Source organism: Pan paniscus, chromosome 9 (genome assembly GCF_029289425.2).
Source record: "Pan paniscus chromosome 9, NHGRI_mPanPan1-v2.0_pri, whole genome shotgun sequence".
Classification (NCBI taxonomy): Eukaryota; Metazoa; Chordata; class Mammalia; order Primates; family Hominidae; genus Pan; species Pan paniscus.
The window spans coordinates 46752516-46896380 of record NC_073258.2 but is presented as its reverse complement, the minus strand read 5'-3'; the positions used below and the strand labels follow the sequence as shown (position 1 = coordinate 46896380).

At 48.7% G+C, this 143865-nt stretch overlaps 2 protein-coding genes and 1 pseudogene across 2 annotated transcripts; 1 reads left to right on the top strand and 2 right to left on the bottom strand.

The window, feature by feature from the left end:
* Nucleotides 1-60220: 60220 nt before the first annotated feature.
* On the bottom strand, nucleotides 60221-115798 carry CD82 (CD82 molecule). The gene is made up of 10 exons (XM_003808220.6): nucleotides 115628-115798; nucleotides 93826-93907; nucleotides 86674-86756; nucleotides 80374-80446; nucleotides 75392-75516; nucleotides 75145-75219; nucleotides 65209-65310; nucleotides 62217-62420; nucleotides 61859-61942; nucleotides 60221-61533 (listed from the first exon to the last, which is right to left on the bottom strand). Exons 3-10 carry the CDS (start codon nucleotides 86734-86736, stop codon nucleotides 61456-61458), a joined length of 804 nt encoding a protein of 267 aa, XP_003808268.1. The 5' UTR covers nucleotides 86737-86756; nucleotides 93826-93907; nucleotides 115628-115798; the 3' UTR covers nucleotides 60221-61455.
* Nucleotides 81861-82660, bottom strand: LOC100976386 (cyclin-dependent kinases regulatory subunit 1). Its single transcript, XM_003808221.6, has one exon. The coding sequence runs from the start codon at nucleotides 82587-82589 to the stop codon at nucleotides 82350-82352; it is 240 nt and encodes a 79-aa protein (XP_003808269.1). The 5' UTR covers nucleotides 82590-82660; the 3' UTR covers nucleotides 81861-82349.
* Nucleotides 115799-140949: 25151 nt separating the features above from the next.
* LOC100993292 (large ribosomal subunit protein eL8-like) lies at nucleotides 140950-141853 on the top strand (annotated as a pseudogene).
* The last annotated feature ends 2012 nt before the right edge of the window (nucleotides 141854-143865 follow it).

Here is a 143865-nt window from a genome sequence, read left to right as displayed (position 1 = left end):
GATGATGGATAGATAGGTGGGTAGGTGAATGGGTACATAATGGATAGGTGGATGGGTGAGTGATGGATTGATGAATGAAGGGTCCATCTTTTCCTTTCATAAGTAAGGATAGAAGAAAGGAGGCAAGAGGTTGACAGGAAGACCAAAGGTCTTGGTGGCTAGAGACAAGAGTCAAAGGCTACTTGTTATCCCAGCCTTCTACCGTAGCCCAGATCTCAACTAGGTCTCATAACTTAGTCTCCCAGTGACTGTTCCTAGGCCGACTTGAGGTTATGCCTCTGGAATAAGAAGAGATTGGCTGTGGAATAGCTGAAGGAGCAAATGTAGGGCTATAAATCTGCCCTTGGCCGAGAGGCTTTCTTAGAATTCACTGTGAAGTTCACTGACCATGAAGTTGCTTCTTGGGGGAAGGGAAGCCCTAAGCTCTCCTCCACTGGCAAGGAAGAGTGAGTCATTATGGTGACCTGAAGGTTGCAGAAGCAAACACCACATTGCTGCCCAGCTGGCCCTAGCTGCAGGTCCTGAGGGGCCTTTTCAGACACATCCAGGAGAGGTCTCAGGGAATGATCCCCAACCAGCCACCCAAGTGGGATTATAGGGGGAGTGAAGAGCAGGGCAAGCCCCTGGGAGGGAGCTTGGAGGGGTCCCAGAATCCTGGAGCACCAGCACCAGCAGAGACTCAGGGATCCTCCAGGCCACCCCACCCATGGGGCAGATGGAGACACAGAGGCAAGAGAGGGTGGTGGCTTCCCCAGGTGCCCTGCAGGTCAATCAAGGGTGGAGTCAGCACTTGAATGCAGGTCCCAGGCTGTGGGGTCTCTCCAGTCCTCACTGTTAGCTATTCCTTGGCTGTGGGGTGAAACCACCCAGACTCTCCAGGAAACCCTGAGGCTTCTCAGGCAGGGCATGGCTGGAAGCAGTTTCCTGGGGGCTGGTTTATATTCCAACACTGGTGTGTCTTTCATCACAACCCCTGTAATGTTCCAGGAGTCACTCTCCAGGATTCTTGGATGCTGAGCAACCCTCCCAGGCCCTGAGGCCGATAAAAGAGTGTTGGATCAAGTCCCTCTCTGCTGGGTGAGCCCATGGTGATTATTTCTGGGACTCTGACTTGAAGAAGCCAGGAAGACAGAACAGTGGCTTTTCAGGAGCTGCAGGTCAGGCTGTGCCCAGTGGAAACTCAGCCACACCTGAGAAACCCACATCCTTTTGTTGGGGAGCCAGAGTGCCTGGGCGGGGTGTCCTGACTCCTCCCCTTACTAGCATGGCCTTCAGGGAGGTACCTCCTCTCTTTCTGCATTTCATGGCTGAAGAGAGGGGGATGGGGGCAAGGGATGCCAAGAAAAGGTGGTCTGAGAGAAAAGAGGAAATTTAGGAATGCATTTGGGCCTGTTTACTGAAGGCCTGTTTACTCTGCTCCTTGCACCCAAATCCCACTGAAAACAACAACGAATTTGGGGGGTAAAATAGAGCAAGACCTCCTTTTTTTTTTCTTTTTTTTGAGATGAAGTCGCCCAGGCTGGAGTGCCGTGGCGTGATCTTGGCTCACTGCAATCTCTACCTCCTGGGTTCAAGTGATTCTCCTGCCTCAGCCTCCCTAGTAGCTGGGACTACAGGTACCTGCCACCACACCCAGCTAATTTTTGTATTTTTAGTAGAGATGGGGTTTCACCATGTTGGCCAGGTTGGCCTCGAACTCCTATACTCAGGTGATCTGCCCACCTAGGCCTCCCAAAGTGCTGAGATTACAGGTGCCATTTTTTAAATGCTGCTAAAGTATACATGCTGCTAAATGCCACAAATATGAAGAGGGCACAGAGAGACGAGGAGGAAGCGAGTCTCCCTACAGACAGCACCACTGGAAGGCCTCCTCTGTGGATGATAGGGTCTGTGGGCAGCTCAGGCCTCAGGGTCATGAGAAACATCCTTCTGTAGACCCAGTTCAATAGCACAGGACAGTGGGGGGCGAGACGGGATGTGCTGACCGGCCATGTCTCCTGCCTGGCACCCAACTCCTCCCAGCACCAGGAGACTGCTGGGGCAAGGTAGAGGAAGGAGGACGTTTGAAGGCCTTTGCTGAGTCTTGGCAAACCTCATTGCTGAAGTGGGAGGTGATGTATGTCCAAGGAATAACAATAAAGGATTTGGAAAGAGCGTGTCTGCTGGGAACAAACCCTAGTCACTTTCTGGGTTGCATACCTCTCTCTTCAATATCATCCTGCAACAAATGACTGGCTGTGTTCTAAGGTGAATGATAATCACAAAGGAACCAAAAAGGGACTAAAGAAAACAAAAAGGCAATAGAGGTAAGGAACGTAAGCAAAGACCACAAGAACTGACATCAGGAGAGGACTTATTAAACAAAAAACACAGAGGGAGAGTCAGACACACAGTGCTCCAGGTACTCAAAGAGATCGCAGGCGACCCGACCTCCTTAATGAGCTAAAAGATGTCAAGGATTCCATAAAGCACTTATGAGGCAACAAGACAGAAAGACAGCTGCTCTCAGGAAAGAAATAGAAGCAAAAAATAAAGACATTTTGAAATTAAAAAGACATATGGGCTGGGTGCAGTGGCTGACGCCTGTAATCCCAACAATTTGGGAGGCCAAGGTGGGCAGATTACTTGATGTCAGGAGTTCGAGATCAGCCTTGCCAACATGACAAAACCCTGTTTCTACTAAAAATACAAAAATTAGCTGGGCGTGGTGGTGGGCACCTGTAATCCCAGCTACTCGGGAGGCTGAGGAGGAGAATCACTTGAACCCGGGAGGTGGAGGTTGTAGTGAGCCGAGATCGTACTATTGCACTCCAGCCTGGGTGACAAGAGCAAAACTCTGCATCAATTAAAAAAATAAAATAAAGATGTATGGATACAAACAGCCAACAAACATATGAAAAAAAATGCCCAACATCACTAATTATCAGGGAAATGCAAATGAACACCACAATGAGCTACCACAGTACTCCTGCAAGAATGGCCATAATTAAAAAGTCAAAAAATAATAGATGTTGATGTGGATGTGGTGAAAAGGGAACACTTTTACTCTGCTAGTGGGAATGTAAACTAGTACAACCACTATGGAAGACAGTGTGGAAATACCTTAGAGAACTGAAAATAGAGCTACCATTCCATCCAGCAATCCCATTGCTGGGTATCTACCCAAAGGAAAAGAAAGTCATTATACGAATAAGACACCTGCATGCATATGGGCATAGCAGCACAGCTCACAATTGCCAAAATATGGAACTAATCATATTCAACCAATCATGTTCCAAAATATGGAACCAACGATATTCAATCAACGAGCGGATAAAGAAAATGTGGTATATATACACCATGGAATACTACTCAGCCATAAAAAAGGATGGGATAATGTCTTTTGCAGTGACTTGGATGGAGCTGGAGGCCATTATTCTAAGTGAAGTAACTCAGGAATGGAAAGCCAAATACCATATGTTCTTACTTATAAGTGGGAGCTAAGCTACGAAGATGCAAAGGCATAAGAATGATATAATGGTGGCTGGGCACGGTGGCTCATACCTGTAATCCCAGAACTTTGGGAGGCTGATGCAGATGGATCACAAGGTCAAGAGATTGAGACCATCCTGGCCAATATGGTGAAACCCCATCTCTACTAAAAACACAAATTAGCTGGGCGTGGTGGTGCGCACCTGTAATCCCAGCTGCTCAGGAGGCTGACGCAGGAGAATCATTTGAACCCACGAGGTGGAGGTTGCAGTGAGCCAAGATTGCGCCACTGCACTCCAGCCTGGGCGACTCCGTCTCAAAACCACGCCCCTGCCAAAAAAAAAGAATGATATAATGGACTCCGGGGACTCAAGGTGAAGGGTGAGGGGTAAATGACTACTTATTGGGTATAGTGTACACAGCTCGGGTGACAGGTGCACCAAAATCTCAGAAATCACCACTAAAGAACCTACACAGGTAACCAAAAAACACCTGCACTCCCAAAACTATTCAAATTTTTTTAAAAAGAAGAAAGACATTATGAAAATAAGAAAAACAACTCATGGGATAAACAGAAACACAGAGTGGAGAAGGCCACATAGTGAACATCTGGGGAAAACACACGAATGTAAAGAAACAAACAAAACATATACCAATAGTTCTATTAATTTTCTAGGGCTGCTGTGGCCAAGTACCACAAGTACTGGATGACTTAAAATAAGAGAAATGTAATCTCTCACAGTTCTGGAGGCTGGAATTCTGAAATCCTGTTGGTAGCAGCATTGGCTTCTTCTGGGGGCCCTGTGGGAGAAGCTGCTCCACAGCTCCAGCCTAACCTTCTAGGTGTGGCTGGCAACTCTTGGCGGTTTTTGGCTTCTAGCTGCAACAGCCTAATCTCTGCCTTTGATGTTCCACCCATTGTTCTCTCCATGTGTCTGTGTCTCCCTCCTCTTCATATAAGGACACTAGTCATATTGGATTTAGGGCCCCTCTAATCCAGTGTGACCTCATCTGAATTAATTACATCGACCCTATTTCTCAATAAAGTCACACTGTTAGGGACAGGGCATCAGGGCTTCAACATAGCTTTCTGAGGCCAGGTGTGGTGGCTCACACCTGTAATCCCAGCACTTTGGGAGGCCAAGGCAGGTGGATCACAAGGTCAAGAGATAGAGACCATCCTGGCCAACGTGGTGAAACCCCATCTCTACTAAAAATACAAAAATTAGCTGGGCATGGTGGTGTGTGCATGTAATCTCAGCTCTCCTGCCTCAGGAGGCTGAGGCAGGAGAATCACTTGAACCCGGGAGGTGGAGGTTGCAGTGAGCTGGGATTACGCCACTGCACTCCAGCCTGGCAACAGAGCAAGATTCCATCTCAAAAAAACAAAACAACAACAACAAAAAACAGCTTTTTGAGACGATCCAACTCAGCCCATAACAGTTATAGGAAAGACTAAGAGACGTGGAGGACAGATCAGAGGCAGACAACATTTGCACAGTCAGTTCCTGAAAAGAGAAAGAGAACAAATGGAACAACGATGAAAAATAGTCTGACATAACAGGGAAAAACATTCCTAAAATAAAGATTTGAATGTGAATATAAAAGATTGATTCAAGACCATCAGCATCAAGCATTATATGCTAATGAAGGTATTGAAATAAAAGGCTAAAGAATCATATGGGAGTCCAGGTAAAAAATCTCAAGTCACGTGAGTAGGGGAAATCAGGCTGGCTGCAGGCTTCTCTCTAGGAACACGCCAGAGTCTGTGGGGAAGAGTCTACAAGCTCCCAAAGGATAGAAAGTATGACCCGAGATATTTATACCCAGACAATTTCCTTCAAATTGAAAGGCCACAGACAGACATTCTCAAGAGTTCTAGAATTTAGGGAATGAGTGCCTCTTAGTCCTTCTTGAAACAAAAAATTAGGCAATGAAACGTAGCCAACAAAGGGATTTATTAAAATAAATAGCTCAGAATGGAGAAGCCAGGGTAAACATATTGGTGACAAGCTCTGAATCAATTTAAATATAGAAATAAAAATCTTTGTGAATTTGGAGTATAGGACACAGTGCAAAGGTTATATAAACATCAACAATAAAACTAATATCATTAAGTGACTAGCAATAATTGGGAGATCTAGGAGAGAAGCAGAGAGAAACTGTGAATCTGCTAATTTCCTCATTTTTCACAGCAAGAGTCAACCAGTAAGGGATAAAGTTGGAAAAATGTCATTTAAAAAAATAACATAATTGGCTGCCCACGGTGGCTCATGCCTGTAATCCCAGCACTTTGGGAGGCCAAGGTGGGCGAATCATCTGAGGTCAGGAGTTCGAGGCCAGACTGGCAACATGGTGAAACCCTGTCTCTACTAAAAACACAAAATAATTAGCCGGGTGTGGTGGCAAGCACCTGTAGTCCCAGCTACTCGGAAGGCTGAGGCAGGAGAATCTGTTGGACCTGGGAGGTGGAGGTTGCAGAGCCAAGATCATGCCACTGCACTCCAGCCTGGGCAACAGAGCAAGACTCTGTCTCAAAAAGTAAAATAAAATAAAATAAAATAAAATAAAATAAAATAAAAATAAATAAATAATAACATAATATAATCTCATAATTAATATTTTACAGAATTATGTTTCTTAACTTTAAAAAGCCTTGTAAAAACTCATATCACTTGAGGTAAAAAAGGATTTATCTAAAATTAAGCAGTTCTTTGATTTTAATTTACTAATTTATTTTTTAAGCCTTTTATTTTAAATTTTTATTTTATTTTTAATTTTAATTTAATTAAATTAATTAATTAATTTATTTATTTTTGAGACTGGGTCTTGCTCTGTCACTTGAGTACCTTCCGGGCTCAAGTCATACTCCCATCTCAGAATCCCAAGTAGCTGGGACTACAGGCATGCACCTACCATGACTGGCTAATTTGCTAATTTGTTCATTGTTTTGTACACATATGGGTCTTATTATGTTGCCCAGGCTGATCTCGAACTCCTGGCCTCAAGCAGTCCTCCCCCCTCAGTTTCCCAAAGTGCTAGGATTGAGCCATCATGCCTGGCCCTATTTTTAAATTTTTTTTGAGGCAAGGTCTCACTCTGTCATCCAGGCTGGAGAGGTTCAATCACAGTTCACTGCAGCCTCAACCTCCCAGGCTCAAGCCATCCTCCCATCTCAGCCACCCAAGTAGCTGGGACTACAGGCATGCATCACCAGGCCAGGCTAATTTTCATATTTTTTGTAGAGATGGGGTTTTGTCATGTTGCCCAGGCTGGTCTTGAACTCCTGGCCTTAAGCAATCTACTTGCCTCACCCTTCCAAAGTCCTGGAATTATAGGCATGAGGCACTGCACCCAGCTGAAATAATTTTAAATATACAGGAAATTTGCAAAATGCTCCCCATATGCCCTTCACTCAGCTTCCCTAACGCTAACATCTTACCTGTTTGTCCAAATTAAGATATTAACATTGGTATAAGGCTATTAACTAAATTATAGACTTTATTTCACCAGTTTTTCCACTCATCTCCTATTTCTACCCAAGGATTTCATCCTTTAGTAATCAGCGTCTCCTTGGTCTCCAATCTCTGACAGTTTTTCCATCTTTCCTTGTCTTTCATGACCTCGACACTTCTGAAGAGTCCTGGCCAGATGTTTTGTAGAAGATCTCTCGATTTGCATTTGCATGATGTTTTCTCATGATTACATTGAGACAGATTTGGGGGAAGAACACCACGAAGGTAAAAATGCCTATCACGTGGTATGTAGTATGGACATGACTTATTACAGGTGACGTTAACCGCGATCACTTAGTTAAGGTGGCATCTACCAGGTTTGTCTGCTGTGAAGTCACTGCTTTTCTCCTTTCATACTCTATTTCTTAGAAATGCATGACTAATCCAGCCGTTACTCAAGAGGAGGGGAATTCATCTCCTCCTCCTTGAGGGAGGAGTATCAAATAATTTGTGGACATAGATTAAAATCACCACAGTAATTAGTAAGTATTTTGGAGAGGAACTTTGGGGACTTCATCAGTGGATCTTGCCTGCAGTCATTAGCACTTGTCTCCTAATGGTGATGCTCTATTGCCCCCATCCTTCTTATTTGGAATATTATTCACATGATTACATCCCACATTTATTATCTGGAATTCTCTATGAAGATTTGTCTCCTGTCTCCCCCATTTATTTATTTAGTCAATCATTTGTCTGTACCAGTATGACCTTGTGTATCTTTATTTTATTCTTTGCATTATAATCCAACAGTATCACGATCTATTTTGTTGTTCAAATTATTCTAGCCCTGGCCACTGGGAGCTTTTTTCAGATTGGTTCCTCTGTCCTTTTTCCTTTCTATTACCTAATGGACTTGATATTTTAGAGCAGTTTGGGGTTTATAGAAAAATTGAGCAGCAAGTGCAGAGCATTCCCATATATTCCCTCACACTCCCACTCACACACACACGCCTTCTCCTGTTATTAGTATCTTGCCTTACTGTGGTACATATGTAACAATTGATGAGTCAATATTGATATATTTCACTAAAGTCCATAGTTTACATGAGTAGTCACTCTTTGAATTGTGCATTCTGTGGGTTTTGACACATAGGTACTGACATGGGTCCACCATTATAGTATCATACACAATAGTTTCATTGCCCTAAAAATCCTGTGCTCCACCTAGTCATCTTCCCTCTTTCTCCCTGAACCCCTGGCTACCACTGATCCTTTTACTGTGTTCATATGTATTAGTCCGTTCTCACATTGCTATAAAAAACTTCCTGAAACTGGGTAATTTATAAAGGAAAGAGGTTCAATTGACTCACAGTTCAGCATGGCTGGGGAGACCTCAGGAAACTTACAATAATGGAGGAAGGTGAAGGGGAAGCAAGGAACCTTCCTCACAAGGTGGCAGGAAGGACAGTGAACGCAGGAGGAACTACCAAACAGTTATAAAACCAACAGATTTCCTGAGAGCTCACTCACTATCACGAGAACGGCATGGGGAAACCGCCCCCATGATTCAATTATCTCCATCTGGTCTCTCCCTTGACACGTGGGGATAATGAGGATTAAAATTCAAGATGAGATTTTGGGTGGGGTCACAGGCAAACCATGTCACCATAGTTCCAGAATGTCATATAGTTGGGATCATACAGAAGCCTTTTCATATTGGCTTTTTGGAGAGAGAGAGTCTCTCTCTGTCACCTAGGCTGCAGTGCAGTGGTGTGATCCTAGCTCACTGAAGCCTTGAACTCCTGGGGTCAAGCAATCCTCCCACCTCTGCCTCCCAAGTTGCTGGGACTACAAACACATGCCAACATGCCTGGATACTTTTTTTATTTGTGTAGAGATGGGGTCTCATTATGTTTCCCAGCCTGGAATGGAACTCCTGGCCTGAAGCAATCCCCCTGCTGGCCTTGGCCTCCCAAAGTGCTTGGATTACAGGTGTGAGCCACTGTGCCCACCCAAGAGATTTGTTTTATTTTGTTTAGAAAGAGGGGGGGTCTCACCAGATTGGCTTCTTTCAGTTTACAATATGCATTTGAGGTTCCTCCATGTCTTTTTGCAGCTTTATAGCTCGTTTCTTGCTATCTCTGAATAATACTCCATTGTTTAGATGTATCACAGTTTATCTGTTCACCTATTGAAGAACATCTTGGTTGCTTCCAAGTTTTGGATATTATGAAAAAGCTGTTGTAAATATACATGTGTGGGTTTTTGTGTGGCTGTAAGTTTTCAACTCATTTGAGTGAATACCAAAGAATACAATTTCCAGATTGTATAGTAAGAGTGTGTTTAGTTTTGTAAGAAACTTCCAAATTGCCTTCCAAAGTGGCTATGTCATTTTGCATTTCCACCAGGAATGAATGAGAGTTCCCGTTGCCACACATCCTCACAGCACTTGGCACTGTCGGTGTTTTAGATTTTTAGCTATTCTAATAGGTGTGTAGTGGTATCTTGTTGTATTTTGCAATTCCCTACTGATTTATGATGTTGAGCATATTGTGTCCTTTTGACATGTCTCCATCCTCTTTGTTTCTGTAAGCACTTTCTTTCTGGCATTACAAGATGCTCCAGGTTCATCTTACCTTTTCTCTGTATATTAGTTCATTATTGAATTGCTATAAAGAAATACCTGAGACTAGGTTAATTTACAAAGAAAATACGTTTAATTGGCTCATGGTTCTGTAGGCTATACAGGAAGCATGGTGCTGGCATCTGCTCAGCTTCTGGGGAGGCCTCAGGGAGCTTTTACTCATGGTGGAACGCACAGGGAGAGCAGGTGTCTCACTTGGTTTAGTGAGGGCAAGGGAGAGTGGGGCAGGGGAGGTGACACACTTTACAACAATCAGATCCCACAGAACTAACTCACCGTCACAAGGATAGCACCAAGCCAAGTGGCATCTGCCCCCATGATCCACACAGCTTCCACCAGGTTCCACCCCCAACATTGGGGATTAGAATTCAACATGAGATTTGGTAGGGATATATATTGAGACCATATTATTCCACCCCTGACACCTCAAAGCCCATGTCCTTCTCATATTGCAAAATACAATCATGGCTTCCCAACAGTCCCTCAAAGTTTTAACTCATTTCAGCATCAACTCAATCAAAAGTCCCAAGTCCAAAGTCCAAAGTTGTATCTGGAAATGAGTTCCTTTCACCTATGAGCCTATAAAATCAAAACAAGTTATTTACTTCAAAGATACAATGAGGGTACCAGCATTCGGTAAACATTCCTGTTCCAAAAGTTAGAAATTAGCCAAAAGAAAGGGGCTATAGGCCCCACACAATGCTGAAACCTGGCAGGGCAGTCATTAAATCTTAAATAGTCTCCTTCAACTCCACGTCCCACATCCTAGGCACACTGGTGGAAAGGGTGGGCTCTGAAGGCCCTGGGCAGCTCTGCCCCTGTGGCTTTGCAGGGTTCAGCCCCCATGGTTCCTCTCACGGGTTGTTGAGTGCACACTGCTTTTCCAGGCAAAGGTTGCAAGCTGCCAGTGAATCTCCCATTCAGGGGACTGGAGAATTGTGGCCCCCTTCCCACAGCTCCACTAGGCAGTGTCCCAGTGTCAACTCTGTGTGGGGGTTCCAACCCCACATTTCCCCTCCACAGTGGCCTTGTAGAAGTTCTCTGTGCGGGCTCTGTCTTGCAGCAGGCTTCTGCCTGGGCACACAAACACAGTCTTTCTCATACATCCTCTGAAATAGGCATAGGCTGCCAAACCTTCACTTTTGCACCCTGTGCACCCACAGGCTTAACACCATGTGGAAGCCACCAAGGCTTACAGCTTGCATTTTCCAAAGTGGCAGCTCAAGGTGTACCTGGGCCTTTGTGAGCCCTGGCTGGTGCTGGAGCAGCTGACATGTGGGAAGCACTGTTCCAAGGCTGTGCAGGGCAGCAGGCCCTCTCCCTCCAAACCATTCTTTCCTCCTAAGTTTCAGGGCCTGTTATGGGAGAGGCTGCCTCCTAGATCTCAGAAATGCCTTTGAGGCCTTTTCCCCATTGTCTTGGCTATTAGCACTTGGCTCCTTTTTAGTTATGCAAATTTCTCTAGCAAGTGGTTGCTCCACAGCCTGCTTGAATTCCTCTCCCAAAAAAAGATTTTCTTTCTTTGCGACATGGCTAGGCTGCAAAATTTCCAAATTTTTATGCTTTGCTTCCTTTTTAAATATAAATTTCAACTTTAGATCATTTATTTGCTCCCATATCTGAGCATAGGTAGTTAGAAGCAGCCAGGCTACATCTTGAGCACTTTGCTGCTTAGAAGTTTGTTCTTCAAGATACCCTAGGTCATCACTAGTGGAAGCAGGTACTTCGTATGCCATAGCAGGAGCAAGAGAGAGACAGTGGAATGGAGGGAGGTGCCAAACACTTAAATAACCAGATCTCACAAGAACTCACTATCATGAGCACAGCACCAAACTATGAGGAATCCATGCCCATAACCCAAACACCTTCCACCAGGCACCACCTCCAACATTGCAGTTTACATTTTAACATGACATTTGAGTGAGGACAAAATATCCAAACCATATCACTCTATTTCAACCCTAGAATCAGCCATTTCTCCAGGCAACTCAAGTTTCTTTATTGGTGAATGTTGTTTAGAATTCAAGATGTGGATGCAAGGCGGGGCATGGTGGCTCATGCCTGCAATCCCAGCACTTTGGGATGCCAAGGCAGGTGGATCACCTGAGGTCAGGAGTTCAAGACCAGCCTGGCCAACATGGTGAAACCCTGTCTCTACTAGACATAATAAAAAAAAATTAGCTGGCCATGGTGGCGCATGCCTGTAATCCCAGCTACTTGGGAGGCTGAGGCAGGAGAATCGCTTGAACCTGGGAGATGGAGGTTGCAGTGAGCCGAGATCGCACCATTGCACTCCAACCTGGGTGACAGAGCAAGACTCTGTCTCAAAAAAAAAAAAAAAAAAAAAAAGGCCGGGCACAGTGGCTCACGCCTGTAATCCCAACACTTGGGGAGGCCGAGGCAGGCAGATTACGAGGTCAGGAGTTCGAGACCAGTCTGGCCAACATAGTGAAACTCCATCTCTACCAAAAACACAAAAAATTAGCCAGGTGTGGTGGTGTGTGCCTGTAATCCCAGCTATTCGGGAGGCTGAGGCAGGAGAATCACGTGAACCCAGGAGGCAGAGGTTGCAGTGAGCCGAGATTGCACCACTGCACTCCAACCTGGGTGACAGAGCGAGACTCCAACTCAAAAAAAAAAAAAAAAGATGTGGATGCTAGGTGCGCTTGTTGTTACTGAAGTGTCACTACTTCTAGGCTCAGAGGCAGAGCTATGACATATATGTATCTACACATAACTATATTTCTGTCTATATCTATCTATATTTGCATTAAAATAAGCCTGAATGCACACCGACTGACTCTAATGCAGCATTCTAGCCTTCGTTCTAGCCTCCTCATTTCCCCATTTGTAACTTTTTTCTCCAAAAGTGAAAAACCTAGCTCTAGTATGTACAAAATGTATACTTATTTGTTCAACCTAGCATACAAGCAAAGTAGTTTTATGATTGCTAACCTGGACTGCCCTGAGAAACAAATTAATGACAGTAGTGTTTGTGTTTTACTCTTTTCCTCTTTAATCTGACAGTATCCAGTCAAAACATCGTTTTTCATTTACTTGGGTCAGCTCCTTTTTCCCCATTGAACTTGGCTTTTATGCTTTTAAAAAGTCAAATAATATTAAACATGATACTTTCAAGTTGGGAACAGGATATTTAATATGCCATATTATTATAGTACACTTCTTCACTTTTCCTGCTATTTATCTACCCATGCTTCTCTCTGTATGTATGTATAAAGAGATATCTGGAATTGCATGAATCCAGTGTTAAAAACAGTTGCTTCTAAATGATGGAATGTGGAGTGATTTTTTTACATTATTCAGATACTGTTCCATTATTAATTTTTATAATAAGCATATATTATTTTTTATGGAAAACAATCAATTGTTGTCTAAACTAAGGGAGGAAATGGGCAACAGGTGAAATATTGCTGAGGGGGAAATTCCTACTGGGTTTCGTGGAACAGAGGTCATTTCTGAGCCTGATGAGAGTCATCACTTCTGGCAGAGTTGGTTGAGGAGTAAATGGAAGGCAAGGATAAGGCAGGTGACTAAGATGAGTGCTTCTCACCCTAGTAATCATCATTCCCTGTTGCTTGACTGGGAATCACACATTCAAACCTGTTTCTGGTCCCCATCCTGCAGAGATTCAATTCTGTAAGTCTAGGGTAGAGCAGATCACTGGCTTTTTTACCAAGCTCCCAGGCACTGCTGGTCCCCAGTCCGCACTGAGTGGCACTGGGTGGTGCGGACATGTCGCCTGGGAAGGTTAATCAGCAGTGAGAGAGGCAGGAGAGAAAGATGGCTGGGGTGGCTTGTGGGCTAAGGGTGCTTGCTTTGTTCAAATTACTTGTATTGTTGTTTATTTTTTGGGTGCATCTAATGATACATAAGCACAAAAATGAAAGAATTACCAAAAGAAATAGACAAATCAAAAACCTGGGTGGGAGATTTTAGCACACCTTTCTCGGTAACTTATAGAGCAAGCTGACAAAAAACAGTCACTAAGTGTATAGATGATATGAATAACATGATTCACAAACAATGCCTGGGAAATACAGAGAAATACATCAAGTAACGACAGAATTACTTTCAAGGGTACATGGAATTTGCCAGAACAATCCTACTGGGCCATAGAATAAGTGTTAACAACTTTCAAAAGATTGAAATAATAGGACGGTCTGGGTTTTGGCCACTGTGAAATCAGTAACCATATAATTACAACATTTTCAAATGGTTAGAATTGTTGTAATACATGTCTACTTTTGTAACTTTTTACTTGGAAATAATTTTAAATTTTAAATTTAAATTTAATTTTAAATTTTAAATTTACCAAAAAAAGTTGCAAAAATAAAAATAGCAGAAAGACCACTCATAGAGCCTTTACCCAGATTCACTTAATTGTAACATTCTATCCCCTTGGCTTTATCATTCTCTCCCTTCTCCTTCCTTTAAGTGAACCCCCTTAAAAAAGGGTCCCCCAGCCTCCAGTAGAGCTGCCCCAGTTGAGGCTGCATAGAGCAGAGCTGAGCCTTACCCAAAAGTACAGATTTGTAAGCTAAATAAATGCTTCTTTCTTTGTTTTTATTTTGATTATTTAAAAATTTTTTTTGAGATAGAGTTTTGCTCTTGTCGCCCAGGCTGGAGTTCAATGGTGTGATCTCGGCTCACTGCAACCTCCGCCTCCTGGGTTCAAGTGATTCACCTGCCTCAGCCTCCCAGGTAGCTGGGATTACAGGCACCCGCCACCATGCCTGGCTAATTTTTGTATTTTTAGTAGAGACGGGGCTTCACCATCTTGGCCAGGCTGGTTTCAAACTCCTGACCTCAGGTGATCCCCCAGCCTTGGCCTCCCACAGTGCTGTGATTACAGGTGTGAACCACCACGCTCCCCCTTGTTTGTTTGCTTTTAGAGACAAGGTCTCACTCTATTACCCAGGCTGGAGTGCAGTGGTGCAATCGAAGTTCATTGTAACCTCAAACTTCTGGGCTCAAGTGATCCTCCAGCCTTAGCCTCTTGAGTAGCTAGGACTGTAGGCATGCGCCACTGTGTCTGGTTAAATTAAAGCCAGTGAGTTTTGGGGTGTCTTGTTACACGGTAATAGAAACTAGAACAGACACTGTGGAGCAGGAGAGTGTGTGGTCCTGAGATACATTATTTCCAGGGGACCAGTCTACCCTGGCGGTGGTTTTCTCCCTCTGCCCTGGTGCAGGTAAAGAAGCAGCTGAGAATTCACTCATTTAAAGTTGGAGTTTCATAGGTGGGTGAAAAAGATAGATGGAAGAAAGGATTCAGGAATTGGCAGGAGTTATTGAAGAGGTGAACCGCTGAGGATTCTAACTTGGATACAAAGAAAGGGAAGGTGGGAGATGGTGACCAGAAAGGAAGTAAACCAAGAGGTCAGGGCACTCAAGATCCAGTGAAGGGAAAGGATGGTTGTCATGGAAGTAGCTCAGTAGACAAGATGGAATCCAGGACCAGGATCTAGCAGCAAGCTGCATTAGCAATCCTGGCCACAGGGCATGGCAGTTTGGGGTCTTGATGGGGACTTGATGGGGACTGGCTACTGCTGATTGTCTTTCACATTTCAGCCTTCCCTGACCTCCCAGCACCCCTCTGTCAAGAGCCCTTGCCACAGTGAATTCTCATTGCCTCTTCCCTGTTTGCCTTCCCAAGAACTGGCTCTGTGCTTTGTTCATTGCTCTGTCCCCAGCACCCAGTCTGGCACATCTGGAGGCTAAATGAACCAATGCTTGGATGCAGGGATTGATGACGGACCTCCAAGTCCAAAGGGTCTTTCAGAATGAGGGGAGTCCAATGCCCTCTCAGCCTCATTATTTCTGCCCTACCTTCCATATGGCAAAATGTGAGGCCAGAGAGGTTAGGAGACTGCCCGGGGTCACACAGCAGACCAGCCCTGGTGACTGAAGCTGCAGCGGGATTAAGGGAGAAAAGAGGGGACTGCTAGGAGGAGACCCCTGAATCCCTGTTCTGTGATATGTCAGCACTAGCTGGAAAGAGGGACTCCCTCCTCTCCTCCTACCCTCCCCACTCCACCAGCTGCAGGGGTTCAAGCCCAGCCCAGGGGCCAGAGGTGGCTGCCCTGGAACTTTTGGCAGCCCATGAACTTAAGCCTCACCCGGCTGGGCAGGGAGCCGGCTGTCACCTTATATCCTAAGCATCTCCATGTTTCTGGGGAAACATCTGGACTGACCCAGCTGTATTTTACTCCTCTCTCTTCACCCCACCACCCCATCCCCAGCAAGTAAAAGGAAGAGGACAATTAAAAGGAAATCCAGAGGAGGGAAGGCAGTTTTACAAGACATGGCTGGGGCTGCCCTGGGAGCAAGGAGGTGCCCGGAGGAAATCCCAGTAAATGAATGTTTATTTTAATGGGAGATGAAGGGAGAGGGGCTCAGACCAATTCTTGGGGGGTGGGGAAGGGGAAGGAGAAGAAGAAGATGCAGGGTCTGGGCTCACAGATGGGCCTTTGTGAGCTTCCCGGGGCTGCCCAGTGAGTGGGGAACCAGCCAAGATGCTCAGGCAGACAGCAAGATGGGAGGCAGGGGGTAGGAATGGGGTGAGAGGCTGGGGCTGCCAGCAGAGCCGGGCCAGGGGCACTCTAGCTCACCTTAGCCCACCTTAGCAGGAGGACCAGTTTGAACACATCCCATCCTCAGCAGGAACATCTCCCCAGCCTGGCCAACTGGCTTGTCCTCTTATTCTTGCTTTCACAAACTCATTCATTCATTCGTTCATTCATTCATGCACCCATTTCTTTTCTCCTTCACTCCCCACCCATTCACTCACACTTATTCCTTTGCTCCTTCAGTCACATCTCCAGTATCCCCTGGGCTCTTATGTACCCCAACTCTAGGCTAGGGGCCAGGCAAACAACGACCAATCAGCCCTGCTCCCAACCAAGGGAAGGAGTGGGGAGACCCCCAGCTAATCAATCTATGCTAATGGGGTGGGAGCTGGGACAGCCAGGAGCACAGGTACTATGGGAACACCGGGGATTCTGGAGGCTGAGAAGTTACGGGGCCGGTAGCCTTCCCAAGGCTGTCTCAGCTTTTAGGACCCAGGGTCCTGAGACAGGGAACTCAGGGGCCTGTCCTCACCTCCAGGCAATGTCCTGGAGGGCAGCCACATCCTGAGTGTCTAGGAAACCTAGCCTGACACCGGAGCCCCTTCCCACAGCTTCTCTGGCCTGTCCTGATTCTGGTCCAAGTGGGTCCCTGTCATCTTTAATGGGGCTGAGGACCTTCTCAATGACCAATCAGACCCTAATATTCTTCAAGGTCAGGTTCACTTCCATTCCTTAATCAGCCCACAGCTCTGCACCAAGTCTCTAGGGAGTATTCAAACTCAAGGCAGAAATGCTATATTCAATTGCTCACTCATTCATTCAGCAGACATTCACAGAGCAACCCCACTGTGCCAGGGACTGTTCTGGATCCTGGGGGTCTACAGTGAACAAAAGCAATTAAACATCCCTGCCTTTGCCTGCTGCGGTGGTTCATACCTATAATCCCAGCACTTTGGGAGGCCGAGGAGGGAGGATTGCTTGAGCCCAGGATGTTGAGGCTACAGTGAGCCATGTTTGTGCCACTGCCCTCCAGCCTGGGTGACAAAAAAAAAGGCCCTGTCACACACACACACACACAAAAATCCCTGCCCTTATAGAACATCTTTCATAAACAGAGACGATAACGAAATGAGTAAAATATATAGAATGTCAGAGTGCAATGGAGAAAAACAAGGCCAGGGAGAAGGTAGGGGCAATAATGATAATAATCATGATATTTATCTTTTTTTTTTTTTTTTTGAGACAGAGTCTCGTTCTGTCACCCAGGCTGGAGTGCAGTGGCGTGATCTCGGCTCACTGCAACCTCCACCTCCTGGGTTCACGCCATTATCCCGCCTCAGCCTCCTGAGTAGCTGGGACTACAGGTGCCCGTCACCACACCTGGCTCATTTTTTATATATATGTATTTTTAGTAGAGACGAGGTTTTACTGTGTTAGCCAGGATGGTCTTGATCTCCTGACCTCGTGATCCTCCTACCTCAGCCTCCCAAAGTGCTGGGATTGCAGGTGTGAGCCACCGCGCCCAGCCTAATCATGATATTTATCTTAATTCCAATATTAAGAGGTGCATCAGACACTGAGAAACCTACAGGCTTTTATCTTGCTTCATGCTCATCACTGGCCTACAGGTTGGTTCTGTGATTAGCTCACCGTTTGTGAATGACAACGTAGTGACAAGCCAGGTGGAACGGAGCCAGGGCTCAGTCCCCAACATCTAGGAGCCTGGTCTGAGGTGGAAACAGAGAAGGAAATAAGTATCCCCCAGCCACAGGTGGCACCTCATCTGGGGGCCCCAACCATGGGCTCCCGCTTTGGCTCAGACCCTAGGAGGGCTTCATTGATTGGTGACCTGTGTGTGGCTCCTGTCTGGGGAGGGCCCCAGGACTGACCATATCCCAAGGCCTCTTAGGTGGTCCCACCTGCCCCTGGTCAGCAGACGAGAAGCAGTGTGCTTGGGAGAAAGAACGCTGAGTGGCAGGCCGAAGGTCTGAGCTCTAGCCCCATCCTACTCTTGCCTGCCTTGTCAATTACACACGTCAAGGTCCAGCCACTTCTCTGCACCTCATTCTCCCACAAATCAAGTTTTAGGGGGAGCCAGTGACTCTGGAGGGAGGAAGATGAGAAGGGGAAGCTGACTTTTCATTGCTACCCTTTCAAATTACGTAAACTTTTGAAACGGTATATTACCCATTAAAAATAAAATCTTTAAAAAAGTTTAAACTTAAGCCCTTCCGCATTTCCTTGCCTTCCTGAAACTGCAAGAACCTGCTAAGGAAAGTTCCTGACTTTATCCTTGGGCCTGTCTTGCCAATAATGATATCTCAGGGACTGGCAGATAGCAGGAGCCTCCCCCAACACCCTCTATATTCGCTCCTGTGAACGGCGGGTGCATCTGCCTTCCCCATGTACAACGCCTGCTGAAGTCAGGCCCCTTGGAACACACAGGCTCTCCTTTGTTCACCCCAGAAACCCCTTTCCCACCCACAGATGTGCAGGTAACACACACACAAACACACAGAAATGCACAGACACAGAGACATACACAGAAATGCACAGACACACTCTCACACAAACATAAACCTACACCGAGACACACACAGATACACATGTGCGCACACACTCCCACCCTGCCCACTGGGTTGCTTTGCACACCCCTTAGTCAGGGATTGAGACATATTTGCTAAATAATAAATGAATGCTGATTCTGAGATCCAGGAAGCCAGACAGCCCGGCTGGGCCCTGCCTGTCTGCAGCCTCCCTGCCTCCCCAGCTCCCTGCAGCCTGTTTGAGTGGGAAGACAGTGCAGAGCTGGGGAGCAGGGCAGGGAGAAACTGCTGAGCTGGCGGGGCTGGCTGGGGTTGGCCGTGACATTTCTCTTCCAAGTTGCTGCAACTGGGAGAGCTGGCATTGGGTGAGGGTGTATCTAAGGAGAAGGGAAGGATAAGAGGGAACTCTGGGAGCATTGCTCTGGCCTGGCCTGGGAATGTCTCCCGCCCCACGCTCCCATGGTCTCTAATGGGCTCTCCACACCCTGCAAGTACTTGGGGGCCAGACCAGCTAGGCCACATGTGCTGGGGCTCCCACGCCTTGAGTCATGTCTTCTGTGGCCTGACCCACCCAGCCCTACTGGATTGCTTCTCTGCTAATCTTGAACTTGACTCTCTCCAGCTGCAGCACAGTTCATAGGGAGAAGTTATCAGCCCACACTTGTCCTGTGTGGAGTTTTTCTGGGGGGCCTCTCAGGGATCTGGTCACAGGATCACTAGGGGAGTGGACAGCTCCTGTTGAGCTGCAGGTGGTTGTGGTGGGGGAATAGGATTGAGCTCAAACTGTGGGGCTGAGATGGCTTGTTGAGGGCAAGGCACTGTTCTGCCCCTCAGAGAAGTCTGCCTGCACCTGAACCTCTGCAGACACTGCTTCCTCCAGGACACAGATGTGAGCTCAAGAGGGAAGTTGTACACATCAAGGTTCCAAATTAGAGCCCTGGTTAGAGGCAGACCTATTCCAGGGGTACATCTGTATTAGTTCATTCTCACGCTGCTAATAAAGACATATCCAAGACTGGGTAATTTATAAAGAAAAAGAGGTTTAATGGACTCACAGTTCCACACGGCTGGAGAGGCCTCACAATCATGGCAGAAGGCAAGGAGGAGCAAAGTCACATCTTACATGGCAGCAGGCAAGAGAGAGTGTGTGCAGAGGAACTCCACTTTATCAGGTCTCAGGAGACTTATTCACTATCATGAAAACAGCATGGGAAAAACCTACCCACATGCTTCAATTACCACCCACTGGGTCCCTCCCTTGACAAGTGGGAATTATGGGAGCTACAGTTCAAGATGAGATTTGGGTGGGGACACAGCCAAACAATATCAGCATCTAAGACAGAGAATCTACCTGGCTCTGGAAGGCCCTTCAGGAATTGTCTTGTCTAGTGGTTCACAATTTGGGGTTTTATGCACCAGTTGAAAATTACAAAAAATAAACAGGGGTGCTGTCTGACAAGATTACCATCTACTAGCCCTTATTTCATAAACGAAGTGACACTCTTTAATGTCAAAACTGTTGGAGGAAGGTGGGCGTGGTTTCACGATAATGTAAAGTTCTTCACATGGAAACACTTCTCTTTTCAGAAAGCCCAATACTTGGTTTTCTCACTTGGAGATAAAATCTCACCCTCACCATCCCAATGGGCAGGATGGCATTTGGAACAACGGGGAAACTGAGGAAGGCCCAGAAAGAAGGGAGGCATGGAATCTGCACAGTGAGGGGCTGAGGGGATCAGAGGTCACATCTTTGGACTTCAAGTCCAGGGCCCTGTCCCTGCAGCTGATTCCCCAGAGCTAGAAGGGGCAGCAGAGGCCCTGTGAGGGATAGGGGCCTGGTACCGGTGGGTGGCCCCTTTCTGCTTCTCAGAAGAGGCTGGGAGGGGTGGCTGTGGCTGCAGGCTTCCTGCCATATCCACAGGGGAACTGAGCCTACCTCTCTCAGCTGCCCTCAGGCCCTCAGGGCCCACCCCAGAACAAGGCTCAGACTACAGCTTCAAATGCTTGCCTCCTGTGTGGCTGCCAGTTCCCTCTGGGAACATTCTGTGCCCTTGGCTGCCAGCATCCCTGGCATGACGTTGCTCCAGTGCCAGGAGGGAGGGGGCCACATGTTCCCCATATGCCAACAGGGTGGGAAGTTTATACTGAACAGCTGAGTCGGCCTCTCCTCCTCCTCCCCCCAGCAGAGACTTTCCTGCCTCTCTTCTCTTTGTCCTCCTCAAAGGACCTCCCACTCCCACCCAAGAAGGAGACAGAACAGAATGTTTCAGCATTAGCAGGGCCCCATGCTGTCCAAAGCATGTCCACATGCATGGGTTTTAATTCAACAAATACGCATGCCCTGAAATCAAACAGAAATCAAACAAGGCACGTGCCCTGTTCCAGGAAGTGCAGGGAGAGGTAAAGGTAAGCTCATCAGAGAACAATGAGTCCTCCAACTCTCCATCCCATTATCCATCCGTTGATCTCTCCATTTCTCCATCCATCCTTCCCTCTGTTTCTTCTTCCTCTCCATTCCTTCTTCAGTCTCTCCATCCCTTTATTCTTCATTCCCTCTCTACCTTTCAATCTCTTCATCCATCTCTCTCTATTCCTCCAGCCACTTCTCTATCCTTCCTCTGATCTTTCCCTTATGCCTCCACCTATCCCTACACCCCATTATCAATTCATCCAGCCACCATCCATCTTTTCCTACCTCTCTCCATCCCATTATCCATCCGTTCACCTCTCCATCCCTCCCTGGATCTCTCAGTCACTCCATTATTCCATTCACCTTCTACCTTTCCATCCCTTCATCCTTCCATCTCTCCATTTCTCCACCCACCCCTCCATGCTTCCTACCATTTCTCCATGGCTTCACCAATTCCTTTAACCTATTTATCCTTTTGTCCAGCCATCATTCCCTCCCTCCTTCCATCTCATCTCCCCTCCACCTCTCTATCCTTTCCTAAATTTCTCCATCCCTTCATTATTCTATTCACTTTCCACCCTCCCATCCTTCATCCATCCATGTCTCCATTCCTGCACCCATCCCCTCTATTCTGCCCTCCTCCCTCCCTCTGCTCAGCCCTCTGTCTTTCATCTGGCTAATCAGTCTTCTCTCCACCCTCCCTTCCATCCCCCTACCATTTATTGAGTTCTCCATGAACTAGGAAGTGCCACAGTATCTCCTCAGGGGATCAGCATGCTTCGCCTTGTGACATGTTAATCAATGTTTATTGCCTGGACCTAATGGTGCCCCCAGCCGTCAGAAGCTTGCATGACAGTGCGTTAAATCCACAGCTGACACCAATTCTGCTGGGTCTGCAGGTGGAACTGGGTCTGTGCTTGGGAAGCAGGTGGGCAGAAGAGAAACACTGGAAAGACCCAGCTTTCAAGAGTGCTTACAATGAGCAGAGGCCTCTCACACACTCTCTCTTTTCCTCCCAGTAGTCCTACGAGAAAGATGTGATTTGTTCCCATTTTATGACCGAGGAGCTGACCAGCAGCCCCGGCCCAGGAAGGGAATCTGAGAGTGCCTCTGCCCTACCATCTGCTCCCTTTTGGGGATCATATGTGTGGTGCCTGTTGTTTTTTTTAAATACAAATAAGAGTGGGTTGATTTATTCATTTCAGCAAACAAAAATAGTAAATTTAATGTAATCCCAATACAATTTCTCAAATGCTCGACTCAAGCAAGGAGAAAGCCTGTGGAAATTTCTAGTTTGGCAAAGTGGCAATTTGTTTTTGATCCTCTTTGGGCCTTATTCTACATAACCCCCACTTTTTTCAAAGTAGATATGTGCCACTTTCCATTGTTTTTATAAGCATGTTCCTTACTTACGCTATCAAAGATAGAGGGAGTTGAGATATGGGTCTCTTCCTCTCCTAAAAGCATCTGCTGGCATCGCTGTGACAATATGCAAGTGGCAGGGAATATGTTCTGCTTTCCTCAATTATCAGAAAGTCACTCCCACCTGGGTGACAGAGGGAGACTCTGTCTCTTAAAAAATTTTTTAAAAAGGAAGTCGTTTTTCTGTTCCTTCAGGCACATCCATAGCAATGCTTGTACTGTGAATTTAAAACTCCCAACCTGATACGTATTTTATTTTATTTCTTATTTCTTTTTTTTGAGATGCAGTCTCACTCTGTCACCCAGGCTGGAGTGCAGTGGCACAATCTCGGCTCACTGCAACCTCTACCTCCCGGGTTCAAGCAATTCTCCTGCCTCAGCCTTTTGAGTAGCTGGGACTACAGGTGCCCGCCACCATGCCAGGCTAATTTTTGTATTTTTAGTAGTCAAATATTCGCCATGTTGGCCAGGCTGGTCTTGAACTCCTGACCTCAAGAGATTAGCCCGCCTCGGCCGCCCAAAGTGCTGGGATTACAGGCGTGAGCCACCATGCCTGGCCCTGATAGCATGTTTTAAAGAGAAGGAATGACATAAGGACAAATAACATGTTATATAACAAATAGCTTTGGCTACTTCTCTTATGCTTCAAACTTTTTGTGCTTAATTTTTTTTTTTTTTTTGAGATGGAGCCTCTTTGTTGCCCAGGCTGGAGTGCAGTGGTGTAATCACAGCTCACTGCAGCCTCAGACTCCTGGGCTCAAGCGATCCTCCCACCTCAGCCTCCCAAAGTGCTGGGATTACAAGTATGAGCCACCACACCTGGCCTAAAATTTATTTTTAATACAAAAGGATTGATTTATTATAGTTCAAATATATAAAATTAGCATTCAAACATCTTAAAATCAAACTTTAGAAACAAAAGTTTAACATCAAACAGGAGTACAATTTTCAGGGAGCATCCAGAAAGTAATTTGGTGTCTAGTCCAAAACGTTGACAAAGATCACTTCGTGATCAATAAAATGCATTTTACCAGTACCTTTTTTTTTCTTTTTTCCTTTTTCTCATGTCTTCGTAAAATCACCAGCAGTTCTATTCCGGCCCACATCTTATTGACGGTGGCTCCATACCTCTTCAGTGGCACTTTCGTTTCTTTTGAATTCTTCCCTTGCCCAGTCCTTCAGGTATTTGTTATCAGAATCATTTGAAACTGGCTGAATTGCTTGCAAAATCTTTTTGTAGCAGAGGAGAACTTGTTGCCACCTCATGAAGTGCTTTAGCAATTTTTTTTTTTTTTTTTTGAGATAGAGTTTTGCTCGTTGCCCAGGCTGGAGTGCAGAGGCACGATCTCAGCTCACTGCTACCTCCACCTCTCTGGTTCAAGCGATTCTCCTGCCTTAGCCTCCTGAGTAGCTGGAATTATAGGTGCCCACCACCACACCCGGCTAATACTTGTATTTTTAGTAGAGACAGGGTTTCACCCTGTTGTCCAGGCTGGTCTTGAACTCCTGACCTCAGATGATCCACCTGCCTCGGCCTCCCAAAGTGCTGGGATTACAGGCATGAGCCACCACGCCCGGCTGAACTTCTTTAGCATTTGCGTCACCAGTGGGGAAACGGGAATCAGCTATGTCCCCCAGACAGCGTTCCCCTCAGTCCCCTTTTTGGTTTCACCATAAATCTCCCCTTCGGCAAATTCTCTGCCCCAAGCAGAGCCCTCTCTCCAAGTCTCCCTGTGTTTGCTTCTACCATTTCCTCTATCTTGGAATACCCCAGTCTGCTTTTCCAACAGAACAAATCCTGCCCACCTTCCATACTCATCCCCGAGGACCCCTCCCTCAGGAGGCCTTCCCAGATTGCCCCACCTCCCCCAACTTTAGCAAGAGTTGATGGTTTCCTTTGTTTCCACAAAACTTCATTTACTCCCCCTGTACACACATACCATTCTCTGCCTTATCTGCAGAAGTGTTGAGTGAGGGGGTGTTGTGTCTGTCTTCTCCCTTTGAGCTCCCTAAGTGGGATGGGGCCTGCTGTCTAAATCACATTGTTCCCCCTCTGCCCCCAACACACACACATAGCCTAACACCAGAACAAGCAGTAGGCAAGGGATAAATGTAGTTGAACCAGATTTATAACCAGGGGTGACATTAAGAATATTTACTGGTGGGCCAGGTGCAGTGGCTCATCCCTGTAATCCCAGCACTTTGGGAGGCCGAGGCGGGTGGATCACGAGGTCAGGAGATCAAGACCATCCTGCCTAACACGGTGAAACTCCGTCTCTAATAAAAATACAAAAAATTAGCTAGGTGTGGTGGTGGGCGCCTGTAGTCCCAGCTACTCGGGAGGCTGAGGCAGGAGAATGGCGTGAATCTGGGAGGAGGAGCTTGCAGTGAGCTGAGATCGTGCCGCTGCACTCCAACCTGGGCGACAGAGCGAGACTCCATAACTAGAAAAAAAAAAAAAGAATATTTACTGGCTGGGTGCATTGCCTCATGCCTAGGAGGCCGAGGTGGGCGGATCACCTGAGGTCAGGAGTTCGAGACCAGCCTGGTCAACATGGTGAAACCCCATTGCTACTAAATATACAAAAATTAGCCAGGTGTGGTGGTGTGTGCCTGTAGTTCCAGCTACTCAGGAGGCTGAGGCAGGAGAATCACTTGAACCCGGGAGGTGGAGGTGGCAGCAAGCTGAGATCACGCCACTGCACTCCAGCCTGGGCAACAGAGTGAGACTCCATCTCAAAAAAAAAAAAAAAATTACTAGCCAGCAGAGTATGGACAGCAGCTGGTCAGAAAGGGAAGAATCAACAAAGCATGACTGCTGTCTGTAATTTCCAAAGAGCTTCGGCCTTTGCTAGCCCCTCCTGACCTGACCTCCATCTGAGCATGAGCAAGAGGTTGAGAGGCATTCAGCACTGGGGGAGGTCGGGAGCAGGGGGTAGCCCTGGGCTGTGAACCTTGCCAGGACTTTCCAGCTAGCAAGCGCAAGGCTAGGGCTGGAATTCAAGCAGTAGGACTCTCAGGACCCGCACTGTGGGACAGCCTACACCCCTAGCTTGGCTTTGGAGTAGGTCAAGACGTAGCCTGGGTGCAGGTGGTGGGTGGGACTTGTTAGAATAGGGGAAAGGCTGGCATTGTGGAGCCAGGCCTATGCTTGTTCCTCCTGGTTGTGTCATGTGTGGGAGCTGAGCCTGCAAGGGCCATTTGGAAAAGAGGCCCCGTCGGTGCCTGCGGGGCTCCCTGCGCCGGCTCTGCAGAGGGCCCAGCTTTGCCAGCCACATGGTGAGGCTGTCTGCAAGACCGGGGAGGCATCGCTGAACTCCCGGAGCCTTGGCTTTAATCTGTAAAATGGATGCAATGGTATTTATGTTATAGGCTTGTTAAGAGCATGGCTTGTGATAAAGCTCTTGCCTGGGTCATAGAAGGCTCAAAGTAACATTGGTTCCCTTCCCTTCTGCTCCCCTGCCCTATACTTGGAAAACCAGGTGGGGAATGGAGGAAGGGGGAGGATGGATGGGGCTTCAGCCACTGCCCAGGCCCCTTCTTCAGCCCAGTTCATTCAACAAGGCAGGTGTCTTGACTACTGACATTGCGAGCTTCCTTGTTGACAAGAAGAGCGGGCCGAGAAAGCAGCAGTCCTGCCTCGCCTCTCCTGGACCATGCCACAGACAGCCTAGGGGCTTGCTCACTAGGGAGGCATTCTTATTGCCATTTGGCAGATGAGACTACTGAGGCTCAGAGAGGCCCACTGTCCCAAGTGGGCCTAGGGAGTGGCCATGCTGGGCGGGGCTCCAGGAGTGTGTCCCCCCAACCAAGTCTGTCTCTTTGATAAGGATGAGTGAGCAATTATGCCCAGCGCCACACCAGGCACAGGGAGGTAGTCACAGGGCAAGGTCTGGGCACCAGGGCACTGGCCAGCAGGGCAGTCCTGCATCAGCAAGGAAGGAGAAGCGGAGGGCTTCCTGGGGCAAGAGGAGGATGACCAGCTTCCAGGCCTTAAAGGTCCCCAAGAGAGGCCCTGGCTCCATCAGGAGCCCCCTGCCCTGAGACCTCCTTACCAAATGCCCTAAGCAGGAGTCATTGTCTCTCTCAGACCTTGGGTCCCAAGTTCCTTGATGGCAGTGACAGTCTTCTATGGCCACCTTCCTGGAAAAGCAGGAACAAGTCAGGAACCTCTGGCTTGATTACCTTCACCTGCCCAAGGCCTGCCATAAATGGGTCCCAGACAGTGTGCGCAACCCATGGCTTCCGGCTTTCATAAGTGGAAAAGCCGGAGAGGAGAGAACCAGCTAGAATGCTAGGGTGAGAGGGGGAGGGGAGCAGCAACAGGGAAAAGAGCGAAGAGCCCCCCACTTTCCAGGTTCTTCTTGGGGGCCCAGAAACCTGACCTGACCCTGGAGGCTCAGCCCCGTGTTCCTGGCCTCTCCTATTCCATAGCCTCCAGGCTGATTCTGCCCCTTAGAGCTTGCAGGTGAAAAAAGACAGAGGGGAGAACAAGGCGGGCTGCAAACAGGCGTGTTTCTTTCCTTTCGTGCCTCCCGCACTTTGATCCAGGCAGGAGCAGAAAAGGCAAAGTCAGCAAAATCCACCCCATTCGCTGCCCCCAGCCCTGCAGCTGCCTCCTCCCACCCCCTGGCGCCCCAGGGCTGCCCACAGTTATGAGCTGGAAAGTGCTGGAAAAGCAGTGGCAAGGAGGCCACCCGCTGGGTGACAGGAAAGCCCAGCTCTTCGTGGAGATTCCTGGTTTTGCTCCTCACCCACCACTGTGCTCTGCGGTGGGGTGAGGGGGGGTGAAGGGAGCTAGCACTGGGCAAAGCCACTGTGTGGCAAGCCTTTTATGTCTCCGTCTGTCTTCACAATAACCTGCGGTAGGCGTCACTGCCCCCCTTTTGCAGATGAAAAGACTGAGGCTCCATGAGTTACACAGCTGGGGAGTGGCGCGGTTGGGACCTGAGCTTTGATGTGTATTTCTTCAGGGACTGCCCACGACGTTGGGGAGGTGGGGTGCAGGTTGCTCTCTATCGTTTACTTTCCAAGTGACACCGCTATTTGTCCTTGGTTGTCTAAGAGGAGAGCTCTTTGCCCAAGAGGGTCTGAGCACATTTGTGGACCATCTTCAAGAATGTGCATTTCACACCATCAGAGTGTTCTCACTGACAGTGTCTTTGGCCACTGCCCGCAATTCTCCAGGGGCACGGTTTTGTGTGGACAACGCAAGTGGCCTCAACAGAACTTCACAGCTTCAGCTCCCCCAGGCCTTGTAATATGGGAGTGAACTCAGGGCCCACGGTCCCCGGCAGGTGGCTGCAGGGTCCCCATCCCCAGGATGCCCTGTGCTCATTAAACACCTATGAAGGATGAGCAAGAAGATGCTGGTACTGTGAGAAGAAATGCACCAGAAGGTTGCTGTTAGAGTCAGCAGACATGACTCATAAGAGGTTTCTGCAGCTGTCCAAGATAATTCATGCTGCTGTTTCCTGGAGAGGTGATTGGACTTTGGGACTGGGGAGCCTTCACTTGGGGATCCCCACAATCTCCAGGCTCCATCACCACCCTCCAAACCTGTCTCCAGCAGAGACAGGGAGATGGGAGGCTCGGCTTCCCAAACATCCTCCAGCCTGGTACCCCCTGTATCCTGTGCTGAGAAAGTATCTTTGGTACCTCCCAAGTTAACTTCAGCTTCTGACAGATTTACTATTTGGCGTGTTTTGTTTGGCTGGGTCTTCAGCCCATCCTCTGTGGAAATCCAAGGCACAGTTCAGCTTGTATGCATGTGAGCCCCCTACCCACAAACCCACCCAGGAGAAAACGCAAAACACGTTCCTTCCACAGTCTGCCTGTTTGGGGACAGAAAATGCCCTCCAGTCCTAGGGCTCTATTAACGGACACTTCAACAGACAGGACCCCAGGTAGAATGGGGTGTCAAAGCCCGGAAGCAGGGGAGAGGGAGAGGGGAAAGGGGGATGGCAGCCCCTGATCCACCCCAGCTGTTCAAACATCCAGGCCCCCTTCCTTCTTCCTTGCAAAATCCCCGGTCAGCACTCAGACTTGGCTCGTGGCCACCCTGGCTCCCTGGGTCCCTGCAGTAAACACCTTGCAGAGATTTCCTCCCGCAGACAGGAGGCTTCTCTCTAAACCTCAGAGGGCAGAAGGCCACCAGCTCTAGGGGAGCCACCAGGGCTGGGCAGAGCAGGGAGTGGAATGGACGACTCCGCCGAGCTCAGAGGCAGGCACAGTAAGGAGCGTGGGAGGAGGTCAGAGGCCACGGTGTTGCCATACCCAGGTCTCCTTGCCTGGGCCCCTTCACCAGTGTGGCATCTGTGTGATGCCTGAAGCCCCGCCATTAGTGACTTCCCCACTCACCGCACACAGTTCCGCTCCATACACGCTTGACTGCAGCCAACACCAATTCTCCTGCCCTAAACCCTCTCTATGCTTCCACTTCTAGCCATTGTCTACACTGTCCATAGAGTAGCCTTTATGTTTTTTCTGAATGCCTACATTCTGCCCACTCTCAGGCCCCCAGTAAAGTGCTTCCAGATGGGAAGCATCTCCCACCATTGTCTGCTCCTTCTGCCACCCCCCGTGTCTTTTCTCTTGTGGCACTGGTCATTTTCTGCCTTATATGGGAGATATTTGGGTGAGGATCATACCTGTCTTTCTGGAGCTCCAGAGGCCAAGATGAGCTGAGTCCTGCCAAGTGATCTCCAGAAGGTGCCTAACCCAGTGCCCAGGGACTAAAGAGAGAAACTGACATTTGGTAACTTAGTAACTTTGCACTTGCTAGTTCTCGACTTACTTGTCTCACTTAATCCTCATGTAAATATGCTGAAGTAGACACTGCTCCTCACATGCCACAGATGAGGCAAATATGGTCAACACTATCATTTTCTATTATTTACATTTTCTAATTGTTTATACTAAGACCTAGAAATATCATGGATTTTTCCATGTTGATTTTGTATCTAGCAACCTTGCTGAATTCTCCTTAATCCTAATAGTACATCCGTTAATTCCTTCCCGTTGTCTATATAAACAGTTGCATCATTTGCAAGTAGGTTTTTTCCCTTTCTTTTCAATCTTTATATCATTTAATTTTTTAAAAATTTACTTTGTCTTATTTTTTCTTTTACTGTGCTGGACCGCTAATACAACCAGAAGTGGCATGAGCAGGCATCTTTGTCTTCTGCCTGATTCTATTTTTATTATTTCTAATGTTTATTTTTAAGAGATAGAGTCTCACTCTGTTACCCAGGCTGGAGTGCAGTGGTGTGACCATGGCTCACTGTAATCTTGAATTCCTGGGCTCAAGCGATCCTCCCCCGTTAGTCTCCTGAATAACTGGGACTGCAGGTGTGCACCACTATACCCAGCTAAGTTTTTTTAAATTGTTTTTTGTAGAGACAGGGGTCTCACTATGCTGCCCAGGCTGGTCTCAAAATTCTGGCCTCAAGCAATCCTCCCTCCTCAGCCTCCCAAAGCACTGAGATTAGAGGTGTGAGCCACTGTGCCTGGCCCTGCTTGATTTTAAAGGGAATGTTTTCAATTCTACTTCATGCTAATTGCTTGCTCTAAGCTTTCTGTTGGTACCACTTATTAGGTTAAAGAAAATTTTCTTCTCTTCCCATTTTTCTAAGAGTTTTGTCATGAATGAATGTGGAAATTTGTTGCCCTCTTTTTCTGTACCTGTTGAGATTATGTAGCATCTGTCCTTTGACTTGTCTGATGTGAATTACATTAATCTGTTTCCCAAAGTCAAACCAACTTTGAATTCTTGAGATAAATTGAACATGGACCTGATGTGTTGTGGTTTTCATTCATTAAAAGGTTCTGTTTGCTAATACTGTGTCCAAAGTTTTGTATCCATGTTCAAGGGTAAGGAAGTGTCTTTTTCCATTGAGTTGCATCTGGTTTGGGTATCAAGGTTATACTAACCTCATAAAAATAAGCTACAAGGGCTGGGCATGGTGGCTCACGCCTGCAATCCCAACACCTTGGGAGGCTGAGGTAGGCAGGTCACTTGAGCCCAGGAGTTGGAGACCAGCCTGGGCAACATGGTGAAACCCCATCTCTACCAAAAATACAAAAATTAGCCAGGTTTAAGGGCACATGCCTGTCATCCCAGCTACTCAGAAGGCTGAGGTTAAAAAAAAAATGAGCTGAGGGGTATCCTCTCTTTTTCTGACCTCTGGAATATTTTGTGTAGGATTAGAATTATCTGAAACTTGAACGTTTTGTAGAACTTGCCTGTAAAGCTGTCTGAGCTTGGTGTTCTCATTGAAGAAAATTTGAAACTTTGGATTCAGTTTGAGAACTATTAAGATCAGTGGTCCCACACTGAGCCATTTTAGAGGACACTGTTTTACATCACATTTCTTTTGGCATCAATTTTCAAGTTTTATTTTTCTAATTCATTCATGTTACATACTTAAAGAATGTATTTGGATTAAAGTTCATAATGTCTTCTGATTATTTTAATAACTTAATTGAGAAATAATTGACATAAATTGACTTCACATATATAAAGCATAAAATTTGATGAGTTTTAACACATATAATGGGATTCAGGACACACTACCCCAAAATATGGCACCTTGCCATTTGAGAAAACATTAGAAATAAGAAGGTCTCTCTGACCTCCCACCCTTCTCCACGGAAGCAGATCATAAGACAATTCTCAAGCCATCCACTAAAGTAAGTCATGAGACCCTCGTTCTAGAGAAGCGCACCCTATATCCAGAGAAAGGGAATTTCCTTCTGCTCGAAGACACAGAGATGCCAAGAATCTGAACAAAAAGGGATCGCTAAGTTCCCCCCAGTTTGTTACCACTAGATCATACTCCCTTTTGTCCAATCATATTTCTACATGACCATCCATAAAAATACAGTTTTCTCTGCTTCTTTGGGTCTTCATTTCTGAAGTTATTCCTGTGATTTTATTCTTCAAGTCACATAAAACTTATATTAAATAAAACTGCATGCTTTTCTCTTGTTAATCTGTGTTTTGTTACAGGTGCCTTAGCCATGGACCTTGAGATGTGTGAGAAATCTTTTCTCCCCTACTTAAACACTAGTGAAACTGTCAATGCATTCAAGGTACTGAACTTGCCCTCATGTGTCTTGATGCTTCCTCCCCGCTCCTCGCCCAGCTTCCACCCAGGTCATTACCGATCTGCTTTATGTCCCTATATATTTACTCACGTTTTCTAGAATTTTATAAAATGGAATAATACAACATGCACTCTATTTTGTCTGGCTTCTTTCACTCAGTGTCATTATTTTGAGGTTCATCTAAGTTCCCATGTGTATCAATAGTTCATTCCTTGTTAAGGCTGAGTAATATTTTATTGTGTATATATATACACCATCATTTGTTTATTTTTCACCTTTCAGTGGACATTTAGGTTGGTTTTGGATTTGACTACTGCCATCACTGTTGGTGTAGAAATTATTAAATGAACATATGCTTTTATTTCTACCGGGTTAAACAGAGGTTGAATGGCTGGGTCATATGGCAGATATATACTTAACTTTTCAAAAAACTGCCAAACTGTTTTTCAAAGTAGTTTTGCCATTTTACATTTCCACAAGCAGTGTGTGGTAGTTCTAATAGTTCCACAAGCAGGGTATGACAGTTCTAATCCTTGCTAACATTGGGTATGGTCAGTCTTTTTAATTTTAGAGATTCTAATTTTAGAGATTCTAATGTGTAATTGTACCTCACTGTGGTTTTAATCTGCATTTGCCTATTTGGCTAGTGATGTTGAGCATCTTTTGTGTGCTCAACATACTGCACTGTACATCATACTGTAATGTACATATTGACATTTGTACTGTACATCTTCCTTGGTAAAGTATTTGCTCAATATTTTTGTCCATTTCTAATTTTTGTTTGTCGAATTTTAAGAGTTCTTTATGTATTTTGAATACAAGTCTTTTATCAGATATGTGATTCACAGTTTCTCACTGTTTGTGACTTACTTTTGAGTCTCTTAATAATGTCTTTTGATACATGTGGCCAACAAACATAAAAAAAGCTCAACATCACTGATAATTAGAGAAATGCAAATGAGATTGGTATTTTTAAGAGAAAAAAAACAATGTCTTTTGGAGAGCAGAAGTTTTTAATGCAACATCACTGATCATTAGAGAAATGCAAATGAGATAACACAAAAGAGGTATCTCAAACCACAATCAAATAGCAAAACTACAATGAGATACCATCTCATGCCAGTCAGAATGGCTATTATTAAGAAGTCTAAAAACAACAGATGCTGGCGAGGTTGTGGAGAAAAAGGAATGCTTTTATGCTGTTAGTGGGAATGTAAATTAGTTCAACCATTATGGAAGACAGCACGACCATTCCTCAAAGACCAAGAGGCAGAAATACCATTTGATCCAGGAATCCCATCACTGAGTATATACCCAAAGGAATTTAAATCATCCTAGTATAAAGAAACATGCACACGAATGTTCATTGCAACACTTCACAATAGCAAAGACATGGAATCAACCTAAATGCCCATCAATGATACACTGGATAAAGAATATGTGGTAAATATATGCAATGGAATACTATGCAGCCATAAAAAGGAATGAGATCATGTCGTTTGCAGGGACATGGATGGAGTTGGAAGCCATTATTCTTGGCAAACTAATGCAGGAACAGAAAACCAAACATCACATGTTCTCACTAATAAGTGGGAGCTAAATAATGAGAACACACGGACACATGGTGGGGAATGCCACACCTTGGGACCTGTTGTAGTCGGGAGTGGGAGAGCATCAGGAAGAATAGCTAATGGATGCTGGGCTTAATACCTGGATAATGGGATGATTTTTGCAGCAAACCATCATGGCACACATTTATCTATGTAGCAAACCTGTACATCTTGCACATGTACCCGTGAACTTTAAAAAGTTGAAAAAAAGGAAAAAAAAGTCTTTTGAAGAGCAGAAGTTCTTAATGTTCATGAAGTCCAGTTTTTCAATTTTTTCTTAAATAGCCCAAAGTCACAAATATCTTCCCTTATGTTGTCTTCCAGAAGTTTTATAATTGTAAGTTTTACATTTAAATCTATGGCCCATTTGAGTTAATTTTTATATATGATGTGATATTTAGATTGAAGTTATTTTTTAATATGGATATCCAATTACTGCAGCACCATGTGTCCATGTGTCCACTGAATTGCCTTTGTACCTTTGTTCAAAATCAATTAACCTTCTATAAGCGGGTCTAGCTACAGACCCTTATTTGTGCCATTGTCTATTTTGATGCTAATATCACACTGTTTTGATTACTGTGGCTTTGTATAAAGACTTGAAGTGAGATAGTGTAGTCCTCTGACTCTGCTTTTTTTTTTTTTTTTTTTCGTCAAGATCGTTTTAGCTATTTTGGGTCCTTTGCATGTCCAAGTGAATTTTAGAATCAGCTTGTCACTTTCTACAAAAATAATTTGCCCACATTTTGATTGGGATAGAGTCGAATCTGTAGTTCAATCTGGGAAGAACTGACACTAACAATATTTGATCTTCCAATCCATTAATATGGTATATCTCTCCATTTATTTAGGTCTTCTTTAACTCCTCTCAGCAATATTTTCTAGTTTTTAATATACAGGTTTTCATGTCTTTTGTCGGGCTTATCCCTAAGTATTTTATGTTTTTGATATGTTTGTAAATGGTATTTTTTGTTTCAATTTCCTATTGTGACTGGTATATAGAAATACAACTGATTTTTACATATTGATCTTATATGCCACCACCTTGCTTAATCCACTTATTGGTTATAACAGTATGTTTACAGATTCCATAAAATTTGTTGCATAGCTCATCATGTCATCTACAAAATAAAGACAATTTTACTTTTTAAAAAAATGATCTGGATGACTTTTATTTCTTTTTCTTACCTGAACGCACTGGCCAAAACTTCCAGTACTGTGCTGAATGGAAGTGGTGACAGCAGACACCCTTGCCTCGTTCCTCATCTTAGGGGAAAAGCATTCAGTCTTTCATCATTAAGTATGTTAGTTGTATGTGTTTTATAGTTACCGTTTATCAGATTGAGGAAGTTCCTCCCCTCCTCCCTTCTCTCCTCTCCTCTCCTCTCCTCTCCTCTCCTCTTATTGCTGAGAGCTTTTATAAGGAATGGATTTTGGATTTGACAAATACTTGTACTGCATTCATTCAGATGACCAGATGACATTCCTTTGTTAGTCTGTTAATATAATGAATTATATTGATTGATTTTTGAATCTTAAGCCAAACTTATGTTTCTCTAGTAAAACTCCACTTGGTCATGATGCATTATGAATTTAATATATTGTGCTGCAGAAAGATGGTGTATTAAAAATTAATATATTGTTATGCTTACTTCAATAACACTTTGGCTAATAATTTTTACATTTATGTTCATGAGAGAGATTTATCTATACCAAACACATAGTCTTCTGTTTTTATAATGGCTTTATTTGGCTTTGGTAACAAAGTAATGCTGGCCATATGACACAAGTTAAGAATATGTCACTTTTTAAGTTTTTGAAAGAATCTATGTAGAATGGGTATTTTTTCTTTCCATAAAAGTTTGGTCGGATTCCCCAGTGAAGCTAGGCCTGGCATTTTCCTTGCTCAAGGTTTTGAACTACATATCCAATTGCTTTGTTAGGAATACAGTTATTTAAGTTATTTTCTTCTTGAGTAAGCTTTGATAATTTGTATCTTTGCAGGAATTTTTTTTAATCTAAGTTGTCAAACTTATTGACATAAAGCTCATAATATCTCTACATTTTCCTGTTAGTGTCTGTAAAACCTTTAGTAATATTACTTCTCTTATTCCTGATATTGGTAATTGAAGTTGTGTCTGTTTTTATCTCGACCAATCTGGCTGGAGGTTTATCAATTGTATCGATCTTCTCGATGAATCAGCTTTTGGTTTTATTGATTTTTCCTCTATTGCTTTTCTGTTTTATCATCTTTCACTCTGATCTTCACTATTTCCTTTCTATTTTCTTGGGTTTAATTTTCTTTTCTGTTTCTAGTTTCTTAAGATGAAAGCTGAGATAATTGATTTCAGATGCTTTTTCCTAATATATATACTTAATAATATAAATATCCCTCTAAATATTGCTTTACCTGCATCCCCTAATTTTTAATATCTCATTTCCACTTTCATTTAATTCACAATAATTTCCTTTTGATTTCTTCTTTCACCAGTAGGTTATCTAGAACTTTTCAATTATTAGTTTCCAAATACTTGGGGATTTTCCAGGTGACTTTCTATTAATAATTTCTAATTTAATTTCATTATGGTCAAAAAACATACCTTGTTTGATTTGAATGCTGTAAAATGTATAGCAACTTGTTTTGTGGACAAGAATATAGTCTATCTTGGTAAATAATCTATGTGTACTTTAGAAAAAGAATGTGTATTGTGGTATTGTGAGTGGAGTGTTTTACAAATATTAGATTGAGGTGATAGACTTGTTCAAGTCATCAGTATACTTATTAATTTTCTGTTTTGTCTTAGCTGTCCTTGAGAGAAGATTGCTGAAGTCTCCAACTGTAATTATGGATTTCTCTATTTCCCCTTGTAGTTCTGTCCATTTGGGCTTTGAAACTCTTTTGTTAGGAGCATAAACATTTAGGATTGTTGTTTGTTTTTCCTTGATGAATTCACCTCTCTATCATTTTGAAATGACACTCATACTTGGGCATAGTCTTTGCTTTGAAATCTACTTTGTTTAATATTAATATGCTTACTTCAGCTTTCTTTTGATTAGTGTTAGCCAGCATAACTTTTTTTCATACTTTTAACCTATTTGTGTCTTTATATTTGTAGGCAGCATATAATTAAGTCTTACTTGTCTATTCAATCTGACAATCTCTTCCTTTTAACTGAGGTGTTTAGGCCATTCATATTAATGTGATTACTAATGGTTGAATTTAAATCTAGCATCTTGTTATTTATTTTCTCTGTGTCTCACATGTTCCTTGAAGACACCAATTTTCTCCTTTTTCTGCCTTCTTTTGAGTTGGGTATTTTTATCTTGTTTTTTATCTTATTGCCTGTAATCCTTTGTTGTGTTATTTTAGTGTTTAGATTTTATAGTATAGTATAACTATAAAACTTATAGTACATAGTTATAGTATAACTATAAAACTTATTGGTTTACTTGCAAGTGATACACCACCACTTCTTGAGTATAAAGTGTGTACAAGAATATACTTCTATTTCTCCTCTTCCTGTTTTTGTGCCATTTTTGTCACACATTTTACTTCTATGTGTATTATAAAATTCCACCACATTGCCATTTTTTTTGCTTTAAATAGTAGATTATATTTTAAAGATATTTAAATAATAATAAGTACATTTTATACTCATATAGTTAACATTTTTATGCCTTTTATTCCTTTGTGTACATCCAGATTTTCATCTGGTATCATTTTTGTTCTTTTGAAGGACATTATTTAACATTTTCTATAGTGCAGATTTGCTAGCCATGAAATGTGTCAGCTTTTGTATGTCAGAAAAGATTTAATTTCACTTCTGTTTTTGAAAAATATTCTTGCTGAATAAAGAATTCTAGGTTGGCAAACTTTTTAAATGCTCCTCTGCCTTCTGACTTGCATTATTTTCAACAAAAAGTCTGCTGTCATTTTTATCTTTCTTCTTCTGTTCATAATGTGTCTTTTCTTTCTGGCTGCTTTTAAGATTTTGTCTTTATCAGTGATTTCAAATAACTTAATCATAATGGTGGCTTAGTGTCTTTTTTTTCGTATTTTCTGTGTATATTTATATAATCACATTTGGAAAAATTGTGGTCATTATTTCTTCAGATATTTTTTAGCCTCCCTTCCTTCCTTTGAAGACTCCAGTTGCACATCTATTAGGCTGCTTGAAGTTGTTCCCACATCTCCCTGATACTATACTCATGGTTTTTAATTTTTTTGGTCCCTTTTCTAGCCATGTTTCTTTTGGTTAATTTCTATTGCAATGACTTCAAGTTCACTTGTAGTGTTCAATCTGCCATTAATCCCAGAATATTTTTTTATCTCAAGTGTTGTAGTTTTTATCTATCTCCCTGGTAAATTTTAGTTGAATGGTATACATTATGAATTGTATCTTGTTAGATGTTGCATATTTGAGTATTCCTATAACTATTCTTGAGCATTGTTTGGAATTCAGTAAAGATACTTGGAAACAGATGGATTCTTGTAGGTCTTGCTTTTAAACTTTATTAGATGGGAACAGAGAAACATTAAGTCAAGGGCTAATTTTCCCTCAAAACTGAGACAACTCTTTTGAGTATTCTACCCATGATTCATAAATTATGACATTTAAAAAATCCTGGCTGGTGCTAACAAGAACTATCCCCAGACCTGTGCGAGCTCTAATCTTGTCTAGTGGTTTTACACCCCCAGACTTGGGAATGTTCCTCACATACATGCATTAATCAGTACTCATTTGAATATTCAAGGAGGATCTCCTACCTCCAGAATTCTCTCTCTGTACAGCTCTCTCTTTTCCAGGACTCTTCCCTGTGAACTTGAATTTTTGGCCTCTTATAACTCCCAGTTCCATTACCTTAACTCAGGAAGCTGACAGGCTCCCCCAGGACTCCTCTTCCCTGTGTTATGGCCTGTAAACTCTCTATACAGTAAGTTGGAGACCATTAAAAATGTTCTAAAATTGTTGGTTGCACAAATCTGTGAATATACTAAAAACCATTGAATTGTACACTTTAAATTGGTGAATTGTGTGGTATATGAATTATATCTCAATAAAGCTGATATTTTAAAAAATATATAGGCCAGGCACAGTGGCTTATACTTTTAGTCCCACCACTTTGAGAAGCTGAGGTGGGAGGATCACTTGAGTCCAGGAGTTCAAGACCAGCCTGGGAAGCATAGTGGAGCTGCTGTTTGTACAAAAAATAAATAAATAAAAACAAAAATATATAAGCATGTAGTCTCAATGATAAAATAACTAGCTTAGAGCTGGAATTTAATTTTTAATTTTGTCTGAGAAATGTATCTTTTAGTCAGAACACTGAGTCCATTTATATTGCTTGTGATTACTGATATATTTGGGTGTATTTCCACCATCTTATTTTGTGGTATGTGTACAGCTTTTTCAGTTTTTTTCTCTTTCTTGCCTCATTTTGAATTAAAAGAATTTGATCCTCACTGAAAAACATACAGTATGAACAACTAAAAGTAATGTTATTCACTAATGCCTAAAACCCAGCATTCAAAATGTCTGTCTGTTTTTAGGTGAGCTTTGCCTTCTTTATGGGACTCTACCCGTAAGTACATCTCCTCTGTGATCTGCTTATCTGGTCAGTCATGATCAGGTCTAGTTTTGTATATGTGTTTAGTTCCATTTCCCCCTCTGCTAGTCGAGCAGTTTTATTTTCTCTATACAGTCATGTGCCACTTAACGATGGGGATACATTCTGAGAAATTTGTCATTAGGTGATTTTGTCATTGTACAAGCATCATAGATTATACTTAAACACAAACTGGATGGTATAGCCTACTACATACTAAAGCTATATGGTATAGCTCATAGCTCCTAGGCTACAAATCTGTACAGCATATTACCGTACTGAATACTGTAGGCAATTGCAACACAGTGATAAGCATTTGTGTATCTAAACATACCTAAACATAGGAAATATAATGTATTGTGCTACAATGTTATGATGGCTGATGCCTACGATATCACTAGGTGATTGGAATTTTTCAGCCCCATTACAATCTTACGGGATCTCCATTGTTTATGAAGTCTGTCATTAACCAAAACATCATTATGTGAAACATGGCTGTATATCCTTATTACTTAACAAGATAAAGTCAATATAATTTTACTCTCTTTCCAAACAATACAAAGATCTCATAACACTTTAATTCCATTTACTCTCCTTCCACCTACCAGCTACTATTGTCCAATATTTTGGTTTTATTTTGAGAAATCAGCTCCCCACAATCAGACATTATATCTCTTGTACATGCAGTCGTTATGTTTTGAATTTATCCACACATGAATCATTATCTTTGCCCACCATTCTTTCTTGCATCTCAGAATTTCCAACTCTCAGATATTTTTCTTTCTGTCTAGAGTATTTTTAAAAAAGCTTTATTGAGATATGGTTTGTATACCACAGAATTCGTCCATTTAAATTGTGGAGTTCAATGATTTTTAATATATTCACAGAGTTTTGCAACCACCACCACAATCAACTTTAGGACATTTCCATCATCCCAACAAGAAACTTTATAACCCTTGGTAGTCACTCCTCATTTTTCCTCAAATCTCCCAGCCCTAGGCAACCACGAATCTACTTTCTGTCTCTGTAGATTTCCCTATTTTTGACATTTCGCATAAATAGAATCATACAATATGTGGTCTTTTGTGGCTGGCTTCTTTCACTTAGCATAATGTTTTCAAAATTCATTGTGTTACAGCATGTACTCCATTTTTTTTGTTCTGAAATAATATTCCAATGTATGAATATACCACATTTTACATATGCATTCATCCCCCAAAGTTACATTTAGGTTTTTTCCACTTTTTGGCTGTTATGAATAATGCTCCTATGAGCATTTGTGTGTAAATTTTTATGTAGATGTATGTTTTCAGTTTTCTTGGGTATATATCTAGGAGCGAAATTGCTGGGTCATATGATAACTCCATGTCTAATATTTTGAAGAATTGTTGAACCTCTTTCTAAGGTGGCTGCACCATCTTACCTTCCCACCAGCAATGTGTGAGGGTTTCTGTTCCTCCACAGCCTTGCCAACACTTGGTATTTTCTTCTTTTTCTTTTTCTTTTTTTTTAATTTCCCTCCTTGTGTGTGTGAAGTAGTATTTCATTGTAGTTTTGATTTGCATTTTCCTGCTGATTAAAGATATTAAGCCTGTTTTCATGTGCTTATAGGCCATTTGCATATATTCTTTTTTTTGTTTGTTTCTTGAGACGGAGTTTCGCTCTTGTTGCTCAGGCTAGAGTGCAGTGGGACGATCTTGGCTCACTGCAACCTCCGCCTCCCGGGTTTAAGCAATTCTCTTGCCTCAGCCTCCTGAGTAGCTGGGATTACAAGCGTCCACCACCGCACCCGGATAATTTTTGTATTTTTAGTAGAGACGGGGTTTCACCATCTTGGCCAGGCTGGTCTCGAACTCCTGACCTTGTGATCCACCGGCCTCGGCCTCCCAAAGTGCTGGGATTACATGCGTGAGCCACCATGCCTGGCCTATTTGCATATATTCTTTGGAGAAATGTCTATTCAAGTCCTTTGCCTATTTTTCAAATAGATTATTATTTGTCCTTTTAATATTGAGTTGTAAGAGTTCCTTATATATTCTGGGTACTAGTCCTTTATCAGATATATGATCTCCACATATATTCTCCCATTCTATATTTGTCTTTTCACTTTCTTCATGATATCTTTTAAAGCACAAATGCTTTAACCTTAAATAAAGTCCAATTTATCTATTTTTTTCTTTTGTTGCCTCTGCTTTTGACATCATGTCTAAGAAGGTTTTGGGTAATCCTAGGTCACTAAGGTTTAAACCTATGTTCCTAAGTTTTGTTATAAGAGTTTTATAGTTTTAGCTCTTTCATTTAGGTTTATGATCCATTGTAAGTTAATTTTAGTGCATGGTGTAAGGAAAGAATCCAACTTCATCCTTTTGCATATGGATATCCAGTTGTTCTAGTGCCATTTGTTGAAAAGAATATGTTTTCCCATTGAATTGTCTTGGCATCCACCCTTTTTCATAATGTATGATTTTATTTCTGGATTCTCAATTCTCTTCCATTGATCCCTATGTCAATCTTTTTGCCAGGACTACAGTCTTAATTACTTCAGCTTTGTAGTAAGTTTTAAAATCAGGAAGTGTGAGTCCTCCAACTTTGTTCTTTTTCAAGTCTGTTTTATCTATTCTTGGTCCTTTATATTTCCATATAAATTTTAGGATCAGCTCATCAATTTCTGTAAAACAGCCAGCTGGGATTTTGATAGGGGTGGCACTGAATCTGTAAATCAATTTGGGGTGCATTTCCATCTTAATAATATTAAATTTTCCAGTCCATGAACAGAAGCAATCTTTCCATTTATTTAGGTTTCCTTTAATTTATTTCAATCATATTTTACAGTTTTAAGGGTGCAAGTGTTGCTCTTCTTTCGTTAAATGTATCCTTTAGTTTTTAAAATTATTTTTAATGCTATTGTAAGTGGAAATGTTTTTCTTAAATCCATTTTTCTCAGATTATATGTTGCTAATGTATAGAAATACAATTATCTGTATACATTGATTGTGTATCCAGCAACCTTGCTAAACTTGTTTATTAGTCTAATAGTTATTTAGTTGATTCTTTACCATTTTCTATATAGAGGAACATATCATCTGCAAATAAAGATAGTTTTACTTCTTTAATTTTTTTCTTGCCTAATTTCCTGGCTACAATCTCCAGTACAATGTTAAATAGAATTGGTGATAGCAGACATCCTTATCTGTTCTTGACCTTAGGAAGAATATTCTTTAGACTATCCTTTAGTGAGGTCCATTGTGGTAAACTCAGTGTTTTCTTTTTTTTTCCCTTTTGAGACAGGGTCTCAATCTGTCACCCAGGCTGGAGCGCAATGATGATTTCCCCACCTCAGTGTCTCAAGCAGCAGGGACTACAGGCATGAGCCACCACACCCAGATAATTTTTGTATTTTTTTGTAGAGATGGGGGGTCTCATCATGTTGCTTAGGCTGGTGTCAAACTCCTGAGCTCAAGCAATCCGCCCGCCTCTGCCTCCGGAAGTGCTGGAATTACAGGCATGAGCCACCATGCCCGGCCCCTCCCAGTTATATTACATCTTTGTTCTTGAAATGTGGATTCACCAGATACAGAATTCTAGGTCAACAACTATTTTATTTCAGCAACATAAATTTAAAATACACTAAAAATATTATTCTACTGCCTTCTGAATTGAATTGTTGCTGCTGAGAAGTCAGCCACCTGTCTAAAGGCTGTTTCATGTGGTTTTTTTTTGGGGGGGGGGGGTCCTGCTGGCTGCTTTTATGATCTCTTTCTTTAAAGTATAATTTCTTTTTAATTGACATATAATAAGTGTACATATTTATGGAGAACAATGTGATGTTGTGATACATGTAAACATTGTGTGATGATCAAATCAGGGTAATTAACAAATCATCACCATTTATCATTTCTTTGTGGTGAGAACATTCAAAATCCTCTCTTCTAGCTATTTTGAAATATACAATACATTATTGTTAACTATAGTCACCCTATTGTGCAACAGAACACTAGAACTTACTTCTCCTAACTGTAACTTTGTACCCATTGACCAATCTCTTCTCATTCATCCCTCCTCCCCACCCTCCCCAGCCTCTAATAACCACCCACTATTCTACTCTACTTCTATGAGATCAACTTTTTTAGAGTTCACTTATGGATGACAATCTCTCTTTCTTAATTCTGCTGCTTCACTTTAACGTGTATAGTGGTGGATTTCCTTTTATTTTTAGTGTTTAGAAATTACTGAGTTTTCTGGGTCTAAGGTTGGATGTCTTTTGACAATTCTTAAAAACTGTCAGTTACCATCTCTTCAAATATTGCCTCTTCCCCATACTTTCCCTCTTCTCTTTCTAGTATTCTGACTGAACATGTCAGATCTCTATCCTCCACATCTTTTACTTTTCTTTTCTACTTTCCAACTCTTTTTCACTTTGAACTATATTCAGGATAATTTCTGCAGTTTCACCTTATATTTTACTAATTCTGTCTCCACAGGTATGTACTCTTATTTGACCCATACTTTGAATTCTGCCATTTCAATGACTATATTTCCCAGTTCTAGAAGTTTCATTTGGCAGAGTGTGATGGCTCATGCCTGTAATCCCAGCACTTTGGGAGGCTGAGGCAGGTGGATCACCTGCGGTCAGGAATTCAAGACCAGCCTGGCCAACATGGTGAAACGCCATCTCTGCTAAAAATACAAAAAATTAGCCAGGCCTGGTGGCAGGCGCCTGTAATCCCAGCTACTCAGGAGGCTGAGGCTGGAGAATCGCTTGAGCCCTGGAGGTGGAGGTTGCAGTGAGCCAAGATAGTGCCATTGCACTCCAGCCTGGACAACAAAAGCGAAACTCCATCTGAAAAAAAAAATAAATAAAAGTTTCATTTGATTAATTTCCAAATCCATTTTGTTGTACAGGCTCTGGTTACTTGTTCATATTTTCAAGCTTCTCTTATTTTTGAAACATCCTATATTTTGCATCCAATTTCAATGTCACACGTCTTTTCTGGTCTGATTCTCCTGTCTGTTGTTTATGCTGACTCTCATTCGTGGTATTTCATTTCTTTGTGTGTTTTATAATTTTTCTATTGAGACCTCTTATTTCCTGGAACATTATCTGTAGGAGTCTTTACAATTACATCCCTCCAGAGAGAGTTTCTATTTGATCCTGCGCATCATGTTTGAGCATTACCAACCTGGGACTACATGAAACTGAAATCTCTACTGGAAGTTTATTGATGCGCATAGGTAGCACCAATTCAGGTGCAAAGCACATCAGGGCCGGCTTATGCTTCTGCATTCTCATTGTAGACATTTTTCCTCTTCCACAGGATGTCATGCTTAAGATGGATACATTTCCTTGCTTCCCCTCTGTGCAGTGGAGTTATTTATGCTTTTTTTTTTTTTTTTTTTTTTTTTTTTTGGTGGTGTTTCGCTCTTGTCACCCAGGCTGGAGTGCAATGGCTTGATCTCGACTCTCTGCAAACTCCACCTCCCGGGCTCAAGCAATTCTCCTGCCTCAGCCTCCCGAATAGCTGGAATTACAGGCATGTACCACCACCACACCCAGCTAATTTTTTTTTTTTTGGTATATTTATTAGAGACGGGGTTTCACCATGTTGATCAGGCTGGTCTCGAACTCCTGACCTCAGGTGATCCACCCACCTCAGCCTCCCAAAGTGCTGGGATTACAGGTGTGAGCCACCACACCCAGCTGGAGTTATTTATTCTTTACCCTTACACTAGGAATTGAGTTCTGTAAGATCCCAACTTCATGAGGAATTCTCTTATAGACCCTCCACCTTGAGCAAGCCACATAACTCTTACTACTATTATGTGATTTTTGGTGGTGGTGATGTATGTAGGTGTGGGTTTTGTGAAGCACCTGGCAAGACTAATGTTCTGAGGGACATCCTTGAAGTGTTGGTTCATTGGCACCTGCTGGGACAGCCCAGGTGATCTTCCACTGGTCAGACAGAGATCTTGGGCATGGCAGATTACAGCAGACTCTGCTGCCTTCTGATCTCCCTGGAGGAATGGGAGGAAGGCTTTCCTCCTCCCAATGCCAAGCCAACCAACCTTCAGCATTCTGAATTCTGGGACTCCAGACCCCAGGTGCTGGGGGATAGAGATTGATGGCCTGGTTGTATTTCAAGGTTGTTCCTGAATAAAACCTCCATTCAGGTATTTATTTGGGAAGAAGAGAGAAGAGCCAGTGCTGGGAGTTGGGATTGCGCCTTTGGCCACACTGAGGAGGGAAAATCACTGCAATCAAAGTGAGGAGGAGTGCTTAGAATTTCCACGGGCAGCAAGGTCCAAGGCCCACTCCCACGTGGCCCCCCACACCGCGGGATGGCTGCAGTGATCCCAGGAAATGGGTGTTGACCTCACAGCTTGACAGCATTGGTGAAAAGTCCTTGTCTTTCAGCTAACCCTGACAGCACAGGACCAGCCATTTAGTTTTGAAATGGACCTTGAGGAATTAGGAGTGAACACCCCACAGGCAACCGAGATGGACTGAAGGTCCCCTTGTAAGTGGAGCAGGGGCTTGCGGTGCATGGTCTCTTTGAAGCCTCACACCCGCTCACTCGCCCCCGGAGGCAGGTCCTATTATCATCCGAGATGAAGCTGAAGGAGATAAAGTCCCTTGTCCAGGGCCACCCTGCTGGTGAAGGGAAGAGCCTCAGTGTGCATTGGGGTACGTCTGGCTGGGTCTCCAGGACTATAACTGCTGGAGCTGAGCAGCCTCCAGCTGGGGAAGCATCAGACCAGATCCCACCCACCGAGGAGCCTGGGTGGGGGAGGATCTTCATGTTGGTCCCAGGGCACAGCCCCTCCCCCACCCAGGATTTGTCATTCTCACAGGGGCAGCCAGGGGTGAAGGGTAAGCCGGCCGGGGGGCGGGGTGGGACCAGGGAGGGTGACGTCACCGCCGGGCTTAGTAATGCTTTGGCAGAGCCTGAAGCTCCCACCTTGGGAGGGAGGGGAAGGAGGAGGGGCATCGCTGGAGCCAGCATCCAGGAGGCTGCCAAGTCGGCGATCAGGGACGGGCACCCTGCCAGGAGCACCCCAAACCAGGCCTCCTGGGCAGGGGAGGCCTCTGGGAGAGGAGAGACACTCTTGGCGTGCTGGGAGGGGACCCTGCAAAGCGGTGTCTGTATCAGATTGAGTGCAGAGTGATCCTCGGACTGTCTGTCCATCTGACTGGCAAGGCTGGCGGCCAGCCATCCCCTGATCAATGCCCAACTGTCTGACCACCTGACCGTTGAGTACCGTCACTGGCAGATGGATTGCCTGACTGATTTACATGACTGATGCTTGGAGGAGCCACGAGGGATGGGCCAAATCTCTGTCCACATCCGTGAGACCCTGGGCTACCCCCTGAACCTGATGCCACCTCTAATAAACACCCAGGGTCAGGTGAAAGAAGAGAGAAAATTAGCATCTACTGAGGTTTATCAAATACCCAGCCTTGGGCCAGATGCTGGAGGGACACAGCCAAACCTGACAGGGACCCGCCCTCAGGAGCCCACATTCTAGTAGGGGAGACAGAGTCACAGCCGTAATGACAGAAACCAGTGCATTAGATAAGCAAAATCAGGCGAAAGGGAAAACAACTTTATTCTTGTCACCCAACTTTTTTTTTTTTTTTTTTTTACTTTTTACGATTCCTTCTCCGGTGGAAGTTCATCCCCCCATTCCTGGATGAAAACTCGGGCAGCCCCACAATTTTCTGCCCCCGGTTAGGTGATAAAAATTCTTAGGTCACTTTAAATTGCAAATACAGAGTCAGGTTGGCATTAAAAGTGTCTGGTCCGAGGTAGTAACCGCATCTTTGAACTTGGTTCAAAGCTAACCCTTCTTTCTGCCCTTGCTGCCCTCTGCCGGCAGCAAGCTGGAGAAGGGGCTTGGACCTACTTTGCCCCTGCACATGCCCTTGCTCCATGCCCCTCTTCCCGCATGTTGCTACAGACTGAGCACCCCTAATTCAAAAATTCAAAATCTGAAATGCTCCAAAATTCAAAACTTTTTGAGTACCCATGGCATGACACTACGAGTGTAGAATATTCCACCTAACCTCTGCTTTCTGATGGTTCAATATGCACAAACTTGGTTTCATGCACAAAGTTATTTCAAATAGTGTAGAAATTACCTCCAGACTATGTGTAGAAGATGCATATGAAACATAAATAAATTTTGTGTTTAAGGCTTGGGTCCCATCCCCAAGATATCCCATCATGTATCTGTAAATATTCCCAAATCCAAAAATATCCCAAATCTTGGCCGGGCACAGCGGCTAATGCCTGTAAACCCAGCACTTTGGGAAGCTGAGGTGGGTGGATCACTTGAGGCTAGGAGTTCAAGATCAGCCTGGCCAACATGGTGAAACCCCATCTTTACTAAAAAATACAAAAATTAGCCGGGCGTGATGGCGTATGCCTGTAACCCCAGCTACTTGGGAGGCTGAGGCTGGAGAATCACTTGAACCTGGGAGGTGGAGGTTGCAGTGAGTTGAGAACGTGCCACTGCACTCCAGCCTGGGCAACAATAGTGAAACTCTGTCTAAAATATATATATATATATATCCCAAATCTAAAACACTTCTGGTCCAGACATTTTGGATAAGGGACACTCACTCTGTATTTGCAGTTCCAGGGGCTGCCAGGGCATAGCCCAGAAGGGAGAGGAGTCGGGAAGGAAAGGTTTTGTCTCACCGGTCCTGTTGTGGATGGCTTCTGCTCACAGCGCCCGGCAGGGGGCAGGGCTGACTCTGTGGATTCTTCTGGATGCCTCCTTCCTGTCCCGGGAGCCTTTGGCTGCACTTCCCACACTGTGGGCCAGGGGCATCCTGTAGGTGGCTGCTGCCCGCTCTAACCCTGGCTTTCCATGTCCACCCCACACTCATGCTCTGCTGTAGCGCTTCCCAGATTTACTTGTCCACATAATTCTGAAGAGGAGGAGGAGGAAGAGCTGTGTTTTGTGAAACTTCTTGGCAGACCAGGCCCATGTTTGGACCCCAGAAAATATACTTGTTTTCTGCACGCTGTTGAACTCTGGGGAATCCCAGCCAATCCCACCTCAGATCCATCTTCTGCTTATTCCTAGCAGATAGCAGCCCCTTGCTGGCCTTTTTAGATTTTCCTGGTGGGAGCCAACTTTGTCTAGGCTTCTGCATCCCCAACTCACTGGAGACACACGTTACCATCTTCTCATAATCCACTGGGAAGCTCTAACCAAGCCATGAGAGGGGCAGGCATTTCCAAAACAGCCCCTCATAGGGGCTGGAAATCTAAGCATCCCCAGATCTCCCTCCAAAGAAATCCTTTTGACCAAACGTCTCCTTCTCTCTAGTCACTTGAGCTTCTGATACCTTCAACAGTCGGGCCATTAGCCTGTTCTCGGACCAAGCTTCCACCATGGCTCTTATTCCATGATAGGACCCCTCATCTGCCCCCAGCTGCATTCCTTCCCCAGGGTCCCTAAGCCCAGGAAATACAGGCTTCAGCATACTCAGCGGCTCAAGCTGTATCTTGGCGTCTTTGCTGACTCTTGCAGTCTAACCCCAGTGCGCCCTTTTGCTCTGGATTTGCCCATCTCACACCTCTCAGCCTTGGCACTTGCTGTGTCCCCTGCCTTCTCTCTCCTCCAGGGCCTGGCGAATGTGGCTCACCTTTGGCTGTCCAGGGTGGCTCTTGGTCTCCTGCCTGCAAATCCTTCCTGTCTCAAAACAGCCTGAACTCTAAGGTTGTGGAAGTGCTGCCCTCTCCGGAGCTCTGGGGAGGCTCCCTGGGTCCTACAGATCTGAGTTTCATCTGACAACACATATATGGGCACGCTGGAACTCACCCATTCATTTGCTGAGCACCTATTACATGCCAGGCACTGCGCTAGGCACTCAGGATACAGTAGTAAAGAATCAATAACATCCCTGTACACACTCAGGAGCCCCCACAGCATATATGTGGACACACACACACACACACACACGCATACATGCACACGCACACAGACATAAACAAAGACCCCAGTTTACAACAGGTTTCCTGGGGGCTGGACTTCATAAGGCCCTAAGTTCATAGTCAATATGTAACAATAAAATGTCCCTCTTGGCCAGGCGAAGTGGCTCATGCCTGTAATCCTAGCACTTTGGGAGGCCAAGGCGGGCAGATCACCTGAGGTCGGGAGTTCAAGACCAGCTTGATCAACATGGAGAAACCTCGTCTCTACTAAAAATACAAAATTAGCTTGGTGTGGTGGTGCATGCCTGTAATCCCAGCTGCTCGGGAGGCTGAGGCAGGAGAATCGCTTGAACCTGGGAGGTGGAGGTTGCAGAGAGCCGAGATCTTGCCATTGCACTCCAGCCTGGGCAACAATAGCGAAACTCTGTCTCAAAAAAAAAAAAAAAAAAATGTTCCTCTTGCTGCCTTCTCTCCCCTCGCCTGTGCTGGGCCGAAAACAGGATAATGGCCCGCCTGTGCTCAGGAGGTGGGAGGCAGTGAGATGGGCATTTTATGTTCCAAATGTCCTCACTGAGTTCTAGTCCTAATACCTGCCATGTGACTCCAGACTGGCCACCCCTCCTCTGGATCATGACAGAAATGGGAGATGCTGCTGACCATCATCGACCCCTCTTTCTTCTCCTTCCCCCAGCCCTTCTAGGCTGGGGCAGCTCTCCTTCCAGAACCTAAGGTGCCACCTCCAGGCAAGGCCCACTGGGCTAATCCCAGGCCTGAGGTTTTGTCCTGACTGGGCCTCATTTAGAAAGTGCTGCCCCCCATTTCCTCCTAAGCAGAGTGGACAGAGGACATCATGCTCAGGGTGTCCTTTCCCCCAGGGGCATCCTGATTCATAGGACCCTTGTCACACACTGGGGCTGCAGCCACCTTCCTCCAACTTCTAGAGGTGGTCATTGTGAGGTTGGAGGCTGGAGCCCCATCCTTTTGGGTCACTGGTGGCAACACCCCTCCACCTCTCCTCTTCCTTCCCTGGAAGACTGGCACCCATCCTCGACACTGCCTCCATGCCTCCTCCTTCAGGAAGCCTGCCAGGTCTCTCTCTTTCTGCCTTCTATCTCAGACTGGAGGAACCCCCGGCCCAACCCTCTGAGACATGTAGGCAGTATATTCACTTTTCTCTTCTCCAAGCTTTGCTCTAAGCCAGCATTTCTCAAACTGCCCGTGTATCTGAATCAACCGAGGTACTTTTAAAAGCCCAGATTTCCGGCCAGGTGTGGTGGGTTACACCTGTAATCCCAGCACTTTGGGAGGCCGAGGTGGGCGGATCACCTGAGGTCGGGAGTTCAAGACCAGCCTGACCAACATGGAGAAACCCCATCTCTACTAAAAATACAAAATTAGCCTCGCGTGGTGGTGCATGCTTGTAATCCCAGCTACACAAGAGGCTGAGGCAGGAGAATTGCTTAAACCTGGAGGTTGTGGCGGAGGTTGTGGTGAGCTGACATGGTGCCATTGCACTCCAGCCTGGGCAAGAACTGGGCAAGAAGAGTGAAACTCTGTCTCAAAAAAAAAAAAAAAAAAAAAGCCCTGATTTCCAGAGCACCCCCGCCCCGACCCAAAGAACCAGAATCTCCAGGGCTGGGGCCCCAGAATCGGGATTTCTAGCAGAAGGCACAGATGATTATTAGGTCAGACAAGTACGGGACTCCTCTCTAAAAGAACTCAATGTTGCCTGAGTTCTCTTCTGCATCACATTATTTCATTCTGCTACTGACAATGGGGCCCGTTATAGTCATTCATTCATTTATCCAACAAATATGCATTAAATGCTCATTATATGCCAGGCACATGCTCCAAGCTGGGGACAGGGCAAGGAACGAACCAGAAGCCCTCCCTGCCCTCGAGGAACTTAGGGTTCAGCGGAGAAGACACAGACTTCAACCAGCAATGATCATTGACTATCAGGAGAGCGCCTTTTAGGGGGAAAATGCCCATCGGGCATGGAGAGCTTGCTCCACATCCACAAAATTTATTTCTTTTTTGTAATTACTCAGAAAGGCTTCATTTTGTTTTCCTTTAGCTTTCTGAACTAAACACGCTGTGCTTGTGCCTTCAACACTTTCCCAACAATTTCCTGCTCCACCATAAGGAAAGCACATCGACTCCTTTCCCAGACACATTCAGCACGTGCGGGACCACCATGGACCTTGCTGATGTGTGTTTTCATTTTAGACAACCTCATAAGAACTGAGGGTTCTGCCTGGGCACATGCCACATGCAGATTTCAGTGCCTTCCAGACCATCTTGGCATAAAAGTAAACAATTTTATTGCCAGGGACTCAGGACACCAAATTTTGTTAGAGGCTATATCATAGGAAAGCCTACAACGGTGTGTCACACGCTGGGCCATGCTGAGTGCCTAAACTCCAGACATCTTTTAAAAACCTGACAGCTTTTCTAAGCCTGAACCTGTGCTAAATCACTTAGTTCTGGAAACAACCCTATGTGGTTGGGACCATTATTATGCTCATTTCCCAGAGGAGGGACTAAAAGAGAGGGCAGAGTCTGGATCTGAACCCTTGGACCGGGCATTTGCACAGGGGAGGCCCTCCCCACAGAGAGGGCGGCAGGAGGGCAAGGCCACCTCTGTCATTGGGGCCATGATCTGGGGAGCTCCCTGAAGGCAGATCTGAGGGAGGAGAAAGAGTTAGGTGGAAGAAAAAAGGGAGATTGTTCCAGGAACCAGAGGAGCACAGCTCATTGATGATGGAGATATGGCAGAGGAGTTTAGGGCACTAGGAGACCCCAGGGGTCAGCAACTTCATCCAGGGCATCAAGCAAGCCAGTGTGGAGCATGACCTGACCTGCAGTCCATGAATAGGGCAGGGCGTCCGTGCATTTGCAATTATGACCCACCCTGAGAAAGGAGGCTGGTAGCCACGAGGCTGAGCCCCTGGACTGGGAGTCAGGGTTGCTGAGTCCAAACCTTTTGTGGTCACTCACTCACCCTGACCCTGGGCAAGTTACTTAACCTCGCTAAGAATTCAGGTCTTAGGGTTGTTGTGGGAATAGCTAAGATCATGTGTGCAAATTGCTGAACACTTAATAAATTCATATTGGTGTCTGTGTGGTTATGTGGCTCTGAGAATATTTCCGTTCAGTTTCAAGATGAGGAGACGGAGGTCCAGAGAGGCAGGTGATTGGTCTAAGGTTTCTCAGCCAGTAAGGGCCTCCAGGGCAGGGATATTTCCAGCACCCAAGTTGCCCCAGGGGAAGGCAACCATGTGTGATTGCAGGACAGCGGGTTCCCTCAGTGCCTAAAAGACCCCCAGGCCTCTCAGCCTTTCACCTCTGTATCCTCCTGCTCCCACACACCGGTGAGGGCTCCATGCAGCTAGACTCTGGTCAGGACATCTGGGTGGGGGCCTGCTTCCAGTCTGAAGGAGGAACCCTGGGTCAGGACATCTGGGTGGGGGCCTGCGCCAGTCTGAAGGAGGAACCCTGGGTCAGGGGTGGGCTCTGGGACCCTTGAGAGACCTGTGGCTAAGCCCCAACTCCAGAGACGTGATGGCCCTGGGAGGAGAAGACAGCCTGGGCGGACTCTCCCTGAATTTCCCATTTGTAAACAGTGCAGCCGGGGAGGGGTAGGGCCCAGTGCCCAGTGCCTGGTGGTGGAAGATGGCAGAGGTCCAGCAGCTAAGCAGAGGGGCGGGTGGGGATGAGCGATGGCTGTGGCTGTCAGCTGCGGACACAAGGGAAGCAGGCTGGAGCCTGTGGCTATTTCTCCTCCCTCCACGACATGCGACCTCCTTGGCCAGCTCACAGCATTACCCAGAGCTTGAGCCTGAGCACCATGCCCAGCCCAGGAGCCAGCCAGCTCTGAGAGTCAGAGGACATTTTCCAACAGCCCCACTAGCCTTTCTCCTCTCCACATTCCAGCCCCCTACCTGCCAGACACAGAGCCCAGGGGAAGTTTCAAAATCCCTTTTTTAAAAAAGCCACAGCTGTGGTGATAGAGTAAGAAGAGACCCTGTCTGAATTCAGCCAAACCTAGAGTTGAATCTTGTTTTGGTCACTTACTAGTTAAGTGACCTCAAGGTGGCCACTTCACCTCTCTGGAACCTCAGAGTTTTTTCAGCTGTAAAGTGGGGATAATCCCAATGACCCTTGTGTTGGAGCTACATGGGCTGAGTGAGAACACACCATAGGGACCCAGAAAATGTGTCATGAAAGAAAGAACACTCTGAAATTAGCACATAGCAGGCCCTCTGTAAATATTTACTGATTAAATAGCAGGTGGGATCAAAAAGAAATAAATTATCCCGTCATCTGTGTCTTTTGTCTTTCTCTCCAGAAGCCCAAGGGAATTAGAGGCATTGACTGGGGGTGAGAGAAGAACAGGGTGAGACAGGGCATAATTCTTGGGGACGGAAGGCTGAGAACATTCTTAATGATGTCAGCTCCCGTGTGCAGAATACATTACAGTCTCTCAAGTGATGCTGATTCTCTCTGACATTAAGGCTCCTCTGGAAGGGAGATTCAGACACCGAGCCCATGAAGACAGATTTTAGGTTCTCATCTGATCTCTGTCTCTTACTGTTCAGCAACCTTAGACCAGACTCATGTCTCCTCTGAGCCTCTGTTTTCTTATCTATAAAGTGTGCATCCAAATACCAACTCTCAGGGCTATTGTGAGGATTAAATGAGTCAGGGGACTCATGCAATGTATGTCAAGTGCTTAGTGCTGGGCCTGGTGTCCAATAGGCCTTCAGCAAATGGTAGCTGTCATTATGATTACCTATCCTATCAGTTAGCTATTGCTGTGTAATAAACTAACCCCAAATTTAGGGCCCGAAACAACCACCATTTGTTTAGCTCATGATTCTCTGTGTCAGCCATTTAGGTTGGGCTCAGCTAGGTGGCTCATCTGGTCTTCTCTTGCGTCTGAAGTTGGCTGCAGGTAGGGTGGTGGTTCTGCTTCTGGGGGTAAGTTGGCTGTCATCTGGGATGATGGAGTACTGACCCACTTGCCTCTCATGCTCCAGCAGGCTAATTTGGGCTTCTTCATGAGGCAGTGGCAGGTTTTGAGAGAGTGAGGCAGAGAGAGAGAAGTGGGGAGAAGTGTGCAAAACTCCTTGAGACGTAGGATTATAATTGACACACTGTGTTTTCCCCCACATTCCATTAGCCAAAGAAAGTCACATGACCAGCCATCAGAGAGGTGCTAGCTGTATAGTCATGTTGCAGAGAGCATAGATACAGGGAGGGGAATACATGTGACTATTTTTGCAAACAATGACCACATGCAACTAATTAGGGGACATCTGAGACAGAACCAAGTCCCTCAATTCCCAGTGCCATGACTCCCACCCTAGCTGCTCACTCTGCCCTGTGACACTGGCAGGAAAGCTAGTTGCTCTCCCACGTGGCTTCCCCACTCCATTCTCCATTCCCCAGTCCCAGCCAGGCTGCCACCTTCACATTCCTTTTCTGAAGGAGATGGAAACCAGACTCCATATGGAACCAGGCACAGGCATCCCACACATGGAGTCATGGGGGTCTGATGACCTGCATCCCCCATAGACCAATGCAGGATGGAGTCCTTGCCCTGCTCAGTCCTCAGAGGAAGGAAATACACAGAGCCCACCTGGACAACCCCTCTGCCCCAGCTGTCTGTTAAACAAACTCATTAAGCAATCCCTGACGAGGCATTTTAGATCATCACAAGCTACAGCTAGTTTCCGTTGGCCTCTTGGAAAAGGTTTTCCTGACCACATAGACAGGAGGCCCAGATCAGTTCCCCTTGTGGGTAGGGGGTGCCTGGTTCTCATTTGCATTCACACTGTGATTGGTTCCTGTGCATCCTCTTGAACTCTGGGCCAGTCAACCCATGGGACTGGATTCATTCCTCCATGTCCTGGTGGAGTGGCAGCCTCCACAGTGCCCCAGGCAATGAGGCCATCAAGGGACAACAGCCAGCCTGGGGACCGGCTTGTCTTACCTTGTGCACTTCCTGGCAGGTAGAGACAGGGCCTTGATCACCTTTGCTGTCCTCTCTGTCCCTGACATGGGGCGCTTTTTCTGCTGTTTTTGTGTTTTTTCCCTGTGCCTCCCCCACAACTGGACTGTCAGCTCCACAAACTTGTTTACCTTGGTGACCCCTGATTCCTTCCACAGTGCCTGGCATAGAGTGGGTGCCTGATAAATCCTTATTGCATAGATTGATGGAGGAAAAGTTGGGTTTAGTGGACTTGTGCCTCCTTAGAAAAGGCCCACTCCTCTCCTCTTTTTATGAACCAGGGGTCTTCATTCCCATTGGCCTTGAGAACTATTGGAAAGCACAGAGAGTCACAGGCCCCAGGGGCCAACCCCAGTTTCTTCAGTCACTGTGACTCTGGACCTGAAGGTGGATTTGTGAATCCAATGTGAATGACTCCTGGATTGTGTAGTGGGTCAGGGCTATGGCAAACAGCTTAGCTTTTCCAAGTTTTGGTTTCCACACTGTAAAGAGGTGGGGGGAGCAAGTGTGTCTACACTGTTGGGGTGTCAGGGTTAAAGCTTAATGCTAAATCCTTGGTGGCTGCTGTGACGATGATGATGATTGGGAAGGAGACAGGGTCCCATGGCTGCTGGGGTCCACCATGCCCTCCGCAGTGGCTGCCTGCACTTTCCTCTTGCTGCCCTGCTGCCTCTTTGCCTGCTGCGAGTCCTACCTCACCCCAAAGGGTCAGCCCTGCTCATCTTCCTAGCTCCCCCAGCTGCAGTCCTGCTTATAGCATTATTCTTACTCCCACTCTGTTCCTCCCCTCTGTGGGCTCCCTTGGGTTTAGAGCCTGCCCCTCTGGGGAAGGGCCTTGATATGGTTGGGCTCTGTGTCCCCACCCAAATCTCATCTTGAATTGTACTCCCATAATTCCCATGTGTTGTGGGAGGGATCCAGTGGGAGATAAGTGAATCATGGGGCGGTTTCTCCCATACTGTTCTTGTGGTAGTGAATAAGTCACAGGAGATCTGATGGTTTTATGAGGGGTAACCCCTTTTGCTTGGCTCTTATTCTGTCTTCTCGTCTACCACCATGTGAGACGTGCGTTTTGCCTTCTTCCATTATTATGAGGCCTCCCCAGCGACGTGGAACTGTGAGTCCATTAAAACTCTTTCTTTTGTAAATTGCCCAGTCTTGGGTATGTCTTTATCAGCAGGGTGAAAATGGACTAATACAGGCCTCTCTCCTTCCGTTTTACCAGACCCCCACTGACCCACCAAGTGGGTTCCTCGACAGCTTCCCCATGGAAAGAACTCAGACACCACCCCAAGCGCCTGAGTCCTCTATGAACCAGGACCAAGAGGACTGGGATCACAGGGCCCCTGTCACCCTGGAAGCCCCAAGCTGGGCTCACCCAGGTGTGTGATGCAAGGGCAGAGGATGGACCCCTCCACTCCTATCAGCTGCCACTAACATCCCTTCCCGCCCACACAGTCCTCCAAGAGGCTGCTGGAGACTCTCCAGCTCTCTCCTTCTACTCCCCACCTCCACACAGCCCCTCTGCACTCCCAGCTGTTCTGGCTGGCCGCCCCTCTGCCCCCAGCATCCTGCAGGAAGCCCACTCCTATCCCAGGGGCTACTGCTTAAGGCATCTGAGGTCACTTGGGGAGAGGCACTTGGCTCTGGGCCTGACATTCCCCTTGCTCAGAAGGCAGGTGCTGGGGAAATGATGTCAGATGGGACAGCTGGGGGCCGGGGTGCTCACAGCTCAAATGTCCTCTAATGGCCCTCCTACCTGCTCACCTTCCCACTAGGCAAGAGGCTGAGTACAGGTCTTACCTGCCCCAGCCCCAGCCCCTTGGGCCAATCAGCCATCCCTGCCCCGGAGGCACCAAGGCCCAAAGTCCTCCCGTGCGCCTCATTTCTGCTCAGGGAAGGTATCCCCCAGAGGATGGGAAACCTCCCCTTGAAGCTGGGGCCAGTCCTGGAATGGGCTGCTTGGGGAATGAGCTCACTGTGTACGTGACCGCATTTGGCTCCCACAACAGCACTGGGAGTGAGGAATGAGAGTCCCCATTTTCCAGATAAGACTAAGAGAGGTGAAGTTGCACAGCCTGTCACGTCCAGTGGCAGCTGCTCTGATTCTATTTGATTTCAGTTAGGAAGGGGATTGCCAGGGCAATGGCTGATTCCTGCACTGTGGCTGGAGGGGACGGGGCTGAGCGATGAGCACTTCCCCCTACTTTCCTGTTTGTTCGACGCGCTGTTCATTCTACTTCCTTCCACAGGAAGGGGCCTTGGATGGGCCCCAGGGATCCCACAGCAGCACTTGGCTCAGACTGTGCTGTCAGCAGTCGGCAGTGTGTGCTGGTATGTACCTGTGTACGTGTGGCAGGGTGTGCTGTGTGCATGTGTGTGCAAGAGTCTCCACACTCATCAGAATGCAGGTGCCATGTGGGCAGGGGGTTTGTGTGTGTTCACTGCTGTGTTCCTAAGATCCTAGAACTGTGCTTCACAAATAGTCTGTGCCATTAAGTATTCATGGGATGAATGAATGAATAAATGAATAAACCTTAGCCTACAGCCTCTAAAGACCCCAGAGAACAGCCAGACATTTGCCCCGAGGCAGCGTAGCAACCTGGGTCTCTGTCCTTCTGCAGGGGAGAAAGGCGATGGGAGCGCTGGCCCAGGAGATGCCTGGTGGCTAGATGCTCCAGCGTCACCAGTGTGCCCCTACACCCGGCTGCTCTCAGCCTGGGGGACCTGCTCACCTGGAAGAAGACCTGGGGCAGAGGCTGGAGGCAGCTCTGCTAGGAGACAGGATGGTGATCAGCGGCAGAGGGGGCTCTGCAGTGTAGGCCCGGGAAGGCCAGGCAGGAAGACACTTGGCTTTCCCTGTTCACTACGGGCCACCCATGGCTTAGTCTCAGGGGAGAAGAGCTAGGGTTCCTCCCAGCTGGGAATGGACTGAGCCCTCAGGGGCCTTCAGGGCCTCGAGTGTGTGCGTGTGAGAGAGAGAGTACATGCATGTATGTGCACATGTATCAGGCTGCCATTCACCAGTACTCACCCAGCCAGCCATACCAGTTATTATGAATAAAATGGAGAAATATTTCCACACCAGTTGAAAATTTCCCCCCCAGCCCAACCTCTCAGAGCTCCTGCACCTCCCGCCAATCCCCACGTAAGGATCCTATTCCAGCTCAGGCCTGACTTCCATACCTATTGGTCAGTGGCCATGCCAATCAGTGCCCCCCAAAGTCCAGCTCCCTGAACACATCCTAGGCACTGTCTCTAACCTCCCACGGGAGCCCAAAGAGCAACCCTTTGCTCCAGCCATTCTTCCTGGCTGCCCCAGGGAGCTGTGGGTGGGCACTGCCAAGGAGCACCCTTGTACTCTCCTCCACATGGTACCCATGTGCCAGTCCTTTGGGCCTGTCAGGGCCCTTGGCAGGAGAGATGGCAGCCCAGAGAGGGCCCAGGGAGGGCAGCTGGAAGGTGTGGAAGCCCCAGATGGGCATGGGACAGATTAGTGGCTGCAGGGACAATTCTGAGTGTTAGACATGGGTCTATGTTCCCTCCCTCCCAAAACCTCACAGGCTGGGAGTAAGTGGGGTGCTGAAACTGGGTGCTCCCCAGGAGGTTGAAATGAGGAACCCAGCAGGCTCAGAGCTCACAGTGACCAGATTTCACAAAAGCGAGGGTCAGAGCCTCACACTACACATGTCCTGGGGCTGTTCTGGGAAATCTGGAAGGGCAGGAGCCAGTGGAGCCAGGAGGATGGTCTTTGAAGTCAGATACGTGGGGTTCAAATCCTGGCTCTGGCCCCTTCCAGCTGTGAGCTCTGGGCAGGATGGACGTGTCAGAGGAAGCAGCCCACCCCTTCGCTAACTTCTGACGTTTTCTCAGTCCTCTATTTTGCAAACAGCTTTGAGCCCACCCTCAGCCTGCCAGGCCCCGTGTCGCACAGGAAGATGGAGATGGAGCTGGACTCAAACTCAGGTCCCCTTGCTCCCAGTGAGAAAGCATTTATGAAAAGACACCCAACAGCTCTCTGCTACCCTTCCTGAGGGTGGAAGCTGTGGGGGGCCAGGGAAGTCAGGCCAGGTGGAACCATCGACATTTTCCTCTCCTGCCCCCATCCCAGAGGGAGGCGACCAAGGCCACAGAGGGACCCACAGCCGACCCCACCGCTGACACCTCCTCAGCTGCCACATTCGCTGGGAGGTCATCACGTGGCTTGGGACAGACATTACTCCAGGTCTGAAAATCTTCCGGAATCAACGCAAAGGGGTGCAAATAGGCAAATTCCTTGTCCCCACCCTAGATCTGCAGCGCCAGAATCCTTGAGCCTTGGAATCTGCATTTTCACAAGTGCTTCCACTGGAGTGGGACGCTGGCAGGCCCCGCGTTGGCGAAACTGGGAGTAACCACGGAACCTTTGGGCTCTGCCGGGCTCCTAGGCTGAGGCTGCAGCGCCGCCTGGTGGTCCCTGCTGAAACACCACTCTAGCCGCCGCCCCGCCTGGCCCCACTGCAGGGAGGCAAGAGTTCCCCTACCCACTGGCTCCAGAAATGAGAGAAGGTGGGGCAAGTGCCCTCTGGACTTCATGACGCCAGGCAAGGGGCATGCTGGGGCTCAGTCGTCAGAGCCGTGCACAAGTAAGAGCAAGCTTCTTTTTCTTTTTCTCTCTCTCTTTGTTGTTTTCTTTTTCTTCCTTTCTTCTTTTTTGACAGATTCTCGCTCTGTTGCCCAGGCTGAAGTGCAGTGGCACAATCTTGGCTCACTGCAACCTCCATCCCCCAGGTTCAAGCAATTCTCCTTCCTCAGCCTCCTGAGTAGCTGGCATTACAGGCGTGCACCACCACACTCGGCTAATTTCTGTATTTTTTGGAGAGATGGGGTTTCACCATGTTGGCCAGGTTGGACTCGAACTCCTGACCTCAAGTGATCCACCTGCCTCAGCCTCCCAAAGTCTCACATTTCATCTTTAAAAGTCCCCTGAATTCTGCACATCTTACTCCATCACATTTCTTTAGTATGAAAATGTTTCCTTCCACAAATCTTTGCAGAAACGGATGCTCTAGAAAGCGATGCCAAGTTTATCCTGTGGCTTCCCTGTCCCCCATCACCAGCCCACTTTTGTGTAGCTTCTGGGGGCACCCATACACTAGTTTCAGAAGCAGGAATTGAGAGGTACAATCTATACCTCTCTTAGCACCAAATCAAACTCCAGGCACCCCAGCATGCAGGCAGGCCCATCAGAGCCTGGCCCATCATGGTCCTAAGGTTCAGGCTGCAGAGGCAGATGCCTGCCGGGAGGGCAGAGCAGTGAGGGGTCCAGCAGTCTCCAGCAGACCCAGCCACTCTGCTCGCACCCTCTGCCCTGGGTCCTCCCCTGCCCCAGGAAGCAGCATCCCTACCATTCCAGACTAGACTGTTATAAATCCTCTTTAATAGTCTTAGAATCTTGAGTGTGTTTTACAGAATGGTGCACACGAAGCCCCCTCCCCTCTCCCCCCTACAAGGCACAGCCTCACCCAGCCCACTCCCCAGGGGCCAGAGGACAGCTTGCCAAGAAAGGCCAGCCCACCTTCTCCCAGGAGAAGCCATCCTCCTCCTCCCTGCCCCTGGCCAGCTCCGGACCCTGGAGAATACAGGACCAGCTCTGTGCCATGCCCCCAAGGACTCACCTGTCCCTAAGCAGCTCAGGGCCAAGCCAGATCCCCTTACCCAGGCAGACCCCCTCCAGCCCAGCTCCCCTAGGCCCTGTCCCTAGCACATGGCCCAGGCTAATCTGAGCTGTCTAGATGGACCTGCATCAGGCCTGGGGAAGGGGTGCCACCCCTTAATATCAGGTAAAACCCACCCTCTCCCCTCTCCCACTGCCTTCAATATAATTGTGAAAAATAAAGATATAAATGTCATAGTGGGAAATAAGTTGACCCACCCAGTAGGCAGTCTCCTGACAGCCCAGAGTGCCTTATCTAACGCCCTCCCCTCCCCTTTTTTTTTTTTTTTTTTTTTTTTTGAGACAGAGTCTCGTTCTGTCCCCCAGGCTGGAGTGCAGTAGCGCGATATCAGCTCACTGCAACCTCTGCTCCCGGGTTCACACCATTCTCCTGCCTCAGCCTCCCAAGTAGCTGGGACTACAGGTGCCCGCCACCGTGCCCGGCTAAATTTTTTTTTGTATTTTTAGTAGAGACGGGGTTTCACCATGTTAGCCAGGATGGTCTCGATCTCCTGACTCGTGATCCACCCGCCTCGGCCTCCCAAAGTGCTGGGATTACAGGCGTGAGCCACCGCGCCCGGCCCCCTCCTCCCCAGTTTTTCATACAGTTGCCCCTATACAATATACACACCCTTGAGGGCAGGTAGAAGTCCAGCCCACCTGCACCAGGGACGCTGCGGGGAGCATTTTTCTCTGAGTTGCTAAGAGAACCCTGATGGGCGGTGAGCAGAGGAACCACAGAACAGCCAGGGCTCAAGGCTGGCAGCGGATAGGCCAGGAGAGATCGCTAGGCCACAGAAAGCCCCCTACTTTCAGTCAGGGTGGGCAAGAGGGTCTTCGCAGTGAAGTGGCAGGCAGGCCTGGAGGAGGGAGCCAGGGAGACCCCTGGGAGCCCTGAGGTCGGGGGCCAGGCAGGGAGATGGGGATAGCAGCTGCCTCAGTACTTGGGGACCTTGCTGTAGTCTTCGGAATGGACGTGCCGGCACAAGCAGATGGACAGGACCATCCCCAGGAGCTGTGGGGAGAGGCGGAGAGTCAGAGGGAGGCTGGGTGTCCTGGCCTCAGACGCCCCAGCCTCGCCATCCAGGTTTACATGGGGATTAAGTGGATCCTCAACTTGAGCCTCACAACCACCCTGTGATGCAGGCAGCAGAGGGAGGCCCAGAGCAGGGCAGTGCTTTGTCTGAGGTCACACAGCCAGACAGTGCTCAGACCAGAGGGCCTCTGGAAGCTGATGGGGTGCTGGCCCCCTCGGCCACCACCTCCCCAAGGAGATCAGCAGAACAGAGACAACCCAGGAGGACCTGGGATGGAGAAGGGATGGGGGAGGGGGCTCAGACCTCGATGACGGCCACACCCACGCCCACGCCGAGGATGATGCCCAGGTTCTCCTGCAGCCACGCCTGCACCTTCTCCATGCAGCCCTGCAAGGGCAGAATGCGGTCACATCACCCCGCTCTGCACCATCCCACCCCACCATGCAGAACCACTGAGAGCCCCCCAGTCCCAGCCCGGAAGCCCCTACAGAGGGCTCTGCCTGTTCCTTGAATGAATACATTAACAAAGAAGTAGATGAAGGTACAAATGACAGATGAATCAAGGGAAGGAACTAAATGCAGGAAGGAATTGCTGAGCAGTAGCCCAGATGGCCCCCAACGCCCTCGGAGCCCCGCCCCTGATCCGCAGCCCCCCGCACACCTCCTGGTACACAGGCCAGTCCTCAGGGTGGTTGCCACTCTGGGTCCTGTTGCCGGGGGCCTCACAGAAGCCCTTCCTCACAGAAAGGCTGTTGTCCTCTTCCCCCTTGACTTCGCAGGAACAGGGGTAGGTGACCTCAGGGCGATTCATGAGCTCAGCGTTGTGTGTCCAGTTGTAGAAGCTGACCCAGCCACAGCACTTCACCTGGGCAAGGCAGGGGACAGACTGCTTGTGCTCACGGCTCACCCCAGGCAGGCTGCCCTCCTGGCAGAGGCAGGACCTCCCCAGGACAGAGACTGAGATATGCCACTTCCAGGCCCCTGGTCCTAGCCGCACCATCATAAACTACAAGTACAGCAGAAAAATCAAAACCAGGACCAGCAAAAATACAAAGCAGAGTAGGAAAGAAGTTCAAGTTGAAGGAGTGCAGGTGTGCAGGGCACAAGGAGAATGGACGGCAGACAGTTCACAGTGCAGGGTTTAAAGTCAGGCTACTGGGTTACAATCCCAGCCCTGCCGCCTACCAGCTGAGCAACCTCCATCAAGGAACTAGCCTCAGTTTCCTCATCTGTAAATGGGGATAATTAAAATCCCCAACTCACAGGGCTATCACAAGGACTAAATGGGATGAGGCAGGCAAAGTACCCAGCATAGGTGTGGGGAGCACAATAAGCTTAGGAAAGGCCGTTCAACTTTAGTGCAGGAGTTGAGATTTGCCTCTGAGCTTCCTGGTGAAAAGGAAAAAAAGTGAAAAGTGAAAAAGGAGACGGGGTCAATTCCGCCTTTTTTTTTTTTTTTCCCCTGAGACAGAGTCTTGCTCAGTCACCCAGGCTGGAGTGCAGCAGCATGATCTTGGCTCACTGCAACCTCCACCTCCGGGGTTCAAACGATTCTCCTGCTTCAGCCTCCTGAGTAGCTGGGATTACAGGCACTCGCCATCACGCCCGGCTAATGTTTGTATTTTTAGTAGAGACGGGGTTTCACCATGTTGGCCAGGCTGGTCTTGAACTCCTGACCTCAAGTGATCCGCCCACCTCGGCCTCCCAAAGTGCTGGGATTACAGGTGTGAGCCACCTTGGCTAGCTGGTCAATTCTGCCATTTTAAAGGAGAAAATGCTCTAGTTCTAGAGAGAAGAAAGCCTTTCCGGGCTCTGTGTGCTAAAGGAGGTCTCTGTGTGTGAATCCCCACAATGCTGGGGGTTCCTGGGAGGATTCAATGGGATAGCCACGGTCACAGCAGGGGTCAATTCCTGGACCGCTTCCTTCCTAGCTCCGAGGGGTGTCGCCTGACCAGTAGCCAGTGGCCAGCAGGGGGCGTGCCAGGCACACTCAGAAATGCTCAGCTCCAGGCAGTTTCTAATCCAGGTTTACAGGTGCTTGTTCCAGCAGCCGGGCTGCCTCCTCTCTCCAAGAAAAGGCTGGCACCTCTGAGGGGTGCACAGGTCTGCAAGGCTGGGGGCACCCACAGGCCATCCTACACCAGAGCAAAATGAGGCAGGTCTCCTTGGCCCGTCTACGACAGAGCCTCCTTCCAAGCAACTCCTTGGCCTGACTCCGGCTGTACCTGGTCCCCAGCAGCACACGCCACCTCCGCCTGTGTCTCCATGGATGTGCATGGTGACTAAAACATCACCACCAACATACCACATAATAAATGCTGCCTAAGTGCTTCAGGTTTTAACAATGTATCTCACACGGCATGGGTCAGTAGCCCCATTGTATAGATGAGGAGGCAGGCTCAGCAAAGGTCTAGCGGCTGTGGCAGTGTTAGCACTCCAGGCCTTGGGAGTCTGACTTACCACCAGCCTAAGCAGCATCTGACAGCATCAGAATCATCTAGAACCAGCCAATGACTTTCCAGGGTAAGATGCTTACCACCTCCCAAGGGACCCACTTCTCCTCCCAGGTCCCTTGTCAGGTGGCACTGGTTTATGTCACTGGTGACATCCAGACTTTGCTAAAATTAGCAAAGTCTCAGCAATTGTGGGTCAAACTACATATGCGACCAAAACATTTCCTTGTGTGCACCAAGCCTTCCAGCTGCCACAACCCCCACACCTGATCTCCTCGGTCAGGGCCAGAAAACATCGCTCTCCCCTTCCTCCACTCAGAAAATGGCCATGTCCATGTCACCTAGATGGAGTGTCCTCTCTGCAAACTCTCCTGGTGCCCCAGAGTCAGGCTTTCTCCTGCTGCCCATGCCCTTTATACTCCACATCCCTCCCCTGAGGTGTCAACAGGCCCTAAGTGACCACTGTGTCCTGCGCCCTCACAGGATTGCAGAACAGAGATGTCAGGTCCCAGCCAAGGGCACATACAGCATCCGGGACCACAAGAAAGGAGAGCCAGGTGGTCATTGGATCACTATTGAGACAGGCTGGGAACCTGGTCAGTCTATCTGTTGGTCAGTCGGTCAGTCCGTCCGTCCGTCCATCCATCCACCCATCCATCCATCCATCTCTCTCACTTTAATGGAGGTATAATACACATGAACTAATGGGCACACATTCAGCTTGGTGCATTTTTACGTATGTGCACATACTGGTGAAACCAGTATCAAGATTTGGCTAAAATACTCCTTTCGCCCTAGAAGGCTCCCCAACACCTCCCCAGCTAGTGCCCTTCCCCGGAGGCAGCCTTCACTGGGACTTCTCAGCATATCAGCCTTGGCACCCAGTTTCCTAAAACCCAGAGTGGAGCTCCCAACGCTCCCCAGTGTAGCTTGAGATAAGAGGGCTGACAACTGCCCCCATGCTCTCTGGCCCCAAATGGGAGCACAGAGCTGTGAAGCTGCCTCTGAGTCTCTGGGCCCCCTGAGCAGGGAGCTGTGGTGCTAACTGGGGTGCCCTGCCCCCATAGAAGCACACTCTCCTACAAACTGTCAGGCACACACGAGCACTGCAGATGCCAGTCCCAGACATGTGGGTGCACAGAGCCCCAAATGCAGGGACACCCAGGCCAGAGAGCCTCCTGCAGCCCCGCCCCACCTCACCTGAGCCTGCACATAGTCCCAGGCATCCTGCAGGCTGTCCTCGCGACTGCTGTTGTAGTCTCGAATGAGCTCAGTCACGATGCCGCCCATCTCCTGCTTCAGCTGCAGGGGGAAGGACAAAGGTCAGGGTCAGATTTCCTGAAATCTGTGCCCACCTGTGGTCACCCCTACTTAAACTGCCTCCCCCCGTTCCCCTCAGCAACCCTGGGACACACTCATGGCTCCAGCCACTTTCCTGGCGCTCCCAGGGTGCCGGATGCAGGCAGTGCCAACCACTCCTGCCCCACTATCTCTTCGGCGCTTGGCAGCAGCCTGGCCCTGTAAACATCAATATTCTCATGTCACTGCTGAAAACCCTGTAGGGGCCTCCCACCTCCAGGGCAGTTCCCACCGTCATTGTCCCCGTAACAGCCTAGGAGGTCCTACACCACTTGTCTGCCTCCCCAGGCCTTCTGTCCTCTGTTCTTCCTCCCTCTGCTTCAACTGACTAGATTTCCGTGCTGTCTTTGTGCCAGGCACACTCCTGCCTTGGGGCCTTTGCACCTGCTGTTCCCATCGCCTGGAACGCTCTTCCCCTAGACATTAACATGGCTCACCCTCTGCTTCCTTCAGGGCTCTGCTCCAATGTCACCTCCTCAGAAAGGCCTTACCAGACCACTCTACAAAATATCAGCCCTTCCCCATCCCCTCTCCCCCAACCAATCAACCACCCCTCCCCGGCCTCCCTTAACCCACAAGGGAAAGCATGCTGTATTTCTCTTTAGAGCACTGACGTTACACGCTTGTTGGTTTTCAGGGCTTATCATCTCTCTCCACTAGCACATCAGCTCTGTGGGGGCAGGGACCACATCTGGCACGCTCACTACAGGGTCCCCCGTGGCTAGCGCCAAGCCTGGCACAGAATAGTTGTGCGGGGTACGTGAATGCTGAATGCACACCTAACCACCACGGTCTGCCAGGCACCAGAGCCAGACCCATGCAACTTCTTGGTGAATCCTTACACCTCCCACAGGGCAGCTTCAGGGAGAAGGAGGGACAGGGAGGAAAGCCCAGTTCAGCTTCCTTCTTCCAAGGACCAGAGTGCAGCCTCTCCAAACAGGGCCCCCAAGACAGCAGGGTAGATGCCTGGAGGGGGCCCCAAGACTGGGGGACCTGGAACTTCGGTATCAACTATATGGTCAAAAGATCCTCCCTCTATGTAGTCATGGTGGTGGGTGCCTGTAATCCCAGCTACTCAGGAGGCTGAGACAGGAGAATTGCTTGAACCCAGGAGGTGGAGGTTGCAGTGAGTCGAGATCGCACCACTGCACTCCAGCCTGGGCGACAGAGTAAGAGTCCATCTCAAAAAACAAAAAACAAAAACAACAACAACAAAAAACAAAACAGAAAAGATCCTCCCTCACCCCTTCCCAAGCCCCAAGCCAGCAGTGCCAGCCAGCCGGAGTGTGAGGTCAGTTGCCTTTCTGGGACCTGGCTACTTGCCCCAGAGTTCCAAAAAAAATCTCACTTTTTTTTTTGTTTTGCTTTGTTTTTTTGAGACACGGTCTCCTTGTCACCCAGGCTAGAGGGCAGTGGCAGGATCTCAGTTCACTGCAACTTCTGCCTCCTGGGGTTAAGCAATCCTCTCACTTCAGCCTCCCAGGTAGCTGGGGCTACAGGCACGAGTCACCATGCCCGGCTAATTTTTGTATTTTTAGTAGGGACAGGGTCTCGCCATGTTGCCCTGGCTGGTCTCGAACTCCTGACCTCAAGTGATCCACCCAGCTCAGCCTCCCAATGTGCTGGGATTACAGGCCTGAGACACCTCTCCTGGCCCAAATCTACATCTTGCCCATGCTGGTCCTCACCCTGCTCAGGAATTAAGGGTTCCTCCTTGTGGTGGAGAGCAGCACCTGCTCTCAGCTAACCCCACAGAGAAAACACTGATTTACAAAGCAGGCAGAGAAGGGGTTTCTAAATAAGTCAGTTGTGCAAAGGGAGGCAAACCCAGAGCCCGCTGAGGGCAGGGCCTCCCTCAGTGATAAGCAGGCCTGGGTGGGAGGGGAGCCTCCAAGAGCCAGCCCCTGCCTGGCTCCACCTAGCCTCTCACATGGACCTTGCCCAGAGACCTTTCAGGGCAAATGCATGGTTGGACTGGTCATGGCAGTGGGGGCGAGGGACCCTACAAGGCAGGGATGCCAAGGAGAAGGCCACACACCTTCCCACCTTGGTTCCTGAGAAGGAAGAACTGGGAGAAATGAGACAGGTACTTCCAGGTGGGGTTTCAGAGCCTGACTCCCAGGGAACCCTGTTGGTGGAGCTTCCGGCAGCTCCCCACGGGCAGTCCTTGAATGAACGCTGTGCTCAGAGAACCCATATCCTGCAGATGGACCTGCAGCCCTGGCTCCTCACCCAGCTCCCTTGGTTAAATTAATGCTGGGGCTGGCCACGGTGGCTCACATATGTAATTCCAGCACTTTGGGAGGCCAAGGTGGGCAGATTACGAGCTCAGGAGATCGAGACCATCCTGGCTAACATGGTGAAACTCCATCTCTACTAAAAAAAAATACTAAAAATTAGCTGGGTGTGATGGCAGGTGCCTGTAGTCCCAGCTACTCGGGAGACTGAGACAGAAGAATCGCTTGAACCCGAGAGGTGGAGGTTGCAGTGAGCCGAGATCACGCCACTGCACTCCAGCCTGGGTGACAGAGCGAGACTCCATCTAAAAAAAAAAAAAAAATTAATGCTGGGAAACCAGCCTCTGATGACGCTCCCTGCCCTTCTCTCAATAAAGCTCTCAGCATAATATTTAAAAAAAAAAAAAAAGCCCTTATACAGAGTTCTGCAATTTACAAAGCTTTCCTGTCAGTAATTAATCCCAACACTAATAGTGGCTTTTATCAAATGTTTGTTATGTACCTGGTGCTGTGGTAAGCACTTTAAATGTATTATCTCAACTGAATCTTCACAGCAGACCTATGGCCTAGGTATTCACCCCATTCCCTCATTATAGAGATGCAGAAAACAAACCCAGAGAGGTTAATTAACTTGCCCAAAGTCACACAGCCAACATGCGGAAGAAGTGAGGTTTGCACACAGGCTTGGCTGATTTCAGAACCCAGGTTTTTACCTATTAAGCTTTATTGGCATTTAAACCACACGGCTATACCCAGTTTTAACCAGGGCCCAGAAAAGCTAAGTGGTTTGCCTGAGTCACATAGCTGGGGCTGTCTGCCAGGTGATCTGACATCTCGGGTCCACCTCTCAACCCCAGTGGGTGGGTGATCCCCACGGTGTGGAAAGGAGGGGCTCTCTAGAAGCATCTGTGCGGAAAGCTGCCTCTCCCACATCCTTCCCCACCCACCCAGCTTCCTCACAACATGTTGCACTGAGGCTCTGTTTAAACCCCAGCGTGGTTGTCACAGCAGCCTGGACTTCCCTGTTTCTCTCCCAGGCTCCCTGAAATGAGAAGGTGATGGAAGCTGGGTGGTTTCCACCTAGATGGGTGGTTTCCATGGAAACACCACAACATCTTTCAGTCCAGAATGTGGTTGAGGGACACACCTGGGCCACGGGGACCATGGCCACAGGGGCTGGTTCAGCTTGGAGCTGATGCTCAGGAGGCCTGTGCTGGGAGTGCAGGGAGGTCACCCTGGCAACCAGGTAGCTACTGAGACAAAAAGGACAGGGAGGTAGCAGGAGAAGACATTCATGAGCTCCCTCCATCCCCCCAGGGACCGCTCCATTGTTTCTGCCTGCCCTGCAGAAACCCACTCCTTGGATGTAACCACCCTTCTATTTCTCCATGGAGCTGAGGAGGCCCCACTCCCTCGATGCCAGAAGCAGGCAAAAGACCTGGGCTGCCACTCAGTGCCATCCACATCACAGGCATGGCAAGTGGTTCAGAGATGGGCTTGAGACCCATGCTCACATACCCGGCCCTCTTTCCATCAATGTGGTAGGATGAGGACCTGGGCTACCCTCAGGCTCCACTGGGGACAGCCTGCCCGAGAAGGGAGTCAACAGAGGAGGGCAGGGCTGAAGGGTGAATAGGGACAGCAGCAGCCTTTGGGATCCAGCTGAGCCTTCTGCTGGCTCTGGCTACTTTCAGTTGAGTCACTGTCACATGCCATAAAGAGTCCTGCCCAGGGCCAGCTGCATAATTTACACCTAGTGCAAAGCAAAAATGCAGGGTCCCTTGTTTAAAAATTATTAAGAATTTCAGCTGGGCATGGTGGCTCACACGTGTAATCCCAACACTTTGGGAGGCCGAAATGGGCAGATCACTTGAGGTCAGGAGTTTGAGTTCAGTCTGGCCAACATGGTGAAACCCCATCTCTACTAAAAACACAAAAATTAGCTGGGCATGGTGGTGTGTGCCTGTAGTCCCAGCTACTTGGGAGGCTGAGGCAGGAGGATCACCTGAGCCCAGAAAGTGGAGGTTGCAGTGGGCCGAGATCATCCCACTGCACTCCAGCCTGGGCAACAGAGCAAGACTCTATCTCAAAAAGAAAAGAAAAAAAAAAAAGAATTTCAATACAGCAACAGCAGATTATCCTGTGTGACTGCATAGGTTGAATGCCGAGGAAGCCAGCCCTGTCTTCCCTGTCTCCCTCCCTCCCCATTTCTCAGAAGAGAAAAATGAGGCTCAGAGTTGGAGAAACTTCCCAAGATCACATAGATAGAAAGCAGCAGAGACATGACCAGACCTTGATCTGTGCAGCTCCAGGGACCCGGGATCTTAGCCTCGGCAAGCCGCCCACTGCCTCCCCATGACCCTGCTGTCCTCTGCATGGCTCTACTCACGTCCCACCCAAATGCTGAGCTTTGACTTCTCTTTTAGTGTGAATTTTCACAGAGTCAGAATTAGGAGAGACCTTTGCGTCCAGCAAATCATCCAAATGTTAGAGTCATGCTTTTTTAGGCTCTGCTTAAATGCTCCCTGCGATGGGGAAGTCAGTACCTCACACAATAGCATGTTGCGGAGTTGAGAGGCTCTTGATACAATTTAAGTTCTGCTCAAATGACTTCTACCCACTTGTATTAGTTCACATCCTCCTCCTCTCCCAGCTACCCAAGTCCCAGCTAGGACCACAGGAACAAATCAAATCCCTCTCTCGAAGGACACATGTCATCCAGATACTTGAGACTAGACTACATCGCCAGGGTAACTTTTTGGGCTCCTGTGCCCGCCCCTTGGGGTGCTGTGCAGACCTCTTGCCATGCTCTTTAAGGTGTGAAATCGCCCCTTATAATGAGGTACAAATGCATGAATTGGACCCACATCTTCCTGTCCTCTCCAGGTTTCCCACATGAGATGTTGGCAAATGCTTTGCTAGAATACAGATACACCAGCTCAGAGGCTGCATCCTAGTACCCTGATAGGAAATGAGGGCGCTTCCTGCATCTTTCCTGCAAGTCCAGCTGCAATCCACATAATTAGCTACCCCAGAATGCAGAGCCAGTGATCAGCGTGTGCTTCAGAGATTCTAGCCCAAGTGTCTTTCCATAATCCCTTTCCAGAGGGGTAGCCTGGACTCCTCCATTCCCTTCTCAACAGGGGAGAGAAAGGTCACCTCTCCCTGTCCCAGGCTCCAGCTGCTCTTCCTCCCTCTGCCCCATCGCAAGAGAACCCCAAGCCAGAGAATCAGGAAGTTCTAATTCAGCAAGCAGACAGTTCACAGAGAACCACACTGTCCCCTAGGAACCTGTCTCGCCACCTGTGTCTCACACATGAGGGTATGTGCGCACCAACAATTTGGGGCTTTCAGGGTGAGAGCAAGGAGGACAAGAAGGAAGTCACAGTTCCCCTGACCAACATCTCTGGGGAGTCGTCTGGCCAGCCACTGCCACTGTCACAGCCCCCACCTCTGGCTCCCAGCCAGGCCAAGTGAGCCCCTTCCCCTCCAATGTCTTCTGCTTGAGCGTGACAGCTCTCAGAGCTTCAGGGGCCTCCCTGGCACAGGTATGGCCTGCCAAGTGCACCCAGCTCAGCACCCGCACACCACAGGAAAGGGCAAACTGCATTCGCTTCCTTCTCACTCTTCCCACCTCCACTGTCTAGAGAGAACAAGTCAGAATCCCTGACTGCCTGCACTGGGCATGGCCCAAGAGCTCGCCTGTGGATCAGAGAGTCTGGGTAACTTATCCGAAGCCACACAGCAATCAGCGGCAGAGCCCACACTAAAACACAGGGCCCCTGAATCCCAGAGCTGGGCTCTGCTCACCAGAGGCTGGATAAACAAGCAGATGAGGATCTCAGCACCACGCCCAAATCCCCATTCCCGCAGCCCTTGCTCTGCTGACAAGGAGGGCAGCAGGAACAGCTGCCACCTATTGAGCCCTTACCAGGCCCTCATGAAGTGAATAATGGCGGCAATAATAATAAACACTGGCAATGATGCCAGCAACATCAGCCTCCGGCTGAGTGCCGCACGACGCCCTTCCCGTTTGTTAGTGCTCTTCATCTCTGAAGTGCTGCGAGGCAGCCCCCGGGGGCTCCGGCTCGAGACAGGATCAGATTTTAGAAAGGGCCTGGAGGGACAGATCACACCCACTAGTGGGGGCTGGGGCAGCAGCCTGCAAAGAGTCTCATTTCTATTTCCCCAGGGACGCCCGAATGGGGCAGGCAAAGGCCATACATAGCCTTGCTTCTGTTCAGGTTCAATTTTGCCACCAAATTAGTTGCAAATGATACTTTTGGTTTTCAAAGTGTTTTTTTGGATTTCAGAATTGCAGAGAAGGGACAGTGGGCCTATATTGTTACTAGTTTGACAAATGAGGAAACTGAGGCACAGGGAGGCTGAGTAGCATGCCCAGAATGTCAGAGCAGTGGTTCCACAGTCAAGACCCTTGGACACCACTCTGCATTTTCATAGAAGTGTCACAGTCTGTGTTCACTTCAACCTGGGTGGTAGAGCAGGGAGAGGCAGATTTATTCTCAATTTATAGAAGCAGAACCCAAGGCTCCAGAGGTGACAGGCCATGCCAAGGTCCCCAACCTCCCCATCGCTGCCCTGAGAAGAGTGGCTGCGGGTGACAGGGGCAGGAAGGACAGAGGGCAGCCCTGGAGACCACAGCAGGGTCACTCCCACCCACCTGCACGGGAGCCCTATCTCCTTTCAAAAGGCCTTTCTCTTCCTTAGGTTCAAACAAGTCCCACCCCCACGCTGAGCCTTGTCTGCCAGAATAAACACATCAAGAGTATGTTTAGTCTTCCACTGAGATTTATGATGCGTTGCGAAAGAAAAAAATATATTGTTCATTCCAATTCGGGCGATACAGTGGCACCAGAACTTCTTCAGTAAAGCCAGAAAATTTCCCCCTGCCTTCCAGAAAAGATGGTGGTGGACTAAGGTGAGGCAGGCTGGGACTAGGGGGTGTGGACTCTGAAGGGGAAGACAGGGGCAGGGGGTGCAATGCACAGAGCTTGGCTGGGGTCGGGAAACCCAAATCTCCAAACAAGTCCTCTTCTGGGACTGATAGGACACCTCTGAGGCTAAGCTCCTCATTATCAGCCAAGCAGAGTTACCCAGCCGGCGGGAGGGCAGCGTGGTGGATAGGGAGGCATGGGCCTTGGACTCCAAGGCATCAGGATGGAAATCCCCACTCTGATGCATCCAAGCTGTGTGTGTCAGTGGCTGAAAGTCACTTTGCTTTCCTGGGCCTCAGTTTCTTCAAATGGAAAATGTTTGTAAATTTGAACATGTATTGCAGCTCACTTTTCTAGCTCAGCTCCTGGCATGTGGTTGGTGCCAACCCGGTGGGCCATATTTATTACTGTGAGATGGTGAATCACATAGGGTGGACTGCCCAAGATCCCTGCAGAGGCGACCAGCTTCTGAGTCATAGAAACCGGCTCACTGGGGCCTGGTTCTAATCCACGCTGATTATATCACTAACTAGGTCCTAAAGAAGCTCAGTGCCATAGGACAGAAATGAAGACCTGACCCCATGACCATTTTTCTGGGAAAGGAATTTCCCTCCCTTAACTGCTGGCTTCCTGTCTCACAGCCAAACAAGCTGCTTTTCATCTACAAAATCCACTATTTTCCACTTTTGCCTTGACTGCCAGGAAGCTCAGTGCCTAAGTTAGCCCTTAGCTACCAAGAGTATCTTGTCTTGTGAAGTTCCATTAAGTTCTAAGTTCTATTAAATGTTATTTGTTGATGTTGATGTTGGTATAGTGTTTTCTCAGTTTCCTTCCAAGAGGGATCTCAGGCAACTTGACCTTCAAGTGGTGAAAGGCAGGAGCCTATCTGGCTGCCGGCTCCGCCACCCTCCCTGGTGGACAAGAACTGGTGGCACTGGAAGCAGGGACCCTAAGGGTCTGCTAGGCCACAGGCCATGTGCAGCAGGGTCTGGGGACCGGTGAACTCAGGACTTGGAGTCAGGGAGCCTAGGCTGTCCTTACTCCTTCATCTGCAGGACGGAGATTCTCCCACGACCTTGAGAGGGCCTAGTGAGGATCTGCGAGAGGAGGAGTGTAACGTGGTCAACACTGTACTTGGTATATGCTGTGCATGGACTCAACTGGAGGGATGGTGGGTGTTAGAGTCACTGTTATCTATGTTGTTATTGCTCTTCATCTCAGAGCATCTGCTTCTCCATCTGTCAACATAAAACCCTGCAAAGCCATTGTGAGGACAAGACGCTGTATGGAAAGTTTCTAGAAGATCCCACGTGCACACAGTAGGTGCTTCTTACGTGATAACTGTGACTCACAATTAACTGGCTCACCCAACAGCCATTCTTGGCTCCTTTCTCTCTTGTGCCTCTGTCTTTAGAGTCTGAAAGTTGGATACTCACATTCTCAGCCTCTTTTGCAACCAGGGGTGGCTTTGTAACCCAGTCTGGGGAAGTCTGTTGGAGGACTTTTTTTTTTTTTTTTTTTTTTTTTTGAGACAGGGTCTCACTCTGTTGCCCCAAGCTCTGTTTCATGGCTCCCTGTAGCCTCAACCTCCTGGCCTCAAGGATCCTCCTGCCTCAGCCTCCTGAGTAGCTGGGACCACAGGTGAACACCACCATGGCTAGCATTTTTAAAAATTTGTTTGTAGAAATGGGGTCTCACCATGTTGCCCAGGCTAGTCTCAAAGCAATCCTCCCACCTCTGCCTCCCTAAGTATTGGGATTACAGTCATGAGCCACTGCGCCTTTTCTGATAAAAGGGCTTGCTTTTCTGATAAAAGGGATGGCCATGTCTGGCACTGCCCACTTCCCCATCTTCCGGCCACAGCGGCACAGACATCGTGCCTGGTGCTGTGGCAGCCATCTTGGAACCACGAGGTAAGTGTCATAATGCAGGAAAGCCGTCCCAGCGAGGATGCTCAACAGCCAGAACCAGGGCCTCTGAGCTTCCAAACCAGACTTCCAGTCAAGTCAACCACAGATGTCCTTCAACTTTAAGCCGCTGTAAGTCTGATTTTCTGTTTCTGAAAGCTGAACATCTCCCCTCGGACACAAGACTGATGTTTTTATTAACGGTCTCCTTCTAAACCTCATTTGTGGGTGAGTGGCATGGATTTAATAGTTGCTAGTATCTTAATAATAACAAGAATAACATTTATTGAGTACTTATGGTGCCATGTGCTATGTGTTTCACTCAGATAATCTCGAATAATCTTTGCAACCACTCTGAGAGTTCAGTTTTCTTATTGTTTCCATTTTACAGATGGTGGAAAAGGCACATAGAGGCAAGCAGCTTGCCCAAGGCCACACAGCTAGAAAGCAGGGGGGTCAGGCTAAGATCCAGGCCCAGCGGGGACTCCCACACCTGCCGCCTTCTCCTCTAACGCTCCCCCATTTGATCACAAGGAATAGTGTCCAGGAGGCCGTCCCTGACACCTACTGGATCTGTCTGTGACAACTGGGGGGGGTTCCTTGTCCATCCCCCACACTCCGTCAATCACCCCCATGGTTGGTCCAGCCCAGTGAAGAGGGAGGGAGAGAGGGGCTTACCTTGCCCATGTTGAAGTAGAAGAGGGCCCCGGCCGTCACCTGGGCAATGAGGATCAGGAGCAGGAAAGCAAAGTACTGGGGACACAGAGCAGGCACAAAGTCAGCTGAGGGTCCCCGACCAGGTGCACCCAGCCTGCGTGCCCCGAGAGATGCTCTCCACCCGATGTTACGGCCAGCGCCGCGGTCAGGCTGCACTCGGCTGGATGAGAGGAAATGGGCAGGCAGCTGCGGAGGGATCCGTACTCACCAGCCCCAGCAGGCAGCGGACCTCGTTGACGGCGCCAATGCAGCCCAGGAAGCCCATGAGCATAGTGACTGCCCCCACGCCGATGAAGACGTAGGCCCCCATCCTAAGCGAGCTGGAGGAGGTTTCTAGGGGGAAGAAGAAGCACACTCACTAAGTACAAAATCAGTGGGCACAGCAGGTATAAACACCTGGCCTAACCGTCCAGGTCTTCTTCCGGATCCCCTCTTTGGAGCCAGGGTGTTGGGGTCAGCTGCATTCCCCTGCTGACTTCTCACTGCCCAACAGGGAACCAGGTCACCCCCATCCCCACTTGTGTCCCTCCCCCAGTAAAATTGCAATCCACACCCTTATCCAGCCTAAGCCCCTTCCCGGCTTTATTTTTTTCTTCGTAATGCTTCTCAGGATTGAATAGACTACATTTCACTGATTCTTCTTGCTCATTGTCTGCTCTCCCCCTCCACCAAGGACCTGAGGTGCATGAGGGCAGAAGCTTCACTTTATTCCCAGGGAACCCCCAGCTCGAACAGCGCCTCTCGCAGTGAGGTGCTGTGCACAGTGAATATCTGCGGAATTGACAGACAAGAGGCTGGCTGGTTCTCCAGGGGCCACTGACATTAAGATTCCAAGCTGATTTTTAACCCGCCTTCCTTCTTGTCCATGTAATAACAAACACCAGCCTTTCTTGCCCACTCACTGTGCCTCATGGGCTTTCCACACGCCGTCTCCAACTCTGACATCACCCTGCCTGGCAGGCACTAGCATGGCCATTTCACAGATGAAAAAACTGAGGCTCAGAAAGGTGAACAGGCAAGGGCCTGAGCTGGAATTTGAAAATATGCAAATCTCCAGTGCCACACTCTTTCCACTGATGCACGGGGCACATGTATTGCTACAGGTGTGGTGCATGTTCATTCGGCCAAGAAATGTTTACTGGGTGCCCACTTCATGCCAGGCACTGTGCCAGTTGCTGGGGATGCAGAAGAGTGACTAACAAGGTCTGACATTTGGGGGTGGGGAGTGGAGACAAAAAGTACACAATACAGGTTTTCTGGTTGTGTTGGGCACCATGAAGATACCAAAGCTGGCTAACTGCAGAGAACTGCTGGGCTGGGAGAGGGTCAGAATGGGTCGACGAAGGCCAGCCTGAGCCAGTGACATTTGAGCCAAGACATGAATGAAGAAGTCAGCCAAGCAAAGATCTGTGAGAAAAGCATTCCAGGCAGGGAACACAGCAGGTGCAAAGGCCTGAGGAAGGAGGAGCTTGGTTATTTGAAGATTGGAAAGAAGGTGAGAGAATGGACCAGTGAGAGCAAGAAAGAAGCCCGGGAGGAAATGATGCTTAGGAGGTACAGGGATGGGCCTGATGGCTAAGACCCTCTTTAGAGCTACCTGTGGACAGGCCCATTCCAGGAGGTAGAGGTCAGGAGTCCTGCAGGGGCACTTGGCCAACATTTCCTAAGACACCCAACCCATCACACAGGGTAAAGCTCATGTCATCTCTAACTCACCAGCATGGGTACACTGTACTGCCAGGGCATGGGACGCACCTGGAGGGCAAGGGTACTGGCGTCTCCAGAAGGCTGGAGAGTAGTGTGGATCAGAGGAGCCTCTTAGGGATGCAGATGCTTGAGTCCGTTACAACCCGACCAAGACGCTCCCAGCAGGAGGCCAAGGACCTGCGTTTTTAATCTGCTCCCCTAAGCACTGAGGCACAGCCAGGACCAACCCCTTGACCATCAGCAGGGAGAATACAGGCCTGGGGCTGGCCATGACTCCCTGGGGATCCTGGAGAGGCCGAGGTCCCCATCTTGGTCCCCAAGGGGCGTTAGTGCCCTTACAGAATAACTGTCAAACCGGAGGATGGGAGGGAGTCTGTGGGATTCAGCTCCGCTTCCTGATCACAGACAGAATGTTCTGGAGCTCAGGAAGAGCCCTGGCCAACCCTACTCTCAAGGCTTCCTCCACCCAGTTCCTCACAGGAGCCCCCCACCTTCCTCAGGGTGAGTGTGGGGATCTTCTGGCACTGAGCCCCAGCCATCAGTGTGGGCAGGGAGAGGCTGTCAATTCCACTTTTCCTAAACTTCCTGGGTTTGGCTTCCAACAATTCCTCCCAGTGATTACTCCCAGAAAAAAGAAACTGACATTGCCCAGACAGCCGCTGTGTGCCAGCCCTGAACAAGGCCCTTTATCCAAAGCATCCTGCCTAATTTCAGCAACCACCCTCTGTGGCTGTACTCACATCCTGATTTGTCTGCAAGGACCCCGAGGCTCAGAAAGGCTAGCAGGCTGCAAGGTGCCTGGCAGGGAAGGACCAGGGCTGAGACCCCAACTCAGATCCTTCCCCTGGGAGACCAGACAAACTGCGAGGTCTCCGTATCTCAGAACATTTCATTGATGCCATTCCCTGTCTCCCCCCAGGATCCCAGGCCTACCCCATATCTGAGCAAGCTGACTTAGGAAGTAGGTGAGGGTATGCTCTGGGGTAGGCCATCCACAGGGCATGGCAAAAAAAAAAAAAAAAAAAAAAAAAAAAAAAATTTCACCTTTTAGTCTTCCTGGGCCTAGAAGGGACCAAAGGAAGCGGCCCAAACAGAAAGGGATGAGGGATAAGAAAAGTAGATTCTAATCCCAGCTCTGCTGCCAACACACTCTGACCCTAGGCAAGCCATTTACTATTTCTTTCTCTGTAAAATGGGTCTAAAGCCTGCTACTTGAAGATGGCAAAAGGATTAAAATTGTATTATAAAATTTAGCTAACAATCACTTATGTAGGGTTTTTCACTGGGGGCTGTCCCAAACTCTTTTCAGATAAAAATGAGAGGCTCATTTAATTTCTCACAATAACCACAGTAAGTGCACTCTATTACGATCCTCATTTTATAGGTGAGGAGGCACAGAGAGGTGAAGCAATGTACTAAGAGTCACACAGCTAGTGGACAGCACCGCCGTGAATCGAACCCCAGCAGTCAGGCTCGAGTCTGCTCTTCATTGCAAAGTGCTTCCTGTTACTAAGGTACTAACCAGTGGCATGTGGCTGCAGAGCCATGTGGTCCAGGGGTTCAAGGCACGGGCTCGGAAGCTAGGCTACCTCATCTGCAGCCAGCTCCCCTACCAGCTTGCTGTGTGCCCTTAAACAAGTTACTACACCTCTCTGTGCTTCAATTTCCTCCTCTGTAAAATGAGGATAGGAATGCCCAGCCCAATGGACTCAGAGCAGGGATTCAACTCAGTAGGGAAAGAGCTGTCCCCAGTTCTGCCCCTCAGCTGCTCTGTGACTATTAGCAAGTCATTTTTCCCCACCCCCGGCCTCAGTTTACACAAGTGCCTAGTGACCAGGCAAGAGGATCAGTGTTTCTGAACCCTGGCTGCCTGGGGAATCCACCTGGGGAACTTTTTAGAAAACACCAGCACTCAGGCTCCCACCCACACCAACCGAGTCAGGTCCCTTGGGGTGGGTGGGGCTCGGGCCAAAGCATTTGTAAAATGCACCCCCTCCTGCAGATAGTAGACCTTTAAGGTCCGGCCAGCTTGAGATTCTCAGACCCGAACAGGGAGGAGGCCAGAGCCATGCAGGAAGCTCTCCCCACCCAGTGGGCTCACCCCCCACTGCGCCAGTTGCAGGGCAGGGCGCAGAGGGCAGAAATGTGGGTGGGCAGGCTGGGCCTCTAGACTTTGCCCTGGGGTGCAGTGCCTGCTGGGTTGGGCCATGACTCAGGAAGTAGAGAGCTGGGCCTAATGGGGCCAAGGAGGGTGTGTCACAGGCCAGGAGAATGTGGGGGGCACGGGTAGCCTACCCACCCTAACCCCAGAATGGAGGGTGAAAGGGGATGAGACTGATAGCCCCGGGGTGCATCAGATGTGGCTAGAGTGTAGATCATCCTTGCTTTCCATCTCCTGGAGGGGAGGCCTAGCCCCTGGGGCCAGGGGGACAGATGTGGCCCCTCCATCATCACATCCTAGCTAGGTTCCGCTTTATGTAAATCAAGCAGCTGTCATGGGCCACATTCCAAACCAGCTGCCTTGGGCAGCTGCTGGGAGAAGTGAGCCAAGGCCGAACTCAGCGAGGGGAGTGGCACGGCTGTCCCCTGGGGGCTTCCGCTGTGCCTCCCTCCCACCACAGGGAGACCCTGAGAAGTCAGCGTGGCAGGCCCTGACGGCTTCCTGGAGGAGGCTGAGCGGGCGCAGAAGGGCTCTTATCCCTGTAAAAATGCCTTAGGCCCCTTTCCTTCTGCCTCTGGTGAGAGAAGGGGTTTCCACACTGTGGCTCACCCTGCCATGTGCTGCATTAAGGACCAAAGCTCTTGGAGTTCGAGTCCCACACCTACCATTTAGAAGCTGTGTGAACTTCAGCAAGGGACTTAACCTTTCTGAGCCTCTGTTGCTTCATTGGTAAGGTGGGAATAGAACAGTATCTACCTCACAGGGCTGTGGTGGGATTAAGACAGTTTATCGGTGCAAACTGCCTGGCACATGAGGAGCCTGATAATTGGTGACTGTGCCTGGAACCTTCCTCATCTGTGCACACACCTGACCCATCTAGGTGCTGCCAGGCTTATAGCGAAGCACCACTCATAGCAGGTGCCTCATCAGCCCCTGACTATCTTTCCTACATCCCTGTGAAATGGGAGGGGCTGTTGCCTACATTCTGCTGGATGGGCAAGTGACGGGACAGAGAATGTAAGAGGCTTTCCTAAGGTCAGGGCCAAGGGAAGGGGCCAGGAAGGGAAAACAAGCCTCCCTCATCCCCAGTGTTCCCCCAGACAACAGCAGCTTTGTTCGGGGAAGAAGAGAAAATTCCTTTTGGAAACCCCTGCAGAGGGAGCCATGGGCAGTGGTGGGCAGCAGGACCTCGCCACATCCCTGAGGTCAGCGGGAAAAGCAACAGGCATTGAAGCCGAAGCACTTATGGGAGCAGCTGTATCTGCGCCCTGGCCCTCCCCTCTTCAGTGGGCCTGGGTCTGGGGAAGCTGAGGGGTCCTTACGCAGGACAGAGATGAAACTGCTCTTGTCGGCCAGGATCCACACCCCGAAGCCCAGGATCACTGCGCCCAGGATCTGGAAGGAGAAGGGAGCAGTTAATGGGAAGCCAAGAGCAGATAGCCCTCCCCCTGCCAGCTGTCCCTGGAACCCAAGTCAGGGTGGGCAGGGCAGGGGGCCACAGAGGGCACCACATCCACCCTTCTCCAGCCCAGAGATGTCCAGATGGCCTCAGGTACCACATCGCAGCAAGCCAGACACCAGGACCCTGGATAGGGAATCCCTCCTGCCTCCCATCTTGCCCCCCTCCACCATGTGTGATTCAGCCGAGCCTCCTGGTGCAGCCTCCTGCCAGGGGCACCCTTCCTGCCACATCTCCTGGCTCTTTTCTCAGCTCATCCCCCCGACTCCACCCAGTTCAGGGCCTGGGAGCTTCCCAAACAAGAAAGGCTCTGAGGAGGACCCTCCGTGGACTTGAATATCAAAGCCCAACTCATCCCCAGGTCTGAACAACGGGGTCACCTGCCACAGGAGCCTTCTCTGACCCCCTCAGGCAGACTCGGGTGCCCCCATTCTGCAGCAACCACTGTCCCACCCTTCTTAACAGTCATTCCGACTGGGTCTAACTGCTGTGTTGGTTTCTCTGGCTAAACTGTGAGCTCCCTGAGGGCAGGGCTGGCTGGAGGCAGCTCTGCATCCCCAGCAGCTCTACAGCACTGGGTGCTAAGTGGCTGGGGGAATGAATGAGCTGATGAACCAAACTGCAAATGCAGGACTAGAAAGGGAAATGAAGGTCAGGCCCGGTGGTTCATGCCTGTAATCCCAACACTTTGTGAGGCCCAGGCAGGAGGATCACTTGAGCCCAGGAGTTTGAGACCAGCCTGGGCAACACAGTGAGACCTCGATTCTACAAAAAATTTCAAAAATTAGCCAATGTGGTGGTGCATACCTCTAGTCCCAGCTACTGGGGAAGCTGAGAAGAGAGGATCACTTGGCCCCAGGGAAGTCAAGGCTGCAGTGAACTGTGTTCATGACATGGCCCTCCAGCCTGGGTGACAGGGCAAGACCCCCTCACTCTGCCCCCCACAAAAAGGAAAAAATGAATGAGGTGTTAAAAATAAGGATCCCAAGCCCAGGGATTCCCTGCCTCTCTCCCATCTACCAGGGCTGAGCTCATCTCCCCAGGTGGAGTCCCAGCCAAGATCCACCATCCCACAAAGCTGGCAAAGGCTGGGGAAGTGCCTGCCATCTGGGCAAAGATGCAGGTTCCCTTTGGAGGTGGGGGTGGCCCTGTGTCAACCCACAAGGCTGGCCATTAGTGGGGGCCTGGACTGGGCCCACCTGGTGGATGACCCGTGTTGAAACTCCCACCTGTATCACAGCCCTGGGTTCCCACCTCAGCCATCATCCCATAATCTCAGGTCCGAGGCCAGCAGCTGCCATAGAGCCCTGAGCCTGGGGCTGGCCTGGGCACAGGGTCTCCATCAGTATCTTTCTTTTTTTTTTTTTTTTTTTTAAAATAAAAACTTCCTCTTTAATCAAGGCTTTTAACATGAACGATTTCTTGAATAAAATGGAAAGTTTCCAGTACACTGAAACATAAATCCGCAAGTCACCATACATACAACACCCGGCAGGAAAAAACAAAAACAGCAAGTTTACATGATCCCTGTAACAGCCATGGTCTCAAACTCAGATGCTTCCTCCACCTGCCAAGTGTGTTCTGGATACAGAGCACATCGTGGCTTCTGGAGTCACACTCAGCTGAGGCTGTGGGTCCACAGAGCACTCATCTGGCTGGGCTATGGTGGTGGTGGCTCTACTCAAGAAGCAAAGCAGTTACCAGCACATTCAAACAGTGTATTGAACATCTTTTAAATATCAAAGTGAGAAACAAGAAGGCAACATAATGTTATCAGAAAGATGTTAGGAAGTAAGGACAGCTGTGTAAAGCTTGAGGCTGAAAAGTAGCTTGCCAGCTTCATTTCTTTGGTTTCTTGGGTAGTGGGCGCCGGAACAGCAAGATGTGAGGTTCTGGTTCATGGATCATATAATGGACCCATCCCTGACTCTGCTGAACGCCAAGATTCCTCCATTCAGATTCAGACATCAGATGGGTTTTAGGGACCAGCTTGGCTATGTCCTTGGGCAGCATGACATGTCGATACTCAAACTCCTCGTCGTCGTATTTGTCCGAATAGTAAATTTGTTTGTGCGACATGATCGCTTGGTTTGCTAGCCTTCAGCCCCGCGCCGCCAACCTCCAAGCAACTCCCCATCAGTATCATTCTATCATTATCAAAGACCAGAGCCAGGACCGGCCCAAGGCATGAGACACCTGCCTCAGGTGTAACACATGAGGAGGCACCAAAAACTCAGGCAGGTAGATCACCTGAGGTCAGGAGTTTGAGACCAGCCTGGCCAACATGGCAAAACCCCGTCTGTACTAAAAATACAATTAGCTGGGCGTGTTGATGGGGTCCTGTAATCCCAGCTACTCAGGAGGCTGAGGCAGGAGAATCACTTGAACTCAGGAAGCGGCGGTTGCAGTGAGCCAAGGTCACGCCACTGCACTCCAGCCTGGACAACAAGAGTGAGACTCCGTCTCAAAAAAAAAGAAAAAAAAAAAAATTAAGGCCAAAAATCCATGATAACTGAACTATTAAACTTTGAAATAAAATGTTGACAGTATCAGTATTATCAATGTTTCCTTTTGCCCCAGGGCCCAGGTGGCTCAGTAGGGGGTTGCCTCTCTCCCCTTACCCTTGTACTTGCTACCTTAAAGACCACTGTGACTGATGACTACAACCACAAAGGCACGGTGACCACCCCACGTCTGCCCCCCAGTGTCTCCCACCAGAATCATCACTGAGGTATTATCTGTCCTCTCCTCTCTCCCAGTGAGACGGGCCTTGTAATTGACCTCATTTTATACACACGGAATTTTATATGAGGCCTTGATTTTATCCATCAGGGACTGGAAGCCAGATGGTGGCAGGTGAGCTATAGGGATATTTTGGATCCATCCTGGGCCTTCACCCAGAAAGCCAGTCTCGGGACAGAAAAGCCCCTGAGACACTGGGGAGGAGAAGAGTCTGCTGGAAGGTGGGTCCACCTTAATTTGCACAGCTGGGGGAAATGGGGGCTTTCCAGGACCTGGGAGTTTGGTTCCCCAAGACCTGCAACCCTACCCAGCCCACAAGCACCCCACAGCACAGCGAGGCAGGGGCCAGTGCTCAGGCCCACGTCTGCTCCCTCTGCATCTCAGACCCATGTGGGCAGAGCCCCTGCCCCATTCCCTCCCACATTCACAGGGTGGGACAGGAGGGAGGACAGCCCCTACCAAAAGGGAATGGGAAGCAGGACAGAAAATCCCCTCTTGGCACACATAATCCCAAGTAGATCAAAACCCCACACTACTCAGCTGGCTCCTCAGCTTGCCAAGAGGAACCCAGAGAGCAAAGTCCCCGGGGCTACCCATTCAGTCCCTCTGCAGGTCTGATGACCCCAGCCTGATGGTCAGATGTGGCTGGATTAGCCATGGGGCTGTGGCAGAGAGAGCCAGAAAGGAGGCTGGGCAGCCTACCAGAATGGGCAAGGCACCATGGCACCCCCTTTTTCTCTGTGAACCAAGACTGGAGCTGTGGGGCAGGCCCCATGTTAATCACTCCCCAGCCCTTCCCCAATCCCCAGATGGGACCCATCAGGAGCCAGGACCCTCAGAGCAGTGAGCGTCCTTCCCCAGCATAGCCACAGCACCAGTGCCTCTGCATTCCTTTGGACCTGAGAAAAGTGGCAATGCGCTGGGGAGTCTGGAGTCCGGAGGGAGTACAGGCAAAGACATACAGGTGCACATGCACGCAGGCGCGAGCACACATAGCAGCCACGGGGATTTTTCCAAACCACAAATCCAACCACGAAACCCCTCCCAATGTGCATAAAACAAAGAGGCAGGCTGACCGGGTCTGTGCCTGGGGAGGTGCACTCTGCCTGCACCGGCTGCCCCTGCTGCCAGGATCCCCCTCTCCAAAGCCACACCCAGAACCCCAGGAAGCCTTTGCTGACCTCCATGACCAGGCCAAGAGCCTCATCTGCTTTCCAAAGAGCCTATCTGTTCCTAGTACCCCCAACAACTGCAATTTTTCATGCATTTGAGTAGTTATTTGATGGAAGCCCACTGCTCCCTAGGACACAAGCTCCGGAAGTATAGCAATCAGGGCTCTTCCGCCCTGAACATCTGAAGATGCTGAGGTGTCAGATACACATTTGCTGAGGAGTAAACAAGCCCGTTCTGCCTCCTCCAGCCCTCCTCTTTCACTCTCACCCTCCTGTCATACAAGCTGCCCCTCCCCCCTCCACCATCCTGATGGGTCATCCTAGGCCCCAGTACACAGACAGTTAACACCTGACTCCTGCCAGCCCCTGGAGGAGCCAAAAGGAGGCCAAGCCCTGGCCAGAGAGCAGCTTTTCCAGTCCCTGGTTCCACAGGGCAACTTGCGAGCAGGACAGAAAGGGCCACCCTGGCTGAAACCACCAACCCCACTCCCTTTCTCTATGAGGGTCTCCCCAACCCCCACTGCATGAAGGAAAGTTTCTTTATCCCTGAAACCCAAGCTCCGTGATCTCCTAGGCCAGAGCCCAGGCTCCTCTCTCTAGTCCCTAAAGCCCCCAGGGATAGAGCTACAGTGCCCACGCACCCCTTCCCCCGAGTCCTGGCCCATTGGCCTTTATGCTGGGTCTCCGCCCAGACACCAAGTGCTTGCCAGGAAAAGCTTGGCTTTGCCTGCACAGGCAGCTGCTTCCCAAAGTCCTAGGGCAGCCAGGAGAGACCTGACCGCCAAGCTGGGGAAGCCCAAGCCCGGCCTGGGGTGGGTTCCAGGCCCGGCTGCCATGAGCAGAGGGCCAGAGCCACAGTGGGGCCTCACAGGGTCCTCCAGGAGGGAGCTAGGGCCGGGGCCAGGGTGGAAAAAAAGCAAGGCAGGCAGCGCCAGGGCTTCCTGTGTGTGCATGCGTGTATGCACACTTGTGTGCAGGTGCCAGGAACACATTTGTACATGTCTGTGCATTGGGTTAAAGCTGTGAAGGGGGAATTTTTAAAATTCTTTTTTTTTTTTTTTTTTTTGGTAGAGAAACAGGGTCTTGCTATGTTGCCCAAGCTGGTCTAGAACTCCTGGACTCAAACAATCCTCCTGCCTTGGCCTCCCAAAGCACTGGGATTACAGACAAGACCTACCATGTCTGGCCTGAAGGGGAATTTAGAATGATTCTTGTTTATTTCCCAAACTTCCCATAAACTATGTAACTTGTAATGTAAACCCCCTGTTCCCCAAACAAGTAATTAATATCTACCGTAGAAAATTGGGAAAATACAGAGATGCATAAAGAATAAAATCAAAATTCCCAAGAATCCCAACATTAACATTGAGGTATTTTCTTCTCCTCTCAAAAATACTCACTTTTTAATGAATACATACATTTAAAACTTTGGATCATAAGAAACATCCTACTGTACAACCTGATTTTTTTTTAACACCATAGGGTAAACCATCAACACAGGGAAGCCAGCGCTCCCAACACTACTCTGAGGCTATGAAGTCCTCTCCAGGGCACTGCCCCCCAACAACACACTCTCACTCACACACACACCCCACCATCCCAGCAACTCCAAGGCAAGAGGCAGTCCATGCCAGGCCAGAGAGGAAAACCGAGGCCCCAGGAAAACCAGCAGTCAATGTCCACAGAGCTGACAACTGGATCGCCCATCTGCTGGGGTGGGTCTGGGGAAGGAGGTATGTGCCCTTCACTGGCCCCACACCTGGCGCCCTCTTGCTCTCCCTATGAGAGCTCAGGGAGATACCTTCCCACAACAGGGACGGGGGTGTGATAGGGGCAACTGGGGCCTGGAACTGTCACAGGTCAATTCTTCACATGGGCAGGGTGGGGGCCAGGACAGGACTAGAGAGATGCTAAGAGGCTTCTTCTAGCAGCTCCTGCTGTTGAGTCAGGGGGATGCCCAGGGGCTCTCCTCTCCTTCCCCATACCCACCGCCAGCCCAGGCTTTGGGTGATCTAGGAGAGGGGAAGGCCGGGTCAGGAATCCAGTGCTTGGTCAAAGGACCAGCTAGGAATGGCAGGGAATCTCCTCACCACCCCCACTAGGTTCCATTGGAGATAGTTCGTCCTCAGTCCCTACCCACCAAATCCCCCCAATCCCCGGCCCGGTCGGCTCTGGAAAGGCTCAGGCTGGGATGCCCCTGGGAGGAGAATCTTTTCGGAGGTGGTCAGGACGGCATGGGACATACTTACAAAGAAGATCAAGTTGAAGAGGAAGAGAAAGTATTTGGTGACTTTGATACAGGCTGAGCCCATCCCGCCAGTCCTGGAGCTTCCTGGAAGAGAGAAGGCAGGCAGGCCAGTGAGGGGATCAGCTCAGTCTGCCCTTGCAGCAACCCCAGGAGGTGGGTACTAACCCTGTCCCTGCCTTAGAGGATGCAGAGGCCCAGAGAGGTTAGACAACTAGCCCAAAGCCACACAGCTAGGAAATGAGGTCCCACGAGCAGTCTTGTGTGCCAGGCACTTGATGCTTGGCAGTTAGGATCCGGATCAGCCACTGAACTGGGGCTGGGGCTGGGGCTGGTGGGAGCAAAATGACAGAGGGAGACCCTCACCCCTCACCTCCATGACCCAGGCTCTGGAACTTGCACAGATGGACTCTGTTTGAAGTCAGGGGGCCAGGAAGTTAGTGATCCATTGACAGAGACCCAGAGGTGAGACCTGTGCTTGTTCCACAGACTCCCTCTGGGACTAGGGGCTGGGAGTTGTGGGGTCTGCCAAGGTGAGAAGGGGAATTTTGGCTTCTCAGAAAATAGGCTGAGCGTCCCAGCTTCTTATTACAAAGGGAATAAACATGCATTGTAGAACACCCAACAAATACAGAAAAACAGAAATCAAGCAAAATGTATCTCACTCCAGAGATTAAAAACTGTCATCGTTTTAGTAGCTATTATTCGTGTGTGTGTGTGTGTGTGTATAACAAATGGTTCTAAACAAAATTGGGCTCATTCTGTATAGTGTTTTCTAGCCTGTTTTTTTCATTCTACAATCTTCACTCTCTATATGTTGATAAAATGCTCTTCATAGTTTCACATGTTGCATAGGATTCCATCCTATTAGTACTTATTAACATTTGGGGGTTCACGGAGTCCCCCCAAAAATTCATGTGTAGTTAGCATTTTGTGATGCTAATAATTTCTGGGAGTTCATGGACCTCTGAAACCCATTCAGGAACCCCAGTGGCCCCAGGTTAAAGTCTCAGATGTGGCCATCCCATAAAAGCATTTAACTGATACTCTAAGATTGGACACACAGGTTGTTTCCAAGTTTTCACAGTCTCCCCGATGACACAAGTTGTGCTCCTGAAATGACACAAACCATGCTTGGGCATGCTGTGCCCCCTCCACTCCAAAAGACCCCAGGCGAGGGGAGGGCCCCGGGAGGAAGAGGGAAGCTGGAAGCTGACTGTTCTCACCCTGACTCAGAGGCCAGAAAATCCAGGAGTGCCAGCCGCCAGCCTTCAGACCCTTTGGGGCAAAGGGAGCCAGCACCGCCGGGCAGCTGGGGCCTGGACAGCTGGCCTGGGACAGCTGCATGGGCAGAGCTGGGCTGGGGGGGTGGAGGGGACGGCACCAGGCCCACTTGTGTTTCCCTGCCTTATGGAGGGGGAAGGGCAGGCCACAGAGCAAAGGGAAAGGAAAGCCGGAGGCCCGGGCTTCACTCCTTCTTCCTCCAGCACCACTTGAAAGTCTTCAATTTCCCCGGCTACACACAGGTTCCCTACTCTTTTCTGGACATGCTAACGATCAACAATCTTCCATCCTCCTTGTCAAGTGGGAGCTCAGCTTCGACTTCACACACCTCTGGTGATGGGGAAGGTGGCTAATGAGGAGGGTTCATGACCTCCCAAGGGGTCCAGTCCAGTTTTCTTTCCTCTAACAGCTTTGTTACAGGAAGTTTTCTTTAAGTGCCTTTTTAAAGGGCAGATTTGGGAGGTATAATATGAAGCAAAGCTGCCCAAGTTAGGAAAAAGCTGCCTGGGTGGTAGTGAGCTTCCCATCACAAGCGGCATGGAAGCAAAGTCTAAAAAAATACTCATGGGGGATTTAAGTGCTATGTAGGGAGATTAGACTAAATGGCTCTTCCAGTCTAGGGGGCTCCAAGGCCTGGGTCTGAGAATTGCAGAGATGGCAGTGACTCGGGAGCCAGGGCAGTGCAACCTGGGCAACTCCCCAGACCTAGAGAGGAGAAAACATGACTTCCCCGTGCCCAGGAAGCCAGAGATCTTCAATGCCCAAACCCCGTCCTGGCCTAGGAAGGCCTCCTGGGAGTCTGCACTACATCAAGGATAGCTATTGTTTTTCCTCTCTCTCACCTCCCAGCACAGAGCCTGACATACCACAGGCACTTCACAAACTCTAGGAACTAAACAGCAAGAGAAGAGAGATTCTCTCCCAAAGCCAGGTGGCATCTGTTCTTCTTTCCTACCACGGATCTGCTGTGTTTCAGCCTGACCAGGTCTCCTCCCAGTAAACAATACGGGGCATGCCCCAAGAGACCAACCAGGTTCAGCGCCCAAGCAGCAGTAGCTAGGCCACCCCTTCACCAGAAGAACATCCACTAACTGCAGTCCGCCAACAAACTATGCGTCTTGGCAACGGGGCCACTGGCATCCTTGTGAAATTGGAGAAGTGGGGAAAGAGTTCTTTGGCAACCCTGAGTCAGATCCACGGTGTTGCAGTTTCAGAAAGTCCGGGAAAGGGGTTTCTACACTTTCCAGCTCACACATCCTCTGCTCAGCCTCACGGGGGGGCATTCAGCGAAGGGCAGCTTTTAGAAAAGAATAAGTATAGGCCGGGCACGGTATCTCATGCCTGTAATCCCAGCACTTTGGGAGGCCGAGACTGGCAGAAGACCTGAGGTCAGGAGTTCGAGACCAGCCTGGCCAACATGGTGAAACCCCATCTCTACTAAAAATACAAAATTAGCCAGGCGTAGGGGTGGGTGCCTGTAATCCCAGCTACTCGGGAGGCTGAGGCACAAGAATTGCTTGAACCCAGGAGGTGGAGGTTGCAGTGAGCTGAGATTGCGCCACTGCACTCCAGCCTGGGCAACAGAGACTTTGTCTCAAAAAAATAAAAACAAAAATAAGAATAAGTATGACGTCTGTAAGGAGAAGGAGTGGCCGCCAGGGAATAGCAACTACTACAAGTGGCCATTTTCAGACATCATCCCCCATCATCCTCACAACCAGCCCAGGAAGTGAGTATTCCTATCCCTGGCAGACCAGAGGCTCAGACAGGTTCAGTAACTTGCCCAAGTCACACAGGTCATAAGTGGCAGTGGTTTTCAGACCCCAAGATCTTTCTTCTGTGAAGTGGTCCCTCCTGGACAGTAGCCAGGATTATAAAGGGATCTTTGGGGATGGCTGGGTTTCCTTTGTCCAGTTAGGTGTGAGGACAAAATGACTGCTCAGAGGAGCTCTGCTCAGAGGGCAAGGAGGAGGCTGGGAAACCTTGTCACCAAGGCAGACGTGGCTGGGCTGGTATTCCCATGATATTCCAGACCCTGGGCAAGCTTGGCTGGTCCCTCGGTCACGCACACAGATTGTATCAGGCACTGGGCTAAGCTCTTCAGCCCTCTACGTGCAAACAGAGGCACAGAGGGGAGAAGGAGCCTGCCCAAGGTCTCAAGTAGGAGGACTGGCAAGGACAGGGCCCAGGCTGCCTGGCCCCTTACACCACCCATGGGCTCCATCCCACACAGGAGGCAGCTGGGTGGGTCCAGATGCTGAAATGAGAGCCAGGCAGCCCAGTCAAGTGGGACAGACCCAGAGGTATCTGGACATCACCCGAGGGAGGAGAAGGTGCTGATAACTGGAACCTGGGATGGGCAGCTCCCAGGCACACCGGCCAAGATCCAGAAGACAAAGTCTTCCTGCCCTGCAAGTGCAGATGCTTCTGCCTCAAACTGACAGGGAGCAGAGGGTGAAGAACATTCTCCACACTCAGCAGGAGATGGGCAATCCCACACAGGCAAGGAAGTCAGCTCAGCCTGAGGCGGGGACACACCCAGGTCACCCACGATGGGCTGTGGCATCAACTTCAAGGAATCCACAACCACCACCAAGCTCCAAGGAGCCCCCGAGGTTGAATTCAGAGTGCCAGGGGTTATGCCCGGCTCTGCCCTCCCATAATGAGAGCTGAGCCTCAGTCTGCCATCCATGAGACAGAAATAAGGGTTGGTGTGGAGCCAGGGTTGGTAAACTGCAGCCTGCAGACCAAATCCAGCCCCCTGCCTGTTTTTTATACAGCTTCTGAGCTAAGAACAGATTTCATCTTTTTTTTTTTTTTTTTTTTTTTTGAGACAGAATCTCCCTCTGTTGCCCAGGCTGGAGGGCAGTGGCGCAATCTTGGCTCACTGCAAGCTCCGCCTCCTGGGTTCACGCCATTCTCCTGCCTCAGCCTCCCAAGTAGCTGGGACTACAGGCGCCCGCCACCATGCCTGAATAATTTTGTTTTTGTATTTTTAGTAGAGACGGGTTTCACTGTGTTAGCCAGGATGGTCTCGATCTCCTGACCTCGTGATCCACCTGCCTCGGCCTCCCAAAGTGCTGGGATTACAGACGTGAGCCACTGTGCCCGGCCCAGATTTCATATTTTTAAATAGTTAAAAGAAAAATAAAAAGATTCTTTAATGCATGAAAATTACATGGAATCTAAATTTCTGCACACAGCCATGCTTACTGGTCTATCTGGCCCTTTACAGAAAAAGCCTGCTGGCCCCTGGTGTAGAGGATCAAATGGCGCACCCACAAGTGTCTGTAAGAGGCAGCAAGGGTCGCCAGGCGCGGTAGCTCACGCCTGTAATCCCAGCACTTTGGGAGGCTGAGGCAGGCAGATCACGAGGTGAGGAGATCGAGACCATCCTGACTAATACGGTGAAACCCTGTCTCTACTAAAAATACAAAAAATTAGCCAGGCGTGGTGGCGGGCACCTGTAGTCCCAGCTACTTGGGAGGCTGAGGCAGGAGAATGGTGTAAACCCAGGAGGTGGAACTTGCAGTGAGCCGAGATCGCACCACTGCACTCCAGCCTGGGCGACAGAGCGAGACCCCGTCTCAAAAAAAACAAAACGAAGAGGCAGCAAGGGTCAGGACTACCCTTAGCACGGGAACTTTGGAGAAAGAAAACAGCCAGCTGGGTGGCAGGAATTGATTGTGACTTAGAGAGAGAAGACACAGGATCCCTGAACAAGGGTTCAAATCCTGGCTTTGCCAATGTGTGGCCACAGAGGAGGGACTTCCTGGGCCTCATTCATCTCCTTGGGGAGTGGAACTCCCAACTGGACTCCCGTCCTAAAGAGGGAGTGAGGTCAGCGCCTGGTACAGTCAGGACTCAATGACCCGGAGCTGGGGCTGGTGTCTGTATCATCATCATCAGTTGGCTCAGTGCTTGCAGAAGAAGCAAGGGATGAGGATTTAATTTACAGATGATCTTAAGCCAAAAGAATGTCCTCCAATGTTATGCTTTCTTGTGTATACTTTTGGTAAACATTGGAGAGTCTGCCCAAGCTTTCCTGTGTTAAAAACACTGACAACTCAAGGGAATGAGATGCAAGCACATCTTATGGGAAACTTCCAGAACAGTCACAGAGAGCTGTGAGCAGCAGGATGGAGGTACTGATCTTTGTTATGGTGGTGGTGGTTGTTTTGAGGCGCTCTTGCTCTGTCACCCAGGCTGGAGTGCAGTGGCACAATCTTGGCTCATGGCAACCTCCGTCTCCTAGGGTCAAGTGATTCTCCTGCTTCAGCCTCCAGAGTAGCTGGGATTACGGGCATGTGCCATCATGCCCGGCTAACTTTTGTGTATTAATAGAGACAGGGTTTTGCCATGTTGGCCAGGCTGGTCTTGAACTCTTAACCTCAGGTGATACACCTGCCTAGGCCTCCCAAAGTGCTGGGATTATAGGCGTGAGCCACCGTTCCTGGTGAGGTGCTGATCTTATGTTATACTTGACACCAGGTAAATTGACCATTTCTGAGCAACTACAATTTTAATTGACGAAATATATCATTTTATGCCAAATCAGTTTGTATAATAAAATTATTATATTAATATTTTGCCAACTTCTACTTATCATTTAACACTCACCTCCGAAATCACCACCTCCAGGAAACTTCCTACTCCAGCCAGCTTTGTCATCACTACCACTGCCACCCTCTGACCCCCAAGACACATGTTGGTTAGGGGCACTCCCTCTCTCCTTCCTTCCAGTGGCACTGGAGACTAGAGCAGCTCCCTGAACAGGCTCTGGCATCAGGCTGCCTTGGATTTGAATGCAGTTCTAATGCCTCCTAGCTGTGTGACCTTGGACAAGTGACTTAACCTCTCTGAGCCTCACTTTACTCATCGGTGAAATGACAAAGATAAAACTTATTTTGCAGGCTGGGTGCAGTGGCTCAAGCCTGTAACCCCAGCACTTTGGGAGGTCGAGGTGGGCGGATCACGAGGTCAGGAGTTCGAGACCAGCCTGGCCAACATGGTGAAACCCCATCTCTATTAAAAATACAAAAATTAGCTGGGCATGGTGGCGGGTGCCTGCAGTCCCAGCTACTCGGGAGGCTGAGGAAGAGGAATCGCTTGAACCCAGGAGGTGGAGGTGGCAGTGAGCCAAGATCGCACCACTGCACTCCAGCCTGGGTGACAGAGTGAGACTCCATCTAAAACAAAAAACAAACAAACAAAAAAACCCCCAAAATCCTACTTTGCAGATTTGTCCAGACATTAAATTAGGGCAAAATGCCTGCCACATGGTCGGCTGTGGATAGACGGCAGTTCCTATAACGCATGCTGTGCAGTCACTTTCTACTTACCTGTCCCTTTCCCCTGAGGACTGTGATACCTTGACGGGAAGACTGTTATTTATGAGAACAAGGCAGACTCCCAACAAATGTTGCTGAATGAAAGACTGGGTGGATGCAGGGATGGACGGGTAGGTAGGTGGATGGATGGATGGACAGACAGATGGAGGGACTGCCACAAAGAACACCAGGGTTTTCAAGTTCTCGGCCACCTGAAAGCAGTCTGAGTTTCACTGCCCCTGAGTCCGCAGGGACGGTTCTCAGGCCTCTTCTGTCCTTGCCCTCAGGGCAGGTTGGGGGTGTGTCAGGTGCTCAACCCTGGGCCAGCTCTGAATGCCAGGACCTGCTGCTGAGCCTCCCCAGGGACCAGCACTCCAGGACTCTAAATGCTGTAGGAGCCAGAGAAGGGGAAGAAGTGGTCCCTCCACCCACCTGGTGGCTCAGACTGAACACCTGAGGGCCATGCTCGGTCTCCACCTTCCTCGCCTCACAGCCCAAGTGTGTCCCCTCCAACCCGCCACTCCTCTCAGCCCAGGACTTACCTTCCACGAAACCAGTGCAGCTGGTCACAGGGCCCACTTCTGCCTGTGCCCACGTGTCGTCCACACAGCAGCAGGGAGGACTCTGAAAAACACGACCCAGATCTCGTCACTCCTGTCTGTGACTCTCCAAAGGCAATGTGGCTGAAGACATACTCACTTTAAATCCAGGCTCCCCGTGTGGCCGGCGGGGCCCCGCCAGGGTTGCCATTCCTCTGTCCTCTTCCCCCAACAGGCTCACGTGGCCTCTTTCCTGTTGTCCTGGTATATCAGGCCCCAGGTCCTTATACCTACCTGAGGGCCTTTGCAAAAGGGTTTCTCTGCCAGAATTACTCTTTTCCCATATTTTCCCACAAGCCTTGGCTCAGAAGGCTGACATCCCTCCTCCCAAAGGCCCTCCCTAAACACCCAATCTATTCAGAAGGACTCAACTCCAGCTCCTCATTACAATCAACATAGGCCATGCCCAGGCCCCCTGCCCCAACCAAGTCATCAGGATCTCTAGGGGTAGGGCTGGGCTCCCCAGGAGACTCAAAGAAGCAGCCCGAGTTGACATCTGGGTTGTTACACGGCACCCTCACTGCAGTTAGCCTATTTGTTCACTAGTGTATCTGCATCCGCCACTAGAATATGGGCTCCTCAAGGGGAGGGGCTGCACCTGTGCCACTCACCCTGTGTCCCAGGGCCTAGAACAGTGCCTTGTGTATAAGAAGCTCTCAATGTATGTTTTTAGGAAGCAGGAGAGAAAAGGGAGGTCTAGAGAGATCAGGAAAGATTTCTTAGACCAGAATTGATCCTGCAGCTGGAGGTTTCTGATCCTTAGAATGATATCGCTGGATTGGGGTAGAGATGGGTTGCTTCCTCCTAAGACAGGATTTTAAAAAATATATATATTTGTTGAGACAGGACCTCACTCTGCTCTGTCACCAAGGCTGGAGTGCAATGGTGTAAACACAGCTCACTGCAGCCTCAACCTCCTGGGCTTAAGTGAGCCTCCTGCCTCAGCCTCCCATAGAGTTGGGACCACAGGTACACGCCACGATGCCTGGCTGATTATTTTGTAGAAATGGGGTCTCACTTTATTGCCCAGACTTGTCTCAAATGCCTGGGTTCAAGTAAGGATTTTAATCTCCTTTGGGTCAGAAAAGCTGACAGAAGCTGTGAACTCTCCCTAGAAAGATGCACACAGACGGGCAGGCACATACTTCCTTCCAGTTTCAGGAGGTCACAGGCCCTGGAAAGCCTACCTGGGGGCCAAGGTTTTTTCTGCCCCCATCTCCTAAATGCCCTAGAGTGGTGGTCCCCAGCCTTGGCTGCACACAGGAATTACCCTAGGAGTTCTGAAAGTTGTTGATGCCCGGCCCCCACTGCCAGAGACCCTGATGAGTTGTTCTGGGGTGCAGCCTGGGCATCAGGGTTTCTTCAGTTCTCCAGGGGGTTCCAGTGTATTGAGACCCACTGCCATGGCTCCATCCCTCACACAGACCAGCCCCTCTGCTCCTCAGTGGGGTGCAGGCAGGCCTGGGGTTTCTGGTACAGCAGCGCCTGGCCAGGGAGAATCTGCCTGGCACTCTGGCATCCGAAAAAGTGTCACATGAAGCTCCCTGCACCATCTTTCAACCTGGACTGCCTCAAGGTTCCTTCTACTCCAGTCTGTTACCCCAGAGCAATATCACTATGCATGAGAAGAACTTTGAGATCACTGCGTTTTTCAGAGGAGGCAGAGAGAGCAAGAGATGGCAGGTGGCACAGGCAGCTTGGGCTAAGCATGAAGTGGAGAACTTAAGATTCCCAGTCTGGAGCTCCTTCTCTACCTGTGGCCCTGTCCCTGCACACTGGGGCTCCCACATGGGAGGGATAAGAAGTACTGGACTCGGAATCACAGAGCCGGCCCTTGGCTCCCACCCCTGGCTCTGCCGGGTATCTGCCATATGACCTTGGGAAACACTGCAGAGCTGCTCCCTTATCCACAGATGGGGATGCCAACGCCGCCCACCCACCGCAGGCATGAAGATGAATCGCCATCAGGCTAGTGCATAGTAGGGCACAATCTATGCTGGTGCCTGGCCCTCTCCTCCCACTCTTCCTGCATAAAGATGCCACATCTGCCACACCTTGCCAGCAGTGTAGCCTTGGGTGATCACCTTACCACTGTGCCTCAGCTTTCCCACCTGTAAAATGAACTTAATAATGGGTTGTGGTCAGGCTTAAAGAGTTTGTATCTATAAAGTTCCTGGCACCCAGTAAATGTCAGATAAATGTTACCAACTATGATGATGATGATGATGATCTGGAAAAGTCGTTGCTTTCCTGACCAACAGTCTGAAGCCCTCTGAGGCCTGATCCAGTCTCTAGCCATGTGCCCATCCTGGAGAGGCTCCGTGACAGAAGATGACCACTGCTGCTCCTGGGTAAGGGGCTGGGGGAGAAGTAGGACCAGGCTGGGCCGCCTAAGGAAGGAGGAGCCTCTGCCTCTAGCCTCCAGGCTGTGCCACTGGGAACTGCTTGAGACTCAGAGGTCCAGCCAGTTTGGTGAGTTGGGCATCCGATCCCGTGGGAGCTCGGTCTGCCCAGTCGGGCAGAAAGTGGAGTGAGAAAGCCTGGCCGGGCTATTGTGCCCTGGATGCCAGCCCATCTGCAGGCACTCCACCTGCAAGCTGGTTCTTGGCCACCAGCTCTCTGGTCCTCTGGACTTTGTCCTGATCACCCACGGGAAGAGGCTGGGCACAGACGGCTGTGTTTGTCTTCATGTTTGACAGGTGATGTGTTTCCTGAAATACCCGCTGACACCAGGACCAGGGCCTGGCTTTTTGACCTCTCACTATCTTATTTTTCAATCTCTGGTCTTACTCTTATTGTTGATATTAACCCCCACCCACCAGAAAAAAAAAATAGCTGCTACTCTGGGTGACAGGAGAAGAGTGAGCATAAGCAGGACGAGGGCCTCAGGTTTCCTTTAAGACCTAGGGTTTGGCCCAGGCACAGTGGCTCACACCTGTAATCCCAGCACTTTGGGAGGCCGAGGCGGGCAGATCACCTGAGGTCAGGAGTTAGAGACCAGCCTGGCCAATATGGTGAAACTCCATCTCTGCTAAAAATGCAAAAAATTAGCTGGGCATGGTGGCGGGTGCCTGTAATCTCAGCTACCCAGGAGGCTAAGGCAGGAGAACTGCTTGAACCCGGGAAGCAGAGGTTGCAGTGAGCGGAGATCCTGCCACTGCACTCCAGCCTAGGCAACAAGAACAAAACTCTGTCTCAAAACAGAAACAAAAACAAAAACAGAATCCTAGGCTTCAGTCCCAGCTCTGCTTCCTCCTAGCTGTGTGAGCTTGAGCAAGTGAGTTACTCAACCCCTCTGAGCCCCAACATTCCCACCTCTAACAGCAAGATGCTGGTGGGATCCCCATCTCATGGGATTGTTGGAGGAGCAGAAAATGTCATGGAAGGAGCTTTGGGGTCACTGTCAGCTCCTCACCACAAAGTGAGGAGATCCCGCCACTACCACCACCACCAAGGTGGGAAGAAACACATCCAAATCAGACCTTCCCAGGAATCACAGGATTTCAGAGCCCAAAGTGCCTCCCTCTTTGTCTTAGAGATTAAGGAAGAGTCCCCTGTCACAGGATCCCATGAACCAGTGAGACAGGCTCCCTCTCTCCTGAGAGAGCTGGGATTGACAGCTGACACTTGGGGAAAGGAGGCCAGGGGTCCAAGAGCAACACAGGCCAGCAGCCATCCCCGAATATTATGCCATTACCCACTGTATCCCATGCAATCTCCATAACACCCTGGATTATTATTAAATGAGAGATTATTGAGAGATTATTATCCCCATTTAACAGATAGAGGGACTGAGACTCAGAGGTTCAGTGACTTGCCTAAGGCCACACAAGTGGCTAAGCTATGATTAAAATTCAGATCTGATTTTAGAGAGCTGAAAGCTCTTTCATCTTCACCTGCTGCCCAAATGAACAAGGTAAATGGTGCAGCCCACCGTCCCACCCTTCCACACCTCTGCCGCCTGCTGCCTGATCCCCTGACCCTACCCCAGATCCCTGAGACCTGACTCTCAGCTTCCTTTCAGGAAGGAAAAGAGCAGCTCCACCTAATCCTGACTGGGACATTCCTTCAGTTTGGCTGATGAGACTGACAGATGTGGCCCTTCTCAGGAGGTTTTGCTTTGAAACCCTAGCAATGAGACTGGAGGGCCTTTAGATAAAGAAAGGGGCTGCTCTGACAGGTGGGTGCAGAGTGGGAACCAGCAGATACCTGGAGCCCTCCAGCATTCCTGCCTGGACCCCATGCAGCCAAAGAATCAAGCTGAGGCTGAGCCATAGCCTCTGACCTCTTGCTTTCCACAGCTCCCTTGCTTGACTGTTTTTGGCTTCTTAGCCAGCTGCTTGGGCCCCAGACAGCCCCCACTCCCTCCCAATGCTAGGTGCCAAGACTCACACTCAGATTCACAGTGCCGGAATGGCCTTTGACATCACTAGCTCAGCCCACACTTCTCAGATGAAGACTGATGCCCAGAGAAGAAAATGAACCCCTACCCCCACCCCTTCTGGGGAATGCACAAGTTCATTGTGTATGTTGGGGGATAGGGAGGGGATTGGGTAGGGCAGTCAGTGTTTCCCAGCCTGTTTGGCATCATGATACACGTTGAGAAGTATACCTATTTGTTCAGCACACTGGGATGGACAGATAGAACTACATCTGGCTTGAGGTTACTAGCCTAGGGCTCTGTTCTCAAGGGCTCCAGAGATAACCATCTCAACAGCTCATTGATCGGAAAGCTCTAACCTAGAGGGATATTTAGGAGCTAAAGAGAGGTTGCAAGAAGCCCCAGATTCCAGAGGCCCTGAAAACAAGATTCCCAGGTGGGGTCTCAGGGGTCAGCCACCTTTTGAGGCCCTCTCCCAGTGCCACAGCTGGAGGTAGAATAATGAAGCAGATGATAGTATGGGCCCTGAGAGAGATCTAAATTCCAAATCTCATTTCTCAGTATCCACATGACCTCTGGCAAGCTGCCTACCTGCATTGAGCCTCAGTGTTCTCATCTGTAAAACAGGCTATCTAGGACCCTCCAAGAGGAAACCAGAATCAGCGTGCCAAACCCAAGGCTGTAAGCATGACAGAGGCAGAGGATTCTGGGAATAGGTCCTGTTAGGTCCCAGAGCAAGGAAGTTGCATAAAGATTGTCCCTTGAGGCATGGGATGGACACAGGGTTCCTGCAGACTGCCCCAGGGAGGTCACCACCATCCAAGAACTTGAAATGAGGTTGGGCAGAGGAAAGACCTAGGAGCAAAAGGAACATTCATGAGAGCATCCACAATGGGAGTGTTGCTTCACTGATCTTATCTCATTCAGCCCCCAAATCCCAGGAAGGATCACTGGGATTCAGGAGGGTGGCGGCACTGGCCCTGGTCACACAGGGGACAGTGGTGCAGCTGAGCTCTGCCCTCAAGACTCTCTGACTTTGGAGTTCAATATCCTACTGACTTTGTGACATTACTTCCCACCACCAAGGCAACCTCAAGGCAGAGAGGGTGGTCACTGCAGCCAGGTGTTAAAGGGGCAAAGCCTTGGTCCCAGGACTGTGAAATCGGAGCATCCGGGGGTGGGGCCAGGCACCTGCAGGTTTAGCAAACACACAGCATTTCAGAATTCTCTCCCTCCACCAGCCAGCCATGAAGAAGATGGACACAGAGGGCCGAGATGGAACAGCAGCACATGGAACCAGGTCTAGCCCTCAGAGGGGACCTCATAGGGAACCGCACCCTCTCCTCTTAGAATACACAGCTCATGATCCAGAGGGCCTGAGGGGCTGCCCTCCCAGGGGCTTCCCAAGTGGCCCTTCTGCGCTCAGTTTCTGTCCTGAGCCACCATCCACTGCAGTTCACTGAATCCCCACTCCAGGTTGGCCCGGAGCTGGAGTGAAACAGGAAACAGATGACTCCAACCCATCCCTGCCCTCAGGGAGCACCCAGTCTGGAGAGGCTCAGACATGAACACGAGCAATTATACAAAGCAGCCTGCTGACTGCATCTCCCTCTGAAGGACAAAAGGGGCTCTCTAGAACACAGACTCAAGTGTTTAACAATGACAAACGCAAACATGTTTGCATGATTACTAGCTAGACATTGTGCCAAGTCCTTCACGTGGCTCAGTTTATCCCTGCAATGATCCTATGAGATAAGCTACTGCTCATCACCCCATTGTACAACCGCAGAAACTGAGACTCAGGGTGGTCAAGGGCCTTGCCCAAGGTCACCTTGCTGGTTGGGCAGAGAGTTGAACCCCAACATCTGACCCTCCCAGAGCCCCTGAGCTTTACTGTCACACCATGCTGCCTGCAGAAACAAAGTTGTAAATGACAGGTAATGAAAATTACCCCACCAAAGCCCAGCCTAGATTAATTGGGTTTTAGGGCCCAGCTTCCAAACCCAACCAACTGAAGACACTCTGGGGTGACATTAGGCACCAGCGACCAGCTTGCACACTGATCCCAGAGCCTAGCCAGCTGGAGTAGGTGGCTAACAAAAGGGTGTGGGCCCTGAGTAGGGTGATTAGAGAGAGGGAGGGGGACTCTAATCAGGGACCCCACATGGCAACAGGCAAACCTTTTGCCACATCATGCCTTCCCCTCCCCAGGCACTGAGCTCAGGAAGGTAGAGACAGGGCTGCTGAAATGCCACATCCTTGAGGCAGCCTTTCCAAAACATTCTCCAGCACAGACTTTCAGGCAACACCATATGGCAGCCCTAATTATCTCATCACGAGAATTTAGGATAGACAATCAGACAGACATAGATTCAAACCCTGGTTCTGTTTACCGTTTCTTTTCTTTTTATTGAGACAGAGTCTCACTCTGTTGCCCAGGCTGGAGTGCAGTGGCATGATCTTGGCTCACTGCAACCTCTGCCTCCGGGGTTCAAGAGACTCTCCTGCCTCAGCCTCCCATGTAGCCGGGATTACAGGCACACACCACCACATCTGGCTAATTTTTGTATTTTTAATAGAGACGGGGTTTCACTACATAGACCAGCCTGATCTCAAGTGATCCACCCATCTCAGCCTCCCAAAGTGCTGGGATTACGGCGTGAGCCACCGCGCCTGGCCTGTCTACCCTCTCCTAACTGTCATTTAACTTTTCCGAGCCTCAGTTCCTTCATCTGTCCAATGGGCTAATCCTTCCTGCCTCCCAAGGCTATAGTTCTCAGTACTCTGCAGGCCTTTAGGAGTATTTGATGGGCAGAGAGAGGAGTAAGTGAGACAGAGTGAAGGCAAAGTGATGCACATAGGTACAGGGACTCTGTCTCCATAGATCCTTGGGTGAAAACACAGAGAGATGGGCCAGTGTGGAGGGTAGAAGCAGGTCTCTAACTACAAGAACTTGGGGGTGGGGAGTCTTCTTGGCTGAGAGCTAGCTGGAGGCAGCTCAGCCCAGGTGAGAAGGAGAGGGCAGGGCAGGGCTCTGTGGGGCCTCAGCCCTCTCTGAAGTTCTTCTCCCTCACCTGTCTCTTCCCTTCTGTGAGGGTCCCTATCTCTGTCTGTGGCTCCCTGGAGCCATCCCCTCTTCCTTGTCACTCCCTGTTTCTGTGATCATCCAAGTCTCTCCCTTTAACATCCTAAGAGCCTTGGAATACCCAGAGTGTCCGAGGCAACCTCACCCAGCCCACAGGCCCCAGTCTCCAGCGTACTGAGCCCTCTCCATGACGGGAGCCCAGCTCCTGCAAGGGGTGGCCCTGAGAGACCCACTTCCATGGTCTACTGCGGAGATCTGGGCCTGCCAAGCTGGGAATAAAGGGGCTGTGCTTCCCAGAGAGGGCCCCTGGTTCCCAGGCAGGGAAGCGGCCATTTAACCAGCCCAGACACTTGGCAGCTCTGGCAGGAACACTGGTAATAAAAGGAAACCGGGCCTGTCAGGGCTCCCTCCCCAGGGCTCCCTGGGCCTCTCCTCTGAGATTGCTGAGGGGCTTGGGCAGAGCAAGGTACAGAGCGGGGAGTGAGAGAGGCCGGGACAGAGAGACTAAGACACAGATAGACTCAAGGGTGAAGGGAGCCTCTGGTCCCCTGGAGCACCAACCTGCAGACCCTGAGGCCCTGTCAGGTCTCACCAGGAAGTCTAGGGGAGCCTGCGGTGAGGCCGGCCTGGAAGTGCAGGCCCTGCTGACCCAGGAGGATCCCATACCCACCCCTGGAGCCAGGCCAGCTTCCCAGCTCCTGCTCTGGGGCCACCCCAGAGGTTGCCCTGCATGTTCTGTCTCCCCCTGTTTTGTAGCCGAGAGTCCTTCCTCCCCTGTGGCCTCCGAAGGAATGGGCCCACCCTCTAGCCTCACCCACCCTGCCCCCTCCCTACCTCCCATTAACAATGACTCTTCCCCAGCACATTTTTCTCAGCCTTGGCCTCCCCCATATTCTAGGAGCGGCAGCGCTGTGCCCTGGGAAAAAGCCTGTTACCCCACCAAATGTGATTCCTGAGCAGGCTGCTGGCCAGGTCTTTATGATGAGAAAGGGCACTGCAGTGCTCTGGTCCAGCCATTCTGAGCCCCCTAAGGAAGCTGAGGCAGATAGAAGGGACCTGACCTCAGCTGGCAGTGGCTAAGACAAAATGAACATCTGGGTCCCAAACAGCCCCATCCAATCCCCTCCACTAGAGCAACTCAGGGCCATGGGGAGGAAGAGAGAAGGGGAATGAGCCCAGCCAGCTCTAGGCTGTGATCAATCACTCCCCTTCCCCAAACCTCAGCTTACCTATCTGTGCAGTGGGGACAGTCCCTATGCCAGCTCCTAATGCAGGGTGGAAATCTGGGACCCCATCCCCCCTGGTCCAGTCCTGGACCTAGCTATCCGCCAGCCTCTCCTCTTCCCAGGGCCAACCAACTTTCCATTGCTGATGGATTTAGCCAAGAATTTGACATCCACTGAGCTGGGGCAGGCAGAGAGGATAGTGAGTCCAGCTGTGGGCCTTGGGCGAGTTCCCCTCTCTGAGTAGTAACGGTTCATTCCTGTCCTAGAGGGAGGTGTGTGGTTTGAGTAGCAAAACACACAATAAAGGGAAGTGTGGTGATCATTATTGCCGTGAGAAGGCCCTGGGCCACATGGAGCTGGAAGGGGGGTGTATAGATGTACAGACAGAGGTGAGAAGGAAAGGTGCTAGGCGCTATAGGAAGGGGTCTGTCCCCAGGGGCCAGGCATGGGACATGTGGCAACACCATCGTGGTCTCAGATAGAACCAGGCAGGGCCTCACACCTGGGCTGGCTCCCTGGCTGTCTTCCCACAGGAATATAGGAGCTCAGAGAGAGGCTGCCTCCTTCCCTGGGCGACCCAGCAAACCAGGCACTGCACTAAGAGATATGGGCCTGGAGAGCCTCCGGGTGTCCAGAGGAAAAGGGGACTATTTGTTCCCCAGTAGGAAAATTGATATGTAAATAAGCAGCCACTGGCCTGACCCAAGCCTCCTGGGAGGCCGCCCTCAGGTCGCCTGGGCCCCATCCCCTGGTCTCCTGTTTGCCGATCATGTGTGATCCTGAGAACACAGGAGACAGAGTATCTCTTTCTACAGATCTGGAAATTGAGGCTCAGGGGGGTTAGTAACGTGCCCAGGGAGGGTCACAAGCTGGAACTGGCAGAGTCTGATTAAATCAGCTGATTCTGTCCCTGTGCCCAGTCCTTGGCCCATTATCCGCCGAGGACACCCCCTACCTAGAGCTACCTATAGTTCAGGCCTTAGGCCAAGGCCCAACCCGGCGCCCTACTCAAGCAGGTTGGGGTAGGTGGAGGCAGAACATAGCCTGAGCCCACTGCAGGGAAGATGAGGGACTGGCATTTCCTGAGTACCATGAACCCCCAGGCACCAGTGCTAGATGTTTTGCACTTTATCTCCTAAAAGTATCAGAAGCTATCAACGAGGAAAGTAGCTTCCTTACTTTTCGATGAAGGAAACCAGGGTTCAGAGAAGATAAGTGACTTGCTGAAAGTCACAAGCCTGAGAGTTACAGGTCTGAGGCTAACCTTTCCCTAGCATGCATAGACTCAGCTGCATGCCCTGCCAGACCCTGCAGGGGCTTGGACCCACACCAGCCACAGGCCCTGCTCTCATGCCTCACTGGGGAGTTAACCAACCCGGTCAGCCAGTTCGCCCACTGCACAGAACCCGAGAGAGTTGAGTCGGCTTGGCCAGAGGAGCAAGTCTTCCCTGAGGGAAGAAGGTGGCTGGAGCCAGGTGTAGAAGAATGAGGAAGACAGGAGGAAGTGATGGCATTCAGGTGAAACTGCAGGGCCCAGGCACCCATGTGTGAGAGTCTGGAAAATTCTGCATGATACATTTTAGAGGACAAGCACAGTTCCCAGGAGAAGCAAGCAGCCGAGCTGGGAGGAAAACCTGGGCTGAACCCCTCCTTCCCCACAGCACCAAGGACCTCACGTGCAAGGCCTGGGCAGGAGTCAGAAACAGAGACAGCCTGGACTACCCTATCTTGCCTCCCCATGGGTTCTTGGCCAACAGCGAAGATCCCAAGCCAGCCCTTCCTGGGATCCTGGGCCCCTTGTACCCAGGACCCACCAGCCCAGCTAAGAGCTCTGGGATCCTTCATCCTAAGGCTGAGAATAGAGAGAAAGAGTTCTCCCGTCTTAGGGGCTGGGCTCAAGATAGGCAGCAAAGACAACCCAGGTTCCAGTCTTAGCTCTTGTACCATCCCTCAACTGCCCGCGGGATCCTGGGCAACTCCCTGCCCTGTCATCCTCATCCTCTGTGAAAATGGGCTTAGTAATAATGCCCGCCCTATTTCACAGGGTGCTGGAAGGCTTGAGGGACAGGGAATAAGTACATGAGAAAATGTCCACTGCCAAGAGCTGTAAAGCATAAGGGATCATTATGAGAAAGGAGGACTCAGATGTCCCAAACCGGGCAGTGACTTGCCCCCAGGCCACACAGCCAGGCAGCAGCAGAGCAGGATTTGAAAGGGGTCTCCCGGTGACCAGCCAGTGCCCTCCCACTGCAAGACCCTGAATCCCAAGAGAGCTTTGACCCTTGGGCTGACCATCTCTGTGTGGATGGCGGGTGGGGCAGAGGCTGCTTACTCCACATCCCGGCTCCCTCCAGAACAGGACCTGCTGCCATCCCAGACCAGACCCCAGCCTTGAGTTTGAAATCAAAAGCCCAGCTCTGCCCCTTTCAGTTCTGTGAACTTGGATAAGTTGTTTTACCTCCTGGACCCTCAGTTTCCTCATCTGTACAATGGGACCTGATGTTAACCCCTACCTGGGGTGGCTGACCTGACATCATGGCTGCAAAGTGTCCAGGACAGGGCCTGGTACACATTAGATGCTCAACAACTGAGGCTTTTCTCTTTTCCCTCTGTTGTGCCTGCCAGACAAAGCCCAGGCTTGACAGGAGAAAGTTCCTGGCTTCCTAGAAAACCTGCCCAGAACAATAACTGGGAACATAAGCTGCTGGAGAACACTAGACCTTGGAAGAAGATCACGTTACTGAAGTGTCAGTCAGGGGATAAGAAGTGGAGCAAGATCCTAGCACAGAGATGGTGTGGAGGAAATCTGCCTCCCCAGGCCTCTCACTTGGGGCCGGTGCAGTGGTCAGGGAAGGCATCTCTGCTTCCGCACCAGACCTGCACTGGAGAAGTCAAGGTGGGGAACGTGACAGCGCCAGGGTTCCAGTACTAGCCCTCCTACTTTCAACATCCTTAGACACAGCATGTCACCTGTCAGAGACTCAATTTTCTTTTCCATAAAACGGGGATGCTGATAATCCTCTTGTCCTCCTGCACAGAAAGTTCCCAATATATACAAAGGACACATGGGAGAAGGGGTGGTGAGGTGGGGGTAGGAGGGGAAGGTGAGTTCAGGCCTCACAAGATAAGCCTTTATTAAACAGGACAAGGTTCCTACTGTCAGCAACGCCAGGAGCTGAAACTCACCACAGAACCCCACCCTGCCCCATCCCACTACTTTACTGGTACCCAAAGTGTGGTCCAGGGCCAGCAGATGCAGCGTCCCCTGGGAACGTGTTAGCAATGCACATTCTCAGGCAGTACCCCAGACCCACAGAATCAGAAACCTGGGGGTGGGGCCAAGCAATCTGTGCTTTCATAAGCCATCCAAGGGACTGATGCATGTCAGAGTTTGAGAACCACTGCAACACCCACCACCCACTCTGGAGAAACTTTCCCCCACTGACTCATCTTTCCACCTCCTCCTTTCCAGGAGAGTGTTGGGGAGGAAGGAGTCACTGTGGGGAGAGGTCATTAAATAGTAAAGAGAGCCCATGATTAGTTAATGACACCACAGGCTCCCAGAGAGGAGAGGGTCAAAAGTCAGACTGTAATTGAAGAGAAAACACTCCCCTATATCTATCTGCCTTTCTCCATCTCCTTCTCTTTCACAGATACACATACCCTAAAAGCCTGCTCCTCCTCCTCCTGTGGGTAGGCCAACTAGCACCAGGGACAGACAGAACGCTCCCCCACCAGTAGGGCTGAAGCAAAATTGGGAGACTGGTTATGGTGGGAGATTCTGGTCCTCTGACCTTGAGTTTAAAAACCATCTGAGCTGGAAAGCCACTTCTAGAAATTCATTCCATGGAGCTCATTAGAGTTGAGTACAAAATATACATAGGGACAAGGCGATCATTATAGCAATGTGGATACTAATGAAAAATTCAAAGGGCCTAAATGTGCAATGGCTGGGGAATGCTTAACCAGGTCACAGAAGATTCCTATGGTGCAATACTACAGAGCTGGGAAACTTGCTGGAGAAGAATGCTCAATCACATGGGAAAACCCTCCCTATACAGCACTCAGTCAAAAGTGGCAGTGCAGGAAGTGGTTTGTGTGGTACAATCCCAATCTTGTATGTGTGTGTCTTTAAGGCCAAAACACCAAACTGCTCACGGCAGTTATCTCTGAGCAGTTATTTCCTCCTGCAGGTCTGTTCTTTACCGCCTGAATTTTTCCACAAAAAAAAACCCCTCTTTCTTCAATAATCAGAAAGTTTGGGGGGTTTTTTGGGGTAGCCATCTGGTTTAGATAAAATTTTTAAAAGAAAAATCTCCTTCCTATGTCAGAATCGCTGGCCTGGGGTCTTCTGCTACAAGATTTGGTCCCACTAGGGAGTTTCCACATTGTGTGTAATTCCAACAAGCAAGATCAGGATCAACACGGGGAAGCCAAGGGTGGGTGGGTTTGCTCAGATTCTATCCCCTATTTTCTAAGAGTCAGCTCTTTCCAGAAATAAAAAATCATGAGCTTTCCAAGCCTTGAGGTGTGCGAGCAAAGGCTGGATGTGGTCCATGGGATCAGACTGGGCAGGTAGGTTGACTGGATGGACCACAGAGACTCTCACAACACCAAGATCCTGTGACTCTAGACGTAAGCCCTCAACTTTGCCCTCAACTCTATGCCAAGAGCACCCAGGTCAAGGCTGGGTTCAGATAGTCTGGGGACCAAGACTACAGAGAATCTAAGTCTTCTGCTGACCCCCCAGCAGAGCTTCAAGCAACCCCGGAAAGCTTCCTCACTCCAGATCAGGGACCTCAGCCTTCGGACAGGAAGACTCCCTATCATTTCCCCGGAAGTAATGACAGGAGCAGCCTTTGCTCATCATCACCACCCTTAACCTCTGGCTTCATTGAGGGTGCACTCTTCCCTGGGCCTGCCACGAAGCATTTTACCAGCATTATCTCATTTAATCCTCATAAAAACCAAGGCTCTGAGAGGCCAAGAAACTTGCCCAGAGGTGAACAGACACTGTGCCCATAGCTAGGCCTGGCTGACATCAATGCCTGGGAAGCTAGAAGAACCCCAAGCTGTAGGCACAGCCCCAGTGTTTCCCTGACTGCAACTTGCAGGGATGGTTAGGGATTCCTGATAGGCACACATTTTGAGAACCATAGTGCCATGCTATACCATCTCCTGGCAAACAAGGAGACTTGCTCAACCATGCCAGGAGAGGGTGTGGGGCAGAGAAAGCAGATAAGAGGGGCTTTCGGATGGAAAATAAGTGACTAGTTCAGAGTAGAGGACACATCCTCCCTGCCTCAGTTACTCCACTGCTGTGTGTTCAGAAAGGCCAGGGGTCAGGGAGGTGGGCTATCTACATGTCCAAAGGTGACTCAAGGCCTAGACACCCACTTGCTCCATGACCTCAGATAAATCAAACCTCCCCTGCCAAGTTTCTATTTCCTCTATATACGATGATGTCTCATAGGTCCCACTGCAAAAGCATTCTTATATTCCACCTTTTAAGACAGTGAGTGGGAGGTGGTTTTCCAACTGTACTAGTATAATTTACCAATTGTTATTATCAGCAACAACAAACATTTATTGAGTGCTTACTTCATACCAGGTATCATTCAAAACGGTTTATGTGTACACGTGGGAACACATACTCCCCTCTCCGTTTGTTTCCCAGTGGAGGGACCTCTGCTAGGGAAACACCTCAGGCCTTGCTCTGCGCTCCCCTACCAAATCCCCGCTTCACGCCACGCCCTGGGAGGCTTATGATTGGTTCGTCTTAGAGACACATAGGGCAGACTCGGTGGGGCCCCGCCCCTCGCAGAGCCAAATTGCCCGCAGGGAGAGTTCTGTCTGGGCTGTTCTCTGCTCCTGCTACCTGGTCCTGCAGGAGGCTGGCTCCTGTCCAGCACGTCCTGTGGCGGGACGGGTAACTCTGCCAGGTCCAGGACAGGCCAGTCAGCAAGCCCTCTGGACCCCAGATGTAAAGCCATCTTCTTCCGCCGGCTTCCATTTAGAGCTCCATCTTCAATGTGTGTTTAGCTCATTTAACCCTCACAGCAGCCCATCCCTATTTCACAGATGAGGAAACTGAGGCTCAGAATGGTCATTAAGGAACTTGATCTCAACTACTGTTCAAAAGCTTTCTACACACCACCCAACGCTCAGGGTGTGCCCACCGCATGGGAAGGCAGATTACACTCCTATTCATATCTAACTCTTGTCTCCCAGCCTGGGCGGCTGCGGACAATGGACGCTCCTACCATAGGCACTCCCTCCAAGTCTTCTGAGGCTTGTCAAATTGATATTCACTTCAAACCAACATCCCATCCCTCCTTTGAAAAAAATATGATTTATTCACAAAAAAACTTCAATATGATTCCAAGTTCATATAATACATTTTTGTTCAAATATGTGTGGTATGTTTTTTATACCTTCATTGTATGAATGGGTTTTTTCTTGAGCATAAAAAAATATGGGCTCACTGTAGATTTGGAAAATAGGGGAAAGTAAAAAGATAATAAAGGTCTGTAATCTAATCTATATAATTGTATTTCGTAACGGGTACGTTACATGTAGTTGCCTATATTTTGGCCTGATAGAGTAGAGTTGTAGGGGAGCAGCTCTGCCATTCAGTCTCTGCAATGCTTTAGGGCAGCAGCTGGGACCTGCCCACACTACAGCCTTCCTTCCTTCCTAGGCTGCAGGAGAATAAGCCAGGCCCCCAGGAGTCCTTCCCCTGAATAAAACCCTGCAGCCGTCCACTGTGGCATCACATGTGCCTCACTTACAAAAGCCAAGTGCAGCAAATGCAAGATAATATAGTTTTGTAGCCCAAGAAGGGCTATAACTTACCCAAGATAACACAGCAAGTAAAAGATGAGCTGGGAACGGAGCCCAGGTCCCCTGATCTCCAGACTCAAGCTGTTCAAAGACTTACATCCTGCTTCCTATTAACAGCACTACCAAAAACACCGAGCACAGTAGATCATGCCTGTAATCCCTTTGGGAGGCCAAGGCTGGAGGATCACTTGAGGCCAGGAGTTTGAGAGCAGCCTGATCAATATGGTGAAATCCTATCTCTACTAAAAATACAAAAATTAGCCTGGTGTGGTGGTGCATGCCTGAAATTCCAGCTACTCAGGAGGCTGAGACACGAGAATCACTTGAACCCGGGAGGTGGAGGTTGCAGTGAGCCAAGATTGCACCACTGCACTCCAGCCTCAGCAATACAGTGAGACTCTGTCTCAAAAAAAAATAAAAATAAAAATAAAACACTACCAAAAGCAGCAGGAACATATATAGCACTAACTATGTGCCAGGCGCTGTCTTAAATGCTTCATATGCATTAGCTCATATATCATTCTCAAACAACCCTATGAGATGAGTACTATTATTGTCTCCATTTTATAGATGCTGAAACTGATGCACAGAGCAGTAAGACACAAAGTCACGCCCAGCTGGTAAGTAGCAGAGGCGGGAATCATCCTTAGGCAATTTGATTCCAGAGTCTGTGATCTTGCCCAGGCTTTCTTCCCCACTCCCCCGGGCCCAAGCCCAGCTGGGACTCAGGAAGGCTTCTGGAACACTTGCTGCCTAAAAGGTAGAAAACCTGCCTAGAAGTCACCTCTCTGGCCAAGGTCATGCTGTAGCTCCATGGCAGAGCCAGGATTTGAACCCGGGCTTCCTAATGCCCAACTACCAGGGCATTGTTCACTTCTCCACATTGACACTGAGAGCCAAGGCCCAGAACTCTGAACAACTCCCACACCAGATCACCCTTCCACACAGCAGGGAAAGTCAAGTTGCGGGGTGGGGCGGCGGAGAAGAGGCAAAAGCTTCTGCTGCAGGGTAGGAGGTCAGAGGGGAAAGTGGGGCTTCCCAGAGCTGCCCACCTGGGGGTCTGCATGGATGATGTCCAGGATGGGCTTCCTGGAGGCCACCGTCCCATTTCTCCAGGCCCCAGCTTGAGTCCCCACAGGATAGCAGCACCTTCCACAAACAATTGTTGACTCCAAGATGCTCTTTCTGGCTGAGCCAGAGTTCACTAAAGGCCAGAGTGGCCCCTTCCTGGGTTAGGACTGAAGGAAGTCATGCTGTTCCCCTCTCAGGAGGGTAAAGGCCAGGCATCGGAAGAGAAGCAGAAGCTCTGCTGAAAGCAATTCCAGGACAGACGGTGCATTCCCATCTCCCTGGATCCAGGTTGCAGAAGTGGGGCCCACAGGCCTGAAGCACCAGGCAGCGGCATCCAGGTCCTGCTTCCTGGCTCCACTTTGCCAAGGAGTCACCTGGTATGTGGTACCAAGCTAGGTACTGCTGATACCCCCGGCCTCACCCAAGAGAACCACTAACGTATTCATTCAGTCATCGATCCCCAAGTGCCTGCTGTATGCCAGGAATCAGAGATACAGACAGGACAGGGCAGTGCCTGCCCAGGAGAGCTCATGGAAACACATCATACACCACAAAGTGGCAGGATCAAAGAGGAGGGTACACAGTGTAGACAAGCACAGAGGAGAAGGTGAAGGGCAATGAGGGGCTTGGGAAAGGCAGCCAGAGATGTTCAGACCTACTGCCCCTCAGGAAGCTGAGCGTCACAGTGAGGAGACCCAGCCACCCCCAGGAAGAGCCAGAGAGCCCCACATAGCCAGACATGACTGGCGTCTTGGGGCACACACATATTGGAGAGGCACAGAGGCCCTGTGCAGAAGGAAGGTGTTCTGGGAGTGTCCCTGGGGGCCTGAGAAGGAGCCTGGCACCAGCCTTGAAAGACCAACCAGATACAGCAAACAACAATGGCTCTCCTTTATTGAGCATTTACTATGTGCTAGGTATAACAATACTAAGCATTTCATGTGCACTTTTTTGTCTTCTCCTCATGACCTATGAAGTCATGACCATTATTATCCCCATTTGCAGGTTCAAAAACTGAGGCTCAGAAAGAGTCACGTAGCCAGAAATTGGCAGGGCCGAGATCTCAACTCTAAAGTCCAGTGCTTTACCGCCATGCTGTACCATCATCTCCCTAATCTGTTAACAGGCAAAAAGAAGATAAAGGTGCTTCAGGTGGGGGAAACAAGGTAAAAATAGGGAGGTAGGATCAAGTGCTCTTTGAGGGGAGCTGCCCGGCTCCTCTGTGTTGGGGTTGTATTTGTGTGTGTGCGCACGCCTGAGTATGGGTGGGTGTTCACAGACATGCCCTACTTTGCAAAGGATAGATCCCAGGTCCCAGAACTCCCCGAGAGCCAAGGAAAGAATGGGGCATCAGCAAGTCAGGGAAGGAATCCCAGAGAGAAGGAACTTATCTAAGGTCACACAACATACACACAGCAGAGCAGCAGCCAACTCCAAGGACCAGAACACAGGTCTCTTTCCTCCATCAGCTGCCTGTCCATGTCAGCACAGTGAATCAGCTGCTGACAGGAAAACCACAGTGGGAGGGGAAGCCCGGGGGTGAGTCAGGAACCAGCCAGCCTCCGAGAGACACCAGCTGGGCCTGTTGCAGAGGCCCCGGGTCTGTGGTTGTCTGCCTCTTCTTAGGGCAGCATCAGGGGCGAGGGGAGCAACACATCCCACACCACTCGCTCCATGTTTACCTCTGGGCTTCCCCTCCCAGCTCCTCAGACCCCGGCTTAGTGGAGGGGAAGCGGGTGGGTAGGGCAGTTCCTGCTGAGATTAAACGGGTCCTGTCCCACAGAGGGGCCCAGGCCAAACAGTCCAGGCTCTTCCCTCCCTTCCCACCTCTCACAGAGCCAGCTCCTGGCCGTTTGATGTTCTTGATTAAGTCATAACCGCCCCCTGTGAGCTTCCCATGGGGCAGAGGAAGTGGGTATAACGGTTTGGAGCAGAAGGCCAAGGCCAAGGTCAAGCCAGAATCAGGGGTGCCAGCTGGCCCCAGATGCTCTGAATCTGAAACAACACTCAGAACTTGGGGCTGCTCAGCCATGGGTTGAGGGAGGACTGTCTGGTCCTTAGGGGAACAGGTTTGGGTCCCCAGGGTGGAAGGGGATGGCCGGTGGGAGCTTCCAGGCTGTGGCTCTAAAGCGTGAGGCCTCAAGACAGAGGGGGCCGCCCCCACATAGCGGAAACTTCAGAGGAGCCCAGGGAAGCCAAAATCCTGCCCCAGTCCCCCTACTGTGGGAAACTTGTGCCCTGACTGCTCACCCACTGCCAGAGATAGCACATGGCTGACCTCTCACCCCTATCCTCCCTGGGCTGGGATGGGAGGGAGGGATCAGCAGGCACTTCTTCTAACCACCCCGCCCCCGACTCCCAAACTTACTGCTGGCTGGCACAGGCTCCCACCTTTCGGCCCAGATGCCTCCCCTTCATGGGCAAACCCCTCTGTAGCATTCATCACCCTCCCAGCAACCCCGCCACTCACCCAATCCAGCCACCTTCCTGAGACCCTGCTATGTACCAGACAGGATGGGGAGGAGACAGAAGTGCAAATGTGCTGGAACAGTCCCCTCCCACCCCTCCAATGGTGCCTTTGCTATCCCTGTGGCTGGTGTCTCTTCCTTCACTCCCAGTTGCAGACATCCCCAAAGCCACCCAGACCCCTTCTTCCCAGTCACTGCAGCCATTGGTTCATTATCCCTTGACCGCTGGATCCTCCACCCCAGCACATCTGGTACAGACTGACTTTCCTAAAGTGCTGCTCTGTTGTGTCACTCCTCTCCTCAGAAACCTTCAGTGGCTCCCACTTTCTGCAAATCAGATCCAAAGTTCTTATCCTGTCATTCAAGGCCCTCCGTAAGCTGATCCCACCTACTATTCCCACTGCATATCCCCACACGTTCCCAAACTTCAGCCAGAATGAGCAACCTAGAGGCTTCTCGAGAATTCTCAGGACAGGTTGACCTCCCTGCCTCTGCCTAGGCATTTTCCTCTCCTCAAGACACCATCTTCATTCTGGCTGCCGAAATCTTCCCAGTCTGTAAGGCCCTGAAGATCCCTCTAATCCTTTTTTCATTTATCTTCCATCAGAGTCCCTGCTATTCTTGTGTAAGCCCCTTCCCGGATGGTAAGCAACCTGAGGGTGCAGGCCTTATGTGGTCGCTTGTCATTCATCGAGCAGGAAGTGGGGGTGGTGGTGGGGAGGGCTTTCCATTAAGGCTCACTAGGTAGGCTCTGTTGAAATGAACGTCTCCTCCTCCCCACCTCAGGCACCACCTACCAGACCCTCTCCCTCCCCACCATACCAAACTCCAATTTATGCCACTTCAGCGCTTGAAGAGACTGTGGTCCCATGTTGATCCAAGCCAAACCAGGACCAGGAGCCCAGAGAGAAAGTCCTATTCAAGTCTCACCCCCTCCAGGAAGCCTCCTTACCCCCACCCCCTGCCCTGGCTTCTCAAGTGTCTCACTCTTCTGAACGCCTCCCCCTGCCCTACATACACACACAGTCTCCTGCACACAGCGCAGCCGCCAGTCCGTCTCTGTCCCACAGCACTTTCCAGTTTGTTCCATACTGTACAGCTTATCTCCCAGAAGATGCAGGGAGCCAACATAATGCAGCACCTTCAGCGTCCTTCAGTGTCCAACCCTGCTTAGATATCGGGTGCCCACATTGCCCCTCGCCTCCATCCCAAGCCAAGTGTGCAATGGTATAGCTGGATTCCAGCCACCAGGGCAGAACAGACCCATGAAATCTCATCTGGTTATAAGCCCTGGGTGTGACTGATCCTCTCTACAGGGACATGGTAGGGATGGGGGAGCCCTCATTGTCAGCAACTCAGGCCTGGCTAGTTCACCTCTGTATCCTCTAGCTCTCTCTAGCATATAGTAGGTGCTCAGTAAACATTCTTAGACTTATTTAACTCAACACTCACCAACCTCAAGCAACATTACAGAAAACTCAGCCACTCTTTGTTCCAGATGACACAGTCCTCATCCCTCAAATAGAGTGATGTTGGTGGCAGGTGGCAATTTCTGGCTTTCACAAGGTCAGGAGGGCCTGTAGCCAACCCCATCTCTCCAAGAAAAAAAAAAGGCTCATTCCCCATAGGAAGCAAGCCCATCACCTGCCCACCCGCATCAAAGCAGCTGTCACAGAGGGAGTTCTCACTGGTTTCCTGGCGCCTTGCTAAGTAGTGTATACACACTATTCTATTTAGTGCTTGCTCCTGCCATTGGATATTGTCATTATCCCCATTTTACAGGTGAGGAAACTGAAGTTTGGAGGGGGAATGGAATCCAAATCAGTTTGATCCCAAAGCCCAAGCCCTTGACCACAGAACTACGCTGCCCCGCTACTGGGGCCCAGCACAGAGCACCCACCACCTCCAGGAACAGAACCGGTCAGCCAAGAAATTAACCCCGGGTATGCTGCAAGGGCCCCTGGGGCCCTGGGCTTGACCCTGGGCCCAAGGATTGGTGGGGTTTTCCCTTCTCTTCCCCACTCACCAGTGTAAGAACTGTTCCCCAGTTTCCAACCTCCTGCTCAGGCCAGCTCACCTGGAAAAGCCCCACTGAGTTTCCAACTTGAAGTCTTAGGGGGTCCGGCTCAGTTGAACTGTTAGAATTGGTGGGAAGCAGGTGAGGCGGGAAATGGAACCTCCCTGCTTTGGCCTCCTCTTCCCCAGGGTTCGTGGGTTCGAGCCCCAACCGAGGAAACAGTGCACTCTTTAAAGCAATTCGCTTCTCTCAGTCCCATTTTGCAGGGAGAGAAACTGCAGAGGGCAACGCGATGGGAACACCTGTGGCGACCTGCAGCCTGCTCTCACCTGCCAGCTCTCACCTTCCGGCGTTTTAAGTGAGAAAGGGCAACGGGAGCGTGGAATTCACCTGGTTCACTTCCTCCTGCTGGAACCCGGGAGGTCCAGAGCCAGGTAGAGGGACGGACCCAGGATCACGCAGCTGTGCACGGCCGAGTGTGAGAACTGGGGGTTCAGGACTGGTGGCTAAAGCTCCTTTTCACCCACCAGCTGCCCCGACCTGTCACTAGTTCCGAGGAAAGTTGTCCGAGCCGGACCGCAGAAGCGGGGGCTAAAACTAACTTTGCCTATGGTTGTCCGGCAGGCTACCCCGGCCCGCTGACCCCTTGCTCACCTGCCGGTTCTGCTTTCTGCTCCGCGCTGCAGGCCCAGCGTCACCCGCTCGTGCCTCAGTCGGCGTCGGACTGCACAGCCCGGGGCTCAGTCACTCCTCGGCCCCCTCCCGGCTGCAGCCGGGGAACGCCGCGGACTCGGCAGGCCCCGCCCCCAGAGGACACGCCCCCTCGGCTCCCCTCCGCCGGCCCCGCCCCCGAGCCCTTTGGGAAGGCGGTGCGCTCCCGCCGGCCAGGCCCCGCCCACTATGGCCGTACCCCGACCAGCCCCGCCCCCGGGCCCAGCTGGAGCTGAGGCCCCGCCCCGCTACGGAGTCTCTCCCCTATCCCGGCAGCCCCGCCCCCAGGTTACACTGGGGATTAAGCCCGCCCCGCTCCAGCCCTGTCCACTCACGGCGCTGCCTAACGGTCCCGCCCAGCTCCCGCCTACCTCGTCCTCCCGGTCTCCTCCCGGGCCCTCCCAGCGCCCCCGCCTCCTTCACTTTCTCCTTCGAGCCCACCCCATCCCCCGGCCCTAGTAGGGTGAGGCCACGCCCCTCCCCGCCCCAGCCTGGGCTCAGCGCCTTCCTAATCCTGCCCTGCCCCGCCCCTCTCATCTCGGGCGGGTAGCCCTGGGGCCCCCACGCTGGCATTCCAGGGCGGGTGTATCCGGGTGCAGCCGGGGAACGGCGTGGGAGCGGTTTGTGTCCCAAGTCGGGGCCTCTATCAGGAGGCGGCCTGGGCCCAGGAACTTTTTGAAAATACTGACTACCGTTGATTGAATCCTTGCCAGGGGCCAGGCTCTATGCCAAGCGCTGAATACAGTTCTAGCCCTTGAATTCCCACAACTCATGGGTACTCTCGTTGCGCCTATTTTACTAATGCGCAGTTTAAGGCTCAGAGAAGGGAAGTCGAGGGCTCTGAATCTCATGGAGGCGGGCGTGAGCGGGATCCAGCCTCAGGTCCTGAGTCACAGGCTTGAGCTGCCCCAGCTTGCCTGGACTGGCCCCTGGGCAAGTAGCCCAGAACAACCAGTGCTGGGGCAGTGCCCAGCAGCTGCCTGAGGTGAGGGAGGAGGTGTGGGTTGATGAGAATAGTGGCAGGAGGGGCTGTGGGCCTAAGCCCTCAAAGCTGGCTTTCTCCCTGAAGAAAAAGTGGCCCAAAATTGAGGTGGGCTGCAAGAGCTCTCTAGGTGGCTGCGGTGCCCACCCTGCGTCCCAGCCCTCTGCCCTCCCAGGCTCCAGAGGACTAGCCTCACGCAGATTACCTGGTTAATGACCAGGGGCATTCACCTGGGCAGCTGACAAAGCTCTTTCACTTCCATTATCACAATGTCATCTCACAACACACCGTTGTGGGAGGGTATGATTATGAGCGCTTTGTACGGGTGGAGTAAGGGCGGGAGCTGGATCCCAGCCCAGCACTGTAGTTCTCACAGCGTGGTCCTTGAACCAGGAGCAACATCATCTGGGAACTTGTTAGGAATGCGTATTTTGAAGCCCCATCCCAACTTACTGAATGGAAAACTGTGGGACAATTGGTTTTAATAAGGCCTCCAGGTGATTCTGAATCACATTCAAGCATGAACCACTGTTGAGCAAACTGTAAAGAAGTCAGGGTGGTCTGAGAATCACACAGACCTAGGTAGCTTCCTGGTTGCGTTTTAAACCCAGGACAAGGCAAGATACTTAACCTCTGGGATGAGCCCTTAAACAGGGAATAATAATAAAATGAGCCATAACAATCATACCGATCTTGATGGTAGCTGTTGAAGATTACGTGTGACAGCATTCATAAAGTATTTGGCCCACCGTTTGAATGCCGTACATGCTCAGAAAATGTTCTCTTTTCAGCAAAAAATCTCCTTCATAGCATTCCCACACCAAGTCAGAAAAGTGAGGCTGGAGAATCCTTTAAACCCAGCAGTGTGTCATACCAGCAGAGAGACACCCTCTATCCTGCAAGTGGTTAAGATCCTAACAAGCTCCTAGATGATGTGGATGCTGGTCCGGGGACCACACTTTGAGAACCACTGTGCCATTCTGTCTTGGGCTGGGTTTCAGATCCCTACCCTACCCAGCCCATGCAAAATGGGCATAAAATTCCTCCTATTCCACCCTACTCCACACCCCGCTCCCTCCGAGCTGGGGGTGTTTGTGATGGTGTATGGCAGATGCTCCTGACAGCAATAACTTGACTTAAGCATACCCTGAGAATGGTCCTGTATGGCAGATGCACCCCAATGTGTGTTTGGAGTTTTGAGCTAAGGAATCCGGGAATGACCAACCTGGAGATTCATTCCTTATCTGTGAGGAACATTTGAACCCCGGCCCATCCTGTGGAATGCAGGGTGTACAGGGGTTCAAAGCTCTTTGTTTGGGGCCAAATGAAGGTTATCAGGTGGGGGTTGTTAGGGGGAGGGTGCTAAGTGAGAGTGATGTATAAACTGCATGCTTTTTGTAAGCGGTTATGGCTCTCCTGCCCAGCCTGCCATGGGACTGTACAGTTCTCCTGTCCAGCCCACTGCCACCGGCCATCCCTGTGTGTAAGTTTCCCAATAAAACCCCATGTCCCAGTTGCTGGCTCTGGTCTCTCCTTCAGCCTCTTGAACCTAGTACCATCCCTACTGAAGTTAATAGGGCTCCAGCAGACAGATGGGAACTGGCCATTGGCAAAACAGCTGGATCCCCTCACTGTCCCCTCCCCCCATGAAGACATTCTCTCATATTAGTCCCATCTGCTATCCCTTGCTGCCCTGCCACTCCTGATTAGAGATAGAGGCAGCTGTGGTGACATTGAGAGCAGTCTTCAGGCAGCTTCTAGAATCTCTGCCATACTCCCTGTCATTGTCTGAGTCCCACAGAAGAGTGTCTCCCTGTAGGAGTGCAGGGCCTGGGCACTGGTCCTGTTATGCTGACCTGTCCGAACATGGAGAGCCCAAGTTAAGAGTGCAAATCAAGGACCAGATACCTTGTATCTAAACATTTAACTGACTGTGAAATAAAATGTGTATTCTCCTGCCTTGACAAATGTTCTTTCTAATGACCAGGAAGACCATGTTCAAATTTAGCATTCTTGGACTCTTTAGAATTTTATGCAAGAACATGGCAGTGCGGGAGGATAGCCTGGCCCTAGCCCTCAGCCCACCCACTCCACTTCTCTTCACACTCCATCTCTGTCTTGTGTCACAAGTGGCCTAGGACTCAGGCATGTGGATACTCCAGCCCACACACCCAAACTTTGCCCACACGCCTTGCCTACAGCCACCTCTTCGTCACCTCTCTATGAATGCACATTCCAGGGACAGGATGTACCCTCAGGAGGACGGACCTGGGCAGGCAGCTTTGTAAACCTTAAAACTGGCTGGGGGGCTGAGCACAGTGGCTCACACCTGAAATCCCAGCCCTTTGGGAGGCTGAGGCAGGAGGATTAAAGAGCTCAGGGGCTCAAGACCAGCCTGGGCAACAGGATGAAACCCTGTCTCTACAAAAACTACAAAAATTAGCTGGGTGTGGTGGCGTGTGCCTGTGGTCCCAGCTACTCGGGAGGCTGAGGTGGGAGGATCGCTTGAGCCAGGGAGGCGGAGGTTGCAGTAAGCTGAGATTGCACCACTGCACTCCAGCTGGGCAACAGAGCAAGACCCTGTCTCAAAAAACAAAACAAAACAAAAAAACTGGCTTGGGCTGGTTAGGCAGTCTAGGTTTTTAAACACCCAAAGCATGATCAAGGTCAGGTGTGGGCTCTGGATGGCCACAGGTGCCCTCTTGTCCAGGTCTATGGTGACACTGCCATTTGGCCTTGTCTCCCCAGCTTCTAGCACATGCCTGGAAGCTTAAGGGACAGTTGTTGAGTAGATGTGCATCTGAGTCTAACTTAGTCCATTTTCTGTTGCTATAACACAATACCATAGTCTGGGTAATCGATAAAAGAATTTTATTTTGTATAGTTCTGCAGCCTGGGAAGTCCAAGGTTGAGAGGCTACATCTGGTGAAAGCCTTCTTACTGCCTCATCACATGGTGAGAGGGCAAGGGCATGCCACCACAGGTCTCTCTTCATCCTATTATAAAGCCACCAGTCCTCATCATGAGGGCCCCATCCTGATGACCTTATCTAATCCTCCCAAAGGCCCTACCCCCAAATACCATCAACATATGAATTTGGGGATTCAGTTTCCAATACATTCAAACCATAGCAGAGTCATTCACTGAAATATCACATTGGGTTGGCTCCCTCAGCATTGTCCCTATCCCCTCTCTTCCAGCAGAAGGCAAGCTTTGTCATGACTCACCTTGGGCATTTTGCCAGGCAGAGAGCGCAGACACTTCTAGTGAGACTCTACCTCTAGTCCATTCTAGAGGTGGAGCCAGGAGTTCTGGAGGTGGGAAAAGGGGTGAGAAGAACCACCCTAGAAAGCCTTGAGAGAAGATATCCGTGGCCAACTTGGAGGTGGGGAAGACGGTGGTGTGGCAAGACCTCAGAGAGGTATGACTATAGGATTGCCAGGCTCTCAGAAGATTCCCCCACCCCAAAGGTGGAAGATGAACAGCTGAGCGGGAGACTTCAAAGAACTTGTAGGCAAGAACATGGGGGCCAGTTCCCTGTTAGTGTCTGGGCCTAGGTTAAGGCCCCAAGACTTTTGCACATCTCTGGTGGAGGAAGGTAAAGAGAATGAGTGCGGGTATCTGTTTCCTACTGTTATGTAACAAACCATCCCACTCATTTATTTTGCCCATAAATCTGCAGTTTGGGGTGGGCTCAGCAGCAACGGCTTATCTCTGCTCTATGCAATGTCAGGTGGTTCAACTGGAGGTTGGGGATCCATTTTCAAGATGGTGTACTCACACACCTAGCAAGTTGGCACTTGCTGCCAGCTGGGAGGTCAGCCAGAGCTGTGGAGGCCTTTGGTCCTCTCCATGAGGCTGCTCCACAGGTTGCTTGAGCTTCTTCATAATTTGGCTGCTGGTTTTGAAGAACAAAGACTCACTTAGAAGTGCATGGCATTTTGTGACCTAGCCTTAGAAGTCATATAGGATCACTTCCTTTGCATCCTATTAGTAGAAGCAGTCACCAAGGCTTACCTGGTTCAAGAGCAGGGTACATAGTCTCTTTCTTAACCAGGGCGTAACAAAATTCTAGAAGAGTTTTCAAGAAAGGAGATATTGTTGCAGCCATCTGTGAAAAATACAATCTGCCCCAAGCGAGTCCTCAGAATGACTGGAGGAGGGTTTCTCTGATGGGAGCTGAGAGTTCAAACTCAATTGATTGTTTTAAAAAATGGTATACAATATGTATCACACAAGCATTTGTGCACAAATGAATAAGAAGTTCAGCAGTGGACAATTGGTCTTGAGTAGCTGGATGTCTTTTTTTTGTTTTTTCTTTAGATGGAGTCTCACTCTGTTGCTCAGGCTGGAGTGCAGTGGTGCGACCTCGGCTCACTGCAACCTCTGCCTCCCAGGTTCAAGTGATTCTCCTGCCTCAGCCTTGCGAGTAGCTGGGACTACAGGTGTGTGCCACCACGCCCAGCTAATTTTTTTGTGTTTATAGTAAAGACTGGGTTTCACCATGTTAGCCAGGATGACCTCGATCTCCTGACCTCGTGATCCACCCACCTCGGCCTCCCATAATCCTGGGATTACAGGCGTGAGCCACCGTGCCTGGCCTAGTAAGTGGATGTCTTAAGATCTTTCTTCAAGAGTCCTCAGAATAGAGTTAGCACTTCCCTCCCTAAACCTGCACTGTTTCCTTAAAGTTACAAACTTAAAAATTGCACTCATTTAATCCTGATAGCAACAGCCCAGTGAGGCACATACTATTATGAGGCCCATTCCCAAGATGTGGAAATGGAGCACTCAGATACTAAAGTCATACAACTAACAAGTGATGGAGGAAAGTGAAGTTGCAGCTTATATATAGCTAACCCAATTTTCAGTTCCTGAAATTGAGCCCTAGGGGAAAGGCCCAAGTTGGGACCCAGTGAGCGCCCAACACTGAATCGCAAAAGCTCGCACTGGATCAAGGAGGTTCCCCAGGGCCTTGAAGGGACCCTGCTTCCTGCTTACAGAAAGAAGGCTGGCCCCAGAAAGCTGGGCTCCAGCACTTGCTTGGCATAACCCCGCCCTATCCTCTGTCCTCTTGCTGAGTCTCAGGCCAGGAAGTGGTTAATAGCACTTTCTCACACTTTCTGTTTCCATTTCTCTATTCCTGAACCCAGTCATTCCTGCATTTGAATGGGCTCAGCAGGACCACCGACCTTTATTTTTTTCTCCAAAGCACTTAAAGGGGATTGGAACTCTAAGCCCATTATAGCTGGGTTGTAGCTGAGGACAGGGGCTGAGTTCCCACAGAAGACACTGAGCCATTGATTTGTTCCTGTCTCAGTCATTTCAGAAAGATCAGTGAGGCCCCTGCTCAAATCCTGCCCTGCCGCCTACTACATCTGAAGGTCCAGGGGTTACTCTTCAGGGGGCTTTTAGCCCTTGTACATTGCCATGTTGCCATAGCAACTACGACACTAATAATGCAGCCACCGTTTTAAAAGTAAGCTGTAAAATGACTAATTTAAATATATTTAACTAATTTGATAACTAGCATTTGCGTAGCACTTTACATATTCTAAAGCTTATTTATATTTATCTTACAACTGTGGCACTTGGGTAAGTCTTTGAAACTATTAAATCATGTCCCCCCCTCCCCATCCACAATTCCCTGTTCTACCCGTTTATTTTTCTTTTTAGGCATCAGCTTAAACCCATGGTAGGGTTATATACATCCCAATATATGTCATTTGTTTATAATAGATATGCATGTACTATTTTATTAGCCATTTTGCATAATATGAACCATGCACAAAGACAAATATTTTATTTTATTTATTATTATTATTATTATTATTATTATTTTTGAGACAGAGTCTCACTCTGTCGCCCAGGCTGGAGTGCAGTGGTACAATCTTGGCTCATTGCAACCTCTGCCTCCTGGGTTGGAGCAATTCTCCTGCCTCAGCCTCCCAAGTAACTGGGATTACAGGTGTGTGCCACCACGCCCAGCTAATTTTTTTTGTATTTTTAGTAGAGACGGGGTTTCACCATGCTGGCCAGGCTGGTCTTGAATTCCTGACCTCAGGCAATCCACCCACCTCGGCCTCCCATAATGCTGGGATCACAGGTGTGAGCCACTGCTCCTGCCCAAAAAACAAAAATTTTAAATGATAATTATTTAAAATATTATATATATCTATAAAATAAACAGAAAGCAGTCCTATTATTTTCTCCTTGAACCCCAGCGGATCACATTGGAGACCATCGGCCATGCCTTTAGGGAGGGATTGTTGGAAGAGCAAAGCAGAAGAAAGGAGACTACTCTGGGCAGCGCTTTTTCAGTCTCCAGATAGAAGCACACCTTGGAGCTGTTGCAGGTTCCTTTCCAAACCACCACACTAAAGCAAATATTGCAATAAAGTGAGACACACAAATTTTTTTGGTTTCCTAATGCATGTAAAAGTTATGTTTACCCTCCACCATAGTCTATTAAGTATGCAATAGCATGTCTAAAAAATGTGCATACCTTACTTAAAAACTGTTGATCCTGGCCAGGTGTGGAGGCTTATGCCTGTAATCCCAGCACTTTGGGAGGCCGAGGTGGATGGATTACCTGAGGTGTGGAGTATGAGACCAGCCTGGCCAACATGATGAAACTCTGTCTCTACTAAAAATACAAAAATTAGCTGGGTATGGTGGCGGGCGCCTGTAATCCCAGCTACTCAGGAGGCTGAGGCACGAGAATTGGTTGAACCCAGGAGATAGAGGTTGCAGTGAACTGAGATCACACCACTGCACTCTGGGAAACAGGGCGAGAGATTCAGTCTCAAAAAAAAAAAAAAAAAGATTGATCCAAAATTCTGACAAAAAGTGAGTGCATACTGTTGGAAAAATGGCACGGACAAATTTGCTCAGTTCAGTTGCCACAAACCTTCAATTTGTAAAAAACACGTTATCTGTAAAGCGTAATAAAAAGCAATGTATGCCTGCACTCATAAGCCCCTGAGATGGATGAGGAGGTGCTGCAGAAAGGGGAACTCTCACAGCTGTTCTTCGGTGGAGCTGCACTATATCAGTGGGGAGATCCTTCCCTGAATCAGGCCTGAGATCTAAAAGAACACACCTGTGGCCCAAGAAGCTGATGGTGTAGACGTTCTCTCCCTTATACAGTTGAGAAGGCCAAGGCTTAGTTGAGTTGAAAAAGTTTTGAATTTGTGGCCAGCATTTAAAAATTGGGGAATTTTATGTTGATTTTTAGATGTATAGGGATAGGGACATCTGAGCCTCCTGCTGTGCCTTCCAACGGGGCCACAGCGGATGGACCTGAGTTGTGGCTGACCTCTTTATTTGCGACATACGACCTCCAGCTGGCTACAGTCCCCACTGTGCCTATGGCTCATCTAGCCTGCTTCCCTCATTTTTGTGACCTGCCTGGTTCCCATGGGGAACTGAGTTTGCAATCCGGGGAGCAATACTGGCTGAATTCATGTTCATATTGAGAGCATTCTGAGTAGCTGGCAGGGCCACACAGACCTTAGCGGGAAGACAGGGACACCACTTTCCAGGATGATCCCTGTGAAAACTGCCATGTTTGCACTGCCCTCCTCTGTGAGACATGGTTTAGCTCAAGTCCTTGCTCTGGTAACTTTCCAACATGTGACTTTGGGCACATGTGACCTTCACCTCTCTGGGTTTGTTTCCTCACTGCTTACGCTGCAGGCAATGCACATACAATATTTGCTACTTTAGGGCTATAAGATGCACTAGTTAGTTGTGTCCACGTCATTCCTTTTACCAACAGAAATGAAGAGAAAGAGGAGAAAAAAATAAATAAAACCAAAAACCTCATCACTCTTTTCTCCAAAATGAGCATTTATCGCCCTCTGGTGTCCACCACAGCGCTCAGTGCAGCCAATTAAGAGCGGCTTGAAGGCCGGGCGCAATGGCTCATGCCTGTAACCCCAGCATTTTGGGAGGCTGAGGCGGGCAGATCACCTGAGGTCAGGAGTTCGAGACCAGCCTGGCCAACATGGGGAAACCCTGTCTGTACTAAAAATACAAAAATTAGCCGGGTGTGGTGGCATGAGCCTGTAATCCCAGCTACTCGGGAGGCTGAGGCAGGAGAATTGCTTGAACCCAGGAGGTGGAGGTTGCAGTGAGCCGAGATCACCCCACTGCGCTCCAGCCCAAGAGACAGAGCAAAACTCCGTCTCAAAAAAAAAAAAAAAAAAAAAATCAGCTGGCACGGTGCCTCACGCCCATAATCACAATCCCAGCACTTCGGGAGGCTGAGGAGGGCAGATCACCTGAAGTCAGGAGTTCAAGACCAGCCTGACCAACATGGTGAAACGCCGTCCTTAGTGAAAATACAAAAATTAGCTTGGCGTGGTCATAGGTGCCTGTAATCTCAGCTACTTGGGAGGCTGAGGCAGGAGAATCGCTTGAATCTTGGAGACAGAGGTTTCAGTGAGCCGAGATCATACCACTGCACTCCAGCCTGGGTGACAGAGTGAGACTCTGTCTCAGAAAAAAAAAAAAAAAATGTTGGGGGCTTGGAGATTAAAGACTTGGAGGCAGGGGAATAGGGGCTGCCCCATTCCTCATGGTCTCAGTTTAATCCCCCTGGCTGCAGGGCCAGGTGAGGGCAGACATGGAATTAGGTCTCTACACCAAGTTTCAACTGCAGACACCCACCCAGCTCAGATAAGGACACTTGAGGCGTGGGATTTACAAGCCAATGAGACAGCTGGCCTAAAGTCACCGCATTTAATAATCATGATGAATTAACATTAACCACAGTAGGTATTAGTTATAAGCATGGCAAGTGAAATCTAGTTGTTTTTGCAGAAAAATTTTATTTAAAGGCTCTTGCAAAGTCCCCCAAATTGTTGAGCATGGGGCTGGGGTTGGCTGGAGAGTCACAGCTTCTGTGAGGTTATACTGCAGTAACAAAGAACTCCCCAAATCTCATTGATTTATATCAACAAAGGCCCTATTCCCCACTTATGTTACATGGCCGCTAAACATTGCTGTGGGTCACGTGAGACTCTGCTTCATGTGTCTTTGTTATTCCCAGATCCAAGATGGAAAATCCGTCCCTATTTAGGGTCTTCTCATGGGAGAGAAAAGAAGCAGCAGTGGTCAAGCCGCTTGGTGGCTCTCAAAGCTCCTGCTTAGATGTGGTATCTGTCATTCTGCCTACATGCCATTTGTTAAGGCAAGTCATGAAGCTGAGCTCCATATCATGGGCAGAGAAGTGTCCTCCCAGAGGGAGTTGTTGCCAGTCACATGACAATGGGCGGGGCTGTCTAATCTTACAGGGATGGGAAGGGACTCATTGGAGAAAAGGAAAACCCATACCAGTTCCTCTAGCACTGATAGCTGGATTCTGGGGAGCAGAGCTACCATGTACATCAGTTACAAAGCCACTGAATGCCGCAAATCATGCTTCATAGTAGCTCGCATTCAACTGTATTTCACTTCTGCATTTCACAAATTATTTATTGAGTGCCTCCTGTGTCCTGGATGATATTCTAGCACTGAGGATATAGCAGTCAATGCCTTTGCCCTCTTGAATATATATTTGGATACCTATTATATATAATATTTATAACATATTATATATAATTTATATGTAAATAAAAATATGTACATATTTGCCATCATGATTTGAAAAAATATTTACCCAAAATTTACTTTTAGTGTGTTCAAGTAGCTGTAACAAAATACTTTAGACTGGGCAATTTATTAACAGTAGAAATTTATTTCTCATGGTTCTGGAGTGTGGGAAGTCCAAGACTGAGGTACCAGCAGATTGGCATCTTTGAGAGCCACCAAGCTGCTTGACCACTGCTTCTTCTTTTCTCTCCCATGAGAAGACCCTAAATGGGGACGGATTTTCCATCTTGGATCTGGGAATAACAAAGACACATGAAGCAGAATCTCACTCTTTGCTTCCAAGATGGCACCTTCTAGCTACATCCTCACATGACTGAAAGGGCTAACAAGCTCCTTGGGCCTCTTTTAAAAGGGTGCTGCTCCCATGAACAAAGGTGAAACCTTCATGACCAAATTATCTCCCAAAAGCCCTATCTCTTAATACCATTGCATTGGGGAGTAGGTTTCAACATATGAATTTCAGGGGACACAAACATTCAGACCGTAGCACTGACTCATGAACAGAGAGCCTGCTCTAATGATTTCACACAAAAATGGAGGCTAGACCATTTGGGCTGTGGGTGGATACTGCAAGAAGACACGTGACTGTAAGTTGTATCTCAGTAGTTCTTCCGGGAGGTCTGCATCCAATGTTCACGGTGTAATGTGTAACCACCACTATAGGCTCATTCTCTTTTCTCTTTTTTTTTTTTTTTGAGACAGTCTCACTCTGTTGTCCAGGCTAGAGTGCAATGGCACAATCTTGGCTCACTGCAACCTCCACCTCTGGGGTTCAAGCTATTCTTCTGCCTCAGCCTCCTGAGTAGCTGGGATTACAGGTACCCATCACCACACCCGGCTAATTTTTGTATTTTTAGTAGAGACGGGGTTTCACCATGTTGGCCAGGCTGGTCTCAAACTCCTGACCTCAAGTGATCCGCCTGCCTCGGATTACAGGCAAAATGCTGGGATTACAGGCATGAGCCACCGAGCCTGGTGTACCATAGGCTCATTCTCATTATTAGGTGTAACTGTTGCCTAAGAAAGAGGAATAGCCTGTGGAGGAAGCAGATGAGCCAGGAGACCTGGGAAATTTAAGCACTCATAGAAATATTCAGCAATGAAAGAAATGCACTCGTGAGCCTCCATTTGGCCCTTGTGTGACTCTGCATACTGTGCATATTTTTTTCATGAATAAGAAAGTAAAGAATGGTTATAAAAGTGTTGTTGGTTCTGGAATACACCACCACATTTCCTGAGCACAACAGGTGTTTTCTAAAAACCTAGAGAAACAGATTAAGTGGTAGACAAAAAACCATCATCCACCAAAGAGTTCCTAAGCCGGCAGACACACAAACCCACTAATGACTCCATTGAGGGTTGGGTAATTAGGCGATTGGTGTTTCAGATGCTCTCTATTATGCAGAAGTCCTCAGTGGATTGTAATACTGTGTATGTTTGTATGATATTGGATAGATCGATTGGGATGTTTGGATAGGTTAGTATTATGTCCTAAATGCTTATGTCCCCTCTGATATACACATATTAAAACTCTAACCTTTAGTGTGGCTGTTTTTGGAGATGGGGCCTCTAAGGAAGGAACTAATGTTAAGTGAGGTGGTAAAGATGGGGACCTGATCTGATAGGATTCGTGTGTTCATAAGAAAAGACACTGGAGCTCTTCCTCTCTCTCCACCATGTGAGGAAAAAAGAGAAAAGTCAGAATCAGAGGATTACCTAAGGCTGTAAAACAGTTTGTGCTAGAGCCAAAGTTAGAAAATGTCTTTGTGATTCCTTGTTCCATTGTCTTAACGAGGTGACTTAGTCCACTTGTACTGCTATAGCAAAATACCTGGGACTGCATAATTTCTAAATAATATGAATAGATTTCTCATGGTTCTAGAGGCTGGGAAGTCCAAAACCAAGCCTTGGTGGATTCAGTGTCTGGCAAAGGCCTGCTCCTCATAGATGGCGCCATTTAGGTGCCCTCACATGGCAGAAGGGATGGAAGTGCAAGAAGGGCTAAGCTGGTTCCCTCCAGTCCTTTTATAAGGTACTAATCCATGCATGAGGATGGAGCCCTCATGATTTAGTCACTTTTCAAAAAGAAGTGATTACTACCTCTTACTACCACCACAGTGGGGATTAAGTTTCAACATGAATCTTACAGGGGATGAACGTCCAAACCATAGCACTAGTATTTCAAACAGTGACATCACATGTTAATATTGGCCCACTAGGAATGTGTTTTAAGAAGCAGACCCAACATTTGCCATCTGCCAAGATCTCTCCCTTCCATTCTGCTAGAAGCATTTCCTATCCCTTATTAGGGCCCCAAGTCTATGGTGCCAGTCCCAGATCCCAGTGTGGCCCTTTTATCACCAGCCCAGTCAGGAAGCCTGCAGGCTGTTTCTGGAGCCCAAGCACTTTGCTGGCAGTGAAGGAAGAAGAAATGAAGAAAGAGCTAGAAAAAAGAAAACGTTCTAGTTCACCAGGAGAGCTCACCTTTATCCTGGGTCTAAGAGGAATTTGCTTGCTGGGGTCCTTAGGTATCAGGTCACTGGGCCATATGATAAACTTTATCCATGACTGCAGTATTTAAAAGAAAGTTTTATCTGAGCTCTATTTCAATAATTTCCAGGTTATGCCCTTAAAAGGACAAGAGGTTCAGGTGATGGGTTCATCAAACTCTCACAAGTCATCACTAAATAACTTACTCATGTAAGTTACAAATACCACTTGTTCCCCCCAAACCTATGGAAATAAAAAATTAAAAAAAACATACACACAAAACCCATGAAAATATAGCTAGAATGAAAAAAAAAAAAAAAGAACAAGAGGCTGCCTTTTGCTCCCCCCTCCCTGTCTTCTCTGAATTCCCACTGGCTAGAATGGAGATGTGATGGTTAGAGTTGAAGCAGCCATATTAGACCTCAAGGTAGCAGCCAAATATTGAGGAGAATGAGCAACAAAGACAGGAGACAGGATTTCAACTGCATTCTCAGCTGGGCCCACCAAACTAAATATTAACATAAGACAGAAGTTAACTTTGGCAGCATCATCACTATCACCACCACCACCACCATTGTCACCATCATCAATGTCACCATCAATGTCATAAGCGTCACCACCAACACCATCATCATTCTCACCACTACCATTACAATCCACTATCACCACCTTCACAATCACCAAGACCATCTCTATCGTGTTTGTCATCATCACCATCATCATCATCATCCCCATCATCACTGCATCAACCAAAGTCATCATGAATGACATCATCGACATCATCACTGCCATCTTCATCATCGTCATCACAATTATTATCAGCATCTTCATTACCATCAACAGCAGCTTTGCCATCACTATTCCCACCCATGGAATGACTCTCAGTCCACGGACTGTCAGCTCAGAATCCCAAGAGGAAATGATGCCCTCTAAGAAATATTGTTGCTGCTGCTCCTGCTACAGTTCTAACCACCACCACTGCTGTTATTACTGTTGCTGCTACTACTACTGTTATTGTTGCTGAACAGTCAGCCCTCTATCCATATCTGTGGGTTCTGCATTCATGGATTCAACCAACCACACAATAAAAATATTTGGAGACATAAATTCCACAAAATTGGCTGGGCACGGTGGCCCACAACTATAATCCCAGCACTTTGGGAGGCCAAGGTGGGCAGATCACTTGAGGTCAGGAGTTTGAGACCAGCCTGGCAAACATGGTGAAACCCTGTCTCTACCAAAAAATACAAAAATTAGCTGGGCATAGTGGCACATACCTGTAGTCCCAGCTACTCGGAAGGCTGAAGTGGGAGAATTGCTTGAACCTGGGAGATGAAGGTTGCAGTGAGCCAATATCACGCCATTGAACTCCAGCCTGGATGACAGAGACCCTGTCAAAAAAAAAAAAAGAAAGAAAAAGAAAATTCCACAAAGTCCCAAAAAGCAAAACTTGAATTTGCCAAGTGCTGAGTACTACCTTCAATCCATGTCAATGAAGTGCTGTGTAGGCATTGTATTAGGTATTATAAGTAATCTAGAGATTATTTGAAGTATATGGGGGAATATGCATAGGTTATATATTAGTTAGGCTTCTCTTAGAGGGACAGAACTAATAGTATATATATAGACAGAGGTATGTGTGTGTGTATATATATTATATATATAATATATTATATGTATATATATTATATATAATATATTATATGTATATATATTATATATCATATATCAATCATATATAATATATAATATATATTATATATTATATAAATATATATTTATGTTATATATAATATATATTATATATTATATAAATATATATATTTATGTTATATATTATATATTATATATTATATAAATATATATTTATGTTATATATAATATATATTATATATTATATAAATATATATATTTATGTTATATATAATATATATTATATATTATATAAATATATATATTTATGTTATATATAATATATATTATATATTATATAAATATATATATTTGTTATATATAATATATATTATATATTATATAATATATATTCTATATTATATAATATATAATCTATATTATAGAATATATATTGTATAATATATAATATATATTATATAATATAGATTATATATTATATAATATATAATATAATATATATTATATATAATATAATATATATAATATATAATATATATAATATAATATATATTATATAAATATATTTTTTATATATATATATAAAGGGGAGTTTATTAAGTATTAACTTACCCAATCACAAGGTCATGCAATAGGCCATCTACAAGCTGAGGAGCAAGTAGAGGCAGTCCAAGTCCCAAAACTGAAGAACTTGGAGTCCAATGTTAAAGGGCAGGAAGCATCCAGCATGGGAGAAAGATGCAGGCTGGGAGACTAGACCAGTGTCATCGCTTCACGTTTTTTTGCCTGCTTTATATTCTATGGAGGCTGCTTAGATGGTGCCCACCTGATTAAGTGTGGGTCTGCCTTCAACAGCTCACTGACTCAAATGTTAATCTCCTTTGGCAACACGCTCACAGACACACCCAGGATCAATATCACATCCTTCAATCCAATCAAGTTGACACTCAGTATTAACCGTCACAAGTTCACCCCTTATCAACTTGAACGCATACACATCTTCTGAGATCATACATAATCTCCAAATAAAGACAATAACGAGGTCATAATTACGCCTGACATACTACAGCTATCCTTCATACAACCGGAAACGCGCCAATCCCCAACCCAAATACTATTGCATAAGTTAACAATATTTAAATGCTGATATGATTAAGTCAATAAATCTTACGTCACATGATGAAGGAAAAGGAAATAAAATGAAGATATTTTCTTAGTACAAGTGTATACATGCACAAACATGTTTTTAACAACAGAAGGAGGAAATACTGATAACAATTACAGTCCTCGTTTCTGCAGCTGGTCATGTGGTCGTAACTGGTATTGATGACTACCTTCTTCTACTACCCATTCTGTATTCCCTTTGCCTTCAGCGAGCACCTCAGCAGGTTGTTTTTTTTTTCCTGGTGGAGTGACCCAAACCTTCATTCCTGAAGGGCCTGGGTCATTTGTAGTCCTGTCTGGATTGGGCTGTTGTAGTTTCCCATTGACCTTAATCACAGGGCATGGTAATACTAAGAGAGGCCCTAATGGATCTTCTGTATGCCATGCATACTCTTCCTTATCTCCATTGTGGAGTAGTAGACTGATTTCATCTTGATTATCTGGGTCAATCACCCCAGCCAACAACACTAACTTCCTTCTTAGCCTGTTGACTTAAAGGTAGGAGGAGCCCAAAGTGTCCAGGTGGCAAGCTTAACTTCCAGTTTAATGAAATCATTGTTGTGTCTCCTAGTGACAGCATTCCTCTCTCTGGAACTAAGACCTCTAGGCCAGCAGAACGTAATGTCATGGGAACAGGGAGCAAAAATTTTGCTAGTGGGATCACTAGGGCTGATGGTAAGTGGTGCCATTTCCACTTCCACCCCTTGATTCCTGGACCCGTGAATCCTGGCTACAGGAGAAACAGTACCATATATTGGATGCTGATTCAGAGCATACATGGTCTTCTGGAGACCTTTGCCCCAGCCCTGCAAAGTACTGTCACCTAGTTGGTGCTGTAATTGTGACTTCAAAAGTCCACTCCACCATTCTATCAATCCAGCTGCTTCAAGATGAAAGGGAACACGGTAAAACCAGTGAATTCCATGAGCATGAGCCCACTGCTGTATTTCTTTAGCCGTAAAGTGAGTGCCTTGGTCAGAGGCAATGCTGTGTGGAATACCATGATGGTGGATAAGGCATTCCATGAGTCCATGGATGGTAGTCTTGGCAGAAGCACTGCATTCAGGATAGGCAAACCCATATCCAGAGTAAGTGTCTATTCCAGTGAGGACAAACCTCTGCCCTTTCCATGATGGAAGAGGTCCAATATAATCAAACCTGCCACGAGGTAGCTGGCTGATCACCCCAAGGAATGGTGCCATATCGAGGGCTCAGTGTTGGTCTCTGCTGCTGGCAAATTGGACACTCAGCAGTGGCCATAGCCAGGCAGGTCAGCCTTGGTGAGTGGAAGTCCGTGTTGCTGAGCCCATGCGTAACCTCCAGCCCTGCCACCATGGCCACTTTGTTCATGGGCCCATTGGGCTATGACAGGGGTGGCTGGGAAAAGAGGCTGAGTGGTGTCCACAGAATGGGTCATCCCATCCACTTGATTATTAAAATCCTCTTCCACTGAGGTCACTTGTTGGTGAGCATGCACATGGGATACAAATATCTTCACAGTTTTTGACCACTCAGAGAGGTCCATCTGAATACCTCTTCCTGAAATTTCTTTGTCATCAATTTTCCAATCATGCTTCTTCCAAGTCCCTGACAATCCAGCCAAACCATTGGCTACAGCCCATGAATCAGTATATAATCGCACATCTGGCTATTTCTCCTTCCATGCAAAGTGTGGAACCAGGTGTGCTGCTCAAAGTTCTGCCCACTGGGAAGGTCTCCCTTCACTGCTGTCCTTCAGGGATGTCCTAGAAAGGGGCCGTAGTGTTGCAGCTGTCCACTTTTGGGTGGGGCCTGCATATCATGCAGAACCATCTGTGAGCCAGGCCCTAGTCTTCTCTTCCTCTGTCAACTGACCATAGGGAACTCCCCATGAGGCCATCAGTTCAGGCTTGGGGAGAGAAGGCAGGGTGACAGGAGTGGAGACCATGGGCATTTAAGCAACTTCCTCATGTAACTTACTTGTGTCTTCAGGACCTGCTTGTGCTAGATTATGTATATACCACTTCCATTTGATGATGGAATGCTGCTGTGCATGACCCACTTTATGGCTAGATGGGTCAGAAAGCACCCAGTTCATGATAGGCAGTTCACATCACATGGTGACTTGATGACCCATAGTCAAAGTTTCAGTTTCCATCAAAGCCCAGTAACAGGCCAAGAGCTGTCTCTCAAAAGGAGAGTAGTTATCTGTAGAAGATGGCAGGGCCTTGCTCTAAAATCCTAGAGGCATCCACTGTGGTTCACCTATGTGAGCCTGCCAAAGGCTCCAAACAACACCCCAATCTGCCACTGACACCTCAAGCACCATTGGATCTGCTGGGTCATATGGCCCAAGTGTCAGAGCAGCTTGCACCACAGCCTGGACCTGTTGCAGAGCCTTCTCCTGTTCTGGACTCCACTCAAAACTGGTAGCCTTTTGGGTCATTTGATAAAGGGCCAGAGTAACACACCCAAATGAGAAATGTGTTGCCGCCAAAATCAAAATAAGCCTACTAGGCATTGTGCCTCTTTCTTGGTTGTAGGAGGGGCCAAATGCAGCAACTTATCCTTTATCTTAGAAGGAATATCTCAATAGGCCCTACTCCACTGGAACCCTAGAAATTTTACTGAGGTAGAAAGTCCCTGAATTTTAGTCGGATTTATTTCCCATCCTCTGGCATGCAAATGTCTCACCAATAAGTCCAGTGTGTTTGCTACCTCTTGCTCACTGGACCCAATTAGCATAATGTCATTAATGTAATGGACCAGTGTGATATCTTGCAGAAGCAAAAAGTGATCGAGGTCTCTCCGAATAAGATTATGACACAAAGCCAAAGAGTTGATATACCCCTGAGGAAGGACAGTGAAGGTATATTGCTGGCCTTGCCAGTTGAAGGCAAATTGCTTCTGGTGGGCCTTATGGACAGGAATAGAGAAAAAGGCGTTTGCCAAGTCAATAGCTGCATCCCAGGTACCGGGAGATGTGTTAATTTGCTCAAGCAATGAAACCACATCTGGTATAGCAGCTGCAACTGGAGTCACCACTTGGTTAAGTTTACAATAATCCACTGTCATTCTCCAAGATCCGTCTGTCTTCTGCACAGGCCAAATGGGAGAGTTGAATGGGGATGTGGTGGGAATCACCACCCCCGCATCTTTCAAATCCTTGATGGTGGCACTAATCTCCACAATCCCTCCAGGGATGTGATATTGTTTTTTATTTACTATTTTTCTAGGTAGAGGCAGCTCTAAGGGCTTCCATTTGGCCTTTACCACCATAATAGCCCTTACCCTACCAGTCAGGGAGTCAAGGTGGGGGTACTGCCAGCTGCTAAGTATGTCTATGCCAATTATGCATGCTGGCACTGGGGAAATGACCACAGGATGAGTCCGGGGACCCACTGGACCCACTGTAAATCAGATGTGAGCTAAAACTCCATGAATTACCTGACCTCCAGAAGCCCCTACTCTAACTGGAGGACCATAATGACGTTTTCAGTCCCCTCAAATCAATGTCAGCTCAGAGCCAGTGTCCAGTAGTCCCCAAAATGTCTGATCATTTCCCTTTCCCCAGTGCACAGTTACCCTGGTAAAAGGCCGGAGGTCTCCTTGGGGAAGGATGGGAGAAAGATTCAATGCATAAATTGTGGGTAATGTAGTGGGGTCCTTCCTCAAGAGGACCCGGCCTCCCCTTCATTCAAAGGGTTCTGGGTCTGTAAACTGGCTGGGTCTGTAAATCAAGTTGGGAAATTGATCGAGCGGCCATGATTCTCTGTTTTTATAATTCAAATTAGCCTTTTGTCCGTTTGACCTAGAGGTTTTCTGCTTGTATAATTTAAGTAGAAATGCAGTAGGCTTCCTATCAATTTCACCTCTAGGAACACCATGATTAATTAGCCTATGCCAGAGCTCTAAAAGAGTCAGACTATTCTGATTGCTGCTTTGCCTCTGCTGTCCATTACAGTAGCTATGCCCACCTCGCCTTTGGAAGTTGAGTGCTGCCACTTGGCCCCTGCCACCTCAGGATCCATTTATTCTCATAGTATTTAAATTTTGTAGTTGAGTGACTGCAGTTCCCACCGTTAGATCTGAAATACAGAGAAGAGCAATTACAGGGCTCTCCAAGGATGCAGGTGCTGCCCTTACAAATCTATTTCACAAGGCATTGGTCAAGGGTATATCTTCTGGACCTTCCCAGCTGGGATGAGTAGGTCTGAAGTGACTAAACCACTCCACCATCCCCGTCTCCCCAAGCCTTTGGATCCCTTCCTCTACATTAAGCCAAGGGAGATAGGCATTTCCAGCTCACTCACAGTGGGCCATCTTTTAATCCATAGTTCAGCTAACCAAGAAAATAGACTATTAGAACCTTTTTGAGCTTCCCAAGCTGCAACATTAAATTCAGAGTTCCCTACTTAGTGGGCTCAAGTCAATAAATTCAGCCTGATCCAACTCTATGTTCCTTCCACCATTATCCCATACCCTTAATATCCATTCCCATGCCTGTTCTCCAGATTGTGGATTATATAAACTAGAGAACACAAACAGTTTTTTTTTGAGTGTAGTGCACCTCCTCATGGGTCACATGGGTCAACCTCACCTCTAGGGGCCTGCCAGGACTTTAGTCTAGTTATAGGTCTAGAAGCAAACAGAGGTGTTGGAGGTGGCTTCTGAGGAGAATCAACATTATCTTGCCTGGCAACTGCCTCAGTGGAGGCCATCACTGTTGCCTCGGGCAGTGCAGGGTTTATTTCCTCAGACAAAGGTGGAAAGGCTGATGGCAGCATAGGTCAGGGAGGGGATGTTGTCACTACGGGGAATGGTGAAGCTGTTCCTTCTGGCAAAAAAATATTCATCAGAATTTACCAACTCAGTGTCCCCAGCTTCATCAGGTTCCCCCCACATGTCCCCATTCCAAGTTGCAGGGCCCCATTCTTTTCCAATCAATGCCCTCACTTTAACGGTAAACACCTGGTGGGGCTGTGCATGCATCTTCCCTTGCAGCTCAGCCACTTGCATGATAAGAGCTTGTGTCTGTTTTTTTACAATTTCAGCTCTTTCTCTACAGGAGATAAGACTCTCACTCAATGCAATCTTAGCAGATTTGAGGCTCAGTGTCTGCTTCTGAAGCCAGGAGACAGAATCCCTGAGTTCATAATTTTGTTTCATCACTTTGTCCACTGAACAACCAACCAGCTTCATTATGTTCCTTGGTTCTCCACATGTGGTCAAAGGTATTATGTATAGAGTCACTAAACTCCTTGCCTCTCATGAGCAGTGAATCAGGAGTGTCAAATGCATGTATTTCACATAACTCTCTAAACAGTTTCCGCCAAGGACTAGCAGTATTCTCCATAGAATTAGAAATACAGTCCTTAGCATTTTTGGGTCTAATCATATTAAGCAGCCAACTCTAGAAACCTCAAAACCAATGAACAAACTCCATCCTTAATATTCTGTTCCTCTAGAACCACTCCTGGTACCAAAATCTGTATTCGTCAAGGGTTCTCTTAGAGGGAACCCTATATATAATAGGATATATATATAAATAATAGAATATATATATATCTAATAGGATACATACATATAAAGGGAGTTTATTAAGTATTAACTTATATGATCACAAGGCCCCACAATAGGCTGTCTGCAGCTAAGGAGTAAGGAGAGGCAGTCCAAGTTCCAAAACTGAAGAACCATCAAGCACAGGAGAAAGACGTAAGCTGGGGGGCTAGGCCTGTATCATTGCTTCACATTTTTCTGCCTGCTTTATATTTGCTGGCGGCTGATTAGATGGTGCCCACCTGATTAAGGGTGGGTCTGCCTTCCCCAGCCCACTGACTCAAATGTTAATCTCCTTTGACAACACCCTCACAGACACACCCAGGATCAATATTGCATCTTTTAATCCAATCAAGTTGACACTCAGTATTAACCATCACAGGTTATATGCAAATACTATACCATTTAATATAAGGGTCTTCAACATCAGCAGACTTTGGTATCTGAGGGGGGTTCTGGAAGTGTTCCCCCGTGAAAACCAAGGGATAATGGTATTTAATATTTTTTCAGCACTTCCTGTGTGTCAGGCATTCTGCTAAGATCTTATCCTTAAAGACTCCATTTTACAGATTAAAAAAACAGAAGCATAGAGAAATATAAAGGGTTTCAGTCCCTTGCTCATGCTCAAACAGTTGAGAAGTGGTATGAGTAGCATTTGAACTTGGGCAATTTGACTCCAGAGTGCTATTAACTTTGACAATGAACAGACATTTGGTTGCCAGCCTGCTGCCTCCCCCAGAAAAGAGTGTGCATGCTAGGCCAACCACCTTGCAGCAGGTAGCTTGGAGACAATGGGCCTAACCGTCTTTAGTAGCCCTTTTCTTATATGTAAAATGAAGGCAATAAAAAGAGTAGTTTTTTCTGTGTCATGAGATTGGAAGTGGTATGTGTGCAGTCCTTGTTATAAAATTTAGCATGTAGTAGTTATCCAATAAACATCAGATTATATTAATATAATAATTAGAAATAATGGAATACAAACTCTTATCTTGATGGGCAGAACACCCTCTCTCTGGCCAAGGGTGTGAGCAGAAGTGATGTCTGCAGCTTCTGAGTCACACCCTTTAAGGAGATAAAGGAGATAAAGGAGATGGGGAGATGGAGAGAGCCCTTCTCTTCCCTTTACTCCATTTCCATTGCTTGGAAAGCAGACCCAAAAGACAAACTGGTCATCTTTCTTTAACTGCATGAAACTGCATGTTGGTGATGATGGAGAAACATGATAGAATGTCTGGGTCCTTGCCAACATTGAGCAGCCATGCCAGAGAGAGAGATTTCCATTTTGCTGAAGTCACTGAATTTGAGGTCTTTTGTTAACAGCAGACTAATCCATATCCTTGCAGTTTCTCTTGGTTTCATTAGGTTTACATGGATTCAGAGAGCGACCTTTTTCCTAAACTCATCTTCAAAGTCTAGGGATCCTTGACTCTAATCCTCATTGCCCCAACCAAAACCTCCACGTTTTACTCCACTGCTATTTCTCAGCAAGGTACCTCCTCCTCTTTGAGCCCCGCCTCGACCTGTAAAGTAGGAAAAGTGAACTCAGCAACAGTGAGGAAAAGTGCAGATGAGTGTTCACAGGTCAAGTGCTTTCAGCTTTACAAGAATAATAACATTTAATAACAGATAATGAGGAGGAGGATGGTACTAGAAATGGTAATGCAATGGTAGCTGTAATGGAGATAGAGATCTGCTGTTTCTGATGGTGATGGAGTTGGTGATGGAGGAAATGGTGATAGATAGTTGTTAGAGTTGTTATGAGAATGAAAATGGTGGTGTTACTAGTGACACTGATGGTGGGAGAGGTGGTGATAACATTGATGGCAATGATAACAATGCTGATGATGGTATCTGATGAGAATTATGTGGTTGCTATGGTGATGAGGATGGTAATGGTGTTTGCTATGGTGGTGATGATGGAGATGGTTGCTATGGTGATGATGGAGGTGGCGGTTGCTATGGCGATGATGATGCAGATGCTGGTTGCTACAGTGATGATGGGAGTGATGACTGTAGTGATGAGAAGAATGGTGAAGTGTGATGGTGAGGTAATGAGAGGTCATTATGGTGATGATAATGATGGTGGTGGTGGTGACAGTGATGATTGTGTTGCTGATGATGGTGGTGATCCTGATGACAACAATGGTAATGCAAGAATGGCATTGACATTGGTGGTGTTAATAGCGATATCGATGGGAGCTCTTTTTATGGCTGGATATAGAATTGTGAATAACTTCTCCCTGGTCATGGATCACCTTTTCTTCATGAGATGACAGCTAGATTTATAATTCCAGATCTGATCTGTTCAACAGTTCCTGGACTCATATATGCATTTTTATGTCTCATCTCTTCTCATGCAACCACATGTGGAACTCTTCTTCCCTTTAGCATCTGCCCCACACCTGTTCCTGCTGCCATCCTCATCTAAGTAAGTCACAGCACCATTCATCCACGGTGCAAATTCTAGGACATACCCTTGGTTCCTTCCTTTGACATATCTTCCCCATCCACCCCGATTTCCAGCCCTTCAGTAAGCCCAGCCACCTCTACCTTCCAATGCTTTTGATCTGCCTCCTTCCACCCTTTTGTTCCAAGTCACCATCATCGCCCTCCTGGCTTAATGCAATCATCTCCTAACTGGACAACTCAACTCCCTGGTTTCAGTCTTTTTTATTTTTATTTTTTATTTTTGGAGATAAGGTCTCACTCTGTTGTCTGGGCAGGAGTACAGTGGTGTGATCACAGCTCACTGCAGCCAGCCTCCAACTCCTGGGCTCAAGTGATCCTCCCACCTCAGCCTCCTGAGTAGCTGGAACTACAAACGTGCCACCACACCCAGCTAATTTTTTTTTTTTTTTTTTTTTAGAGACAGGGTCTTGCTATGTTGCCCAGGATGGTCTCCTGGCCTTGAGTGATCTTCTCACCTGGGTCTGCCAAAATGCTGGGATTATGGGCATGAGCCACCACACTTAGCCTGGCTTTCACTCTTGCCACCCTACAATCCTTCTCCTCTCAGCAGTCAGAGTGATACTTTGCAAATGCAAATCAGACCTTATCATGTTTCTGCCCCAAACTTTCCTACAGTGTTTTATTGCCCTGGACAAAAATCAAAGCTTTTTTTTTTTTCTCTAGGCATGTGCTCTAACCCCTGCCTAGTTGTCTGACCTCCTCTCCTCTCATGCTTCAGTCACACTTTCTGTTTCTCTAATGCCCCAAGCACCTTCCCACCTCGGGGCCTTTGCATCTGCCATTCCCTCTGCCAGAAACACTCAGTTCCTAGATCTGCACAGCCAGTGGCAGCGTAAGAATTCAAACCAGCTGGGTTGGCCTCTCTCAGCACATTGCTTTGCTTTATCTGCCCTATGATATTTATCACGATCTTCATCTTATTTACTTATTAGGTCATTATTAGACCCCCTCCCACAACAAGAGTGTAAGCCTCATAAAAGCAGGACCTATGTCCTTGTTTCCCACTGTGTCCCCAGCATTGAGAACAGTGAATAGTAGATGTTCTACAAACGGCTGTGAATAAATTGATTGGCTCAAGAGACAAATTAGACACATACCTCACTCCAAGTAAGTTAAAAATCAAGCTTATGACCACATGATCTCCTCAGTGAACACAGATCATCCTTCCTCCTCTGCTCTTGTGCCCTCTACTCCCTCCCCAGTTCACCTCCCAAATCTGATCACAGCTTCTGGTTTGAGTTCCTTGCTCCACCCCTAGAGTAACCATTGCAACACATAAATCTATTTTCTTCTGCTCCTCCACCTTCCCAAGATGCCAAGAGGAAAGAAGCGCAGGGGGAAGAAAGTGGCCCCGGCCCCTGCTGTCATGGAGAAGCAGGAGACCAAGAAAGTGGTGAATCCCCTCTGTTAAGAAAAGGCCTAAGAATTTTGGCACTGGACATCCAGCCCAAAAGTGACCTCAGCCGCTTTGTGAAATGCCCTGCTATATCAGGTTGCAGCGACAGAGAGCCATCCTCTATAAGCGGCTGAAAGTGCCCCCTGTGATTAACCAGTTCACCCAGGACCTGGACCACCAGCTACTCAGCTGCCTAAGCTGACCCACAAATACAGACCAGAGACAAAGCAAGAGTAGAAGCAGAGGCTGTTGGCCCAGGCTGAGAAGAAAGCGACAGCAAAGGGGACATCCTCACTAAGAGACTACCTGTCCTTCAAGCAGGAGTCAACACCGTTACCCCTTGGTGGAGAACAAGAAGGCTCAGCCAGTGATGACTGCATGTGAACAGACGTTTGGTTGCCAGCCTGCTGCTTCCCGCAGAGAAGAGTGTGCATGCTAGGCCAATCACCTCTCAGCAGGTAGCTTGGAGACAATGGGCCTAACCATTTTGAGTAGCACTTGACATGACGAGGATCCCATTGAGCTTGTTGTCTTCCTGCCTGCCCTGCATTGTAAAATGTGGGTCTCTGATTGCATTATCAAGGGGAAGGCAAGACTGGAACGTCCAGTCCACAGGAAGACCTGCACCACTGTTGCCTTCACACAGGTTAACTCAGAAGACAAAGGAGCTTTGATGAAGCTGGTGGAAGCCGTCAGGACTAATTACAACGACAGATATGATGATATCCGTCGTCACTGGGGAAGCAGTATCCTGGGTCCCAAATCTATGGCTTGCATTGCCAAGTTGGAAAAGGCAAAGGTTAAAGAACTTGCCACTTAACTGGGTTAAATGTACACTTTCGTTTTCTGTACATAAAAATAATTAAAATGATACAAATTCTCCTTTAAAAAGAATTTTCCCTCTTCCCTGCTTAAGACCTATCAATGTCATGTATGCACTGATTTCCACACTGCGGTCGGCAGCTTTTGATGGTTCCTTAGGAATCCAGAGGAGGTGGGGGATGGGCAGAGCAAGTGTGGTTCCTAACTTCACATCCCCCCAACCCCTACTGCCAGAGAAACCTTACTTGTACCAGGTGTACAGAGAGGCAGTATAACCTTGAGATGAAGGTCAAGGCTTCAAAGCCAGGCAGCCTGCATTCAAAACCTGACTCTGCATCTTTCAAGCTGCATGACCCTGGCCAGGTTACTCGCATTCTCTGATCATTAGTCTCCTTATCTGTAAAGCAAAGCTAATGTTGTACCTGCCTACTAAGGGTTGTTGGGAGGAATAAATGAGTTCATTTGGGTAAGGCACTCAGGACCATGACTAGCACACAGTAAGTGCTCACTAAGTGTTGGCTATTATTGTCAATTACTTTTTTTGATTTTGCTTTTGGTTTTCTTGGTGACAGGGTCTCACTCTGTCACCCAGGCTGGGGTGCAGTGGCGCAATCTCAGCTCACTGCAGCTTTGACCTCCAAGGCTCAAACAATCCTCCCACCTCAGCCTCTGGAGTAGCTGGGACCATAAGTGCATGCCACCACACTCCGCCAACTTTTGTATTTTTGGTCGAGACGCAGTTTTGCTGTGTTGCCAGGCTGGTCTCAAACTCCTGAGCTCCAGCAATCCTTCTGCCTTGGCCTCCCAAAGTGTCGGGATTACAGGAGTGAGTCACTGCACCTGGCCTATTAACTACATTTTCACACAGGAATTTATTTCCACTGATTAAAAGCGGGGAAAAAGTGAAAACCATTGGTTTTCATACATTACATTGCAATTATTGCTATGCACCTTCTATATTTGGCAGGGAATCTCTTGTGGGGTAAAGACCAGGTTTCATTCAGTGTCTCTGACACCTTGGAGACGCTGCATCTAGCAGGCCTTCAATAAACACGCATCAAGGGAGAAAGGAAGCCAGGCAGTGAATGCGCCCCTGGCCTTAGCATGTCGTGCTCACGTATCTCCAGCAGGTGTCGCCCTTGTCTCTGAAACGGCCGTCTGGGCCCTGCTCACTGCTGTCCAGGCCCACTGACGGTCCGATGAGACCTGAGGACGCCGTGGGACCAGCAGATCCGAGTTGTTCTGCGTCGGGGAGGAAGGAGGCCCTGGGAGAGGTGCGAAAAACCTCACCAGAGCAGGCCACAGGCTGCTTGGAGCCTCCAGGCTTGAGTTCTACTCCCAGCGGGGGACACCAGGAGCGCCCATTTCCTCTCTGAGCCTTGGTTTCCTCCCCTCCAATGCGGGGGCAATCCTGCCACGACGGGACATCGGGATGTTGTCAGGCCACACCTGACAGTTGATAGGCGTTGGATTTGCGGTTTTGTTTCTTTGTTTTTAAGTTGCACCTCCCAGGGAAGTCCAGGGGCATCTCCAGACTTCCCCAACACACGGATTCTGCCTCTCTGAGGGACGGCGAAATGAAAAACTCAGCAGCCTGGAATTCTGAGAAGGGAGAAACCAGGAGTGAAGAACACATGGAGCTGCGTAGGTTCCTACGGAAGATGCCAGGACAGCCAGTGGTCCAGGGGGACCACACCTTGGACACACTCTTCTGCGCTGGCGTGAGCACATCCGGGTAGGCTGCAGGTCTCTTTTCCTCAGAGGCAGACGCGATGGAGTTACATGGATAGGGAGATGGAGGTGGCGCTCCTCTGTCACCGCGGTCCCCTCAGCCTCCTTGGCTGTGGCTCAAGCAAGTCCCTTCCCCTCTCTGGGCCTTTCTCTCTGTCAAATGGGGCTGGCCTGAGTCGGGCATTTTCAGGCTTAGCAGTAGAGGCCTGACTCTGCCACACCCAGTGGGTAAGACAGACACGGAGGCAGACAAAGAAAGCCGTTGGAGCCTAGGATGAC

Bases quoted from the DNA above. Each gene is read 5' to 3' on its own strand.
- LOC100976386 (XM_003808221.6), bottom strand. From the start codon at position 82,589: ATGTCGCACAAACAAATTTACTATTCGGACAAATACGACGACGAGGAG.
- CD82 (XM_003808220.6), bottom strand. From the start codon at position 86,736: ATGGGCTCAGCCTGTATCAAAGTCACCAAATACTTTCTCTTCCTCTTC. The intron at 65,311-75,144 runs GTAAGCCCCTCT...TTCCCCCTGCAG, and splicing joins TCTACTTCAACATGGGCAAG to CTGAAGCAGGAGATGGGCGG. The intron at 61,534-61,858 runs GTCTGAGCCCCC...CTCTCCCCACAG, and splicing joins TGGGTGTGGCCGTCATCGAG to CTCCTGGGGATGGTCCTGTC.